The 141,522-nt window shown below is 54.1% G+C and overlaps 1 protein-coding gene across 1 annotated transcript; it reads left to right on the top strand.

Moving 5' to 3' along the window:
- Window positions 1-40,953: 40,953 nt before the first annotated feature.
- On the top strand, window positions 40,954-133,435 carry RTN4R (reticulon 4 receptor). The gene is made up of 2 exons (XM_059485210.1): window positions 40,954-41,163; window positions 131,381-133,435. The coding sequence occupies exons 1-2, from the start codon at window positions 41,142-41,144 to the stop codon at window positions 132,805-132,807; spliced, it is 1,449 nt and encodes a 482-aa protein (XP_059341193.1). The 5' UTR covers window positions 40,954-41,141; the 3' UTR covers window positions 132,808-133,435.
- Window positions 133,436-141,522: the final 8,087 nt, after the last annotated feature.

Here is a 141,522-nt window from a genome sequence, read left to right as displayed (position 1 = left end):
CCATGCAGTGACATTCAATAGCTGTTATCAGCAATGTTCCCTCCCAGGGAGGTGTGAATGTGGTCACTCAAAGAGAGAGATAAGGCAAACTGCCCACTTGACAAAGGTAATCTGCCATAGAGATGGTAATGGAAAACAGCTTGCATTGCAATCTGGAACAGACACTCAGGGGAGGGGGAAGGGCTGGGAAAGGTGGTTTGCAGGTGCATTGTCCCAGCATGTAGGGGAGGTGTTGGGAAAGCCAAAGCTCACCTTGAACTGAAGGCTCCAAGGGATGCCAGACATGGCCATGGAAAGGGAGGGATAACCAAGGGGCTGGGGATGGGTCATGGAGTGACAGGGATGCAGAAATGGCTCAGTCAATGCCTCCTTTCCATCTGTTCCCATTGTCAAGGACTCCCAGGACCCTGGACTTGGAGAGGGGGTTCCAGGAGAACAGCTCTCAGTGCCAGAGGGGCATCAAGTCAGGAATCCCTCAAGGAACCCAAACCCACCTCAGTCTGTGGGACAGGCAGGACACATTCAGGGTGCTCAGCAGCCAGGCCCTGCCAGAGCACTCTGTCACTTCTCTGGGACTGAAGGAGCTCAGAGGAGACCCCCGGAGCTGCAGGGAGCCCCCTGCCACAGTCAGGTCTGCAGGAGTGGGGAAGGAGGAGCTGGAACCACAGCCTGCTCAGAGAGCAGCACGTGGAGGTGCCAGGGCCTGGAGAACCTGCTCCAGCTGCCTCTAGCTCTGAGCAAACCTCACCCTGCAGAGCCCTGGGTGCCACTGGCATATTTTATGAAAATCCTTTAACCAAGATTTTTCTCCTGAGAAGCTGGGAAGCCTCAAAAAAAAATGTAAAGAATAATTATCTGATATGGCTGTGGAATGTGGTTTGGAGGTTGCTTTACCAACAGGCACATCTTTGATTGGTTCCATGTGAATTGTTTTTACTTGATGACCAATCCCAGTCCAGCTGTGTTAGGACTCTGGTCAGTCATGAGCTTTTATTATCATTCTTGTCCAGCCTTCTGATGTCTCCTTTCTCTTTCTTTAGTGTAGCTTTAGTATAGCAATATAATATAATATAATATAATATAATATAATATAATATAATATAATATAATATAATATAATATAATATAATATAATATAATATAATATAATATAATATAATATAATATAATATATCAGCCTTCTGAAACATGGACTCAAGATTCTCATCTCTTCCCTCATTCTGGGGACCCCCAAACCCCACCACACCTGGGGGCAATGGGCAGGGCTGGGGGAGCAGCTGGGGGCAGCAGGAGGGGGCAAACAGCATCACTGCCCCAGCCTGGCACTGGTGCCAGGGACAGGACCATGTGGAGCCTTCAGTTCATAGCTCGTGTGAGATCTCTGGGCGATGGAAAAGAACCAGCTGGGATTCGTCAGAAACAAATCATTGCAAATCAGAGCTGTTTTTTTGACAGGAACAGTAACCAGTGGATGAAGAGAAGCAATAGATGTGACATCTCTTGACTTTAAGGCTGTTAACAGAGCACAAGGGGATGTTCCTGAGCAAAGCAGGGAAACAGATCCAGATTTCCTGAGAGGATGGGAGTGCAAGCAGGGGAAGGCTGTTCCCAGAGAGCTCCTGCACAGCCCTGTCCCAGCAGGACAGACAGGGTTGGCCTGAGATTGATCCTGCTTTCAGTTCTGATTCCTGGTTTACAGGATGGAACTGGGAGGCTGAGCCCTTTGAAGAATGCCCAGCTGGGGTGAAGGGCAGGATTCTAACTAGAGTGGCTTGGATGAAATTCAAATGCTCTAAAAACAGTCACCTAAAAGGGGCTGTGGAGCGGATGGAGCCAAGCTCTTCTCAGGGCTGCATAATCAGGTTTAACAGAAAATGGGCATGAGTTACAACTGGGAAAATTTCCAGGGAAATATTCTTCAGAGGTGAGGAAAATCTCAATCCTTGGAATTTTTCTAAACCGAAGCTGAGAAGCCTGGACCAGGTTTAGAGTTAGCCCTGCTTAGAGCAGAAGAGGCAAGGAGAGACCTCCAAGGGCCCTGGCCACCAAAATCTTTCTATAATTCTATGACAACAACTCGGCTGGGCATTTCCCACCCTCAGCTGTTCTGGGCCAGGCTGGACAGGACTTGGAGCAGCCTGGGACAGTGGGAGGTGTCTCTGCCCAGGCCAGGGGTGGCACTGGATGGGCTTTTAGGTCCATTCCAACCCAAACCATTCCAGGACTGCACAGTTCCATGCTTTGGGGCCTGAATAGCTCAGGAGGGAAGGAGCAGCTGTGCAGAAGGCAAAGAAACTCCAGAGGAGCTGAGAGAGGGAATCCAGTGCCCCCAAAAGGGACAATCCCTCAGGCCAAGCAGACTGGCTGCAGGGCTTCATTCCCTTCCCCAGGGATGAGATCCTGCTCCCAGCTCTCTGACCAACCCTCTCCAGCATCTCTAACAGCAGCCCTGCTTTGGAAGGCCATGGGTGACTGTGAGTGAATTCCTTAGCCCAGCAGGAGATGTTTTCCAGGCCTGGTTTTCACACTTGTAAAGGTTTTAAGTTGTTTTACCTATTTGCCTGACAAATATCATACAATTTTTGGACACACAGAGCTGCATCCCCAGATTCCTGTTCTCTCAGGCTGAATGCAGCTGCAGAGCAAAGATTCTCTCCCTGAGCCTGCCTCTCCCTGGCATTAAACAAAGGAGTTTCAGTAATGCACAGGTGTCTCTCAGGTAGAGATTTTATTTTTCTTTCCACAGTGCCCAGGATTGTCCACAGGGGGAAGGGAAGGGAAGGGAAGGGAAGGGAAGGGAAGGGAAGGGAAGGGAAGGGAAGGGAAGGGAAGGGAAGGGAAGGGAAGGGAAGGGAAGGGAAGGGAAGGGAAGGGAAGGTTCGCTGGGCAGGGCCAAAGGTGCAGCTGGGTTTGGAGATGCTCCTGGGCCTCAGAGAAGCAGGGGCTCAGCAGCTGCACTGGCTTTGGGCTGGAGGGCGGGGAAGGAGCCCTGGAGCTGGGATAAGGGTTCAGGGCAGGTGGGATGTGGTGGCTCAGTCCTGTGCTCAGGTGTGGCAGGTCTGGAGGAGCAGCCAGACCTCTCCTCCCAGGGCGCCACCTTCCACCACCCTATTTCTGTTCATATTTGCCTGGAGCAGAGGGCAGATAAATTCCTGGTGAGATCTTAGGAAAGTTACCCACGTTAGGACTCAGGGTCACAGGTACTGAGGGACATCCCACTTTAGTGGCAGGGTTGGACATCAGTGCCTGGGTCTGTGACAGTCTGAGCTGCAGGGATCTCCCTGACTCCCTTGTCAAGGGCTGACACAAAATGCTCTGACCCTTCCTCACAGCAGGCAGAGAGCCTGACACTTCCAGGAATCCATCCCTGCCTCCCAGGATGCAGGGGAGGTGTCGGAAACCAAAGCTCACCTTGAACTGAAGGCTCCAAGGGATGCCAGGCATGACCATGGAAAGGGCAGGGATATCCAAGGGGATGGGATGGGCCATGGAGTGACAGGGATGCAGAGAAGGCTCAGTCAATGCCAAACTGCTCACACAGCTCCAGGCTGGCTCTTGGACACTCTCTGCCCTGATTAACAAATCCCTATCAAAGGTTTTGGCTCCTTTTCATCTTTTGATGTGGCTAAAAGGACAATAGCAAACTCTCCAAGGTCTCACACCAAACCCTGGCTGATGCTTTATCTCCATTTCCCTCCTCCATTAAAGAGTGGGGAGATAAATCCTGGATTTCCACAGCCTCTCCCATGTTCTCAGAATCATGGAATGGTTTGGGTGGGAAGGGACATTAAAACCCACCCAGTGCCACCCCTGCCATGGCAGGGACACCTCCCACTGTCCCAGGGTGTCTCAATGTCCAGCCTGGCCTTGGGCACTGCCAGGGATCCAGGATGGGCACCCTGTGCCAGGGCCTGCCCACCCTGCCAGGGAACAATTCCCAATTCCCAATATCCCATCCATCCCTGCCCTCTGGCACTGGGAGCCATTCCCTGTGTCCTGTCCCTCCATCCCTTGTCCCCAGTCCCTCTCCAGTTCTCCTGGAGCCCCTTTTAGGTGCTGGTGTTCCCCTGAAAGAGCAGAGATGGAGCACAATTCACTGCCAACCTGGCAAGGGGATGTGTGTGCCCTGTCCCCTATTTGTGTGTGCCCTGTCCCCTGTGTGTGTGTGTGTGTGTGCCATGTATGTGTGTGCCACATCCCCTGTGTGTGCCATATCCCCTGTGTGTGTGTGTGCCCTGTGTGTGTGTGTGCCCTGTGTGTGTGTGCTTGTGCCCTGTGTGTGTCCCCTCTGTGTGTGCCCTGTCCCCTGCAGGGCTCCCAGGGACAGCTCAGCTGCCCAGGGCACAGAGAATTTGCTTCCCAGCTGAGGATTACAAAGGAGGTTTAGAAACATTTATTTGGGAGTTTTTTTAAAAGCTTTTGTATTCTGCTCGGATGGTGCTTCTCTCCCAGCAGAATGAGCTCCCCCCACCCAAAAAGAAAAAAAAAAAAAGAAAAAAAAATAGGAAGAAAAGGTCAGGCCAAGCCTGTGCTCAGATGAAATCCCTGGAAGCATCGGGCTCCTTGTGCAGTTCAAATTCTGCATTTGCCTGACTAAGACACAGCCTCTCCTGCATGTATTCAGGAGCTTAGACTGGATTTCCCCCAAGGACAGGTTGTGAGTCCCCAGGCATGGCAGGGAGCATTTCCCTGGGGCTGCAGGGCAGGAGTCACCCCCTGTGTCTCGGTCCCTGCTCAGGGCAGCAGCAGCTGGGTGGGAGCTGCCCCATTGCCATTCCCTGGGCTGTCACGTCAAAGGGCCATTCATTCATTCCAATGTTCCATTTCCATCTCCTCAGCGCTGGCAGGAGCTCTGCAGGGACAGGAGGCAGTGCTGGTTAAATGTTCAGTGCTGAGCCTGGGAATGGTCCCAGTGTGTCCCATCAGGGTGGATGGGAACAGAGCAGGAGCAGCCTCCTCACCCCAGGCACAGCTGGGCAATGGGGCAGCTTGGAAAGACAGTGTGTGTTCGGAGGGGGACGTTTGAGATGATTTTCACAGAAGGATTTGAGTTGGAAGGCACCCAAAGGACCATGGAGTCCAGCTGGGGATGGCCCCTGTGGGAATGGAACCCACTGGGGGCTGTCAGCACCAGGCTCTGCCCAGCTGAGCCAGCCCCAGCTCACCCACAGACAGGAGCTGCAGCTGGGCTCCAGCCCTGGTGGGATCAGAGCTGTGAGAGGAGCCAGGATGGCAGCCTGAGCCTGCTGGGATGGGCTGGGGAGCTCGCCATGCCATGCCATGCCATGCCATGCCATGCCATGCCATGCCATCCCATCCCATCCCATCCCAGGCCTTTGTGGGATGGAGCCAGGACATTCCATGTGCCCAGGGTGTCCCTGAGGGGTTTGGGCAGCTCAGGGGGCGCAGCTCTCAGCCCCCACGGGGGCTCAGGGGGATCCCAAGCAGCTCAGGGCTGTCACTGGTGTCACATGCTGCCCCCACACAGTGGGACGTGACCCTGACACCCACTGGGGATAACGTCCCTGGAGCTCAGCAGGGTTTATCTGCTCATGCCAGCCCTGGCAGGGATGGAGGCAGGGAATTCCTCCTGCAGGTTTCCCAGTGAGGCCCCAGGGGCTGGAAAGATCCAGGGGCAGTGGGAGCAGGGCTTTGTCTCCCTGGCTAACTCAATTATCTGCACTGGCAAATGGAAGGGGAGCATCCCTCACCCTGCCCAGGGCACACAGGGCTTGGCCAGCCTGGCAGGTCCCTGCAGCCCCTCCAGGCTGGCTGCTTGGCCCAGAAGTGCCTGCTGGAATAGCCATGGGCATCTGTCCTGCTGGCATCAGGCTCTGCAAACCAGCCTGGATTGCTCTGGAGGTGACCAGGCCGTGCCCATGTTGGTGGTGCCCGGTGATTTCCCAGCTGGTGGCTCCTGCTCAGGGTCACATCAGGGGGACACAGGGGTACTGCCAGGAGATCTCCCCAGCCTTGAAATCAGACACAGGCCCCCAAGCAAGCGAGCACTGGCAGTGTCAGGAGGCAGCAGAGCTGCACCTGGTGGTCTTCTCTGTGGGACTTCTTCTGCCCACAGAACGTTTCCCAACTCCAGGCTCCATGCAGGGGCAGCTCCTGGGCTCAGGCCCTGCCCGTGGCTCTGGGGCCATGGCTGGGCCTGGAGCAGAGCCTGGGGCTGCCCTGAGCCTGCACACAGGGACAGACTGGGGGACACACGGACACACAGACAGGGACAGACTGGGGGACACACGGACAGGGACAGACTGGGGGACACGGGAACAGACTGGGGGATACACGGACACACAGACAGGGACAGACTGGGGGACACAGGGATACACAGACAGGGACAGACTGGGGGACACACAGACAGGGACAGACTGGGGGACACACGGACACACAGACAGGGACACACACACAGGGACAGACACACAGGGACAGACACACAGGGACAGACACACAGGGACATACTGGGACAGACAGACAAGCACCCCCAGCCCCCCCCAGAGCTCAGCCCCTCTCTCTCCCTGGGCTCCTCTCCAGGCTGAGCAGCCCCAGCTCCCTCAGCCTTTCCTGGCCCCGAGCTGCTCCAGGCCCTGGCTCAGCTCTGGGGGTGCTGGGGGGGGGGCTCTGGGGTCTCTCAGAACTGCCCGAGCCCCCCCACCCTGGCCACAGAGAGAGGAATAAACAGACATGGCTGGAATTCCTGCACTCCACACAGGCCTTGGCCTGCCATGCCAGTCCTGCAAGCCCCAGGACAAGGGAACTTTTCCATTCCAGCTCCTCTAGGAATCATTGTGTGCCCAGGCAATGCAGGGGCACTGGAGATCAGACAGGTGAAGGATGTAAGGAGCTTACAGAGAGTAGAGGAGATGTGGGACCGTGGCAGGGGGATGAGCAGGGTGGGCAGGCCCTGGCACAGGGTGCCCAGAGCAGCTGTGGCTGCCCCTGGATCCCTGGCAGTGCCCAAGGCCAGGCTGGGCATTGGGGCTGGGAGCACCTGGGACAGTGGGAGGTGTCCCTGCCATGGCAGGGGTGGCACTGGATGGGCTTTAATGTCCCTTCCAGCCCAAACCAGTCTGGCATTCTGTGATTTTGGCACACTCAGCTCTTGATCCCCCTTTCCCTGCACACCCTGGAGCTCCCTCCGCCCTGCCTGGCTGCTCACAAAGCTGGGAGAGGCCTCCTTATGCTTAGAGCAAAAGGGCACCACATCCTTCCCAGTGCCCCATTCAGCCTGCAGGAACTGGGCACTGAAGGATCTGGGAACTACAGGAACTGGGAGCTGGACACTGCAGGAACTGGGCACGATAGGAACTGGGCACTGCAGGAACTGGGCACTGCAGGAACTGGGAACTGCCGAAACTGGGCACTGGGCACTGCAGGAACTGGGCACTGGGCACTACAGGAACTGGGCACGACAGGAACTGGGCACTGGGCACAGCAGGAACTGGGCACTGGGCACTGCAGGAACTGGGCACGACAGGAACTGGGCACTGGGCACAGCAGGAACTGGGAGCTGCAGGAACTGGGAACTGCCGGCACTGGGAGCTGGACACTGCAGGAACTGGGCACTGCAGGAACTGGGCACTGGGCACAGCAGGAACTGGGCATTGGGCACTGCAGGAACTGGGAACTGCCAGAACTGGGCACTGGGCACTGCAGGAACTGGGAGCTGGGCACTGCAGGAACTGGGCACTGCAGGAACAGAGCTCTGGGCACCACAGGACCCGGGCACTGGGCATAGCAGGAACAGAGCTCTGGGCACTGCAGGACCTGGGCACTGTGCATTGCAGGAATCAGGCCCATGGGATGCTGTTCCTCCCATTCCCCAGCCCAGACACATGCCCTGCTTGCAGCCCTGCCCTCCTGCCCCAGCCCCTGTGAGGGATGCCCCAGTGCCCCCGGGGCTGGGTGCTCCCTGCAGAGCAGAGCTCTGGGCTGGCTCCATGGCCAAGGCAGCAGCAGGGCAGGATTGGAGCAGCCTCAGCAGGCAGGGCAGGCTGCCTCAAGGATGCCTGGGGAAGGCTGAGCATGCTAAGCAGGGTTGAGTGGCCACTCTCACACGTGTCCTTCTTCAGCAGGAACTTGTAACAGCCTTCACAGCCTTTGCCTGTGTGAATTAAGGAAAACAGATGTGACATTTACAGCTTCTCATGGCACCGCTGTGTGCTACCTAGAGCTGCATTCTTTCAGCAAGGGCTGATAAAAGTAATGAGCAGGTGACTCTCCTTGCAATTTCTTGACATTTATTTTCAATGTCCTTAACTGCTTCATTCCCCAGAGTGCTGATAGCAGCACTCACCCGCTTCAGGCAGGTATATTCACAAAGATTTCCTTTTGAGGACCAGATATCCCATGGAAACCCTCCAGGAACTGACCTGAATGGGCCAAACACTCCTGGTTTGTGTCACTGCAAACCTGCAGAGCCACTGGGACATAACTCATGTAGTGAAGCCAGAGCTCAGCTGAAGAAAGTTCAGCCCCAGATTCTGGGCTGGGCCTGGATTTCCTCAAACTCCTTTTTTCCTCAAACTTCATTTATCCTCACAAAATAGGGTCTGGAGCCCCAGGAGAGGCTGAGGGAGCTGGGCAGGGGCTCAGCCTGGAGCAAAGGAGGCTCAGGGGGCCCTTGTGGCTCTGCACAGCTCCTGACAGGAGGGGACAGCCGGGGGGGTCGGGCTGTGCTCCAGGGAACAGGGACAGGAGCAGAGGGAACGGCCTCAGGCTGGGCCAGGGCAGGGGCAGGGGGGATTTTGGGATAATTCCTTCATGGAGGGGGCAGTCAGGCACAGCTGCCCAGGGAGGTTTGGAGTGCCCATCCCTGGAGGTGCCCAAAGAAGGCCTGGAGGTGACACTCAGAGCTCTGGGCTGGTGACAAGGTGGGCATAGGGCACAGCTGGGACTCGACAGGCTGAAGGAGTTTTCTTACCTCTAGGATAATGTCTGCGAGCACCCAACACACTGAGACCATCCAAGAGGAAAAGGCCAATGCCAGAGACACCTGAGGGATTTATTTGGGACAATTGCCTTGGTTTTAAAGCCTGGGTTCTCAGCAGCAATTTGATGTGGATTCTCAGAACATCACCTTGTAGTGACCAAGCCAAAGAACCTCCACCTCCATCCTTCTCCTCCTAGGTCCATGACCAACACCCAGCTCAGCCTGGCAGCTGTGTGGCCTCCAGAGCCCATCCCTGCTCTTGTGCCAGGCAGTGTCTGACAGGAGCCCTCAGCCCATGCCAGTGTCCCCTGCTCTGTCCCCGTGTCCCTGTCCCTGCCTCTCGTCCCTAAAGGGGTCTGGTGTCAGCCACTGACCCTGGCATGGGACATGCTGTCCAGAAACCCCAGCTCTGCTCAGCAGGGCCCATCCAGCTCACCCCCATCCAGTGACTGCACTCCAGGTCATGTCCCACATTCACTGACAGCTGCTCCAGGCAGGGACAGCTCCTCCTGGGGACAGCTCCAATCTCTGCTCTGGGACAGCGACGGCTCTGATCTCTTGTCGGAACTCAGTGCATCCCTCTGGGTGTCCAGAGTTACTGAGACCCCATCGGGGGGCTCAGAGACCCTGGCATGCTGCCCAGAACACCTGGGAATTTGATTTTGATCCCTGCAGAGAGTTGCCAGCTTTGTATCACGTAAAAGTCACACAGGTTTGAATGGTGTAATAACAAAAGGATCACAGGGTGAAAATATAGATTTTGGGATTTTTGGTTTGGGGGTTATGGGGACAAGATGGAGGAACTTGGGCATGTCCAGCCCTTCTTCTTCTTCTTCTTCTTCTCCTTCTCCTTCTCCTTCTCCTTCTCCTTCTCCTTCTCCTTCTCCTTCTCCTTCTCCTTCTCCTCCTCCTTCTCCTTCTTCTTCATTTTCTGCTGTGATGTTGGCACTTTGGGATTGGTTTAGAGTAGAAGTGCACTGTCTAACACAGGTGATAGGTATTGGGAATTAAGTGTAAATATGTTATACATAGTTTGTAGTATAAAAGGACAACACCGCCTCAGGGGCGGTCAGAGTGCCTGTGGCTGCCCTGCTGAGCAGATCTCCGCTGGGCAGAAAGAAAATTTTATAGATAATAATTAATAAATAACCTCAAGGCTGAAAATTGAAGAGTCCAGACTTATTCTTCAAAAGCGTGCACTGAAACAGAGACATCCTGCACATCTGGGGGCAGCAATTAACAACCAAAACCTGAGCATCTCTGCTCTGGGACAGGGACAGCACCCAGGGCATGGCTGGAGCTGGGCCAGGGCAGCTCAGGCTGAGCTCAGGGCAAGGTTCTTCCCCCAGAGGGTGCTGGCACTGCCCAGGCTGCCCAGGGAATGGGCACGGCCCCGAGGCTGCCAGAGCTCCAGGAGCCTTTGGGCAGCACTGCCAGGGATGGACAGGGTGGGGTTGTTGGGGGTCTGGGCAGGGACAGGGGCTGGATCAGTGATCCCTGGGGTCCCTTCCAATTCAGGACGTTCTGGGATTCTCCTTACAGAACAGTTTTTTGTCAAGTCTGGCATTTTCTGGCATATTTCCCTCTATTCAGGAGAGCAGCATTAACGGGATCACTTTTAGAACCTACTTTTAGGTGCTTGCACGGAGAAAGGAGATGTGCAGGTTTTGATGGATAAATTCAGTTTTTCTTTCCTACTTACCCAGAATACCAATGTTTTTCTGTTTCACCTGTGAAAGCCCAGACAACCAATTCTTTTTTTAAATTCCTCATTTCTTATTAAAATTTTTTATTAAAATAATCAGTTTTTTCAGAGATTTTTCCAAATGTCCTTGAATTTACAGATTTTTTTTTCTTTTGCCCTCTTTCCCTCCTTCCTCCCCTGCTCCTGAGCCCTGCTAAAGATAAAGCCACTTCCCAGAAACCACAAATACCCACAAATTTAACTCCAAGCTGTTTGCACTATTTGTAGGGCTCGTGTTGCCTGTGCTGATGGCAGCAGCCAGGGGCCCTGAGCAGGAAACGAGCATTCTGTGAGCACCACGCACCAGCTGGGGAGCAGATTCTCTGCAGCCTGGGCAGGTCCTGACTCCATCTGGGATGCCAAGGCCACACCATAAATCCTCCTGCCTGGAGCCCATCCTGGCTGCTGCTCAGCCCACTCTCCTTGCAGGGAGCTTCTTCTTGCATCCCCAAGAGCAGGAGATGGGGCTGGGCCTGTGCCTGCAAACTGGGTTCAATTAATATTGGGTTAATTAGCTTGAAACACCAAAAAATGGGTTTTTTTTCTGTAATTGTGTGGGTTTTCAATGAGTTCCCAGTGGCACAGTTTGCCCACAGCTCTGTGAAGTCCTGGGTGATGCTGGCTGGGGTCTCTGTACAAATCACAAACAGGACAGGACTGCTGGAACTGCCTTGAGCTGTTTGATTCTCCAGCATCAGTCTCACTACATGGTTATGACAATGGGGAGATGCCAGCAGCTCACATCCCAGGCAGCAAACAAAGAACTCAATGTCACAACTCACTTTATAAGTTTTTTGACCAATCACACAAAGCAAAAGCACATTGACAGTAGTTCTATCCAACCACTATAAGCACAGGTACCTTTGGTTAAACAATGCTTGCTTATTTCAAATACAATACCTGCTTGTGAGCCTTAAAACACAATGCACAGAGCTCCATTATTAAGCTTCAAACTTCTTAATATTTTGCTAGATAAACTTTTCTGTAGCTTAGAGAGATTTTTGTCTGCTGCTTAACTCTAATCACAGTTCTACTGCCTCTAAAACCTACCTTCTGCAGCTTTCTCAAAACCCTCTAAATTTGTAAATTCCCACACTGGGAGGGCCCTGGGTGGTGCAATCAGTGCCCTCCTCACCTGCACTCCCCAGTGAACACTTGTGAGAGCCCCAGCTCAGCCCAGTGCCAGGAAACCCTGCCAGGGCTGGCAGCACCAGGGCTGGGCTGGGAGGGCCCCAGGAGAGCAGCAGAGCCCAGCAGAGGACACTGCCCTGTAGCCATGATATTTTCTGGAAAATCCTTTCCTTAGGATTTTTCCTCCTGAGAAGCTCAGAGGCCTCAGGAACAAAATGTAAACAATGATTATCTGCTGCTGTGGAATGCAACAGGTGCATCTGTGATTGGTCTCATGTGGTTGTTTCTAATTAATGGCCAATCACAGCCAGCTGGCTCAGACTCTCTATCTGAGACAAAAGCTTTTGTTATCATTCTTTCTTTTTCTATTCTTAGCTAGCCTTCTGATGAAATCCTTTCTTCTATTCTTTTAGTACAGTTTTAAAATAATATATATCATAAAATAATAAATCAAGCCTTCTGAAACATGGAGTCAGATCCTCATCTCTTCCCTTATCCTCGGACCTCTGTGAACATGGTCACACTTCCCACAGCTCCTGGTGCCACTCCAGACTGAGCTCTGCTCTCAGCCCCCCAGGTACCCCCTGAGCTGCCCGGGTGTGGGGGTGATGGGGGTAGGATGGTGGGGATGGATGGAGAGCAGAGATCTCTGAGCCAGGTCAGGAACTTGGGGCTCATTGCAAAGGGCCTGGGTGCAGGGCCCTGCTGGGAGCTGCCAAACACAGCTGGGACAGGGCTGAGAGAAGAGAGGGGGAGAGAGGATGAGAGGGTGAGAGAGTAAAAGGGTAAGAGAGCGAGGTTCCCGTTACAATACAATAAATCTTCTGTGTTGAATATTCTGATTCTCACTAACCAATCTAGTACAGGATACAAATCCTATAGCATTTACATTAAGCCTATAAGAATCATTACATCACCATACCGTGTTACATTTTAAACCCTAAAAACTCCTCTTTGGCCCCTTCTGCCAAGCTGTAGGGTCTGCTCTGACCCATGGAGCTGTCTGCAAGCAGAGGGTGTTGTTCCATCAAAAGGGGATCACCTTCAGCTGGCCATGCCATTGTTTTCCAGTTGTTCAGTAACTGAGGTATCTCAAAGCTTGCTTTCATTTCAATCTCACTTACAGTTTCCATATTCTCAAAATCTTTTGCCAGGCAATCATATTGATAAGGCTTTCCTGTTTCATCTTCCCCAACACCGGGCCCGTCCTGCCCATGGCTGACAAACGCTGCTGGTGGCCACCCCAATCACCCTGGCTTTGGCCCTTCCTGCTGCTCCCTGTTGCTGGCCAAGGGGCCCAAAGCAGGAGCTCTGTGTCCTTGCCCTCTGCCATCTGATGCTCAGGTCTCCAGGATTTCAAGCCTTGCTGCACACACCAACCTGTCCCAAAACCTGTAGGTGAGCTGCAGGTGACATCCCGTGACTGCAGCACCTGGAGCTACCCCAACAAGCCCTGGTCCTGCTGTGTGCCCTGGGTGACATCCCAGGGGCTGTTTGTTACCGGAGCCAGCTGATCTCTCCTCTCCTCTCCTCTCCTCTCCTCTCCTCTCCTCTCCTCTCCTCTCCTCTCCTCTCCTCTCCTCTCCTCTCCTCTCCTCTCCTCTCCTCTCCTCTCCTCTCCTCTCCTCTCCTCTCCTCTCCTCTCCTCTCCTCTCCTCTCCTCTCCTCTCCTCTCCTCTCCTCTCCTCTCCTCTCCTCTCCTCTCCTCTCCTCTCCTCTCCTCTCCTCTCCTCTCCTCTCCTCTCCTCTCCTCTCCTCTCCTCTCCTCTCCTCTCCTCTCCTCTCCTCTCCTCTCCTCTCCTCTCCTCTCCTCTCCCTGGCAGTGCCCAAGGCCAGGCTGGACACTGGGGCTGGGAGCACCTGGGACAGTGGGAGGTGTCCCTGCCTTGGCAGGGGTGGCACTGGGTGGGCTTTAATGTCCCTTCCCATCCAAACATTTCTGTGATTCTGTGAAATTAAAAACCCCACAAATATGGAGAGCCCAGAGCAGTTTCTCACCTCCCTGCACTCCACTGGACCAAGGGAACTGCTCTGCCATGCAAAGATCATTGGCTGTTGAGATAAATTAAGTCCCTTAATCCCTTAAATGTCTCCAGGCTTTATCTTGAGATGGCATCTTGTAAATTTGTGCTGTTTGGATCCCCACTAAGCTGCTCTTGGGCAGTGCCAGGGGTGGGTGGGTGATGCTGCAGGTGAGAGGCAGAGCCCAGGGTGACCCCAGAGGCAGATGCCCCAGTTCCTGAGACCCCAGAGGATGAGGCTGTGGCACTGGACACAGCCCTAGCCAGCCCATGAGCAGCACAGAGCCCTGGAGCACACTCTGCTTGCCTGCTGTGATGTGTGGTTGTGGGTAAGTGTAGAGAGTCTGCAGCCCCAGATTAGATTAAGATCATTTGTAAAGGCTTTTTCTTTGCATATGTTTGTCCTTGTGCTGCACAGCTGTGGGCAAAGCCTCTTGGAGCTGCTAATCCCCTGCACAGCTGTGCAGGCTGATGTGCTGCTCCTGCCAGCCTGGGCAGCCCTGGCAGTGCAGAGCATCCTCCTTCTGCACTGAAACTGCAGCAGAGCCTCCTGCTCAGCCTGCAGCATTTCCATGCCCTGGGTCCCCTCCCATGGCCTTGGACTTCAGGTTTCTATATTATATATATATAAAAAATATAATATAATATAATATAATATAATATAATATCATATCATATCATATCATATCATATCATATCATATCATAATATATATTATATATTATATATTATATATTATATATTATATATTATATATTATATATTATATATTATATATTATATATTATATATTATATATTATATATTATATATTATATATTATATATTATATATTATATATCCAGGTGTGCCCAGGTGCCTTGGGGCTCTTCCCCCAGAGGGTGCTGGCACTGCCCAGGCTCCCCAGGGCATGGGCATGCCCCCGAGGCTGCCAGAGCTTCAGGATCATTCCAGGGATGCCCAGGGTGGGATTTTGGGATGTCTGTGCAGGGCCAGGAGCTGGACTAGATGATCCTGTGGGTCCTTCCAGAGAGGACATTCTGTGATTGTGTGACTCTGTAACCTGACTCCAAAAGGAATTCACACAATCACAGAATATTCTGAGCTGGAGGGACCCCCAGGATCATCCAGCCCAGCCCCTGTCCCTGCCCAGACCCCCAGCAATCCCACCCTGGGCATCCCTGGAGTGATCCTGGAGCTCTGGCAGCCTCGGGGCTGTGCCCATTCCCTGTCACTGTGCCAGGAGCTCTCCTGTGCTGCTTTGGGATGCTCAGGGGAGCTCTGGGCCCTCCTGTCTCTGCTCTGCTCTCTGGCATCTCTTCCCCTGAGTGTGCCAGGGTTCCTCAGCAATGCTTTATCAGTTCATCAATGGCTGCTTCAAGTGAAACATTTGCTGAACGCTTGGGATTGGGCTCAGCTCTGGGGTGGTGCTGAGTTAGGCTCTGGTTTAAACTTCAGGTGAAGGAAGAGTGAATGTGACACACAAAACATCAGTGAGGCTCCTTCCCCACATCCATTAACCTGTAAAAGGCCTCCAAGATCAAGTCCAACCTTCAATCAAATCCCAACATGGTCACTAAGCCATGTCCCAGTCGCCACTTCTCATCCTTTCCCCATTTCCAGGGATGGGGACTCCACCGCTGCCCTGGCTCTCCTTGGCCAAGGTCCTGCACTCATTCCTCTCTCCAGGAATCACAAGCTCTTGTTCAAACACACAGGTGGCTTTGGCAATGCTGGCCCAGCTGAGGTGAGCCCTGAGCCTGGAGTGCCCTCAGGCCTTGTAGGACAGGTTTTTCCATGCCAGGGGCTCTGAGAATGGTCTGTGTGTGGGGACTGCAGAGCAGGACACGGTGGCTGTGCCTTGCTGAGAATGGGGTGTCCCCTGCAGCCCTGGGGAGCCTCCAGCTCTGTGTCCTGCCCAGGGGCACTTTGCCAGGTGGGATTTGGGCAGAGCAGTGCAGGGATGAGACATCTGCAGCGACAAACCCTCCCTGGCCCCTCTGTCCCAGCCTGCCTGCCCTCTGCACGGGAAATGCACCTTTAAATAGCTGAGAAACCCCCTTGACTCGGCGCCCAGAGTGGTGAAAGAGGCTCCATCTTTCCATCTCTGACAAATCAATACTGTCTGGGCACTGGAGATCCCAGCTAAATGAAGTGCTAATTACTAATTTAATAGTCAGAATAAAGCTCTCTCAGGCTGTAAAGAGAAAGGCCACTCCCCCTTGAAGGTGAACAGAGCAGTGAGCAGAAAGATAGGCTAAAATACAGCCCAAGAGTCTTCTCAAAAGGTTGAAGGCACATCTCGGTCTTTTCTGTGTTTTGTTTCCTCTGTTTGTGGTTTCTTAGATCCAGCAGCTTCCTGTCTAATCCAAAATTTATTGTGAGGAGAACGTGGGTAACAAAAGTTCAAGTGCTGCAGTCAAAATCTGTTGGCTCTTCTTGGAAAGCCCTTGCAAAAAAACCCACCAACAACACAATGCATAGGAATAAAGCTAAGAAATGCAGCATTTGGAGCCAGAAAATGAAAGCTAAAAGCTGTGGTTGCTCTGCATCTTAATCTCTCTGCCCTGGCTAAGGTTTCCTTTTCCATTAGTGCATTATTTAGCAGCTAAAATGTAAGAGAGGATGGGAGCTGACAGACAGAGCCTGTTCTGGAGTGGTTACAGGGCTATGCCTCTCCTGCACCCACAGAGCTGATCCAGCTTTGATAGATCACCAGGAAGGAGATGGGTGGGAATGGGGCAGGAAGGGACAGCCCAGACCTCAGGGGGATCCCAGCAGGGCCAGTCTGTCCTTCCTGGGGCTGCAGCTCCACCCGCAGAACAATCACAGCACCGTGGGAGAAGCTGGAAGGGACCCACAGGATCACCCAGCCCAGCCCTGTCCCTGCCCAGACCCCAGTGAGCCCTTCTCAGGGACCTGGCAAAGGGACATCACCCAGCAACCTGCTCAACCCTTCCAGGGCCTCCTCCATACCCCACAGGATGCAGCTACACCCAGCAAAGCCAGGATCCTGTGCAAGGAGGGAAATAAGGAAAGGGAAAAGAGGGACAGGGCAGGGAGAGAAAAGCCAAAGAAGTGAGAGGAGCTGTACAAGGCTCTGTTCCCATCATCTCCAAGCCTTGGTTCAGCTGTGCAGGGTGAGCACTGAACTCCTCACTTCTGCCAAGGTTCCTCAGGAGCTGGGAGAGGAAAGGGTGGATTTCTCATCCCAGCAGTGCAAGGTCAAAGAACAGGGATAAAGCCTCTCAGTCCATGATTGTCTTGAGGTATCTTTTTGTTACATCTCTTTTTAGAATCACAGAATATCCTGAGCTGGAAGGGACCCACAGGGATCACTGATCCAGCCCCTGTCCCTGCCCAGACCCCCAACAACCCCACCCTGTCCATCCCTGGCAGTGCTGCCCAAAGGCTCCTGGAGCTCTGGCAGCCTCGGGGCCGTGCCCATTCCCTGGGCAGCCTGGGCAGTGCCAGCAGCCTCTGGGGGAAGAACCTTGCCCTGAGCTCAGCCTGAGCTGCCCTGGCCCAGCTCCAGCCGTGCCCTGGGTGCTGTCCCTGTCCCAGAGCAGAGCTCAGTGCCTGCCCCTCCTCTTCCCCAAGAGATTTCTCCTGTGGGCACCTGAGCACCTTCCCTCTGTGCTGTGCTGCCCCTGGGAGCCCAGAACAAGGTGCCACCTGTCCCACTGAAAACAGGGCATGCTGCTGTGCCAGGTCCCACCTGTAGCAGCACCAGAGCCCCTCCAGCCCCCCTGGGACCCCTCAGCACTGCTGGGGAGGAGCACTGGAGCTCCTGCCCTGATTTTCTGGTGCCTGGCTGTGAGAGTCTGTTCGAAATATCCCCCATCTGCCTCACGATCGTCATTGGGGGACCACTGAAGAGAAGACCCCTCTGTCTAAAATCTCTGGCTCTGAAGGAGAAATCGACATGCCAACAGGGCCCTGAGACCTGAAAGCTCAGTGTTATTTGTTTTCACAGGTGTTGTTTGCTGTATGCTACACTGAGCCCAGTGAGAATGGGGCACCGTGCCCCGTTTGCAACAACAGCCTTGGGAGCTGTCCCACCTCTCGTCCTGCCTGGACTTCTCCTGAGTTTCAGGTGGTCTCCCACACAGACCCTCACCTGTTTTACAGCCACCATGACAGACAGACTGAGATGTAAGGAGCCTCCCCATCAAGGACTGAGACATGGAACCCCCGTGTGCAAAGGCCCCTCTGCTCCTCCCAAGGACTGGGACTGAAACCTCCAGCCTGGGGCAGGTGTGTGGGGGAGGCAAGCTGACCAAAGCGAGATGTTTGCCTGCAGGTTGTGACCACTGGAGCAAGAACACAGTGGATCTCATTTACTGCTGAGAACATGGACTACCTGTTACATCTATTCCTTATTGTATCTGTTTTACCCCCCCTCGCAATTTTCAATAGAGTTATCATAATAAAAACCTCTGAGTTAGTTAGATTCTGAGATCTCCCCCACATAACAGGCGGATCCTCAACTGGACTGGACCAAAGGACTTTGTCTCTACGTTTGGTAGCTCTATCCCCTCTTTCTCTCTCTCTCTCTTTTCTCTCTCTTTCTCTATTTATTTCTTTCCCTTAATCCCTCTATCGCATTTTGCTGTGGTCATTCAATAAAGGTGCATTTGTTTTGATTATCACTGCAAATCCCCTGTGCTGTGTCGATTCTTTTGCACCCTGAGATCACCCCATGAACCATCACAAACCCGTCCATAAGGACAGATCGTGACACTGGCACATTCCAGCCATTCCCGGGGCCCTGGATCCCTGCATTGGCTCCATGTGCTGGGGAGCCGAGTCCCCAGTGCCAGCACAGGGGCTGTCCTCACTGGCTCAGCAGCAGGGCAGGGACAGCTCCAGGGCCTCCTCCCGGGCCCATTCCTGCCCTGGAAGCTGTTCCTCCCTGTTCCCTCGGCTCCAGGGCCCCGCCAGGCAGGAGGCACAGCCGAGGTGCAACGCTGGCTATCGACGTGCCCCAATATTCATGGCCCATAAAGCTGTTTTATGGTGATATAATAACCCTAAATATGGCACTATTGGCAACAGGGAGCTCGCAGCTCTGACTGCTCTATCCTCGGCGAAATAAATGCCTCCCAGTCATCAATAGAGGAGCTGGATGGAGTCAAGCAAACAGCAGCTTTTCCATCCCTCTCCCCGCTGCATCTTCACAAGGTATCAATATATCTATTGGAGTCCTTTGTGAGCGAGACATAAATCTGGGCGTTTGTTTGCCGGGAACAAATGTTTTATTATTAGCAAATTGTAAAGCAGGGGCGAAGCACTCCGCTAACAAGTGCCCGATCTGCAATGCTAATGGCAGCTGGCTGCACTCGCACTCCGCCCCTCCTGTAAACACCTCCGTGGGAGCAGCAGCATCCCCTGGTGCCTGAGCCCATCCCCTCCCGCTCCTGCTGCCAAAAATAGGCTCTGCAATCGCTCCAGGCCTGGCACACGAGCACGGGAAGAGCTGGGCAACGCTCTCCGCTCTGAGTGGCAGCGGAGCATTTTGACATCTTGCCAGAATTCCTGAAAAAGGAAGGGAGAAAATCCATTTTCTTTCCTTTTTTTTCAGGCTGTTGTTATCAGGAGTGAGTGGGGAGCTGTGCTTGCCAGGAGCTGCGAGGCTGGCGGGCTGCTCTCCACCCGTGTGGGGCGGGGAACACGCTGGGGGATGTTCTGGGAGATGTTCTGGAAGCGCTGCAGGCCTCCCCAAAATCCTGAGTGATCACAGCCCACTGCAGTGGGAACACCTGAACAGGACTGCCAGGGAAACCCCAGGGGACACCACGGGCTGTCAGCAGCTTTGGGAACTTCCCCAGCCCCACTCCTCCTTCAGAGGAGTTCAGCTCAGCCCTGGTTCAACAGGAAAACCCCTTGGCTCTTGCCCACCTCCCTGCGAAGGGGAACAGCCCCAGGGCAGTGCTACAAGATCCTGAAACTGCACTTTAAGTGAGGTTCCCTCCTGGTTTTCTATTTTCCAGAGCATCACCATCCTGGTTTGGGGCCCAACCCAGCCATGAGCAGCAGATAGTCCATCCACTCTAAAGGGGAAGGAGTGCTTGCACCGTGAGCTGGAGGGCTGCTGGCATGTCAGCCTGGAGCCCACCTTCCCTTCCCTTCCCTTCCCTTCCCTTCCCTTCCCTTCCCTTCCCTTCCCTTCCCTTCCCTTCCCTTCCCTTCCCTTCCCTTCCCTTCCCTTCCCTTCCCTTCCCTTCCCTTCCCTTCCCTTCCCTTCCCTTCCCTTCCCTTCCCTTCCCTTCCCTTCCCTTCCCTTCCCTTCCCTTCCCTTCCCTTCCCTTCCCTTCCCTTCCCTGGCATGGTTTGCAGATCTGGGATGTTCCAGCAGCTCCTTGTAGCCCTGCAGAAGGCACCACCACCCACTCCTGCCAGGGAACAGCAAACACGGCCAGATATTTGCAAGCTCCATTTGGAGTGCTTTGAAACAGCTCCTCAAGGCAGTTTTGGTGAAGCTCTCAGTGATCTTCCCCACTCTGAGGATGTTTTATGTATCTCAGAGCACTCTGTCACACACACACAGGAAGGGGCCCTTCACAGGTGGCTTCTCTGTTGCTTTAGGGTGACATCAAGCTGTCCATGTGAATCACGGAGCCTCTGGAGCTGGAGCAGCCCCAGACAAAAAAGCCCTTCCACACTCAGGCAGTGGTGCAAGAGCTGCCCAGGCTGCAGTTCTCCAGGGCACAGCCCCTCTCCACAAGGCTCTGTAGGAGCAGAGCTGAGCATGGTCCCTGCGACAGCTGAAGTGTTGGGGAAGATGGAACAGGAAAGCCTTATCAATATGATTGTCTGGCAAAAGATTTTGAGAATATAGAAACTATAAGTGAGATTGAAATGAAAGCAAGCTTTGAGATACCTCAGTTACTGAACAACTGGAAAACAATGGCATGGCCAGCTGAAGGTGATCCCCTTTTGATGGAACAACACCCTCTGCTTGCAGACAGCTCCAAGGGTCAGAGCAGATCCTACAGCTTGGCAGAAGGGGCCAAAGAGGAGTTTTTAGGGTTTAAAATGTAACACAGTGTGGTAATGTAATGATTCTTATAGGCTGTATGGAAATGCTATAGGATTTGTATGTTGTACTAGATTGATTAGTGAGAATTAGAATATTCAACACAGAAAAAGATTTATGGTATTGTAATGGGAACCTCGCTCTCTTACCCTTTTGCCCTCTCACCCTCTCATCCTCTCTCCCCCTCTCTTCTCTCAGCCCTGCCCCAGCTGTGTTTGGCAGCTCCCAGCAGGGCCCTGCACCCAGGCCCTTTGCAATGAGCCCCAAGTTCCTGACCTGGCCCCAGAGATCTCTGCTCTCCATCCCTCCCCACCATCCTACCCCCAATGCTCCTACACTGAAGGAGTTGGAGGAGCTCCCAGGGGCCTCCATCTCCTCTTGCTGCTCTGCTGGGAGCTCAGAGAGCCCCCATGGCACCACCCAGACACACACCTGGGCACAGGCTCTGTCCCTTTTCCTGCCCTCTGCCTGTTCTGAGCTGAGGAATGGCACGAGAGGAGCTGAGACTGCGGGGATTGAGGCTCAGGCAGGCTCCTGCAGGGTGTGAGGGCTCCCTTGGCTCCCTGTTCTCAGGACTGCAGCCCAGGGGAATGTGGAAATGGCAGGAGAGGAGGAGCAGGACTGTGAAAGGTGAGAAAAGCATGATGGGGGCATTTAGCCAAGGGCCAGCTGGGCTCTGGCCTCAGGAGGAAGGATCAGGAATCCCTGCTGTCCTTGCCACGCCAGCATCCATCTGCAGGGCTGCCAGCAGTTGTGTCCTCACACCTGCCCTGTTCCTGCAGTGCTACCGAGCATCACTCCTGATGCAGAGATGGAGCTGGGACATGGCCTCAGCCCCATTCCACAGGAAAAGGTCCCTTTCAGCCCTGCCCATCCTCCCCAGGGTGCCCAGGGCAGCAGCACATCTGCAAACAACCCCAGAGATGCAACCCCAGCAAAAATGCCAGGCTGGACACCAGGAGGAATTTCCTCTTGGAAAGGGTGATCAGGCCTTGGCAGGGGCTGCCCAGGGAGGTTTGGAGTGCCCATCCCTGGAGGTGTCCAGGGAAGGGCTGGATGTGGCACTCAGAGCTCTGGGCTGGGGACAAGGTGGGGATTTGGAACAGGTTGGAATCAATGACCTTGGAGGGCTTTTCCAGCCTCAGGGATTCTGGGATTCTGTGAATAAAGCCAAGGTTCTCACTTCCAGCAGACTCTGGGCAAAACCTCCAGCCCTGCAGGAATCTCTCACGGAGAAAAGAAGCCAAAATTGCAGCTCCTGCAGCATGGAAATGCTCAGGGCTGTCTTGTCTGGCACCTGCAGCAGTCTCAGCCTCGTGCTGGCTTTGGCTGATGTTCCAGAATCTCATGGATGAGCACACGGAGCCCTGGCACAGCCCTGTCCTTGGAGGGGACAGAGGTGACAGCGGGGCTCAGAGTGCTGCCCTGGCCTCAGCCTGCCATCCCCAGCTCACCCTGCAATTCCTGATCCCGCATTCCTCATTCCCCCGCTCACGCTCGGCCCAGTGCAATTCCTGCTTCTTATCCCACATTCCCGCATTCCCGGCCGGTCCAATGCAACTCCTGCTTCTTATCCCACCATCCCGAGTTCCTCACCAGTCCAGTGCAATTCCTGCGCCCCCTGATTCCGCATTCCCGCATTCCCGCATTCCCGCATGTGCAGTTCCTGCCGTGCCCGCACAGATGGCGTCGGGCCGGGCCGTGCTGAGCGCGGCTCTGCGGGGCCAGGTCCGAGAGAAACCCCCCAAATCCCGGCTCTGGGCAGCGCTCCGGGCCCTGGCAGATTGCTCTCCCTTTCATGCTCAGCGCTGCCCCGCAGCATCACCTCCTGCTGCAAAATCCCTGTGTCCCTTGAAATGCCCGTGAGGGGCTGTGCGTGCTCCTCTGGGGCTGCCTGGGACCAGCGCGGTGCTGCAGCCCTGCTCTGTCCCTGCACTGGTGCTGCAGCCCTGCTCTGTCCCTGCACTGGTGCTGCAGCCCTGCTCTGTCCCTGCACTGGTGCTGCAGCCCTGCTCTGTCCCGGCACTGGTGCTGCAGCCCTGCTCTGTCCCTGCACTGGTGCTGCAGCCCTGCTCTGTCCCTGCTCGGAGCTGTCCCTGCACTGGTGCTGCAGCCCTGCTCTGTCCCTGCACTGGTGCTGCAGCTTTGCTCTGTCCGTGCCCCGCTGTCCCCCGTGGCCCCCGGGCAGCAGGGCCGCCCCCCAGCCCCTGCCGGGCCCCTCGGTCCCTGCCAGCTCCCCCAGGGCTGCCCCGCTGCTTCCCTGAAACTTGTCCTGTACTTTACTTTGAATGCAGCAGGGAGTCAGAATTCCGCCCACTGTTCCCTTCTATTCTTGGCCCTCTGCTTCCCTCACCTCCCAACCAAAATCTGTTCTCCTTCTGAAAATGGCTTTGATGTTCTGACGGCGCGAAGGCAGCTCTCTCTCTCTCTCTCTCTCTCTCTCTCTCTCTCTCTCTCTCTCTCAATCCCACGGGGGTTTGGGCCGTGGGCTGGCACCCCCAGCTCCCGCACCCGGCCCAGGAGTGCCCCTGCCCTGCTGACCCCGCTCCAGCCCCGCTCTGCTCGGCTCTGCTCGGCTCTGCCCGCTGGCAGCGCTCCTGCGGCTCCTCCACTCCCTGCTCCTTGCATTTGCCGCCTGCCTTGTGCCAGCCCTGCTAAATTTACGGGATTGTTGCTGGGAATTAGCGCTGTGTCCGTGTTTTCCTCCCTCCCTCCCTCCCTCCCTTCCTGCTGCCACCGCCGGCCGAGGCGGAACGCGCTGTTTGTCCCCTTTCCAAGCGGCTCTGTCGAGTCAACAAGAACAGATTATTCATCTGCTGCGGGAGGCTAATTGCAAACAGCCAGGAAACAGAGGATGATTTCATTGGGAAGGAATGGGCAGCGCTGGCCCTGCCCCTTTTGGCAGCACGGGTCAAACCCGAGCTCACACCTGAGCACAGCCCTGGTGCCAGCACCCTCTGATGGCTTTGGGGTCCCACTGATGGCTGCTGCCATTTGGGGTCCCACAGACAGCTGTGCCAGCACCCCCTGACGGCTTTGGGGTTCCCAGACAGGGACTCTGCTCAGCGAGGCAGCAGCACAGCCCCGTCAGTCCCAGTCCAAGCAGCACCTGCAGTGCCAGAAACCCCTCCAGCTCACACGCAGGCACATTTGTAACACCTGCACCTGCTCCTTGAGCTCTTGGGCCTGCACTGGGGGGAATCCTCAGTGCTATTCAGAGGTCTGAGGTCTCTGGAACACAAAAACCTCCAACCCAACACCCTTGTGCTGCCCATTTTACATCCTTAGCCAAGAGGTGGCACAAACAGCAGCCATGGAGGTTCCTCCAGTCCAGGAACGTGGAAGGGTTTGCTGGAGATGTCATTTGTGCATCATTGTCACTGCCACTCCTGGTGGCACCTCAGCTGCATACATTTATGACATTCACCCTGCAGGAGCAGCGTGCCTGAGTGCCCTGAGTGCTGTCCCCTGCCCAGGGCCTGGCCAGCACAGCTTGGGGAGTGCTGGTGCTGCAGGACATGGAGCCATGGCTCTGGATTCCCAGCGCTGGTCCTGCAGGACATGGAGCCATGGCTCTGGATTCCCAGCGCTGGTCCTGCAGGACATGGAGCCATGGCTCTGGATTCCCAGTGCTGGTCCTGCAGGATGTGGGACCATGGCTCTGGATTCCCAGCGCTGGTCCTGCAGGACGTGGGATGATGGCTCTGGATTCCCAGCTCCTGGTGCTGGTCCAGGGCTCTGAAGCAGCAGCTGCTCTGCAGAGTTTGCAATGAGAGGAGCTGATTTCCATGGGCCTTCCCACAGAGCTGCATTCTGCTTTCCTGCAGCCTTCTGGCTCTTCCTGAAAACCTCTCTCTTTAGGAAGCTATGTGGGCACTTGGCTGTTCCGGGGGCACTCTGCAGGAGCAGCTCTCAGCTGTCACTTCAGTGCCTGCCCTGCTCTGGGCAAGGATGGGCGTGGAGGGGCCACCAGACCAGGAGGGTCACGAGTGGCTTTATCCCAGGAGTCCCTCTAGGCTCAGGCTGCTGCCCAAACCACACCTCCTTCTCACTGTACTCAGTGTTTTTTTGCCAAAATACTCCATTCCATGACTTTCATATGCATTTCCCTTGTGGAGTTGGGTGCCCCTGCCCTTTGCCAGCAGAGCAAAGCCATGGCCTCGACAGGGATGTTTCTAAAGCCTTCATTAAGAGCTGGTTCAACAGCCCTGACAGCATTTTCCTGGGGTTATTTCTGAAAGCTGAAGCAGTTCTTGTAAAGCCTTGCAGGTTCCAGCACATCCCCTGGCAAACCTCTGTGGTCCAGAGCAGCAGCAATGCCCCAGCAATTCTGTGCCTGTGGGCAGGGTGAGCTGGGCTCAACTCCAGCAGCTCCTCAAGGCCAAAGCCAGCATTTGCTGGGATCATGGCAGTTTGGGACAATAATTGCCAAACAGGATCAAAGACAAATCCACCAGATTTGAGCTGCTAGAGCATTCCTGCACTCCCCTGAATACAGAGCAAGTTTCAAGGCAGAAAAAAAGGTTTGAAAAAAAATCCAGCTTGCCACAGGTTCTCTCCAGGTGATGTCTGGAGTCAGGTTTAGACTAAAACCTCCTTGGAGTGGGAGCAATGCTTTGGTTCTCCAATCTTCTGCCCAGTTTGGCACAGTCAGTACTGGAGAATTCTGCTCTGGACTTTGCTCTTCCCTGCAGTTCCATGCATTACATTATCAGGAAAACACACACTAGAATTGTATTTACCTGTTTAATTCTGACTAAAGAAGACAATACTGCCTTATCCCTCTCTGAAATGCCTCAGTGTGCTCCAGCCCACTCTGCTGCTTCCCATGGGGAGGTTGAGCACTGGGGACTGACTAAAAGGGCTGAAAACTGAGGAGCCAGACTGTGGTGCCTGGAGATCCATGGGGCAGAGTGACAGAGCTGCTTAAACCTGGCCTGTCCCAGCTGGAGGTCCTGCCTAGAGGGGCCCAGGAACAGCTCAAGCCAATCTTAGCAGATAACTGAGCAATCAATCCCTGCTCTACCCCAGCTTCCCATCTTGCACCTTCCTCCAGCTCTGTTGGTTTCTCTTTTCCATGAGCAGTTTTTCTGCTCTTTAGCCAGGTGCTCCAGCACCAAGCCATGCCAAGGGCCATGCCAAGGGCCATGCCAGTGCCATGCCAAGTGCCATGCCAGCCCCATCAGGGAGCCGTGCAGGGGGTGGCTCACTGAGTGCCTCACATCCCTTGGGCACAGCCTGTTCGTGGCTCCCCTTGCCTGGGGGTTCCTCCTGTTGTGCCCCAGGGACTTCCAGGCTGTTCTTGGCGATCTCCTCCTTCTTCCCCAGGGCCAATTTCTCCTCCTCAGGCTGCCTGGAAGGTTTCAAAGGGTGGCTGGGCACAGTTCCTGGTGCATCACAGCACACCCAGCCCCTCCAATGGCCCCACCCAGGGCTGGCACACCATGGTGGTCACATCTGTGTGCCCCACACGGGCTGGTCTATGGAAATTGTGCTTTTCCCCCAGCCTGCCCTGCCCCCCTATCTACCCCTGTGTCCTCCCCCATTCCCCAGTCCCTGCTCTGGTTCCTGCTGCAGGCTGGTTCTCTTTGCCCTTTGCTGATGGCAGCACCTAAAGGGAAAGAGTCCAATCTTTGGTCTGGAATGGATTTACCTTCAGTGCCCCTGGACAGCCCTGTTTGGTAGCAATGCCCATCCCTGGGGGCAGGAGAGCTGCCAGGGGTGCCCTGCTGTGCCTCACACCCTGTGCCTGCCCAGCTCAGCTCTGCTCAGGGAACAGCAGCGTCCCCCGAAGACTCTGCAGGCCCTGGAGATTTTCAAGTTAAGACATGAGCTAGAGGAGTAATCCAAAATGAATAATTTATTTTGGTGAATTTTCCTTCCCTCTGTTTACAGATTGTCTCAGAGCAGATTGCAGCTTTCACACCTCAATTCATTATTGGAAACTATTTGCAGATAGTTCCCGGTCTGCAACTCATTTGCTAACTCTGCTGGGAGCACTGCAGATCTGAAATCAGAGCTGCTGTGACTGGTCAGCTGCTGCTGCCATGCTCTCATTCCTCTGTGACACCTCTGAGCTCGGGATGGGGCTGCAGGGGCAGCTGCTCCAGGCACAAATCCCGTGCTCATTTTCTGCCAGGGCTCTCCAGAGCCTTCCTGCAGCTGCCAGGACAGCCAGGGGCCTTGGGAGAGCAGGGGTCAGCCTGAGAAATACACAAGGAAATGGAAAACAAACAAACAAACAAACAGAGTGAGGAGAAGCCACAGCCAGGTGCCTCGAGGCAGAGGAAGGCTGAGCAGGGATGTCCCGCCCACCTTGGACTGGAGGAAGGCACCAAGCTGAGCCCCGATACCAGAGAAATAACCCATGGATTGCAGACTGGAGGGAAACATGGAGCTGAGCCCTCAGATATCAGACAAATAACCCATGGATTGCAAACTGGAGGAAAACATGGCGCTGAGCCCTGATACCAGACAAATAATCCATGTGTGACGTGTTCACAGAGGTTCTTGGATGAGGGAAGAGATGAGGATCTGACTCCATGCTTCAGAAGGCTTGATTTATTATTTTATGATATATATTACATTAAAACTATACCAAAAGAATAGAAGAAAAGGTTTCATCAGAAGGCTGGCTAAGAATAGAATAGAAAGAATGATAACAAAGGTTTGTGGTTCAGCTCTCTATCCGAGCCAGCTGACTGTGATTGGCCATTAATTACAAATATCCAGCATGGGCCAATCACAGATGCACCTGTTGCATTCCACAGCAGCAGATAATCAATGTTTACATTTTGTTCTTGAGGTCTCTCAGCTTCTCAGGAGGAAAAATCCTAAGAATTTTTGATAAAAGATGTCTGTGACACTCATGGGTTGCAGACTGGGGGAAAACACGAAGCTGAGCCCTCAGACACCAGACAAATAACCTATGGATTGCAGCCCAGCCCACCCAGTGCTGCCCTGGAACAGCAGAGCCCTGGAGACCAGAGCTCAGAGCAGAGACCCCAGCTGGGTCCTACAGCTGAGACTGTGCAGAATCAACAGAGGAAACTCCTGTAACAGGGCTAAAATAGTCAAATAAAAGCAGACTTTTATTTGGAAGCTTCCAGGTGTCCCAGTGGTCATGGGCACACCCAGTATTGTATTTTTACAATTTTTAGAGGTTTACCAAACTAGCATATCTAACAAATATTGTCCAAGTAGAAGAGCAGTTGGTTAGGTAATTTTTCGCCCAGGTACTGCCCCACTGGAGTTGGTCCAGGGTTTCTTTGCCTCACTTGTCGTTATGTGTTCTCCAATTCTGATTAGAAAATGGAGTGTTCTTCTTGTAGGTCCTCAACTTGAAAATATGACTAAATAGCATTCCAGGAATGTGTTAGAAGGTTAGCTTCTTACTCTGAAATCTAAAAGAAAGGATAAGAAAAATACCAGGAGCTGCATAAACACATTTTAATGGTCTACAAAGTCACAAATACATGAAAAATACAGAAAAAGCAAAAAAGTTCAGGCATCAGCTGGGCTGGAGCAGCCATTCTTCAGCTTCTGCTCCCAGGACCCTTCCCACTGCTTGGCTGTGTGTCCAACACACACCCAGGCTGCAGGATGGTCTCAGCACCTGGGACTGGGGCTGCTGGGAGGCTTTGCACCCCAAAAACCTGCTGGGTGTGGATGCTGGGTCTGCCTGGAGCTTGGCATTGGGGTGGGGCTGAGAGCAGCTGCTGCAGGGATGAAGAGACCACGGCTGTGCTGGGCTGGCCTGGGGACACCCAACACTGCCAGCCCAGCCCCAGCACCCATGTGTTGGGGAAGATGAAACAGGAAAGCCTTATCAATATGATTGTCTGGTAAAAGATTTTGAGAATATAGAAACTATAAGTGAGATTGAAATGAAAGCAAGCTTTGAGATACCTCAGTTACTGAACAACTGGAAAACAATGGCATGGCCAGCTGAAGGTGATCCCCTTTTGATGGAACAACACCCTCTGCTTGCAGACAGGCCCAAGGGTCAGAGCAGACCCTACAGCTTGGCAGAAGGGGCCAAAGAGGAGTTTTTAGGGTTTAAAATGTAACACGGTATGGTGATGTAATGATTCTTATAGGCTTAATGTAAATGCTATAGGATTTGTATCTTGTACTAGATTGGTTAGTGAGAATTAGAATATTCAGCACAGAAGAAGATTTATTGTATTGTAACGGGAACCTCGCTCTCTTACCCTTTTACTCTCTCACTCTCTCATCGTCTCTCCCCCTCTCTTCTCTCAGCCCTGCTCCAGCTGTGTTTGGCAGCTCCCAGCAGGGCCCTGCACCCAGGCCCTTTGCAATGAACCCCAAGTTCCTGACCTGGCCTCAGAGATCTCCGGTGTCTGTCCTTCCGCACTGTGTTACCCCCGTCAATCCTATACCCATGGAATGCACAGGGCTCCCCTGGCCCAGCTCTGTGCAGGAGCAGCTTTTGCTGTCAGGTCTTTGTTCAGACCTTGCTGCACCTCTCCCCCTCCCCTGCACGTGCAGAATCTCTGGGGTGGGCTGGCCCCGGCTGGATGTTGGGTGCCCACCAAAGCTGCTTTATCAGTGCCCTCTGCAACTGGAAAGGGGAGAGAAAATAGAGGGAGAGGTAAACACTGGCAGAGATCCCTCCCTGGTCACCATCACAGGCACAACAGCCTGAACCTGGGGATAGTGATTGAAATTATTACCAAAAAATCAGAGCACAATGAGAATTGAATAAATCTTAAAACCAGCTTTCCCTCACCTCTCCCTCTTTCCTGTTCACTCTGTTCTGCAGCCAGGCTGGGAGAGCTGGGGGTGCTCACCTGGAGAGGAGAAGGCTCCAGGGAGAGCTCAGAGTCCCTTGCAGGGCCTGAAGGGGCTCCAGGAGAGCTGGAGAGGGACTGGGGACAAGGGATGGAGGGACAGGACGCAGGGAATGGCTCCCAGTGCCAGAGGGCAGGGATGGATGGGATATTGGGAATTGGGAATTGTTCCCTGGCAGGGTGGGCAGGCCCTGGCACAGGGTGCCCAGAGCAGCTGTGGCTGCCCCTGGATCCCTGGCAGTGCCCAAGGCCAGGCTGGACACTGGGGCTGGGAGCAGCCTGGGACAGTGGGAGGTGTCCCCCAAACCATTCTGAGATTCCCTGCCTGTTCCCAGCTGCTCACAGTGAGTGCAGGGCGAGCTCTGGGCAGCCCCAAGCCCAGGGGGAGCCCTCAGCCCCTCAGCCAGGTGAGTCTCCCCAGGGCTGCAAAGGGAGCAGCTTTCTGCAAGAGATGCCTGCATAAATCAGCAGCCCTTCCTGCAGAGCCTTCTGAAGGATTCCTGGCACATTCCAACCTCAGCAGCACTGCCAGGACCAGGTGGGAACCTTTTCCAGAGGGGATTGATATGTCAGGCTGGAGCGGTGCTGGGATGATTTACAGGAACAACTCGTCCAACACCGACCCCATTGCTCAGGCAGGGAGGCTGAAATGTGAGGGAAATCACGGAGCAGGAGCTGCCAGGGCCATCACTCACTGCTGGGAGCAGCAGCAGCCAGGGGCTGGCTCGAGAGGCAGGGCTGGGTGCACTGACACAGGTGCAGCCTCCACAGCAATGCTCCTGCTCTCTTCCCAGAGCTCACCTCTCCTGGCATTCCCAGAAAACCCTTCTGATCCTTCACAGCAGGCCTGCCATGGACTGACAGCGGGGAGCTTTTCTCTCCTTGCCCAGCCTGGCCTAGCCCAGTCCAGCCCAGCCCAGCCCAGCCCAGCCCGGCCCAGCCCGGCCCAGCCCAGCCCAGCCCAGCCCAGCCCAGCCCAGCCCAGCCCAGCCCAGCCTGGCCCTGCCCAGTTCAGCCCAGCCCAAGCCCGGCCCAGCCCAGCCCAGCCCAGCCTGGCCCTGCCCAGTTCAGCCCAGCCCAAGCCCGGCCCAGCCCAGCCCGGCCCAGCCCAGCCCAGCCCGGCCCAGCCCAGCCCAGCCTGGCCCTGCCCAGTTCAGCCTGGCCCTGCCCAGTTCAGCCCTGCCCAGTTCAGCCCAGCCCAGCCCAGCCCGGCCCAGCCCAGCCCAGCCTGGCCCTGCCCAGTTCAGCCCTGCCCAGTTCAGCCCAGCCCAGCCCTGCCCGGCCCGGCCCAGCCCAGCCTGGCCCTGCCCAGTTCAGCCCTGCCCAGTTCAGCCCAGCCCAGCCCGGCCCAGCCCAGCCCGGCCTGGCCCTGATGCAGTTTCACGGCAGGAGGGGCAGAGCAGCCCAGGGCACAGCTCAGACCCTCCCTGCCTCTCCCTGAGCTGATGAGCTGAGCAGCTGGCAGGGCTGGAGCCAGGCACAGCTCACACCAGGCCAGGGGCCAGCCCCTGCCATGTCCTGTGTCCCTGCAGAGGGTGCCGGGGGTGGCAGGCCATGCCTCTGTGCTCTGTGTTCTGGCCCTGGGCAGCCTCTGCGGTGCTCTGGGACCCAGAGCTCACTGAAACCAGGCCTGGCACATCACCTGTGTGAGCTGGAGGGACCCCCAGGATCATCCAGCCCAGCTCCTGTCCCTGCCCAGACCCCCATCAATCCCACCATGTCCATCCCTGGCAGCGCTGCCCACTCAGATATGACTCCTTCATTCCTGACACAAACGGGCCCCACAGGGAGCTTTTCCTGCATTCAGTGTTGGCTCATTGCCCCTGAGCTCCAGGATCAGGAGTGTGCCCAGGCAGGGAGGGCTGGAGGTGGCGCAGGAGGCTGGGATGTGACCCTGGTGTGGGTCAGGCACAGGGAAGAGCAGATGGAGCCACAGCTCCAAATCTGAAATGCCTCTGATTTGGCTCCATTGGATTTTATGGGCATAGAAAATCCTTTCCAGACAATTACAGAAAGCATTTCCACCTTCTGAGCCTCAGGCTGGGAGAGGTCAGAGAACCAGAAAATCTCCTGAGCAGGAGGGACCCACAGGGATCACTGATCCAGCCCCTGTCCCTGCCCAGACCCCCAACAACCCCACCCTGTCCATCCCTGGCAGTGCTGCCCAAAGGCTCCTGGAGCTCTGGCAGCCTCGGGGCCGTGCCCATTCCCTGGGCAGCCTGGGCAGTGCCAGCACCCTCTGGGGGAAGAACCTTGCCCTGAGCTCAGCCTGAGCTGCCCTGGCCCAGCTCCAGCCATGGCCTGGGTGCTGTCCCTGTCCCAGAGCAGAGCTCAGTGCCTGCCCCTCCTCCTGCCCAGGAAATTCCTCCTGTGGGCACCTGGGCTCCTTCTCTCTGTGGCACTTCCTGTGGGAGCTGAGGAGCTCTGGAGAATGATCCCAGAACAAGGTTCCACCTGCCACTACTTCACATCAACTGCTCATCATACAGTTATGTGTAAAATACCTGGTTTATATTGTATTTATATTTTATTTAATTTATATGTTTTATATTTGTATTTATATTTATATTTTATTTAATTTATATATTTTATATTTTATACATGTGTTTATATTTGTATTTTATTTAATTTATATAATTTTATATTTCATATATGTATTTATATTTATATTTTATTTAATTTAATTTATATTTTATATATTTATATTTATATTTTATTTACTTTATATATTTTTGTATTTATTTATATTGTTTTCTGTGCAGGTATGATGGTTCAGTCTTGGTATCTGTTCTGCTCCAAGAGTCCCTCTGCCAGCACAGAACTTCCCTGCCCACAGCAGTGCATCAGTGCAGGCACTGAAAATGGAGCAGGAGCTGCCCTGGGTGCCTGGACAAATCCTGTCAGCACAGATTTTCCCTGAGTGCTGCCCCGGCCCAGGAGCCCTGCTGATGTAGAGCCTTCCAGTGCCCCCCAGAGCCTCCTCAGTGTCCTCCAGTGCCCCCCAGTGCCCCCCAGTGCCCTCCCAGTGCTCCCAGTGCCCCCCAGAGCCTCCCAGTGCCCTCCAGTCCTTCTCAGAGTCCCCCAATGCCTCCCAGTGCCCCCCAGAGCCTCCCAGTGGTCCCTAGTGCCTCCCAGTGCCCCCCAGTGCTCCCCAGTGCCCTCCCAGTGCTCCCAGTGCCCCCCAGAGCCTCCCAGTGCCTCCCAGTGCCCCCAGTGCTTCCCAGTGCCCCCCAGTGCTTCCCAGTGCCCCCAGTGTGTCCCAGTGCCCCCAGTGTGTCTCAGTGTCCCCCAGTGTGTCCCAGTGCCCCCAGTGTGTCCCAGTGGCCCCCAGTGCCCCCCAGTGCCCCCCAGCACCTCCCAGTGCCCCCCAGCACCTCCCAGTGCCCCCCAGGCTGCAGGGGCCATGCTCCAGCTGCTGGAAATGCCCAGGACAGAGCCATGGCCTTGTGCCCTTCACAAAGTCAGCAGGTAGAAGGTGTCAAACACAAACTCTGTCAGCAGGGCAGTGGTGGTGGCTCTAGAGAGCCTCTTTAGCTCTGTAGTTGGGTGTGCCCTGTGCTGTGCCCATGCCTGGCCCCAGCGCAGGGGACACTCCTTTGGAAGGTGTTCCTGTGTCTGTGCAGGTGACTCTGCAGGCCCCAGAGCAGGGGACACTCCTTTGGAAGGTGTTCCTGTGTCTGTGCAGGTGACTCTGCAGGCCCCAGAGCAGGGGACACTCCTTTGGAAGGTGTTCCTGTGTCTGTGCAGGTGACTCTGCAGGCCCCAGAGCAGGGGACACTCCTTTGGAAGGTGTTTCTGTGTCTCTGCAGGCCCCAGCACAGGGGACACTCCTTTGGAAGGTGTTTCCGTGTCTGTGCAGGTGTCTCTGCAGGCCCCAGAGCAGGGGACAATGCTTTGGAAGGTGTTTCTGTGTCTCTGCAGGCCCCAGCGGAGGGGACACTCCTTTGGAAGGTGTTTCCGTGTCTGTGCAGGTGACTCTGCAGGCCCCAAAGCAGGGGACACTCCTTTGGAAGGTGTTCCTGTGTCTGTGCAGGTGACTCTGCAGGCCCCAGAGCAGGGGACAATGCTTTGGAAGGTGTTCCTGTGCCTCTGCAGGTGACTGTGCCACAGGGGTGTCACACTGCAGCAGGTGACATCCCCAGCTGCTGCCTGCCCACATCTCCCCCTGCCTCCTGGGAGCACAGCAGCGCCAGAACGTGGCAGAGACTCAAGGCAGAGTGCCAGGATGGTCTGGGCTGGAAGGGACCTTAAAAGAGCATCTTGTCCCCCTTACACTAGAAAAACACTCCTGGTCTTTTGGTGCCCTTTTCTGCATCTGGCTTCTCTCAGAGGTGTTTTCAGGTGCTCCCAGCCCCATCAGACACAGGACAGCTGCAGCCACAAGGCCATGAGGGAGAAAGGTGAAAAGCCTGTTCTGGAGCAGAGCAAGATACACTGTATTCAATACTGGGATTCAGGAGTCAATTCCTTTAGGCTCTGCTAAAAAAGAAAGAGGTGAGTGTGTCGCAGACATCTTTTCATTAAAAATCTTTCTTGGGATTTTTTCTTTCTGAGAAGCTGAGACGCCTCAGGAAAAAAATGTAAACAATGATTATCTGCTGCTGTGGAATGCAACAGGTGCATCTGTGATTGGTCTCATGTGGTTGTTTGTAATTAATGGCCAATCACACTCAGCTGGCTCTCTGTCCAAGCCACAAGCCTTTGGTGATTCATTCTTTTCCATTCTTAGTTAGCCTTCTGATGAGAATTTTTTCTTCTATTCTTTTTAGTATAGTTTTAATGTAATATATATCATAAAATAATAAATGAAGACTTCTGTTACATGGAGTCAGATCTCCGTCTCTTCCCTCATCCTAAGACCCCTGTGAACACTGTCACAGTGGGTGTGAGCACAGCAAAGGGCAATGAATTCCCATTTCATGTGCCCTATTTCCCCACATCCACCTCCCTCAGTGCCCACAGGCCCAGGAATGTGCCCTAAATCGTTTGGGAGCCCTGTGCTCACAGCTGGAAAGAGCAGGGAGGGATGCCACTGTGCAAACAAGACTCCCAACGTGCAGGAAGAGAACTGATCCCAGTGTGATTAAGCATCAGGTAGAGATGAACATGTAATTATCCAGTCAAAGCAAGGAGGCTTCATCTCGAGGAGGCTGGCTGCTCTCCAGAGTCACTGCAACTGTGAGCGCCCAGCTCCCCCACAGATCTACTGCCTGGCACTCCCCTCCTGCACCACCTGCTGCGGGACACCCCCTTGCACACAGAGAAATGGGGAGCAGAGATGTCACACAGGGAAATGGGAAGCACAGGTGTCACACACACAGCAATGGAAAGCACAGGTGTCACACACACAGCAATGGGCAGCACAGGTGTCACACACACACAGCAATGGGCAGCACAGGTGTCACACACAGCAATGGGCAGCACAGGTGTCACACACACAGCAATGGGCAGCACAGGTGTCACACACACAGCAATGGGCAGCACAGGTGTCACACAGCAATGGGAAGCACAGGTGTCACACAGGGCAATGGGAAGCACAGGTGTCACACAGGGCAATGGGAAGCACAGGTGTCACACACACACAGGGAATTGGGAAGCACAGGTGTCACACACAGCAATGGGCAGCACAGGTGTCACACACACACAGCAATGGGCAGCACAGGTGTCACACACACACAGCAATGGGAAGCACAGGTGTCACACAGGGAAATGGGAAGCACAGGTGTCACACACACACAGCAATGGGAAGCACAGGTGTCACACAGCAATGGGAAGCACAGGTGTCACACACACACAGCAATGGGAAGCACAGGTGTCACACAGGGAAATGGGAAGCACAGGTGTCACACAGGGCAGTGGGAAGCACAGGTGTCACACACACACAGCAATGGGCAGCACAGGTGTCACACAGCAATGGAAAGCACAGGTGTCACACACACACACAGCAATGGGAAGCACAGGTGTCACACACACACAGCAATGGGAAGCACAGGTGTCACACACACACAGCAATGGGAAGCACAGGTGTCACACACAGGGAATTGGGAAGCACAGGTGTCACACACACAGCAATGGGAAGCAGAGGTGTCACACACACAGCAATGGGAAGCACAGGTGTCACACAGCAATGGAAAGCACAGGTGTCACACACACAGCAATGGAAAGCACAGGTGTCACACACACAGCAATGGGAAGCACAGGTGTCACACACACAGAGCAATGGGAAGCACAGGTGTCACACACACAGCAATGGAAAGCACAGGTGTCACACACACAGCAATGGGAAGCACAGGTGTCACACACACAGAGCAATGGGAAGCACAGGTGTCACACACACAGCAATGGGCAGCACAGATGTCACACACACAGCAATGGGAAGCACAGGTGTCACACACAGCAATGGGCAGCACAGGTGTCACACACACACAGCAATGGGAAGCACAGGTGTCACACACAGGGAATTGGGAAGCACAGGTGTCACACACACACAGCAATGGGAAGCACAGGTGTCACACAGCAATGGAAAGCACAGGTGTCACACACACACAGCAATGGGCAGCACAGGTGTCACACACACAGCAATGGGCAGCACAGGTGTCACACACAGCAATGGGAAGCACAGGTGTCACACACACACAGCAATGGGAAGCACAGGTGTCACACACAGCAATGGGAAGCACAGGTGTCACACAGGGCAATGGGAAGCACAGGTGTCACACACACACAGGGAATTGGGAAGCACAGGTGTCACACAGACAGCAATGGGCAGCACAGGTGTCACACACACACAGCAATGGGAAGCACAGGTGTCACACAGCAATGGGAAGCACAGGTGTCACACACAGCAATGGGCAGCACAGGTGTCACACAGCAATGGGAAGCACAGGTGTCACACAGGGAATTGGGAAGCACAGGTGTCACACAGGGAAATGGGAAGCACAGGTGTCACACACAGCAATGGGCAGCACAGGTGTCACACAGCAATGGGAAGCACAGGTGTCACACACACACAGCAATGGGAAGCACAGGTGTCACACAGGGAAATGGGAAGCACAGGTGTCACACAGGGCAGTGGGAAGCACAGGTGTCACACACACACAGCAATGGGCAGCACAGGTGTCACACAGCAATGGAAAGCACAGGTGTCACACACACACAGCAATGGGAAGCACAGGTGTCACACACAGGGAATTGGGAAGCACAGGTGTCACACACACAGCAATGGGAAGCACAGGTGTCACACAGCAATGGGAAGCACAGGTGTCACACACACAGAGCAATGGGAAGCACAGGTGTCACACACACAGCAATGGGCAGCACAGGTGTCACACACACACAGCAATGGGAAGCACAGGTGTCACACAGGGCAATGGGCAGCACAGATGTCACACACACAGCAATGGGAAGCACAGGTGTCACACACAGCAATGGGCAGCACAGGTGTCACACACACACAGCAATGGGAAGCACAGGTGTCACACACACAGCAATGGGAAGCACAGGTGTCACACAGGGAAATGGGAAGCACAGGTATCACACAGGGCAGTGGGAAGCACAGGTGTCACACACACACACAGCAATGGGCAGCACAGGTGTCACACAGCAATGGAAAGCACAGGTGTCACACAGCAATGGGAAGCACAGGTGTCACACAGCAATGGGAAGCACAGGTGTCACACACACACAGCAATGGGCAGCACAGGTGTCACACACACAGCAATGGGCAGCACAGATGTCACACACACAGCAGTGGGAAGCACAGGTGTCACACACACACACAGAGCAATGGGAAGCACAGGTGTCACACACACAGCAATGGGAACACAGGTGTCCCACACAGGGAATTGGGAAGCACAGGTGTCACACACACACAGCAATGGGCAGCACAGGTGTCACATACAGAGCAATGGGCAGCACAGGTGTCACACACAGAGCAGTGGGAAGCACAGGTGTCACACACACAGCAATGGGCAGCACAGGTGTCACACACAGCAATGGGTGGCACAGATGACACAGAAACATGAAGCACAGGTGTCCAGCACGGGCACACAGCAGCAGAAGCAGTTTCTCAGTTTCTGTGCCTTGTGCCACAGCCTGGGGCAGGACAGGCCCGAGCACACCCTGGAGCATCCCTGCATGCCAATGTCACAGCCCCAGCTGCCTCCCAGTGACCTCTGTGCCACAGCTGCTGGGGCAAACAGCCCGAGGAGGGGCAGGATCTGCAGCAAGAGCAGCCCCAGCCCTGTACAGATGTGTTCTCTCCATTTCCAGATTAACCTTTCAGAAATGTCAGCCAAACAACCGCTGCCTCCCTCGTACAACCAGGAATTTTTGGGCCTGTGACTAGAGCTTCAATTAACTCCTTCAGTGCTCCTGCTCACCTTCCAGCCCTCTCCCAGGAAATTCCAGCTCCAGGGCCCTTTCTTCTGCTGCTATTTTGATGCCCTGCACGTTGTGACCTCTCTCTCCTGCTGCACCACTTGGGATGGTGGAGTCAGAGGGCACTGCTGGAACAGGAGTGCTTGCAGGTGTGTTCAAAAGGGAGGAGCAGAACATTCCTAACCTGGGCTGCCACTGCAGCAAGAGCAGGGCAGGGTGGGATCAGCCTCCCTCCCATGAGATGTCCATAAACAGCAGAGTGTGCTGCACCACATTGCACAGGAATGCTCCTGCTCTCTTCCCAGAGCTCACCTCTCCTGGCATTCCCAGAAAACCCTGCTGCTCCTGCCATGGGCTGGCCCAGGCACCCAAGAATGACCCAGTGTTCCAGCTGTGGGCACTCTGCCCCTCTGGCAGCATGTTCATCCAGAGCTCTCCTGTTCATTCAGTACGTACAGGGCTCCTGGAAAATCCAGGATGGGCAGGAGGCAGCTGGGAGTTACCAAGAGCAAACAGAGGGAAGGGGGCAGGCAAGGCAGGAGGGGCAGAGGGGATCAGGGCATGCCTGAGCTGGGCTGGAGGTGTGGGAAGGAAGAGGATTAGGGAATCACCTCTGCACCTTGGCACTCTGGAGGAGCAGAAAGAGAGTGGCCAGAGGGAGCCCCTGCCCTCCCCAGGTGCCACCTGCCCTCTGCAGGCGCTGCAGGAAGGGGCTGCAGGCCCTGGGCTGCACAGAATCACATCTGCACTTAGAGGGGGTCTGGACAGCTCTCCTGGGTCATTTTCAGATGGGGTTTCAAGGACCTATTGAAGATAACCCTGCCCACAGCAGGGATTGGAGCCCAATGAGCCTTTAGGTCCCTTCTAACCCAGCCCCTGCTGTGACTCTGATCCCAGCACCTCGGGCCAGCTGAGGCTGTTGGCACAAACAAGGCCCACACTGAGTAAATCACCGCCAGCTGCCCCAAGTGTCCAGCTGGGTGCCTTTGGTGGAGTTTCTTTGTTCCACAGATGATTGTGGGCTGGGTCAGTGGGAGCACCCTCAGCCTCTGGTTTTGCACACAGGAGAAACTGAACCCTGGCTCAACTTGCAGTGATGCCTACATGGGAAGGTGGAAAGTGGGCAGGCCTTGGAGGGATGTGGTTGTGACGACAACCCCAAGGGCGAGCTGGAGAGATGGCCAATATTGGGGTGACAAACCCAGTGAGGAATGAAGGCTCAGTAGCATTTCTATACCCAGTGTACACAGGTAAAAACAATTGCACACATTATAGAACCTCAGAATGGATTGGGCTGGAAGGGACCTTAAAGCCCCCTCAGTGCCCCCCCTGCCATGGCAGGGACACCTCCCACTGTCCCAGGCAGCTCCCAGCCCCAATGTCCAGCCTGGCCTTGGGCACTGCCAGGGATCCAGGGGCAGCCACAGCTGCTCTGGGCACCCTGTGCCAGGGCCTGCCCACCCTGCCAGGGAACAATTCCCAATTCCCAATATCCCATCCAGCCCTGCCCTCTGGCACTGGGAGCCATTCCCTGTGTCCTGTCCCTCCAGTTCTTGATGAAAAGTCCCTCCCTGGCTTCCTTGCAGCCCCTTCAGACCCTGGCAGGTGCTGTGAGGTCTCCACACAACCTTCTCTGATCAATCCCAGCTCCCAGCCCGGCTCCCAGGGGAGGGGCTCCAGCCCAGAGCTGCTCCCAGAGCTCCCTGTCCCATATGTGGGGGCGCCAGGGCTGAATGCAGAGTCCCAGGTGGGGTTTCACATGGATACAGACACAGGCACACATTGTCCACGGATCTGGTGGCAGCTGAAGCTCTGCCTAGCAGGGACAGAGCCACCACCTCCCCATACCGTGGATGTTCAGCTTTCCCCGGTGCAATCCTTTCCTCCTCCTTTCCTCGCTGAGCAAATGAGTTCACTTAATAAAAATCCATCTTTCTGCTGCCCAGATGGGCCGGCTGCAGATGGGATCTGCCCGTGCAGGAACCAGGGAAGGGGCCGGGGGGGCTCAGCAGGGTGGGAATCCAGCTACAGCGAAACCCTCGGGCTCTGTGGGTAAACTGAGGCGAGCCGCTGTCCTTGCTGCCCGCGGGAGAGGGATCCCCTAGGGCAGGGACGGCGAGAGGGCTCAGCCACAGGGAGGAGTTCTCAAAGGGCTCTCTGACATCCTTCCCTCGGGAGAGCAGCGGCTCCGCTCCCGCCGCAGCCGAATCTGGTGAGGAAGAGGAGGCAGCGCACGTTCGGATGTCTCTCACCGCCTCCCCGTGCGCAGATCCAGAGCAGGGGCAAACACCCGCCGAGGTCTCCGCTGCCTCCCGAGGGGCTCCGAGCCGCGGTGCCCGGGCGGTGCGGGCGCGGCTGCGGCGGGACCGGGGAGGAGGAGGAGGAGGAGGAGGAGGAGGAGGAGGAGGAGGGAGCGGGCCCGGTGCCCGCCGAGCCCGGCCGTCCCTCTCCGCCGCTTCCTTTAGGTGGCACCGCTCCTCCAGGAATGAGCGCCCGGCCCCGCGCAGCCCTGCCCGGGCCGCGGCCGCACCGCGGGGGCTCCGCCGCGCTCCGCACCGTCGGAGCGGCCCCTCCTCCCCTCGCCAGCCCGTGCCCGGCTCCCCCGTCCTCCCGCTCACTCCTCCAGCCAGTAAATCCGATCTAGGCTGATTCCTCTCACGTCAAACCACATGATCCCATAAAACATTCATCGCCTCTCCATCCCCGCTCGCTCGCCGCTCGCTCCCGGGATCCAGCGCAGCCGGCTCCGCTCCCCGCCGGGATCCGCCGCAGCCCCGGCCCCGTGCGTGCGGCGGGCGGGCGGGCGGAGCGAGCAGGAGGCAGCGAGGCAGGCGAGGCGAGGCGAGGCGAGGCGAGGCGAGGCAGGGAGGGGGAGCCTCGCCTGGATGCTGACTCCAGCTCGGGGGCTGCTCATTCCCCCGATGAGCGAGGGCACCGGGAGCGCCCCCCCCTCCCCGTGCGCCGCCGCTCCCCGCTCGGGCTGAAGTTTGGCTCCGGGATCTGCCCCGCTTTCCCAAGGATTGTACCGCTGCCGCTCCACTTTGCGCCTCCGGACGTGCCTTCCCCGACCCCTAAGATGAAGAGGGCGATAGCTGAAGGTACGTGCGCCCCGGTGTCCCTCCGCCGCCGCGGCTCCCCCGGGCAGGGCACGGCGGCCGCGGCCCCAACTCCGCCCGGCGCCGGGAACTTCCCTCGCCGCAACTTTTTTCCCCCGTGGGGTCCTCGGGAGCGGCCAAGGTGCCACGAGGAGAAGAGGGGCCGGGAGAGGCGGCGGGGAGGGCGCGGGGGGAGCGGGAGCGCCGCGGCTGCGGGAGCGGAGCGGAGGCGAGGCCGGAGGGGGAGCGAGCCCCGGGCACGGCTCGGCTCCAGCCGCGAGCACGGCAGCGGCAGGGAACGAGGACAGAGGGATGGTGGAAAGGGAGCAGCGGGCTAAGCCCCCTCCAGCCGCCGCCTAGCCTGCCTTGGCTCAGATCGGCCTTGGGGTGACCGGGGGAAGTTGGTGCCTCCGGGGGTAGCGCGTCCGCACCCCGCATCCCGCACCCCGCACCCCGCGGCGGAGAGGCCGGGACGGGCGGCAGAGGGGATGGGGCAGCCCGGCTTGCCCCGCTCGCAGCCCCGACCCCGCTGCCCGAGCCCGTCCCGCTCCTGGAGCCGCCGCACGGGGAAGTTCCCGGAGGCTCCGGGGGCTCCGCAGGGTTCCGGGGTGCGGCGGGGGCTCCCCGCAGAGCTCAGGGTCCCGCCGGCCGCTTTGTGCTCGGAGCCAGAAGCTGGGAAGGGCTGGGGGTGCGGGGCTGGACCCCCTTTCCTTTCGCCAGGAGACAGGCACGGAGCTCGCAGCCTGGCACGGCCGGACTCTGCCCGAACCTTTCCCATGCTCTTCGGCGATAACCTTCGCTTCCCGGCCCCGTGTGCGGGCTGGGGCTGGGCAGGGCTGGCACAGGGGCCGGGGCTGCGGCGGCTCCCGGAGCTCCCCGGTCCCGCCGTGCTGTGGCCGCTTGGGCGGGCTCCGGGGGCACCGGGAAGCGGCCCCAGTTTGGAGGGACACGGTGCCGGGCTCAGCCCGCTGGAGCAGCAGCGTGTGCCGCCCAGGTGTGCTCGCTGGGAGCCAGCCCAGGTTTGCAGTTTGGAACGGGAGGGATCAGCCCATGGTGGAGCTCCCGGGCTGGCCAGGGGAGGTTCGGGCGTGCGGAGCCTCTGCCCGCTCTGACTCTGCTCCGTGCCGTGCCCGGCTCGCTTCCCGCTCCCGTCAGCGACACAGATACCATTCTCTTTCCCTTTCTATTTTGGAGGGCACTCTGGCTGATTTATTTGTGACGATCAAAGGACACATCCGAGCTGTGATCCATCCCGCACGCTGCCTCCTCGAGAGGCTTTGTGTCGATGTGAAACGCGAAATGGCCAATTTATTGCTGTTTGGGGAGCACCTCGGGAGCGGGCTCGGCTCTGGCATCCTCCCCCCGGCCCGCAGGGGATGCTGAGAGCGGAGCCTCCATTTGCCCGGGCTGCCGTGGGTGTGAGCCCGGGGCTCGGTGCCCTGCTCGGCCGGTGCGGGCTGTGCCCATGGCTCGGTGCCCTGCTCGGCCGGTGCCAGGCTGTGCCCGGTGCTCGGTGCCCGCTCGGCCGGTGCGGGCTGTGCCCGGGGCTCGATGCCCCGCTGTGCCCGTGCCAGGCTGTGCCCGGGGCTCTCTGTCAGAGCCGGGCAGGGCTGGGTGTGCCCGATCCCCTCGCTCCATCCCCGCTGCTGCAGCGCTGCTCTCCCCACGCACCCACACTCGCGGCTGCCGCCAGCGCCGTGTGGAACAACACAGGGGATAATGAAATATAAAAACTGTGTTACAACGGCTTTATTTATAGAACAAGGCTTGGAGGAGTTCGGGGTTGAATTATTTGCTTTTCTGCTGCAGTTTATGAATTGCTCCTGTGAGAGGCTGCCTTGCTGGCAGGTTTGGCTGGAAAGTCCTCACGAACCTGGGGGATTCTGTTTAGCTGAGTGTCCATCCTGCTGGATCTGGACTACATTTCCCACTGTGGGCTGCCAGGATGCTTCAAGTGCCTTGTAAGCCAGAAATAGCCACCAGGGGCAGTTGGACAGGGAGAGCTTTCCCTGTTCTCAGCACTTGCTGCCTTATTAACACGATTCATTTTTACTGAAAAAGGGCTTTCTATGCTTATTCTTTTTTTTTTTTTTTTTAACCCGAATACAAACCCGTGTAATATGAGAACCTACATCAACATCACCGATGGGAGAGCAGCTCCTTTTTTTTCCTCTTGAGAGAAGAGACCATTCATTGCATTATTCTGTATTTCCTGTCTTTATAATGTAAATTTTTTATCACGGGCCCGCTGCATTTTCTGGGCTTTGTCCCCCCTTAGCCAGCCGACGGCAGAGAGCTCAGATGTGTATCCATGGGGCCATCAAGGGCTGTGTTTGGAGAGGTTTTCTAGGGAGGAATGTGCTTCAAGAGGAATTTTAGGGCAGAAAGGTGGAGGTGCTGTTGCACCACTTGGTGCCTGGGCATTGAACCGGTGCAGACATCACTGTTCCCTGCTGGATCTGGGATGTTTTCCCAGACAAAGCTGGGCCAGAGGAGGAGTTAATGAGAAGCAGTGAGAAGTGTGGAGGGCTGTGGGCAGCACGTGAATTCCCTCAATGCTCAGGAGCTCCAGGCTGGGCTTGGGAAACCTCCCGGGAGCCTGGTGTGTCCATAAAGGAGTGAAAGGAGAGGGAGTGGCTGGTGGGAAGGAGCAAGGGGACATTTGGCGCACAGCATCTCTCTCTGCTCTGCCCTGCTCCCTGCCCTGCTCTGCAAGGGCAGGAGAGTGGCTGTGGCTCCATCCGCTCATCTTGTGGAGCTGGAAGCTGGCAAGGGCCACGGGGATGCCCAACTGAGATCCCACATTCCCTTTGCCCGCTGCCACAGGCCCTGGGTAATCTTCTTCTGACCCCAGCAATGACTTGGGCCTCAGCTTTCCAAAGGAACAACCAGAATCCAGCAGCACAGATGGGAATTTTCCACCTTTCATCTCAGAAGCAGTGAGGAGCCTGTGAGCTGGGGGCAGGGCAGGGGAGGATGCTCTGAGGCTGCTGCACACACAGCCTTACTCAGCCCTGCTCAGCCTTGCTCAGTCCTGCTGCCTGAGGGTACTGGGGCCCCTTCCCTTCCCTTCCCTTCCCTTCCCTTCCCTTCCCTTCCCTTCCCTTCCCTTCCCTTCCCTTCCCTTCCCTTCCCTTCCCTTCCCTTCCCTTCCCTTCCCTTCCCTTCCCTTCCCTTCCCTTCCCTTCCCTTCCCTTCCCTTCCCTTCCCTTCCCTTCCCTTCCCTTCCCTTCCCCCAGGATCCACCTGCAGGGCCAGGGAGGAGCTGCTCCCTCCAGGCTCAGGTGTTTGTTTGTCCTCTTCCCCTTGGATTTGCGATGCTCTCTGCCGCTGTCACCTTCAGTGAGACACATCTCCGAGTGCCAGGCGCCTCTTTGGATGTTCCTCAAGAGGTTTTCTCTTCTTGCAGGAGGCACAGCCCCCGTGGAACAAGGAGCACCCACCCTGCAGCACTGCACAGGGGCTGGCACAGGCAGCAGCTCAGCCTGGGGCCTGCCAGGGCTGGGACTGAATTTCTGGGAGTGTTTGTCCCTCCTGGGACTTTCTGAGAATGCTTGTCCCTCGTGGCCATGTGGGCAGCTCTGTGCTGCGTCCCAGACCAGCCGGAGCTGTTTGGGATTTGTGATGAGCAGGGTGTCAGGGCTCTTCCATCACAGCGCTGTGGGAGGGAGCAGTGAGGCTGATGAGACACAAATTCCACCTTCTCCTCCCCTTTCCTGCTGTGGCTGCAACTCCTGGAGGTTTCCAGAGGCTGAGGGAAAAGGGGACAATTGTACTGGAAAGTCTTAATCAGCTGAAAGAGGCTGAGGGTGGATCCTGCTGTGCTTGCGTGGAGGTGCTGGGGGAATTTGTGCAGAGTTTGCTCAAATGTGCAAACTCACCCCAGCCTGAGCTGTGTGTGCCTGGCACTGCTGGGACACAGGGAATGGGCTCTGGGGGGGCTGCTCACCCTCTGTGGGGTGTTCAGAGGGGTGTGGGGGCTCAGGGCAGGTGACAAAGCTGGTTCCCTGGGGCTGGGGGCAGCTCTCGGCCAGGCCCTGCCTGTGGGCAGAGCACAGCTGTGGTAGGGGACAGGCAGGGCACAGCTGTGGTGTGGCATAGGAGAGCACAGCTGTGGTGTGGCATAGGAGAGCACAGCTGTGGTGTGGCACAGACAGAGCAGGGCACAGCTGTGGTGTGGCACAGACAGAGCAGGGCACAGCTGTGGTGTGATACAGAGCACAGCTGTGGTGTGACACAGACAGAGCACAGCTGTGGTGTGACACAGACAGAGCACATCTGTGGGGTGGCACAGCCCCTGCCCTGCCTGCTTTGCTCTGGGAGTTCTCCTGGAAGGCCTCTGCAGTCTGCTCTTGTTTCTCCCTTCCTGGTACCCTTGCCCAGGTCACTGAGCCTTTCTGTGATGTTGTCTCAGCTCTTCCAGCCCTGTCCTCAGAGTGATGCTGAGTTCTGTCCCAGGGGACCCAGGGGACGCTAAACTGAGCCCAGAGCTGAGTGTGGAGCTGGGCAGTCCCTGATCACCCCCTCAGCAGTGCCACAGAGGCAGTGACAGACTGATGATCCCCTGAGGGCTGCTGTTGCATCCACAGCAGGTTTGTGTCTCTGGGCTGGCCCACCTTCCTCCCACCCTTCACTCTGCAGATTTCACAGCGTTTATTGTCCCTCTCCTGGAACCGGGAGATCAGCAGAGCACTTGAGTTTTATTTGGAATCCTCCCTGGTTGTCAAGGAAAGCAGAAACACTCCACAAGCACATGCAAAGCATCCAGGAGACTGGAAACAAAGCAACACAAACACTCCAGTGCTGGGGTTTTAGTTCAGTTTCTGGAGAGCTCAGCAGTTTGAGGCATCGCCCTGATGGCTCTCAAGGAGCAGAGCTGGCTCCTGTCTGCAGGGCTCAGGCAAGCCAGGCTCACAATGTCTGCTTTCATGAAATCATGGGATATTTTGGATATTATAATCTGGATACACCTGGAGGGATCTAAAGAACCTCTTGCTCAAAGCCCAGCTGGTTTCACAGCCAGATCTGGCTGCTCAGGGGCTTGGATGTCTTCCCAAGGATGGAGATGCCCTGTCCCCCTCCACAGCCTGTCTGCAGCCCAAGCCCTTTTTCACCTAGCCTGGGTCACACCATGGGTGCTCCCTGTCCCTTTGGTGGCCTGGAGGTGCCTGGCTCTGTCCCTGGCTCTGTCCCTGGCTCTGTCCCTGGCTGGGGCAGGAGTGATGGGGAACTTCGTCCTAGGTCCCTGTGAGGTCAGAGCAGGGGCTGCAGAGGTGCCAAAGAGGGGTAAAAGCAGGGGTGACAGCCAGGTGCCATGGCAGGGACACTCAGGGTGGCAGTGGGACACTCAGAATGGCAGCAGGGACACTCAGGGTGGCAGTGGGACACTCAGAATGGCAGCAGGGACACTCAGGGTGGCAGTGGGACACTCAGAATGGCAGCAGGGACACTCAGGATGGCAGTGAGACACTCAGGGTGGCAGTGGGACACTCAGGGTGGCAGTGGGACACTCAGAATGGCAGCAGGGACACTCAGGATGGCAGTGAGACACTCAGGATGGCAGTGGGACACTCAGGGGGCCAGCAGGGACACTCAGGATGGCAGTGGGACACCCAGGGTGGCAGTGGGACACTCAGAACAGCAGCAGGGACACTCAGGGTGGCAGTGGGACACTCAGGGGGCCAGCAGGGACACTCAGGGTGGCAGTGGGACACCCAGGGTGGCAGCAGACCCTTGCAGACATTGTCCTGTGCCCGTGTTTGCTGTGTGGCTGCTCCTGGAGGAGCCCCTGGCCTGGTTCCAGCCCCCCAGGCTGCAGTCCCTCATCAATGGTAATTACACACAGCTGCCCTGGGGCTCTGCAGCCCTCAGATGCCCCCTGTGCTGACTCCCTGCAGGGACAGGGACCTCTCTGGGGACACACAGAGCTGGCCAGACCCCAGAGCCCTGCAGGTGCTGCGGGAGGCTCCAGAGCAGGGCCATTGCACCCCAGCTCAGCTCTGTGGGGATTGCTCTGTCCGGGCTTTGGAAAGCCCCAGTGATGGAGCCTTGCTGGCCTTTCCCATGACTGGAGCTGATGGAAAAGCCTCTCCTGATGTCTGACCTGAAGCTCCCGGGCTGCAGCTCGTGGCTGTGGCTCCTTGCTGTGTCACCTGGCACACCAAGGTGTGCTTTGCTCTGCCATCCTTTCAGCTGCCAGCTGGAATTAAATCTCCCTTCACCTTCTCTCTGCCCAGCCCAACCATCATAATTCCCTCTGCCTGACCCTGCAGGACATACTGGGACCTATATGGGGAATTAGGAATTGTTCCCTGGCAGGGTGGGCAGGCCCTGGTACAGCTGGGGCTGCCCCTGGATCCCTGGCAGTGCCCAAGGCTGGGTTGAACATTGGGGCTTGGAGCAGCCTGGCACAAGGGCTGGACATCAGCTCCTTCTTCCTTCCAGGAGCTGCATCCTGACAGCCTCCAAACCCTTTTGGTGCTTGTTGGCTGGAGCTGACTCCCAGGAACCTCCTTGTCCAGCATTTCTGTCCTTGACCCGTGCTCTGAGAGCCTTTAATGTCAGCTGTGCCCTGATCCCACCGCAGCTGCAATTCCGCAGGGGAGCAGAGGGATCCAGGGCAGAGGGAGGCTCAGGGCCTGGATGGGAGTGAGTTTCCATCCCAGCTTTTCTCCTGCCTGGATGTAGTTTCCATCCCATCCCAGCTTTTCTCCTGCCTGGATGGAGTTTCCATCCCATCCCAGCTTTTCTCCTGCCTGGATGTAGTTTCCATCCCATCCCAGCTTTTCTCCTGCCTGGATGGAGTTTCCATCCCATCCCAGCTTTTCTCCTGCCTGGATGGAGTTTCCATCCCAGCTTTTCTCCTGCCTGGATGGAGTTTCCAGCCCAGCCCATCTTTTCCCGGTCCCGCTGGAGCTGGCCCCGTTCCCTCCCTGGCTCTGGGAGCCCTGGTGCCTCTCCAGCGCTCTGTGCTTTGTTTTCTCTCTCCGTGCTGCACCTTCTGCTGGAAACAAAGGGATGTTTGCATTCCAGAGGGACGCTTCCCTTTCCTCCCTGAGTGCAGGGGATAATTACAGTGCCTCGCACTAATTGATCCCTTATTAGTGCTAATTGTGATTTACGTGGTGCTTTAGGAAGGGGCATTTCTGTGGCAGGAGTGATGCTCTAATGTCACACTTGTGATGTGTCACCTCATCTCCCGTGAGCTGCTCGTGGGGGAAGCGGGTTCACTTTTATTTTTTTGTTAAAAACCAATCTTTTGCAAGAACCATCTGGCTGCTAAATTCTCCTCCCGGAGCTGTGCGGTTTGCAGGGAGTTCATTTGCGTCTGTAGCTACTAAAGAGGAAGTAAAAGTGACTGATTAGTCTGAGACTGGGACCATTCACATCAAAGTGACAGATTTTGCGAGCTGGATTTGGGGAAGTGTTTAAAACCGGTGTGTTTTCATTAAATTTTGAAGGCTGTGGGCAGAAGTGTGCTCTGGGCACTGCAGCTCAGGCTCAGCCCTGCACCCTGGGTTCTCCTGTCACTGTGAATTGTGGGGCTGCTCAAATTTCCCTCTGCTTGTTTGGTGACTTTAAATATTGATTTTAATTGTGCCTCTTTCTTAAGGCTGTGGGTGATGGTGGGAGCCATGGACAATGATCCCTGAGCACAACACAGCCACGTGCTCTGGGAGAGGGGAGCTCAGCCTGGCTCTCAGCACAGGGGAGAGAGAAAGGAAAATCCTGTGGAGCCCCCAAATTCAGCTTTCCCTGCTCCCATGGGGGTTTGCAGGGATGTGCCAGGAGCTGCTGGCCAGGCTGGGCTCTCAGGAGCCCTTTGGGGGTGCTGGGGTAAGGCTGGCAGGGCTCCACGCTCTCCTCTGTGCAGAGGGGTTGTTGGAAAGCCTCAGAGCAAATCCAGAGTTTGGGAATGTGGGATTTACCTGTGCACAGACAAATGGGCAGTGGGAGCCGGCAGGACCTGTGGGACTTGCACTGCAAGGATCTGGAGGGACAGGACAGAGAAATGGATTCAAACCGAGAGAGAGTGGGTGTAGAGTGGATATCAGGGGAGATCCTTCCCTGCTCAGGGTGCCCAGAGCAGCTGGGGCTGCCCCTGGATCCCTGGCAGTGCCCAAGGCCAGGCTGGACACTGGGGCTGGGAGCAGCCTGGGACAGTGGGAGGTGTCCCTGCCATGGCAGGGGTGGCACTGTGTGGGCTGTGATGTCCCTTTCCACCCAGCCATTCTGGGATTGCACATCCCTGGGGCACTGGCATGTTTTCAGAGCAGTGGGAGCTGTGCTGTCCCTCTCCCCGTGCCCAGGCTCCTTCCCAAGCACAGATCCTGATGGATCTGGCCCTGATCAATGCTCGGTGGCCGTGCAAACACGGTTAGCATTGGCTTTACACTAGAGGGCTGTCTGTCCCTTTCCCTTTGAGAGCAGCCCTTGTGCCGGGATCCCAGTTTGATCCCGGGGTGGGGAGGCTGCAGGCTGGGGTGTGGGCTCAGCTCTTCTCTCTGTGCTGCTCTGCCCGGGCCCTCTGGAGCTGTTTCTGGTCAAGTGGAGCTCTCTGGCTCTGCCCCTGTCCAGAAGCAGCAGTTTCCACACAGGATTCCTTCCCCTCCTGTTCGTCCAGGCCCCTTTTGCTGTCAGCAGTGGGGACTCTGTAGTACAGGGGTGCTGCTCTGGGTTCCCAGGAGTGTGCTGGCATCTCCTGTCTCTGCCCTGGTGAGGATCTGCAGCCCTGAACATCTGCACAGCCAGCTTGGGGTCACAGACAGGAACTGCTCTGGAAACGGCTCTGGGGGCTGGAGGAGCCTTCAGTGTCCCAGGGCTGAAAGAGATTTGGTGTGGGAATCTACAAAATTAGAGAGTTTTGGGAAAGTTGCAAAAGGCAGGCCTCAGAGACAGTAGAACTGTGATTGGAGCTAAGCAGCAGCCATGAGATAGGTCAGCAGAAAAATTCCTTAAACTGTAGAAAAGCAAGGACAAATAGAACAATGGTCTGTGTATTAATGCTTGGCTAGAATAACTCCCTAAGCTACAGAAAAGTTTATCTAGCAAGATATTAAGAAGGTTGAAGCTTAATAATGGAGCTCTGTGCATTGTGTTTAAGGCTCACAAGCAGGTATTGTATTTGAAATAAGCAAGCATTGTTTAACCAAAGGTGCTTATAGTGGTTGGATAGAATGACTGTCAATACTGTCAATGCTTTTGATTTGTGTGATTAGTCAAGAAACTTATAAAGTGAGTTATAATATTAAATTCTTTGTCTGCTGCTTAAGATGTGAGCTGGTGGCACCTTCCCATTGTCATCACCATGTAATAAGACTGATGCTGGAGAATAAAACAGCTCAAGGCACGTTCCCAGCAGTCCTGTCCCATTTATGATTTGTAAATAGCCCCCTAACAGTGTCATTTGGTAGCTTTTGTGTCGTTATAGGACACAAAATAATATTATGTGGACACAACATTCTCCACGGTAGAAAAGAGAGCGTTTAATTTCTGACTCCAACATTTATAGATTTTCAAAAGTGACAGTGGATTGGAGGGTGACAGTGCCACCTCTCCAATGACACTGGACAGACCAACAGTCCATCAACTTTCTCCTCCATAAAGGAATGCAAAACAATGAGTTATTTACAGAAAGTGTGTGAGAAAGTTTGTTACAAGAATATAAACATCAGAAGGCTTAGAAAATCTTAAAAAAAACCAGGGTGACACTCAAGTGCAGAGGGTGGTTCTCTGGCACAAGTTGGTTTAGGAGCTCCAGGCACTTCTCTCCCTCCCTCAGTTTGTCCCTGATGTGTCCTGAGGGGTGAATGATGGTGGTGCTGAGGTCTGAGGAGTGGCACTGACCCCAGGGATGGTGGTGGGACACTGCTGGCTGTGGGGACCAGGGGTTGGACTGCTCTGCATCCACCACCCATGGCTGGGGCAGCAGCAGTGGCAGCACAGCAGCAGTGGCAGCACAGCAGCAGTGGCAGTAGAGTAGCAGTGTCCCTGCAGTCCCCAGGGCTCAGGACAGGATGTCCTCAGGGTCCCTTTGGTGCTCAGGGTCACTGCTGCAGGCAGCATCCCCTGCTGTCCCTGCCCTGCACCCAGGGCACAGCTGGGAGCTGTGGGCAGGCAGGAGGGCAGAGCTGGCCCTGCTGGCACAGAGCCCTGCCAGCTGGGCAGCTCAGAACCACAGAAACATGGAATGGGCTGGGTTGGGAGGGACCCTGAGCCCACCCAGTGTCACCCTGCCATGGCAGGGACACCTCCCACTGTCCCAGGCTGCTCCCAGCCCCAGTGTCCAGCCTGGCCTTGGGCACTGCCAGGGATCCAGGGGCAGCTGCCCAGGCTGGGCTCATGGGCTGCACCTCTCAGCCCACCCTGCTCCCCCCACTGACACAGCCCTGGGCAGAGCTGCTGCATCCCCCCTTGGCTGGCTCCATTTCAGGCCACAAAATGGATCTTAGCCCTCCTGGGGGGGGAAGCAAAGGGATTGTGTCCCCCCAGCCTCTCTGGACATGGCAGGGGGATCAGGCTCAGCCCTGCATGATTGGTGTTCCAGGCTTGATGTTCCAGGCTTGATGTTCCTGGTTTGAACCTTGATTTCTGACATCAAGGGTGAAGGGAGAGGAGGCTCCAGCTGGGCTTGGAGGCAGAGCCTAGCTGAGGGGCGCAGCTTCATCTTCAGGTGACCTCAAAGACCACACCCTTGGGTTTGATGCCACCCACAAGCCCAAGGAGCCATTTCTCCCCCTTTCTCCCAAGCTTTTACCAAGACTGAGCTTCTGCAATGACACAAACTTTGCTGCTGAGGCACTGGGGGCAATGTGGGGTCTGGAGATCAGGCAGTGCTTGTTTAAACATCATTTCCACTATTCCTGTTTTCCTGAGCCTGTGTCTCTGCTGGGTGCAGAGAGGTCCCAAAGCCCTGGGAAGGGGCTCTGGGAGGGGCTGGGGGTGCTGCTGGCCCAGGATTGTGTTCAGTCCCTGTCCCCTTCTCTGCCAGCCAGGGAGAGACATTTGTTCCAGTGGCACCATAAATGACCCCGAGCTGCCTTGGGGAGCCTTTCCCTGCCCATGGTGTTTCATGGGAAATGCTTTGCTTTCTCTGTGTTTATTTTTGGCTTTCCTGGAGTTTCTCAAGGCTTACAGGTAATCCTGAGCTTTGGGATGGCCAGCTGGGCTGCAGGGATAGAGTCTGCCTGAGAATACCGGGTTTGCCATTTCCTGGGTGTGCTGGGAGCTTGGAAAAGTTTAACCTGGGGACACCTGGGGCAGGTGCAGAGTGCTTTGCATGGAGACACAGCTGGGCCAGGGGAATGTCCCTGCCCATGGCAGGGGTGGCACTGGATGAGCGTTAAGGTCCCTCCCAAGCCAAACCATTCCAGGAGTCTGTGATCCTGTTTTTATGGTCACGAGGATCCCCCAGCCCAGTCTGTGCCTGCTCCAGCCCTGCCCCTCCCAGCTTCAGGTGTTGGAAAAGAAATGAAATTTAGCAAAATATTTAATTATAGTGAGTTGTGTGTGAACTGGTTTGTTAAAAAGTAGTTTTGTAGCCGTTGAAAAGTGTGTTGAGTTTTGTGTGTGTAACCTAGCAGGTAGTCTTAGGGATTTAATAAATAATTAAACTAGTGCAGGAAAGTAAGAATGCTAACCTGTCTGGAGGCAGCATACAATGCTCTTAGAATAAGATAAGCAGAGGATTAATGATCTTGTTTGTGAACCAAGGAATGTATCACAAGGGGTCTGTGACCAGGCAAGGGGAACGGGGAAACTGTTCCTTAGAGACTTTGTTGTGAATCGCATGTATAAGAGGGAAGCACCCATATGCGAATTCGGGGGCTCGGATTTTGGGACATGAGTCCCCCAGTTCCCCGGGCCCTTAATAAAGCACCCACAAAACTTATCTGAGTTTTGTGTCATTTATCAATCGGGCAACACAGGTGCCACCCAAGGCAGCTCCTGGGTGCTGAGCTGTGGTTTCCTGGTTTCACCTGCATTTCTGGCTGTTCTAACCTGCATTTCTGGCTGTTCTAACCTGCATTTCTGAGTTCTAACCTGCTCCTCTCCTCCTGAAATCAAGGTTTCACTGTGGCCCATGTGAGCCCATGACTCCCTTGCTGTGACATTTGTGTCCAGCCCTGCTCCTGAAGCCCCCCCTGAGGCTGGGGTGGGAGCCCTGCTGTGACAGCCCCCAAAGCTCTGTGGGATGTCTGGGTGTGTTGCACCCCTCTGCAGGTGTGGGATGTGCTGGCCCTGGGGTCACCCCTTGGGACAGGGGCACGGCCAGCCCTGCTGTCCAGACCATGGTTTAGTGACAGAGGGGCCAGCAGCCCCCCAGCACCTCCACTGTGTGTGACAGAGCATGAGGCCCCCCTGATAATCCCTGCCAGCTCATCCCAGCCTGTGTGCCTGCTGAGGAGGGGACACCAGGCTCTGAGTGCCCCTGCTTGGGGTGAATGTCCCCAGGGGTCACCTGCTGCCCTGTGGCACTGCAGGGACAGTGAAGCAGCTGCTCCAAACCAGGGGCTGCAGCTGAAAAAGCCCTGAGAGCCCTCCCTGCTCAGGGCTGGTGTTTGCTGTGCTCTCAAACCCAGAGAGATCCAGAGTGAAAGGTGAGCCCAGCACCTGGCATGGGCACAGAGAGGATGATATTGGTATCAGCAATATTGCAGACAGGACGTGTCTGAGCTTGTCTGGCCCTTGCTGCTGAACCAAATCACACCAATTGTGGTGTTTCACCCCACAGACACTTTTGGCTGGCTGGATGTGTGGTGTTTTACCTCACAGACACTTTGGGCTGGCTGGGTGTGTGGTGTTTCACCCCACAGACACTTTGGGCTGGCTGGGTGTGTGGTGTTTCACCCCACAGACACTTTGGGCTGGCTGGGTGTGTGGTGTTTCACCCCACAGACACTTTGGGCTGGCTGGGTGCTGCACTGGGCCCGTGGGGACAAGTCCAGGCCTTCAGGAGCTCTGGTGGTGCTGGGATGGAGCTTCCCCCCATAACAGGGGCTGCTCCTCAGGTTTCCCTCTGGCAGAGGAGCTTTAAGGCGATGGTGAAGGAAAGGAGTTGGTTCTGATGGAGGGTTTGGATCCAGAGCTTTATTCTGGCCCTCAGGCCTCTGAATGCAGCACCAGCTCCAACAGAACTCCCTGAGCCCGTGGTTGCTGCTCCTTTAACCCCAGGGAGAGGGGAGGGAAGGGGTAGGGAGCCACCAAGCAGGGACAGGAGGGGAGGGACAAAGGGACAAAGGACACCTGGATGGCCCAATGTCCCCCAGGGGTAGAGGGCATGCTGTCAATCTGCCAATCACTGGATGCCCTTCTGGAATGCCAGGACTGACAGACAGTGCTGGGAGGGGAAAGGAGAGGTGACTGACACACCTGGGAGGGAATCTTAGGGGAGAGACCCGGGACTCTGAGGTAAACCCTGAGATCACACTGCAGCGGGAAGGGATGGTGGAGCCAGGGCTCTAATGGCACGAGAATTGTCACCGTGCTGGGAGCCAGAACCTGCTGGGTGTGCAGAGAGGACAAGGAGTGAGCAGGGATTGCCAGGGCACCCAGAGCTCCTGGGACAGAACCCCAGCCAGCTGTGGGGCCACCCTGCCAGGGCAGATGCCCTGGTGCCCTGGGAGGAGCAGGGATGGGCACAGCCCCTGGCCAGGCCAGCACAGCCCCTGGGGACCAGCGTGGAAAAAAATCACAGAGCAGGGACATGCCAGGCTGGGGGACACTGGGATTGAGTGTGTGACACTGGGGCTGGCTGTGGGACACTGCACATGTAGGGCTGGGGGTGTGACGCTGGGACTGGCTGTGTGACACTGTTCCTCCCCCTGTGAGCTACCCCAGGGGCTCTCCCTGTGCTCTGGGAGCCTCAGGCTGAGCCTCAGTGCTGTCCTTGCTAAGCCAGGACCAGCTCTGCCCTCCTGGATCAGTCACTCGAGTGTGTGACCACCCCAGGCGTGCCATGGGAGCTCTGTGCTCATCTGGGCCATTTGGAGCTCTGCTGGGCAGGTTTCTGTGGCTTTGGGGCCTCCCTGGAGTGCTGCAGTCCCAAGGGCACCATTGGAGCAGGTGTTGTGTTAGGCAATGCAGAGGTGGCTCCATGGCCTCCACAAGGTGCATTCAGGCTGTCCCTCCTTGGGGACAAGGAGGTGGTGGTGGCTCCATGGCCTCCACAAGGTGCATCCATGCTGTCCCTCCCAGGAACAAGGAGGTGCTGCTGGTTTCCTCCTCCCTGCCCTGGGCTGCTCTGCAGAGGCAGGGCCACAGTGCTGTCCCTCACTGCCTGTGGCCCTTTGCTTTGCTCCCTCCCAGCACCAAAGGCCACGGTGGAAAGTCACAGAACCATGGGATCATTAGGGGTGGAAAAGATCTCCAAGATTATCAAATCCAACCTCTGATCAACATCCCCGGCCACCAAACCATATTATGAAGTGCTAGGTCTGCTCACTTTTTTAAACACCTCCAGGGATGAGCACCTCCAGTTGATAAAAAATCTCCAAACCACATTCCAAAGCAGCAAAACACAGGAGAAGCAATCAGATAATTATTGTTTTCATTGACTCCAGCTGTGACTCCAGCCTGTTCCAGGGCCTGACCGCCCTTTGAGTGAGGAAATTGTCCCTGATTTCCAGCCTGGAGCTCGCTTGGAGTGCAGCCTGAGGCCGTTTCCCCTCTCCCACCTGCCCAGGGAGGTGCCTGGTGCCCCCTGAGCAGGTCCATGAGCCCTGCTGGCACAGGCTGGCACAGCTCCTTCTGCCTGCCTGGCTCTCTGGAGCAGCACAGGGAATATGCAAATTTAACCTTTGCATTTTCTGTGCTGTTCTTTTCCTGGGAAATGTCACGGGGGGCACCAAGCTGGGATTGCCTGGCACTGGGGGAAAGAGCAGCAGTGGTGTGTGCCTGGCTCCTGGGGAGGATCCAGCGTGGGGCTGGCATCTCCAGGGAGGGCTCTGGGGGCTGCCCTGCCCTGCCTTGATGGCTGCAGGGATGGGGACTTGGTTTGGAAAGACAGGATTCTGTTAAGGAAGGCAGGAGCCTCCCCTGAAATGGAGAATGTAAACCCTCCCCACCCCTCCCAATTGCTATAAATTTTAAATTAAGGGGCTCTCAGGCAAAAATATGGGAGCTGGAAATAACAGCTCTTTAATAGAGAAGTAAAAAAATAAAAGGATAAAATAAACAATGCAATACACCAGAACAACAGTGACAGAGTCAGAACCCAACCTGACACCCTGTGGGTCAGGGTGTTGGTGGCAGTCCCATTGGAATTGTGGCTCAGCCCTCCTGCAGTGTCAGGGGTGGCTCTGCTGGAGCAGGGATCCTGTAGAGAAGGATGGATTCTTCCTCTGAAGATCCAGTGGGAGAAGAGGCAGCTGCTGTTCCTCTGGGGAATGCAGTGCAGAAGCCGTGCTGGTGTCTCAGTACCTCTGGATTATATCTGGGTAGGAATGCTTGGCTCCTCCCTCTGGGCTCACATCTCCCAATGGGATGCTGTAGTTCTTATCAGCCAATGGGTGACTGGAGCCAGAGGGAGGTTGTGTCCCCCGTGTCCCCAAGGCTGGGGGAGCTGCCAGATGTTCCACATCTCCTGCTGCTGCTGGGCGAGGCTTGGGAGGCAGTGCTGTGCTCCAGGGATGGATCCAGAGGCTGCTGCTGTGGCAAGAGGGAGCTTCCTGTTTGCCTGGAGAGAGGAGGGCAATCCCAGCTGGCAGAGGCTGATGGCACTGTCCCAGCTCAGCCCAGACTGAGGTGAAGGGCTGGGATTATTCCTGGGAAGCACCTGTAGGATAAACAAGAGGGGGTTGCAGTGGGGGCAGGACTGACTGACTGCAGGAGGGAGAGGAATTTCAGCACCAGAATAAACAAAGCCTTTATTAACACCCCTGAAGGTGCTGCCATATTGGCTTTGTGGCTTTTGGCAGCCCCTGCTGGGGTGGATGTGCTGATCTCTGCACCGTTCTCATGGAATAATTCCATCATTCCACTGAGGAGCAGCTGAGGGAGCTGGGCAGGGGCTCAGCCTGGAGCAAAGGAGGCTCAGGGGGCCCTTGTGGCTCTGCACAGCTCCTGACAGGAGGGGACAGCCGGGGGGGTCGGGCTGTGCTCCAGGGAACAGGGACAGGAGCAGAGGGAACGGCCTCAGGCTGGGCCAGGGGCAGGACAGGGTGGATTTTGGGAACATTTCTAATCACTGAAAGGGTGGTCAGGCCCTGGCACAGCTGTCCAGGGCATGGTGGATCCCCATCACTGGAAAAGCTCAGGAAGCTGTGTGGGTGTGGGACATGGCTCAGTGCTGAACGTGCTGCTGCTGCCTCAAGGGTTGGAGTCAACAATCTCAGGGGTTTTGTCCAACCCAGACAATTCTGTGATTCCCATGGGCTGTGCCAGCTCCAGCTCTGGGTTCTGTGATTCCCATGGATCCACATGGGAAAGCTGCTGCTCCCACAGGGCATGAGCACCTTCCAGAGCCTTGGATCTGCCAGATCATGGAATATCCTGAGCTGGAGAGGACCCACAGGGATCACGGGTAGCTCTGGAGGGAAGGGCCCATCCTGGGGCTGAACCTCGGTGCTGTCAGCACCACCTGAGCCCAGCCATGGGGCTGAGGGGCTGGGAGATCTCCCCAGGCTCTGTCCTGGGGCTGGGAGCAGGGCAGGGATGATGGGTTTTCATTGCTGGGCAGCGCCAGAGCACCTGGCCGTGGGACACTGGGACAGGCTCCTGGGGACAAGAGGGACAGAGCAGGGACAGCCCAGGGTCAGGAGGCTCTGCAGGGTGTGGAGTTATTTACAGCCAGGGGAACGGCCCCAAAGGCACCTGGGGACTGGAGCATCACAGCAGGGGCTGATGGGGGAACATTCCCTGCCCAGCACTCAGAAGAGCAAGGCCTGGGATAGCCACAGGATTTTCTGGTGATAGCCATGGGATTTTCTGGTGACAGCCATGAGATTTTCTGGTGACAGCCATAGGATTTTCTGGTGATAGCCATGGGATTTTCTGGTGATAGCCGCAGGATTTTCTGGTGATAGCCGCAGGATTTTCCTGGGCCTATCCACAGGAAACAGGGAGAACCAGGCCAGCTTTTTGATGCCTGAGAGAAGAGCCTCATTCCAAAGATGAGAGCAAAATTTATCCCTTTTTTTGTGTGAACCATTTTAAGGAGCATCTTTAGGCTGTGTGGCAGGTGGGAATGGCCAAGGCCTGGTTTATTTATTCTTCACTCACAGGGTGGGCAGGCCCTGGCACAGGGTGCCCAGAGCAGCTGTGGCTGCCCCTGGATCCCTGGCAGTGCCCAAGGCCAAGCTGGATATTGGGACACTCTGGGACAGTGGGAGGTGTCCCTGCCTTGGCAGGGGTGGGAAGGGATGAGCTTTAAGATCCCTCCCAACCCAAACCAGGCTGGGATTCTGTGATTCTGAGCTCTGGGGCAGAGCTGCTGCTTCCCAAATCCCTTCAGGAGCAAAGGTGGGCTGCTGGTGCAGATGTGGAGCTGCCCCTGGCAAGGGAGGCAGCAGAGGGTTCAGAGGCACTGCCTGCTCTCCCAGCCGGGGATAAGCATGTCCTGGTGTAATTGCCTGGCTTATTTGGAAAAAAACCCTCTGTAGTTCCTAGAAATTCAATATTGAAAGCACTGAGTAGGACCCTCTGTGGATTAATTTTGAGGAGAGAAGAAGAATGAGGAATTTAATGCTCACTCTAATGAATGTCAATCTTCTCTCTTAATGAATAGGAATCACAGTTTGCTGCACATTGTTGGGAAATGAAAAGCATCCTAAGTTCCATTCACTTCCTTTTTTTTCCCCTTCCCCTTTCTTTCTTTTCTCCCCTCTTTGAGTGAGATAATGCTGTGCACAGCAGATGTGAACATTCATTTGTGAGCACCAAGGATTTTTATCTCTCCCTGTACAAGGCAAGGCTCTCCTTCAGCTGAGCTTTGTAAAATTTCCTGTACAATCCAAACACTGCTTCAGAGCTGGATCCTTCACAGCCAGCTGGGGTGGGGTTTTCCCCTTTTTCTTGGGAAATCATCCTGAGAATGCAGAACAGAGCTGGTGCTTGATGTGTTTGCTGCTCTCAGCCCTGGCTTTGCTGGTTGGAGTGGCAGAGCTGAGGCTCTGGTGCTGCTGTCACCCTGCAAGGGACACAAAAGGACACCCACACCCCATGGCATCCCTTCCCTTGGCAGAGGGATGCCCAGGGGTGATGCCAGGGGTTGCTGCAGCAGCAGCTCTGGCTTTGGGAAGGTGCTGGGGCTGGCACAGGGGAGGGCAGGGGCTCCAGCCAGGACAGGGGAACTCGCAGCACTGCCCAGCCCTGGGCCCCAGCTCCTGCCTCTGGTGGGGATGGATGGATGGATGGATGGATGGATGGATGGATGGATGGATGGATGGATGGATGGATGGATGGATGGCCCAGGGCCTCTGCAGCAGCATCACAGCACCCCCATTGCAGCAGAGCACCCCCATTGCAGCAGGGTTGGGGGTTCTGGGAGCAGCAGAGCCCTCTGAATGCCTGGAGCCCCCTGGTTCCTGTCCTGCTCCATGGCAGCTCCAGCCCTGGGGAGAGCCATGGGCCAAGGGAGCTCCTGGGACTGCTGAGGGGTCAGGGGATCTCCTGGAACTGCTGAGGGTTCAAGGCATCTCCTTGAAATGCTGAGCTCCTGGCTGAGAGCTCAGCCCAGCCAGCCCGGCCACCTGCCCTTCTCCATGACTCTGTTTGGATCAGGGGTCACCTCAGACCCTGGGGACAGTCTGGGGTCACCCCAGCACAGGCCCTGGCACTGGAGAAAGCAGCAGCAGCTGCTGGGGCTGCCAGGAGAAGGCTCCATGGCTTCTGGGGCTTTGGGTGTACATGGAGGCTTTGGAGTGTGTGTCAAGGTTTCAGGTGTACATGGGTGACTTGGGGTGTATGTCAAGGTTTGGGGTGTACATGGAGACTTTGGGGTGAATGTGGAGGTTTGGAGTGTACATGAGGGCTTTGGGTTGTATGTCAAGGTTTGGGTGCCCATGGGGGGTTTGGGGTGTATGTGGAGGTTTTGGGGTCTGTGTGAGGTTTGGGGTCTCTGTGGGGGCTCTGAGAGGTGTGAGTGGAGGTTTGGGGTGTGTATGAGGGCTTTGGGATGTATGTTGTGTATGTGGAGGTTGGGGGTGTCTGTGGAGTTTTTGAGGTGGTTGTAGGGGTTTGGGGTACATCTGGGGCCTTTGGGGTTCATGTGGGATGTTTGGGGTGTGCGTGGAGGCTCTGGGGGGGTCTGTGGGGTGTGGAGCACACACTGAGGCCCCTCCTGCTGTCCCCAGCACCCAGGCTCAGACACGGAGGGGATGAGTGGCTGTGGGAGAGGGAAGGGAACTCTGAGGAGCAGTGGGGCTGAGCTGAGGCCTGGCCCCATCCATCCCTCAGGAGTGGAGCCCAGGCAGCCCCTGGGAGTGAAGTGAGCAGTGAGCAGAGCCTGCAGCACCCGAGGCAGGCTGGGATCAGTGTGAGAAACACCAATCACTTGTTTTTCAAAATATTAAAAGTTTAATGATAAAATGGTTATAAAAATAGCAATATAATTAGAGTAATGATAATTTGGACAATTTGGATTGGGACAATACAAGACAACAGAAACAAAGAGTTACGGACATCTGGGTACCTTTTCTGGGCAACATAAGCCCGAAAAAGACCCACATTAACAGAGGATTAACCCTTAAAAACAACAGCCTGTTGCATATTCATACATCTTATCCATGATGCATAAATTCCATTCAAACACAGGATTCTGTCTGGTCAGTGTCAGCTTCTTCCTCTGAATCCTGATGGCTCTTCATGGCTCAGCGAGGCAGGAAGAAGTTCGTTTCTCCTGATAATGGGGCAATAAATTCTCTTTCTCTGAAAGATTCAGGTGTCCTGTGGCTGCTATCTCACTATGAGTTCTTTCTTTAAAAAAGAGTATTTTACATAGCATAGTTTCTATTTTAACATTATGTTATAACCTAAAACTATATTTAACACACTACTTAAGAGAATTAACACAGCATCACTTTCTAACACAACACATATAATATTCATTTCAATATTTGTGAAATACAATCATAAAATACACATTTTTCACAACCAGGATGCAGATGAGCAGCAGGGCAGGGATGCCTGTGGCCGTGCTGTGGGATGTGGAGGGGAAGGGGCAGCCTGGCAGGCAGGGCTGCTCTGGCAGGGGCTTTCCCTGCTCTGTTCCCCTGTGCAGGTGGCTCCAGCTGAGCGGATGCTGGCTCACAGCCAGGGGAGTTTAGAGTTGCACTGTTTTAAAATATTTATTAATGTGAAGATGTCGTTAGCACTTAAGCCGAGGCAATACCGTAGAAGTCTTTTTGCTGGAGTGGAAGTTAGTGATGCTGAAAAGCCATTAAGCTGTAAATATAAACTATATTAAGTGCTCAGGAGCAACCTTAAATATCCCTCAGCTGGTGGCTGTGCCTGTGCAAGGCTGAGTGTCTGAGAGAGGATTATTCACAGAGATCTCTCTGCATAGGGCCTGCCTCTGCCCAGGGCCTGAGGGGATTTGCAGGTGAGATTTCCAGCTCAGGGATTGCTGTTCAGTGCCTGATATCCCCCAGAACCACAGGATGCCACGGGCAGGGACAAGAAGAGAGAGTGTTCAACCCTGCCTAGCCTGGCCTCGGGCACTGCCAGGGATCCAGGGGCAGCCACAGCTGCTCTGGGCACCCTGTGCCAGGGCCTGCCCACCCTGCCAGGGAACAATTCCCAATTCCCAATATCCCATCCAGCCCTGCCCTCTGGCACTGGGAGCCATTCCCTGTGTCCTGTCCCTCCATCCCAGGCCAGACAGACACACTGAGCCCAGAGGAGGAGGCGGTGGCTGAGACCCTGGGGTGGCTGCTGTCCCTGGACAAGGCTCCAGGAATAGCAACAGAATTAGGAATTTTTGCTGCTTGTAAATCATAAAGTCATTCAGCCCCTGCTGAGGCTCCTGCCTATCCCCTTGGGCTCCCTGCCCAGCCAGGATCAGCCCTGATCCCCTGTCCTGCCAGATCAGGAGCTGGGATTTTCTCAGAAAGGGCTGCCAGAGCTCAGGAGTTGGTGACTGCAGTGGCCCTGAGCCCTCTCTCCATCCCTGTGCTCACAGGGACAGAGCTGATGGGGGTGGGAAGTGCTGGGGTCTCTGGGGTCTGGCTCTGCCCCCCAGTGTGTGCTCAGCATCCCCCAGAGCTGGGCAGCCCCTGAGCCCTCCTGTGCCCAGGTCCTGCTGCTGTGCCAGCCCCGCTCTGCTGCCCAGCTGTGCCCAACCCTCCCAGTGTGGGTTCAGGGGAGCCCATGGATGCTCCCAGGGCTGGAGCCAGGCTGGGAGAGCTGGGGGTGCTCACCTGGAGAGGAGAAGGCTCCAGGGAGAGCTCAGAGCCCCTTGCAGGGCCTGAAGGGGCTCCAGGAGAGCTGGAGAGGGACTGGGGACAAGGGATGGAGGGACAGGACACAGGGAATGGCTCCCAGTGCCAGAGGGCAGGGATGGATGGGATATTGGGAATTGGGAATTGTTCCCTGGCAGGGTGGGCAGGCCCTGGCACAGGGTGCCCAGAGCAGCTGTGGCTGCCCCTGGCAGTGCCCAAGGCCAGGCTGGACATTGGGACTGGGACACCCTGGGACAGTGGGAGGTGTCCCTGCCATGGCAGGGGTGGCACTGGATGAGCTGTAAGGTCTCTTCCAACTATTCCATAATTAACAATTAACAATTCCATGATTCTGTGATTCCATGGATTTTGTTAACCCCAGGAGCAGCCTGGCCATGCAGACCCTGCCTCCCTCTGCTGCTGGACCCTCCCTTTGTACTCCAGCCCAAGGCTGGCACTTGATTCAGTAAACTCCCTGCACCCAAGAGAGCTCACATTTCAATCTTTAAATCCAACCTGAATAAAGATTGCAGAAGTGAGGAGCCCCCACTCGGGCTGCTGAGAGCTCACAGTGATATGGATTTCTTAGGCAATTAAACTGCACATAATAGAGTAACTGGATTGTACAAATTTAAAGAGCACCTGGAATATGCAGGCATATTCTGAAATTTCTAATCTCATATTTCAGCTCTAGCCCATTAATCTGTCATATTTAAGGCCTTTATTTCTTTTCTGTTCACCCTGCTGCAGAGTTGGGATATTGCTGGGAAATGCAGCTCTCCCATGTCTGCCTGGATCTCCTGGGCCTGAGCACCTTTCCCTGCTCACATCCTGGGCTCCATCCTGGTTTTCTGAGTGGAGCAGGGCTGGGACAGTGCAGGAGCAGGGACAGCCCTTCCTGGGGACAGGAGCTGCAGCCCCACGTCCCTGTCCCCATGCCCAGCCTGCCAACCCTGACTCTTCCCTTCTCCCCCTCCAGCAGCCCCCAATGCTGTGTGGCCCTGCAGTGTGCAATCCCCTTCCCTCTGGGCCCTGCTGGCCCAGCTCAGCTCCCTGCTGGCCCTGAGCTGCTCTCCTGGCTAGTTGGGCACCAGGGGGGTCCCATGGAGAGGGAATTGTAAAGGGAAATAATCCCCCAGACAACTGTGGGGAGCTCAGAGCCCGTGCAGGATCCAGGAGCCTCAGCAGCCACAGCTGCTGCTTACACTGATTATTTGGGGTCTGAGATGCAGCCCAGCAGAGCTGGCAGTGGATGCCCCATGCATTTGTGGGGTCACAGAGGTATCTGGGGGATTTCTTCCCTTTAGAAATCCCAAGAGCAGCCCAGCTCTCCCCACAGACATCCCTCAGGGATTGCCCTGGGGTGCACCGCTGGGACAGTCCCTGGGGTGGGGCATTTTCTGGGGTCCCCTGTGGCAGGAAGGAATGAATCTGACTCCATGTTCTTAAAGGTATTATTATATTATATTATATTATATTATATTATATTATATTATATTATATTATATTATATATCATATCATATCATATCATATCATATCATATCATATCATTATTATGCTATACTAAAACTATACTAAAGAATAGAGAAAGGACACATAGAGAAGGCTTAACAAGATACTAATGAAAACTTGTGACCCTCTCCAGCATCCTGACAGAGCCTGACCATGATTGGTCATTAAGTTAAAACAATTCACATGAAACCAATCAAACAATGACCAGGTGATAAACAATGTCGCAAACACATTCCAAAGCAGCAAAACACAGGAGAAGCAATCAGATAATTATTGTTTTCATTTTTGTCTGAGGCTTCTCAGCTTCCCAGGAGAAGAAATCCTGGCAAAGGGATTTTCAGAAATGATGACAGTAACACCTGGTGTGGCCCTGTGCTCACCTGCAGCCAGCGCTGGGCTCTGCTCAGTGCAGGCTTTGTTCCAGCAGAGTGCAGGGCTCAGGGCAGGGCCGTGTCCCTGGAGGCTGCTCAGGGTGGCACAGACAGGAATTGCAGCTCTTGCTCACCCCAAAGCTCGGGCTGTGTGTGTGTGCCAGTGGGGCAGCCCCAGCCCCGTGGCACCTGTGGCACCTGTGGCACCTGTGGCACTGAGCTGTCTCTGGGCTGCCCTGGGGGTTGTTGTGGGGCAGCCCTGGCAGCCTCCACCCCCTGACCCTGCCCCAGCCCTTTCCACAGGGACTGTGCCTGCAGGAACACTGGGATGGGATCTGCCTTGGGGACTCCATCTGCTTGTAAATCATACAGTCATGAACTACTTTGGACTGGGATGGACACCAAATCCAACCAGTGCCAGCCCTGCCATGGCAGGGACACCTGCCACTGTCCCAGGCTGCTCCCAGCCCCAATGTCCAGCCTGGCCTTGGGCACTGCCAGGGATCCAGGGGCAGCCACAGCTGCTCTGGGCACCCTGTGCCAGGGCCTGCCCACTCTCCCAGTATTTCCCCAATATCCCACTGTCAGGAAAATGAATCCACAAACACCAACCACAGGTTTTATGTTGAAAAAGGAGTCATTGGAGGCCTGTAACTTTATTTGAATAGAGGGAGAGGCAATGGGGCATCTCCATGGGTCTCTCACATTGCTCATGGGCACAGCCTCCTTTTTATCCCAGTTTCCCGGCTGCATTTCCCTCTCTTTCCCCACTGGTTGAGGTACCTGCAAGGTACAGACTTCCCAAATGGCCTGGTACAGATCCCCTTCTAATGGGCATCCCCCTCCTCCTTTTCCTCTGTTCTTTTTCTCTAAGTCCAGGGATTTAGCACAGCCTTGGGTGAGCAACAATCTGTGTCAATTAGTGGAACTCCTCTGGAATTTATGGTTCCTCCCACTGCTTCCTTCACCTCTCATTATCTGATTTTATCTACCAGCAGGTGTTTTAAAGACACCTCATTCCTTTCACCATCCATCCCTGCCCTCTGGCACTGGGAGCCATTCCCTGTGTCCTGTCCCTCCATCCCTTGTCCCCAGTCCCTCTCCAGCTCTCCTGGAGCCCCTTCAGGCCCTGCAAGGGGCTCTGAGCTCTCTCTGGAGCCTTCTCCTCTCCAGGTGAGCACCCCCAGCTCTCCCAGCCTGGCTCCAGCCCTTGCAGCATCTCTGGTGCCTCCTCTGGGCTCTCCCCAGCAGCTCCAGGTCCCTCCTGTGCTGGGCCCAGGGCCGGGGCAGCTCTGCAGGTGGGGTCTCACCTGGGCAGGGAACAATCCCCCTGGGGGGGTTAAACAGGAGCCCCTGGAGCTCAGCTGCCCCCCAAACACATCCCAGGCTGCAGGAGAGCCCTGGCCCTGCCCTGCCAGCTCCTCCTGGGAAATCCATTGGGGTACCCTGAGTTCAGGCATCCCCAAAAGGGTCTTGGTCCTTTTTGCCTCTCTGGGGCAGGAGGTAGGTGGAGCTGGGAGCTTGGGCTGTCCCTGGGCTGGCTCTGGAAGCTCTGGGTGCCAAGGACAAGGGGGCAGTGGCTCAGGGGGCTGTGCCACACATCCCATCCTCCTGGGAGCCAAGGACAGGGGCTCAGGGGGCTGTGCCACTGTGAAAAATGCATGCATTTTATGATTGGCTTTTCACAAATATTAAAATGAATATTAAATGAATGAATATAACAAATAATAAAATGAATATGTGTTGTGTTAGAAAGTAATGCTGTATTAATTCTCTTAAGTACTGTGTTAAATTTAGTTTTAGGTTATAAAAAATGTTAAAATAGAAACTATGCTATGTAGGATACTTTTTTTAAAGAAAGGTACTGTTAGGATTCAGAGGAAGAAGCTGACACTGACCAGACAGAATCCTGTGTTTGAATGGAATTTATGCATCATGTATGAGGTGTATGAATATGCAACAGGCTGTTGCTTTTAAGGGTTAATCCTTTGTTAACGTGGGTCCTTTTTGAGTTTATGCTGCCCAGAAAAAGGTACCTGGACTGTCCATAACTCTTTGTATTTATTGTGTCATATTGTCCTAATTCAATTTGTCTCAATTATTATTACTCTAATTGCATTACTATTTTTGTAACCATTTTATTACTATTAAACTTTTAACATTTTTAAAACAAGAGATTGGCGTTTTTCACAGCTGCACATCCCACCCTCCTGGCAGCCAAGGACAGGGGGGCACTGGTTCACTGTGCCACACATCCCACCCTCCTGTGTCATCCTGGTTTTTTAATATTTTCTAAGTCTTCTGATGTTTACATTCTTGTAACGAACTTTTTCACACACTTTCTGTAAATAACTCATTGTTTTGCATTCCTTTATGGAGGAGGAGAAATTTGATGGTTTGTCCACTGTCATTGGAGAGGTGGCACTGTCACTCTCCAGTCCATTGTCCCTCTTGGAAATCTAAAAATCTAAAAAATAATCTATATTAATCTAAAAAATCTATCTAAAATAATCTATCTAAATCTAAAACATAAAAACGTTGGAGTCAGGAAATAAACTTTCCTTTTTTCCTTCACCTTGAGACCAGCAGTGTGCGCTTGTGCAGTTTCATGTCCTGCAGTGACACTCCAGGGGCACCCCAGACCCTCTGGGGCTCAGGATCTTTGCAGCCCTGTCTCACACAGCATCTGCAGCCTCAGCTGGAGCAGCAGAGCCCTGGGAGCTCCTCTGAAACCCAGCCCGAGGGAAAGAGGCAAAATCCTGACCTGCTTTTGCTTGCTGCGCGCAGCCCAGGCTGCTTTCAACTCCTGGCCTCGATTAGTGAAAGCTAAATTGTTTTCCTGTGGAATTGTTTGAGAGTAAAGAGAGGTCTGGGGTGTTAATTCGCTCTTTGTTTTCGCTCAGGGAACCACGGGGGGTTGGAGGCTCGGTGAGCGAGGCAGGCAGGTTTGTGTTGGTTTGTGTTGGTTTGTTTGCAAAACAAAGTTTAGGGATCGACTGTGCCGAGCAGAACGAGCCAGGATGGAAGGAAAGATGTGAGCGCTCTCTCAGGAGAGCTTTAAAAGCCTGCACATCTCGCAGGCGCTTTAGAAATTCAGAGCTGACCCTGCTTGCTTTGTTTAAAAAAAAAATTAAAATATAAATAAAATTCTGCCGCACAACCCCGCCCCCGTGGCTTTCTTTGTGAGGAACTTCTGACAGACTCGGAAATGCTCTGCCTGCTGAATAAATTATAAACCCCATCCTCGGGCACAGGCTGCACAGCCAACAGCAAATTAAATCCTCTTCATGGCAATATCGAATGGAGTTGTTTGCTTTGGTTTGAGGAGGGTGCATTCAGAGTATTTACCTTGTGCATTCCGAGTATTTCCCTTTGCTCAGCTGCTCGGGAGGGGATTCTCGGCCTGGGGAGGGCTGGCTGGGGCAGGGTCGGTGATGCTCTCAGAGAGGGCTCAGGAGCTTCGGAGCCGGGGGAGCCAGGGCTGGGCTGGCAGGGGCAGCCCTGGGTGATATAAACATGGGCAGGAGCCTTTTCTCCTTTTTAATGCCTTCATTAAAAATGATCAGCTCTGGGGGGAGAACCGACGGGTCCGTGCTTACGCCACCACTGCTCCCAGGAATGGCACAGAGGAGGAGGAAGATGCAGCTTTGTGCACTGGTCTGTGGGCAGAGCTGGGATTTCCATCCTCACGAGAGCATCAGGAGATTCCCTTCTTCTTCGTTCAACATTCAAGGTCCTCTGTCCAGCTGACATCTTTGAGGTTAGGGTGAGGGGTACAAAGGGTCTTAGTGGGTACTGGATTCTGTTCCTCACGTCTAGACGTCACTTTGATCTGTCAGTTCCGTGTTGGTTCATTGTTTTTAGGGGTTTTTGGCTAGGTTTGCTGAGGGGTTTCTCCATTTACATGCCAACTCTGATGTCCCCTCCTCTTCACTGTCAGGGTGCCATCCTCCAGGATGCAGCAGGTGCCACTCGACAAAAGGGGGAATTCTTAACCATCAACAACAGGTAGTTAATGAAAACGATCGGTTATTACAATAGCAAACAGTTAGAACACCACCCTGGCAGCAACTGGCCCAACCTGTGAACTCTGCAACCTTTTTTAAAAAACGAGGAACTGTTCTACTCATAACACTGGGCATCCCTTGGGGTGGGGCCGGGTGCTGCTGGGCCTCCTCGGGGCAGGGATCGGCTGTAGGGGCCAGAGATGTCACACAGAGCCCTGGTGTCACACAGAGCCCTGGTGTCACACAGAGCCCTGGTGTCACACAAACTCCTGGTGTCACACAAACCCCTGGTGTCACACAGACCCTGGTGTCACACCAGCCCTGGTGTCACACAGACCCCTGGTGTCACAACAACCCTGGTGTCACCTCCCTTGATGGCCAGAGCTGTCACACAGACCCTGGTGTCACACAAACCCCTGGTGGCTGCTGCAGCCAGAAATGGCTCAGCAAAGATCTGGGAAGGTCTCTCCAGAGTGGTCCCCAGGGAGCCTCACTGGGGAGCCCAGCCCTGTCTCAGGGAGGGACAGGAGGTCCCTGGGGTGCCACACTCAGAAGGGGGTGCTGCTGTCTCTGCTGTCCCTGCTGTCCCTGCTGTCCCTGCTCTCCTTGCCCCTGAGCCCACTCAGCATCCCACACATCCCAAACCCACGTGGCAGGTGATGCTCCAGGGCTGCTGAGCACCTCTGAGCTGGGGGTAAGCTCCTTCTGGGCACCCAAAGAGGGGAGAAGTGGGTGCAGATCTGTTGTGATTCCCCACAGGTGACAGGAGAGGCAGAAGCCAGAGGTTTGCACATTAAATCATGCCAGGATTTACCAGCACTTGGTGCAGCAGAGCAGTCCCAGCTCCATCCCCTGCTGCTCCCTGCACCCAGGATGTGCCAGTGCAGCTGCTCTGGCCCCAGCCTGGTGCCAGGGGAGTTCACAGGGAGCACAAAGGAGAACAGAGCCCCCCTGGATGTGCTCCACGAGCAGGGGCTGTCAGAAATATTACAGATTGATCTGTATTTTATCTGGGAGGGAGGATGGCTCCTTAACATCATTAAGTGGTGACCTTTAAAGCTCATCTTGTGCTGCCAGCCGGGCAGGCAGGGGATGGAGCGGAGACGGATGGCGGCAGTGGGGAATCAAATAAATTGTTTGCTGAGATCACTGCGGGTGTGTTTGCACTGGTGTGGAGGTCCCTGGGCCACTGTTCGCTGTCTCTTTCTTCTTTACAGCAGAATAAATCCAGTTTGGTGGCCAAGATGAATTTTCAGGGCCATATGTCATGTTTTACAAGGGGCTGACAGCTCAAATTGGGGCAGAATAATGGTGCCCAGCCTGGAGTCACCTCGATGGCTTTATTAGATTCCTCATCCCCCAGCAGATGAGCAGGCTGGCTTGGGGGCTGCTTTCTGCTGGGAACCTGATCCTGTTTAGTTCCAGCTTGAGTGTTGGTGTGTGGGAAATGCTGCCAGGCCAGGTGCCAGCTCCAGGGCCAGGCTGGGTGGCTCACACTGGGGTGCTCCAGGTGTGGGGCCTGTCCCCTGCACCTCTGGGACAGGGAGGGGACATCCCTCACAGCCTGGGACTGTGAAGGGCTCGGTCCTACAGGGGTCTGTGGGATTGCCTTGTACCCTGTGAGCTCCTGTGTGGGGTCTGGGGGATTGCTGGATCCCCTTCCCCAGGGACTGTGGTCACAGTTGTTATTCCTGCCATAGTCTGGAGCTGCATCCAGGAGGGTGAATCCCAGTTTGGGTTCATTTCCAGGAGGGTAAATTCCAGTTTGGGTCCATTTCCTCAAGGGTGAATCCCAGTTTCAGTCCATTTCCAGGAGAGTGAATCCCAGTTTGGGTCCATTTCCAGGAGGGTGAATCCCAGTTTGGTGCATTTCCAGGAGGGTAAATCCCAGTTTGGGTTCATTTCCAGGAGAGTGAATCCCAGTTTGGGTCCATTTCCAGGAGGGTAAATCCCAGTTTGGTGCATTTCCAGGAGGGTAAATCCCAGTTTGGAGCTGGATCCAGGAGGGTAAATCCCAGTTTGGGTGCATTTCCATTGGTGTGGTTCTCATCCTTGGGGCTCCCAGCCCAGCCTGGGATGGTGTTTGGGATGAGGGGTGGAGGAGAGGATGGAGAGGACAGAGGGAGCCCAGGCAGCCTTGGGGCAGGAGGAGGAGGAAGAGGAGGAGGAGGAGGTGCTGCATCCTTTCCATGGCCCTTTCCTTGCCCTCTGAGAGGTCAGAGAGGACTCAGAGCTTGTTCTGTGCACTCAGTGAGAACAACCCAGGGGCACAGGGGCAGAGCAGCTGCATCCTGAGGGGTGACAGGCCCTGAGGACATAGGAATAGCTCAGACACCAGCCCTGGTCCCCTCTGGGGACACAAACTGGGGGTTTCCCCAGCACTGAGCTGCTGGCACAGCTCCTCTGTCCCCTGTTTGTCCCTTGTCCCAGGGCCATGCTCCCAAGGGAGGTGACGACAGAGTTCCCATGTCTCCAGTGAGGATGTGCCTGACTTTGGGATGTCTTTGCAGACTCAGACAGCTCTTAAAGCAGAAGGTTACCCTAATTTATGGTGCCTGGATTTATGGGAGGTATATATCAGGCACAGGTAATAGCTTTGCTGTGCCCATCTCCTGGGGGGACATCCTGGAGCCTCTAGGAGCAGGGACAGCACTGGGAACATTCACTAGTGGCACTGCTTTAACCCCTTCAGCACTGGGAGCAGTCACCAGTGGCACTGCTGTAACTCCCTCAGCCCAGCAGCAGGGAAGGGGCAGTCCTGGCACTGCCCACACTGCCCAGAGTGCCCAGCCTGTGCAGTGGGACCCAAAGCCCTTTGCCTTCTGGCAGTGAATGGCAAACTTAAGAAGGGGAGATTTCCCAAAGCTCAACCCACCCAAGCCGTGCAGGACCTTCCTGCAGTGCCCTGTGCCCACCTCTCTGCATGGGAACAGGGGCAGTTTGTCCTTCCAGTCCCTCCCTGCTCATGCCCAGGGCTGCTGCTGCAGTTCCTGGGCTCTCTGTGCCTCCTGGCCCTGGCACCTGCCCCAAGTATCCCTTCAGGCAGTGCCACCTCCTGCTGCTCCTGCCCATGGAAATGCCCCCAGTGCCCCTTGGCTGGTGGAACAGGCAGAGCACTGCAGGGGCAGATTGGCTCCTCTGTCACTTCCCATTCCCAAAGCCCCGGGGAGCAGCCCTTGGGAGGGTGGGGATGGAGCTGTGGGGATATCTCTGTCCTGTCCCTGCCCCGAGTTGCTGTGCCCCATTGTTCCCACACTGAGGGATGGCCCAGGGGCTGCCCAGGCTGGGGATGGCCCTGGCAGGAGAGCTGAGCTGGGGGTGCTGGAGCCATCTGTGGAACAGGATCCTGCGGCAGCCAGCAGGTCAGGAGCCCAGCTGGAGCTCCTCTGGGAGCTGGGGATCCTAGCACTGCTGGAAACCTCAGCCGGAGCTGGTGGGAGCTGCTGGGCTGGAATGGGGAATGGAAACCTCAGCAGGACCTGCTGGGAGCTGCTGGACTGAAATGGGGAATGGAAACCTCAGCAGGACCTGCTGGGAGCTGCTGGGCTGGAATGGGATCCCAGCACTGCTGGAAACCTCAGCAGGACCCAGTGGGAGCTGCTGGCTGAGGCTGGAGCAGCCCAGGGCTGGCAAAGGCTCTGCTGGGCTCAGTGCTGGGAGTGCTGGGACCAAGCTGGGCTGGAGCGGGCTGCATTCCCTGCAGGATAAATCCCTCCGTGACTCATTCCCGGCGCTGCAGGCAGGGCCTGGAGCAGCTGAGGTGCAGAGGAACCGGGAGGTGTGGGGAGAGGGAAGGAAAGGTGAGAGCATGGGCGGGAGCAGGCGGGTCCCGGGCACCGGCTGCTGCACCCCCAGCCCACAAACCTTCCTCACATCCCAGACAGCAGAAATGGCTGGGGCATCTCTGCTTCCGAGCCTTTGCTCCCACTGATATCCTGAACAGCCTGAAATCAGCAGGAATTCCTTGGATTTCTCCTCAGACCCACCAGAGCAGGCTGAGCCCTTTCCCATCCCGCCCCCTCCTGCTGGAGCTGCACTTTCAGAGCTGCTTTGCTTTGGCTGTAGGAGGAGGGGGGATGAAAATCTGCTATTCCTGGGGTCCAGGCTCTCCTGTCCTTCCTCCTCCTCCTCCTTCCCTGCAGTCCCTGTGTGGAAATGGCTGTGCCCACTCAAGGAGTTGGCTGTGCTGCTTGAAGATGTTCTGCTTCTTTAACGGAGCCTCAGCAGTTACAAAAACTTGTCTTTAAAAATTCATGCTGTTCTGTATCATGTTAAATATTTATTCTAAAGGAACAATGCGTTCCCCCCTCCCCCCTTCTGCTATGATACCTATTTTGCATATGAGCTGATTAATTATTAAGCATCTACATTTTATTTTGACAAACAGAAGATGTGCTCCAGTCAGTTGGATGCTGTTGTGTTCTGCTGAGCTGTGAATTCACCTTCCCTCTCCAGGCACAGAGATCCTCCCTGCCTGTGTCCTGGGGCTCCCCCACACCAGGGACCTGGACCATGGAGGAAACTGCAGGATCGCCTTTCCCTGCCCACCCAGCAGAGAACCAGGCTGGCTCCTCAGCCCCAGGTGTGTTTTTACCTGCCCTGTCCCAGGCTGTGCCCAGATGAAGGTGATGAACCTTTCCTGATGGGAACATCCCCTGGGCTGGGGCAGGAGAAGGTTCAGCACACACCAGGGTGTGCCAGGGCAGCAGGGAGAGCCTGGTGCCAGCTCCCACCCCTGGGGACCAGGGAATGGAGGAGAATGGGATGTGCTGGGCCCGAGGCAGCTGGATCCCAGCTGTCCCAGCACAGAGCTGCTCCATGACAAACGTGGATGGTGGCACAAGGTCCAGGGGACATTTCCTGCAGGGGAGCTTGGAGCTCCTCTGAGGGAGCCAGGACCCAAATTCCCTGAGTGGTTGCCGGGGTGGAAGGGCAGAGCTGTGTCCTTGGAATAGAGAGCTGCCCTGGGGACACAAACGGGCCTGTCCTTCCTGAGCCCTGGGGACACAAACGGGCCTGTCCTCCCTGAGCCCTGGGGACACAAACGGGCCTGTCCTCCCTGAGCCCTGGGGACACAAACGGGCCTGTCCTCCCTGAGCCCTGGGGACACAAACGGGCCTGTCCTCCCTGAGCCTGGGACACAAACGGGCCTGTCCTCCCTAAGCCTGGGACACAAACGGGCCTGTCCTCCCTGAGCCCTGGGGACACAAACGGGCCTGTCCTTCCTGAGCCCTGGGGACACAAACGGGCCTGTCCTTCCTGAGCCCTGGGGACACAAACGGGCCTGTCCTCCCTGAGCCTGGGACACAAACGGGCCTGTCCTCCCTGAGCCCTGGGGACACAAACGGGCCTGTCCTCCCTGAGCCCTGGGGACACAAACAGGTCTGGGCACTGCCCTGCAGGTCCAGCTCTGGGGCTGGAGCCTCCTCCCAGCAATTCTGTGGGAGAGGGAAGCACACAGTCTGCAGCCCGGCTCACTGGAGCCCAGGTGTGTGTCCTCCCAGCAGGAATGGGCAGAGGTGGGATAGGTGGATCTTGGATTTTTGGTTGATAATTGCTGCCCTGAGATGTGCAGGATGTCTCTGTTTCGGCCCACACATCTGAAGAACGAGTCTGAGCTCTTCAGTTTTTGGTCTTGAGGTTGTTTATTAATTCTTATCTATAAAATTTTCTTTCTGCCCAGCCGAGATCTGCTCAGCAGGGCAGCCAAAGGCACTCTGACCACCCCCCCCCGAGGCGGTGTTGTCCTTTTATACTACAAACTACGTATAACATATTTACACTTAATTCCCAATAGCCATCACCTATGTTAGACAGTGCACTTCTACTCTAAACCAATCCCAAAGTGCCAGCATCACAGAAAATGGAGAACAAGAAGAAGAAGAAGAAGAAGAAGAAGAAAGGCTAGACACACCCAAGTTCCTCCTCTTGTCCCCATAACCCCCATACCAAAAATCCTAAAATCTACATTTTCACCCTGTGATCATTTTGTTATTGTACTATTCAAACTTCTGTGGCTTTCAGGTCCTCATACAAAGCTGGTAACTTGCTCCAGGGGTCATAATCAAATCCCCAGGTGTTCTGGGGTGTGTGCCAGGGTCTCCAAGCCCCTGGCAACTTTGGACACCCTGAGGGATGCACTGAGTTCTGACAGGTGCAGAAGAAGAGCTCTGGCATGCAGGGGCCTGTCCTGCTGCAGGGGCACCCCATGGCACCGCTGCTCTGACCCTGCAAACTGGGAACAAGGGATAGCAAAGAGCTGATCCCAGGGCAAACCCCACTCCAGGATTATCAGGGATTAATCCTGCTTAGAAAACAGGATTAGTGTTCAGGAGAGATGCTCAAAAACCAGCATTTGTATTCCTCGTGAGATTCTAGTATTAGCCCCTCTTCTCCCCGCCCCAGATTTCCCAAGGAAGAACAAAAATAACTCTGAAGTTTTCCCATGGAAATGTGATCTCAGCTGCTTTGCAAACACGGGAGCATCTCTCTCTCTCTGTGCTTCCCAAGTAGGCTTTGCACCAATAAAAACGCAGCCACGGGATCCATTTTGGACTTGATGATCAGGAAAGCAGGAAAATGAAGCAAATTGGGCTGAGGTGTTTGTTTGGGGAGCTGTGCCAAAGAGATGTGATTCCCTCAGCCTGTGCCCTTCAAAGAGTCTGTCAAAAACCCCTCCTCGGGCTCCACCCTTGTGAAAAGAACGGGCAAGGTGGAGATGTCCAAAGCATTTGGAGCAGATTCTCAGGGAACCTTTGTCTCGGGATGAGTTTGGGAGCTCTGTCACAGGGAGCAGGGACTGCCCGGGGGCTGCGGGCAGGGGGATGGCTGGGCAGTGAATGCTCTCATTAACAGCTGGGCAATGAATCCTCTCATTAACAACTGGGCAATGAATCCTCTCATTAACAGCTTCATTAGCGAGCGGTGGGACTGCGGGGGGGGGGCAGGAGCTGAGAGGTGGCATGGGCCTGAAGAGTGGCACTGGGCTGAAAGCTGGCATGGGGCTGAAAGATGGCACAGACTTGAAAGGTGGCACGGGCTGGAGCTGAGAGGTGGCATAGACTTGGAAGGTGGCACAGGGCTGAAAGGTGGCACAGACCTGAGAGGTGGCACAGACCTGAAAGGTGGCACGGAGCTGAAAGGTAGCAAAGAACTGAAAGGTGGCACAGACTTGAAAGGTGGCACGGGGCTGAAGGGTGGCACAGGGCTGAGAGGTGGCACGGGGCTGAGAGGTGGCATGGGGCTGAGAGGTGTCACAGGGTTGAAAGGTGGCACAGATTGAAAGGTGGCACAGGGCTGAGAGGTGTCACAGGGCTGAGAGGTGGCACAGATTGATAGGTGTCACAGGGCTGAGAGGTGTCACAAGGCTGAGAGGTGTCACAGGGCTGAGAGGTGGCACAGATTGATAGGTGTCACAGGGCTGAGAGGTGTCACAAGGCTGAGAGGTGTCACAGGGCTGAGAGGTGTCACACAGCTCCGCGGTTCTGGAGCCCTAGGAGAGGCTGCAAACCCAGCACAACAGGATCAGGATCGCACTCGGCTCAGTACCAATGGCCCGGGGCAAACTGGCCACGGGACTCGGTGCTCTGTGTGCTCCTGTGCAGGGCTGCTTTGATCCACAGCTGCACAGACTCCCCCGGGGTCACTCTGCCACTGCTGCACTGGAATTCCAGCAAACCCTTGGGAACCTGGGCATGCAGAAGGCACCAAGGCTGAGCAGGGCCCTTGTCCCGTCACTCCACAAGGAGCTGTGGGCAGGGCTGGGTTTGCGGCCTGCCCCACCCCTGCTTTTGGGAATGAGAGGGATGATGGATGTTGGGAGTCCAACCTTGAAAAGGCCGTTTTGGGGAGTGAGGCACTGGCTGGAATAGAAACAGAGCTGTGACATCCCCTGGAGGACCAGAGCAGGGAGCTGCAGGTGCTGGGCCCAGCCTGGGCCTGGTCGCCCCTGAGGGGCTCTGCTGGGCCAGGGATGGAGCAGGTTCAGCAGTGGAGTGTCCCAGGGGGGTGACAGGACAAGGGACAATGGATTTGAGCATCCAGGGGGCAGGGCTGGATGGGATATTGGGAATTGGGAATTGTTCTCTGGCAGGGTGGGCAGGCCCTGGCACAGGGTGCCCATCCTGGATCCCTGGCAGTGCCCAAGGCCAGGCTGGACACTGGGGCTGGGACACCCTGGGACAGTGGGAGGTGTCCCTGCCATGGCTGGGGTGGGATGGGTGGGCTTTAAGGTCCCTTCCACCCAAACCATTCTGGGATTTGGTGCCATGGGGGAATGGGAAGGTCCTTCCAAAGGCAGGCCTGGCCTCCCCTCTCCTGCCTGGGCATTGCAGGCCCTGTCAGAGGGCAGGGCTGCCTGGTGCCCACTGACCAGGCAGGAGCAGGGCCAGCAGTGGGGCTCAGCAGGCACAGCTGAGGGGCAGGAATGCAGGAATGCAGGAATGCAGGCAGGGTTTGGACAATGCCCTAGAAGGCTCATGGAGCAGCTGCTGCTTCCCCCTGCCTTTGTGGCTGGGGCTGATCTCCCAGCTGGAACCTGGGCTTGCTTTGCTACCTCTGCTGGATTAAAGAGTCTGAGTGTCCACTGGTTTCCTCCCCTGGAAGTGCTCAAGGGCTGTTTTCAGGTCACCTTTTAGCTTTTCTTCAATGCACACTCAGATCAGGTGTCTTTACTTCACACTGTTTTCCTGGCTCTTGACCTCATTTTAGGCTCTTCACAACTGGTCTGAATCTTGTGCCTTTCTCTGAACTGCCTTGGGACAGATTTCCACTGGAGCAATGTTCTAACCCTGCCTTCCTCTGGTGCATGGTGGGCCAGTTCCCTTCTGTACCTGCAGGTGGGATTAGTGGTGGAGCTCAGTCCCAGCTCTGTGCCTTGAGCTGGCATTGCCTGCAAGCTGTATTTCCTATGAGCAGTTGCTGGTTTTGGACAAACCATGGCAGACTTGTGGATGGGTGGGGCAGGAAGAGCTGGATCTGCTATTTGGGCATGGAAAATGAAGCTTTATTTTGCTTTATTCTCCTCTTTGGGAACTGAATCTTGGCTCAAGGCTTATCCAGGAACATCCAGTGCAGGATGGCTGAGATTCATGCCCACCCCTGCCCCAGGAGTGACTGCCAGTGTCCCTGAGCCCAAAGCCATGAGCTGCATCCCAGCTGTTTGTGGCAGCTGGAAGGAGCTGCATCCTGAGGCTTCCCAGGGGAAGGGAGGGAAATGTCATTGCCCTGGAGGAGCCAGAGGTGCTGGTTCAGCTGGAGAGAGAAGACATTCCAGGGGCTTTGCCCACTCCAGACATTCCAGAGCCTTTGCCCACCCCAGAGAGCTGGGGACCATGGCCAAAGCAGGAACTGCTTGTGCAGCCCAGGCTGGTGGGATGGTGATCCCTGGGAACAGGAGCCAGCCCCTCTTCTCTGGCCCAGGACCCTTTCCTGAGGCTGCCAGCACTGCCTGGGGCACACCTGAGACATTGGGGGGCTTTCCTTGGGGCTTCCAGGATAGCCAGGATAGCCCTGAATGCCAGAATACCTGAGCTGAGCTGGGCTTGGCTGGGCTGGGCTGGGCTGGGCTGGGCTGGGCTGGGCTGAGCTGGGCTGGGCTGAGCTGAGCTGGGCTGAGCTGGGCTGGGCTGGGCTGGGCTGGGCTGGGCTGGGCTGGGCTGGGCTGGGCTGGGCTGGGCTGGGTTGGGCTGGGCTGAGCTGGGCTGGGCTGGGTTGGGCTGGGCTGGGGGTCCTGGCTGCAGGGAGGGTGCAGAGCTGTGCTGGTGTCTGAAAGGACACAAAGACCTGGCAGCAGGGCAGGACAGTCTGATTTTAGTCAGAATGGTCTCAAATCCTCCAAATCCTCCATCCCAGGAGGGACAGTACCCCCTAACCTGTGCTCCAGCCCAGGGTGCCTGGGCCTTGTCCTGCTGTGCTGAGCTGTTGGGATCTGTGTCCTTGGTCGCTCTGAGCTTCGCTTCCCCTGTTCCCTGTTCCTCTCCATGGATGCTCTGTCCCCAGCAGCGAGGAGAATTCCCTTGGCTGCAGGGAGCTCCACATCTGATGGTGGAGATGGTCACACCACATCTCCTGATGGTAGAGATGGTCACACCATGTCTCCCTCAGCCAGGGGCCTGTCCTGCCCCAGGGGACACGGACAGGCAGGGACACTCAGGTGTGCACAAAGCTCCAAGCAGGCACTGCTTGCTTCCCTCCTTTCCCATGTCTGGCCATGTTTCCCACAGGAATCCCGTCCCCCATGGGTCCTGTGACATCCATTTCAGGTTTCCCATGGCTTTGGGGCCAGGGAAGCTCTCCTGGATGCAGTGTAGGGAGGGTGATGGCTCCATCCTCCCCCACTGCCTGCTCCAGGCCTTCTCCTGGGGAAGCCCCCTCTGGAAATAGCAGGCTGAGTGTTTCCAGCTTCCAGAGTGCTTCAGCAAAGAATCACATCAAGGGCTCTTAATGCTCGACCTTTCCCATCTCCCTGCAGCTCCTGAGTGCCAGGCTCAGGCTGGGAAGTGCCTGGGGACACTTCTGCCCCCACCCAGCCTGTGCTTGGCAGAGAGCAAAGCTGCAGCTGGACCCAGGGACTGCCCTGCCACCCCCAGCTGCTGCTGCTGGGGACACCTGGGCCACCCTCTGCAGCGCTGCGGGAAGGGGCTGGACCTGCACACACGGCTCTGCCAGGGCACTGCCCTGGAGAGAGAGACTGCTGGGTTGTACTGGCTCAGACTGGGTTGTGCAGGGCCATACTGTGTTATACTGGGTTGTACTGGGTTGTGCTGGGCCATACACGATCATACTGGGTCATACTGGGTTGTGCTGGGTCATACTGGGTTATACTGGGTTGTGCTGGGTCATACTGGATTATACTGGGTTGTGTAGGGTCATACTGGGTTATATGGGGTTATACTGGGTTGTACTGGGTTGTGCAGGGTTCTGCTGGGTCATACTTGGTTGTATTGGGTTGTGCTGGGTCATACAGGATTATACTGGGTCATACTGGCTTGTGCTAAGTCGTGCTGGGTTGTGCAGGGTCATAGTGGGTTCTACTGGGTTCTACTGGTTCATACTGGATTATACTGGGTTGTGCTGGGTCATACTGGGTCTTACTGGGTCATACTGGGTTGTATTGGGTCATAGTGGATTATACTGGGTTGTGCAGGGTCATACTGGGTCATATTGGTTTGTGCAGGGTCATACTGGGTCATACTGGGTTATACTGGGTTGTGCGGGGTCATACTGGGTCATACTGGGTTATACTGGATTGTGCAGGGTCATACTGGGTCATACTGGGTTATACTGGTTGTCCTGGGCCATACTGGGTTATATGGGGTTATACAGGGTTGTACTGGGTTATGCAGGGTTCTGCTGGGTCATACTGGGTTTCCCTTGATCATACTGGGTTGTGCTGCTGGTTTGGGTCTCTAGGCTTGCTGGTTTGGGTTTCCAGGTTTCCCTGGATGAAGTCAGGGAGCCCAGTGATCCCATTGGCACTGGGAGCTGGAGGAGGCTCCTGGGATCCCTGCAGGGAACTCCACAACTCCTGACAGGAGAGGGGTCGGGCTGTGCTCCAGGGAACAGGGACAGGAGCAGAGGGAACGGCCTCAGGCTGGGCCAGGGCAGGGGCAGGGTGGACATCAGGAGGAATTTATCCATGGAAAGGGGGGTCAGGCCTTGGCAGAGGCTGCCCAGGGAGGTTTGGAGTGCCCATCCCTGGAGGTGTCACCTGGACATGGCACTCTGCTCTGGGCACAAGGTGGGATCAGCACAGATTTAACTCGGTGAGCCTGGAGCTCTTTTCCAGCCTGAATGGTTCCATGATCCTGTGATTCTGGTTCCACCCTGCAGGAGCAGCTCCCACCAGAGGCAGGGGCTGTGTGGGGCAGGGCTGTGGGACAGCAGCCCCAGCTCAGGTTCCACCCTGGAGCTGCAGGGCTTTGGAGTGGCTCAGGCACTGAGACAGGAGTGCAGGAGCTCCTGTCGCCAGGCAGGGCTTGCTGCCAGCAGCTGGAGCTGAAATCACTGTTTGAGGAGCAGGAGGGACCTGCTGGGACAAGGTGGGGTCTGGGGCAGCTGGAGCAGAGGACAGAGCTGGCATTTCCCTCCTGCCCAGCTGTGAGAGAGAGTTCAGTCCAGGGAGCTCTGCTGTGTCTGCTTTGGGGAGCTCAGAGGGACAGCTCTGTCCTAGGGCTGTGCAGGAATGGGACAGGCTGCTGTGGCTGCATTCCCTGCTCACCCTGGCACACCCAGGGGCTGGGACAGTGCCCAGGCCATGGCTCCATCCCTGCAGGACTGGGCATGGGATTGGGAATGGGGATGGGAATATGGATGGGAAAGGGAATGGGGATGGAAATGGGGATGGAAATGGAGATGGGAAAGGGAATGGGGATGGGAAAGGGAATGGGCATGGGAATGGGAATTGGGATGGGAATGAGGATGGGAATGGGAATTGGGATGGGAATGGGCATGGCAATGGGAATGGGCATGGCAATGGCCACAGGAATGGGCACAGTAATAGGCATGGGAATGGGAATGGGAATGGGATGGGCATGGGCATGGGAAGGGTTGGAGCTGCTGGTCTTAGAGGGCTTTTCCAAGCAGACTCCCTGAGTGCGTGCCCAGAGGAAGAACATGTCCCCAAAGGCACACACCTTGCCCTGGCCGCTGCTCCTGGCCCTGCTGGGGGATCTGGTGATCCAAACCAGCTGCAAAATTCAGCTTTGCACAGAATTCCCTGGGTGGGTGGAGTGGCAGTGGCTGAGCTGTGGCCCAGGGCTGTTGTGTGCAGAGAAACCAGGGTAAGCACAAAGCAACTGGGGAAAAAAATTAAAAATAAATACATGCTTAAAAAGTTTTTAAAATTTAAATGAGTTTTATTTCTTTTCATGTTGAAGGCTGCATTTTCTTTCCCTCATTTTCTTCTCCTCTTAGAGGCTGGTACTGCTGAAGTGGTTGTTTTGTGCTTGTTCCTTTAATTAGTTTCTTAGCAGCTTCCCAGCTTTCCTATGGAGACTTGTGCTTCTTCTGAAGTTGATTTCTTAAGGTTAGGCTTAAAAAAGCTTATCCATATGGAAAGACATGAAGTGAAAAGGAAAGCCAGGCTGTGGGAATGATGCAGACAGGTTTGCTGGCTTCAGTGTCCAGTTCTGATGCACTGGGAGAGATCCAGGAGCTGGGATTTGACCTTACAGGTCACAAAGATTGATCATCATCAATCATCAATCACCACAGAAATGGGCAGAGGACTGAAGCACTTTTCCTATTAGGAAGGGCTGAGATTGGAATTACTCAGCCTGGAGAGGAGAAGGCTCCAGGCAGAGCTCAGAGCCCCTTGCAGGGCCTGAAGGGGCTCCAGGAGAGCTGGAGAGGGACTGGGGACAAGGGATGGAGGGACAGGACACAGGGAATGGCTCCCAGTGCCAGAGGGCAGGGATGGATGGGATATTGGGAATTGGGAATTGTTCCCTGGCAGGGTGGGCAGGCCCTGGCACAGGGTGCCCAGAGCAGCTGTGGCTGCCCCTGGATCCCTGGCAGTGCCCGAGGCCAGGCTGGACATTGGGGCTGGGAGCAGCCTGGGACAGTGGGAGGTGTCCCTGCCATGGCAGGGGTGGCACTGGATGAGCTTTAATGTTCCTTCCCACCCAACCCATTCCATGATTTTATATCCAATCAGAGTTTCCAGGTTGAACTCTTTGGGACATGGGCATGTCAAGCATTGAAATTCTTCAGCAAAGCCCTCCCTGTTCCCTTTGGCTGGAGCACAGGGCTGATTTTATCCTGCTCCCTTTGGAAATGTCAGCCCCTGTGCTCAGGAATTTTACAGCCACCTTGTGCCTTGCAAGCCAAGATCACTTTTTAATGCTAACAAGGAATCAATTTGTTTTGAATGTGCAAAGATTTTATGCCACTAAGAGAGAAGGGTTTTTAATATGGATATAACAAGCCTTATGCTATGTCCATGGTTTGAATAATCCATGGATTTCTCATTGTCCTGCCTCAGAAAAGATGCTGGAGTAAAGGAAAAGCTGCTCAGAAGGGCAGCCAGGGTGCTCAGAGGGCTGGGGTGGGCACAGACCCACAAAGAGGTTTTACACCTTTTTGTGTCCAGGGCAGGGCAAGGGGCGCTGAGGAACTGGTCACAGCTGTGACCCTGGTGGCACTCGGGGAACAGGTGAGGCTGGAGCCTCCCCACACATCCATCAGTGCGCAGGGCTTTGCCCCAGGATGCTGTGGGAGCCAAAGGACAGAGTGAGCTTGGAGAGAGGAAAGGCAAAGTGGCTCTCTGGGATCCACTGTGGCCGTGGAGCAGGTGGTGCTTGTGGATAATCCCAAATGTGGAGTCTCCAAAGCTCTGCCTGTTCCCTGTGCCTGTGCCTCACCTGCTCAGCCCCACGTGGAGCCTCTGCTGTGCCAGGGCAGGATGAAAGCCCCATGATCTTTGTAGTGCTTCAATATTCCAGTGCTTGTACAAAAAAAGAGTTTTAAAAGGGTTCACAGAGCAGCCCAGACCCAGATTCCAAGCTGCTTGGGCACTGCAGAAACAGGGATTTAACTTTCAGAAGCTGCAGATTTCATCCTGGCTCACGTCTGTCTTTTTTTTTTTTTTTTCTTCTTCTTCTTCTTTTTTTAATGGTTTTCTAAAATTACCAAAAAGCACCCACAGATGGTGGAGTTCTGATTGGTTTATTGTGTGTGAGTGTGAAAATCCACAGCATGCTGGTGCTCCCTGCTTGGTCTCCAGAGACACACAGGCTCTGCAGCTGATTGGTGAAATGAATATCACAGAATTGTGGGATGGTTTGGGTGGGAAGGGACCTTAAAGCCCATCCAGTGCCACTCCTGCCATGGCAGGGACACCTCCCACTGTCCCAGGCTGCTCCCAGCCCCAGCGTCCAGCCTGGCCTTGGGCACTGCCAGGGATCCAGGGGCAGCCACAGCTGCTCTGGGCACCCTGTGCCAGTCATGGCTCACACGAGCAGCACAAATCTCCTAAATCATTGCAGGTGTTCTGAAACAGCCAGAACTCATTTAAATGGGAGCTCCAAATAACTTCATTGGCTTAGCCAGCTCTCCGTGTTCTGCTCTCTCAGCTGGAAGCTTTGCTGGGAGTGGGATGAGAACAAGAGCTCCCCTTCCCCAAACTTGCTCTGAGCCAGGGCCTGGCTGTCACCCACCAAGGACATTTCTGTGCTTAGGATACCTGATGGCACCAATCCACAAATACAGGGTGGTGCTGTATTGTGGGGTGCTCTGTGGCAGGAAAGAATGATGGATCTGACTCCATGTTCTCAGAAAGCTAATTTATTATTTTATGCTACTATATGATATAAAAGAACACTAAACTATACTAAAGAATACAGAAAGATACAGACAGATAATAATAAAAGATAATAATAAAAACTTGTGACTCTTTCCAGAGTCTGACACAGCTTGGCACTGATTGGCCAATAAGTAAAAACAATTCACATGAAACCAATGAAACAATCACCTGTGGGTAAACAATCTCCAAACTACATTCTAAAGCAGCAAAACACAGGAGAAGCAAATCAGATAATTATTGTTTTCCTTTTTCTCTGAGACTTCTCAGCTTCCCAGGAGCAAAATCCCGGCAAAAGGGATTTTTCCAGACAATATGACAGGGTAGTGACAAATCTGTCCCAGATTTCCATCCCCTCTCTATGTGAGCTGGGGTCAGAGTCGCTCTGGCTGGGCAACGTGGCACCTTCAGCAAGATGCTGTCACTGCTGTCCTGCTGTCTGTCATTGCTGTCCTGCTCTGCTCTGGGACAGGATCCCTCCCTCCCTGGAGCTGGTGCAGGGCTGTGTTTGGGGTTTGGTGTGAGGATAATGCTGAGAACACTCTGAGCTGGTGGTTGTTGCAAGGTGTGCTCACTGCAAACCCAGGAGTTCTCAGGTTGCCAGGCCCTGGCAGTGAGCTGGGATGGAACCTGGCCAGGAGAGCTGACCCACAGTGGCCACAGGGACATTCCACACCACAGAAGGTCCTGCTTGGGGTAGGAACCAAGGCAGGGGTGGAATCTCCATCCCTGCACATGTGGTGATGGAGGAACTGAGCTCAGTGCTGGCCTGGGCAGTGTCTGGGTAATGAGGGCAGTTCTTGGGCTCCATGGCCTTGGGGGTCTTTTCCAGCCTTAACTCTGTGACTGTTCAGTGCTCAAAGGGGCTCCAGGAGAGCCGGAGAGGGACTGGGGACAAGGGATGGAGGGACAGGACACAGGGAATGGCTCCCACTGCCAGAGGACAGGGATGGATGGGAGATTGGGAATGAGGAATTGTTCCCTGGCAGGGTGGGCAGGCCCTGGCACAGGGTGCCCAGAGCAGCTGTGCCATCCCCTGGATCCCTGGCAGTGCCCAAGGCCAGGCTGGACATTGGGGCTGGGAGCAGCCTGGGACAGTGGGAGGTGTCCCTGCCATGGCACTGGATGATTTGTAGGGTCCCTTCCCACCCCAATCATTCCATGATTGCGTGGCTCTGTGACTCTCATGCATGCCCTTGGGAGGGAGAGCTCAGAGCTCATGTGCAGGATCCAGAGATGTCCTGGGGCCTCTGCAATCCCATCCATGCCCATCCCAGACACCATCTCAAGGAGCTTTTTATTCTGCTGCTGGAGCTTCCTTACACTGGCATCCTGCTGCCCCTGGAGCAGCTGAGGCCTGCTGAGGAAATGCTCTTCAGTGGATTTGAGAAGGAATCTCTTGGATAAGGAGAAGAGACCCTCAAGTGCTGATTTTCTGCCCAGTTGCCTCTTCTTGCAAGAGGCAGTTGAACTGCAGTGGGAAGAAGGTTTTGCAGCACTTTGCAGCTCACACACTGTGTCCCCACTCATTTGAGCTCATTTTTCTCCTCCTTCCCTTTCCACAGGAACCTTTTCACTCCTTCACAAAGAACCTGCAATAAGAGCATTTCCGAAATCATTGTTTATTCAATATTTATGACAACCTTGGAATGCAAATTAAGTTGTAACAAACGAGCCCACAGGTGGGTGCTTTGCTCCTACACAATTCCTGAATTACCCTCCTGGAGCCCTGATTTTCCATGGTTTCCTTGCAATGCTGGGTTGGTGCCTGGGAGCACTGTACTTCATTCACCACTCTCTGTGAATTTCCTTCCATCCCTGCCCTCCAGTCCAACAGCAGGAGTGGGAGGTGTCCCCCTGAGCTGGACTTAACACATCTGGAGCAGGAAGACAATGGAATCATGGAATGCTTTGGGTAGGAAGGTGTAGGAGTGTCGGGGGTAGGATGGTGGGGATGGACAGAGACCAGAGATCTCTGGGGCCAGGTCAGGAACTTGGGGTTCATTGCAAAGGGCCTGGGTGCAGGGCCCTGCTGGGAGCTGCCAAACACAGCTGGGGCAGGGCTGAGAGAAGAGAGGGGGAGAGAGGATGAGAGGGTGAGAGAGTAAAAGGGGTAAGAGGGTGAGGTTCCCGTTACAATACAATAAATCTTCTTCTCGGTTGAATATTCTAATTCTCACTAACCAATCTAATACAATATACAAATCCTATAGCATTTACATACAGCCTATAAGAATCATTACATTACCACACTGTGTTACATTTTAAACCCTAAAAACTCCTCTTTGGGCCCCTTCTGCCAAGCTGTAGTGTCTGCTCTGATCCTTGGGCCTGTCTGCAAGCAGAGGGTGTTGTTCCATCAAAAGGGGATCACCTTCAGCTGGCCATGCCATTGTTTTCCAGTTGTTCAGTAACTGAGGTATCTCAAAGCTTGCTTTCATTTCCATCTCACTTATAGTTTCTATATTCTCCAAATCTTTTGCCAGACAATCATATTGATAAGGCTTTCCTGTTCCATCTTCCTCAACAGGAAGGAACCTTAAAGCTCATCCAGTGCCATCTGTGCCATGGCAGGGACACCTCCCACTGTCCCAGGCTGCTCCAGCCCCAGTGCCCAGCCTGGCCTTGGGCACTGCCAGGGATCCAGGGGCAGCCACAGCTGCTCTGGGCACCCTGTGCCAGGGCCTGCCCACCCTGCCAGGGAACAATTCCCAATTCCCAATATCCCACCCATCCCTGCCCTCTGGCACTGGGAGCCATTCCCTGTGTCCTGTCCCTCCATCCCTTGTCCCCAGTCCCTCTCCAGCTCTCCTGGAGCCCCTTCAGGCCCTGCAAGGGGCTCTGAGCTCTCCCTGGAGCCTTCTCCTCTCCAGGTGAGCACCCCCAGCTCTCCCAGCCTGACTCCAGCCCTGGGAGCACTGGGATGTCCTGCTGGGCTCTCCCAGGTTTTGGACTCGACATCTCCAGCAGCTTGGGGTGCCCAGGGTGTGGTAACCACTGTGCCACAGCCAGGGAAATCTGTTATTTGCATCCAGAGGTTCAAGATATCTGTGGAAGCTGTCCCAGTGAGTTCTTGGTCTGGACATCCCCTGTGTAAGCCCAGGCCCAGCAAAGCCAGGTGTGGGTGCTCTGCCTTCCCTTCACCTCCCCAGTGTCCTGTGACACCTCTGAGGAGCCCAGCTGGATTCTCTTCCTCCCCTCCTTGTGCACACACACACAAACTCTTCCTCTGGGGCTTCCTAGGGATCCCTTCCCATGGCCCTCCCTGGTGCCCAGGCTGTGCCCTCCTGCCCAGCTCTGCCACAGGGTGCCCTGCCCCATGCTGGGCTCACAGCTCTGCTGGGAGATGCTCCCCTGCTCTGTCCCGGCATTCTCCAAAGCAAAGACTCAAACAGCAGCACCAAAATCAAGAAGAAAATCCTGTATTTGCAGCACCAAAACTTTGCTGCCTTCTGGGTTTCTCTCCCCTGGAAGCTGCAGCATGAACGAAATCATCAAGATTTAATTCAGCCTGTGGCTTGAGCTTGATCTCTGCACTTGTCCTGCAGCCCTTTCCCTTCTCCATCTGCCTCCCTGCCTGCATCTCAGCATGGCTCAAATCCAGTCAGCTGGATGGAATGGAGCTGTGTCCACCCAGGAGCCAGCCCTTGCTCTCTTTTATTCCTTGCACTGTTTTTTATTGCTGGGGTGTAGTGGAGAGGGAGCGGCTGTGATATCCCTGTCGCCAGCCCCACTCTGTGCCTGCCATCCCTGGTTCCCAGCTCTTCCCTGGAGGTTGGGTTTGCAGTTTGGGTGTCAGGAACAAGAGCTCTGAGCTCCTCCCTGTGCCCTTGCTCCAGCTGGGATAAGGTTTTGTCCCTCCGCGTGCTTACAGCAATCCCAGAGGCATTCCTGACACCTGCAGAGGAGCTGGGGCACTCCCAGCCCTTCCTGCAGCTCTGGAGGATGAGGCAGGGCTGGGGCTCGGGCTGGGGCTGCCACCCCTCCTGCTGTCAGAGATTTATCCCTTCCCTTTGCTCCTGAACAAAACCCTTCCAGGCTGCCTGAAGTAAATGATATAAACATGGAATCTCCTGAGCCAGAAGGGCCCCACCATCATCATCCAGCTTGGCCCTGGCCCTGCCCAGACCCCCCAACAATCCCAGCCTGGATTCCCTGTCCCTGCTCGAGTCCCTCCCTGGCAGTGTTTGCCCTGGGGGTGCAGGGAAGTGCCTGGAGGAGAGGAGGGGAAGGTGAAGGGAGACGATTTAAAGGGCCTGGAGAGCCAGGACAAGGGGGAAGGGATCCACACTGATAAAAAGAGGGGTTAGATGGGATATTGGGAATAAGGAATTGTTCCCTGGGAGAGTGGGCAGGCCCTGGCAGCTGTGGCTGCCCCTGGATCCCTGGCAGTGCCCAAGGCCAGGCTGGACATTGGGGCTGGAGCAGCCTGGGACAGTGGAAGGTGTCCCTGCCCATGGTAGGGGTGGAATGGATGAGCTTTAAGGTCCCTTCCCACCCAAACCATTCTGGGATTCTGTGCTGACTCCTTGAGCTGCCCTGTGGGTGGTGGGGCAGCCTTGGCAGCAGGGACAGTGCTCCCTGGGCCACTGCAGATGCCAAGGGGGTCATTCCCTCAGTGCTGGTGGATCCCAGTGTTGAGAAGGCCCCGTCCCTGTGTCCAGGCAGCCAACCCCCCTGCTGGCCCTGCCCCATGTCCTTGGATGGGCCCTGAGCAGGGCACAGCATCCGTGGCTCCCGGGAGAGCAGCATCAGTGCCAGGCGAATATTAATCCTAACAGGAGGAGGCAGAACCATTGTTTACCCTGCTTTTGTTAATCAGTTTGTTTCCCTTCGTGATCCCAAAATGAAATTAAAAGGCTCTGTTTACATTGCTGAATTATCATCTGCTCCAGCAGGTAAAGCACTTTGGTGGAGAATTAATGGAGCCGCGGACAGATTTGTGTCAGAAATATGTGCATATTTTCCCAGCGAAGGATTTGTTTAACTGAGCTAGAATCTCATGGCTTTGTGTTTAAATAAAACATCAGCCACCAGCCACCCACAAAAGCTGCTGGAGGCTGTGGACCTGGAACGAGTTCACCTTTAAAACAGCTGAGCTGGAGCCTTTTCTCCTGCTGCATTCCGAGGTGATGCTCCAGGAGCAAAGGCACCCTTGGAGTGCAGCTGAAGGATTTGTAATCTTCTCCAAGGAAATATCCAACCCTGATACCAAGGAAACACAAGGGAATGTGCACAGAGCTCATCCTGCAGCTCTTCTGCTGAATTGTGCTGGGGGCAAGGTGGGCATTTCTGTCAAATTCTCTCCTCTCATCCCACAGAAAAATGCAGCACAGGGTTGGGCCCTTGCACCTGCCTCAGAAGGCTGAAAAATATCCAATTCTTCTCATTTTTGCTCCAGCTGCACTAAATTTATAAGCCAGCACAAGGAAGACAAGATCTAAAAACCAATTTAGCAAAAAATAGCCTTTGCAACTAAAAATTAATGCTTGGAAAGGCCTAAATGAAGCTTGAAAATAGCTTTTTTTTCCCCTCTCCAGCCGATGATTCACGTGCCTATTTGCAAACAATTCAAATGCAGTAAATTGAGAGGAAATATAAATCAGGTTCCTAAGTGAAGCTGCATAAATCCAATAAATGATTGATGAGAAGATCCTGTTTTAAGGCGCTGCTGTCTGTCTCCAGTGCTGAGGCAGAAAATGATGGGGCCTCCTCCTCTTTGGCCCTGACCAGTGGAGCAGGGTGCAGTGAGCCCTGATGACCCCCAAGCTGCCCAGGCAGAGCTGCAGAATGAGGGTGTGCCCACCCCATGGATCCCTATGGGCTCTCCCAGGGGAGAAGGAGCAGGGAATGGGCTCCAGAGCTGCCAGGGCAGCCCTGCAAAGGCTTCAGTGCCCCCCAGAAATGTGGCACTGTGCCTTGGTTTGAAAAGACAGGTGTCTGCTAAGGAGGGCAGGAGCCTCCCCTGAAATGGAAAATGCAAACCCCTTCCCTCCAAATTGTTATAATTTTGAAATTAAGGGACTCTCAGGCAAAGATATGGGAGCAGGAATAGCAGTTCTTTATCCAGGGCTGCTGCAGATGGGCCTGGGCTCCCTCTGGCCATGCAGGGCAGCAGAAAGCTGCTCCTCTGGCAATGCAGGGGGCAAAGGCTGCTGTGCTGTGCCAGGCTCAGATTGGATCCAGGTAGGAATGCTTGGCTCCTCCCCTGGGCACAGCATCTCCCCATGGGATGCTGGGATTGGATCAGCCCTGCAGGGACACTCAGTGGCCATGGACAGCAGAGATCTCCTGGAGGGAGGGTTGGTGTGGGAGAGATAAAGAAAAAACTGCCCATGAACAGCAGAGACCTGCCCCAGCTCTGACAGATGGGGATAGAACACAGACATTGCCTTGCAATCCAGGACAAACTGACTTCTCACAAGGGCATGGAGTGGTGGGGCAGGGGGGAGTGGCTGTAACTGGGATGGAGTAGACTTAGATGGGATATTGGGATATTGGGCAGGAATTGTTCCCTGGAGGGTGGGCAGGCCCTGGCACAGGGTGCCCAGAGCAGCTGTGGCTGCCCCTGGATCCCTGGCAGTGCCCAAGGCCAGGCTGGACATTGGGGCTGGGAGCAGCCTGGGACAGTGGGAGGTGTCCCTGCCATGGCAGGGGTGGCACTGGGTGGGCTTTAGGGTCCCTCCCACCCAAACCATTCCCTGGATCTGTGGTTCCATGGAGCTGATGCAATGGGTCAGGAGCAGCCCTGTTCTGCAGAGGAGCTGCTGGTTCTGCAGTAGGACCATGCTGAGTCCCTCCACTCTCCTGGCAGGTCCTGGGGAGCAGCTCTGGTCCCTCTGTGCTCTCGGGGACACCGGGCTGTGTGTATCCCCTCCTGGCACAGGGGAGCTCCCAGCTCCCTGCCCAAGGACAGCAGGAGGGTGGCTGGAGCTGGTGCATTCCCAGAGATGATGGCTGTGGCAGTTGAATGGCAGTGCAGAGACCTGAAAACCCTTCCAAACATTCATCCAGGAGCTGCTCCAGTCCAGTCAGGGCTCCTGCAGTCTGTCCTAGGGCTGGTGGCATGCTGTGGTATCCGAACCTCTGGTTGGAGCTCAGGGGATAAGCAGTGTCCATCTCTCAGGGTGCATCTGGAGGTGCAGGGAACAGCCAGGGCATGGCACTGGTCAGCAGGCAGGGGCTGTGGCCATGTCACCTTTCTCACAGGAAGCTCTTGGTCATGGAATCCCAGAATCACTGAGGCTGAAAAATCCTCCCAGGAAGTGCAAGCTGTGCCAAATCCCCATCTTGTCCCCAGCCCTGAGCTCTGAGTGTCCTGTCCAGGCCTTCCTTGGACACCTTCAGGAATGGGGACTCCAAACCTCCCTGGGCAGCTGTGCCTGACTGCCCCTTCCATGAAGGAATTATCCCAAAATCCCCCCTGTCCCTGCCCTGGCCCAGCCTGAGGCCGTTCCCTCTGCTCCTGTCCCTGTTCCCTGGAGCACAGCCCGACCCCCCCGGCTGTCCCCTCCTGTCAGGAGCTGTGCAGAGCCACAAGGGCCCCCTGAGCCTCCTTTGCTCCAGGCTGAGCCCCTGCCCAGCTCCCTCAGCCTCTCCTGGGGCTCCAGCCCCTTCCCAGCTCCGTTCCCTGCCCTGGACGTGCTCCAGCCCCTCCAGCTCCTTCTTCAATTGCAGGGCCCAGAACTGTCCCCAACCCTCAGGGCCCTCAGCAGTGCCCCAGGATCCCCATTCCCCTGTGCCAGCAGCTGTGGTGAGCACAGCTGGAGCCGAGGGGTTTGTGTCCCTGGCCGGAGCTCCTGCAGGAGGGGCAGGGCAGTCAGTGGATCTTGCTCCTCCAAACCCCTCCAAAACCCCTCCAAACCCCCTCCCAAGCCCATCCCGTGAGCGGGTGCTGCTGTGAGCCCAGCCTGCAGGGAGATGGATCTGCAGCAGCAGCAGCAGCTGTTGGAAAAGCCCCCAGGGCAGAGTCTGGAAATGGAGATTCCAGCTGCCAGCACCCTGCCCCCAGCACGGAGCTGAGCCCAGAGCATCATCCCCAGTGCCCTCGGGTGCCCTGGCACCCATCCTGCTGGCATTGAATGGTCCCAGAGGGCTGGCAGAGCGGGATGGGTCACAGCAGCCCTCAGGGCACGGCAGGAGCTGCTGTTTTTTCCATCCCCACTGAGATGGGAGCATTGGGAATGGGACCAAGCTCAGAGGAGTCGCTCTGCAGCTGTGTGGAGCAGGATCGTTGTCTTGGTTTGGAAAGCCAGGAGTCTGCTAAGGAAGGCAGGAGCCTCCCCTGAAATGGAGAATGTAAGCCCTCCCCACCCCTCCCAATTGCTATAAATTTTAAATTAAGGGGCTCTCAGGCAAAAATATGGGAGCAGGAAATAACAGTTCTTTAATAGGGAAGGAAAAAAATAAAAGGATAAAATAAACAATGCAGTACACCAGAACAACAGTGACAGAGTCAGAACCCAGCCTGACACCCTGTGGGTCAGGGTGTTGGTGGCAGTGCCATTGGAATTGTGGCTCAGCCCTCCTGCAGTGTCAGGGGTGGTTCTGCTGGAGCAGGGATCCTGTAGAGAAGGATGTATTCTTCCTCTGAAGATCTGGTGGGAGAAGAGGCAGCTGCTGTTCCTCTGGGGAATCCAGTGCAGAAGCCGTGCTGGTGTCTCAGAACCTCTGGATTATATCTGGGTAGGAATGCTTGGCTCCTCCCTCTGGGCTCACATCTCCCAATGGGATGCTGTAGTTCTTATCAGCCATGCAGGGACATTCAATAGCTGTTATCAGCAATGTCCCCTCCCAGGGAGGTGTGAATGTGGTCACTCAAAGAGAGAGATAAGGCAAACTGCCCACTTGACAAAGGTAATCTGCTATACAGATGGGAATGGAAAACATCTTGCATTGCAATTTTCAACAATCATTTTGGGGTGCCACCTTTTCCATGTCTCCCCAAACCCTCTGAGGGACCATGGGAACCATGAGGGGCAGGGCTGTCCCCCACCAGTGCAGAGCAGATCACTGTACAGAACTTTCACCTCACTGCCCTCATCCTGCCCCACCAGTGCAGAGCAGATTTTATTTAATTATTTTATAATTTACTAGGAACTAGAATTTAAATTCCATTTTACGCATCCATTTTATCTTGACTTTTTTTTTTTTTGTCAAATAATTAAACTATATATCCCTACATTATCCAAATCACTTGTCATCAATACACTTTCAATTAACCTTCCTCTATATTTCCTAATATCAAAAACAACAATCAACCATCATCATCACTCCACAACCACCTCTAAACAGACATAGAATTAACCCCAGAACTAACTCCCCAAAAGACCCAAACAAAAATACAAACCATGATGATAAATCATCAACCAATCACCCACCAAATTTTACATTCTTGTAGCTTATAAAAAGCATGACACTGAAGATGTCAAGATGGCTGCCACACACACCCAAGGACAAAAGACCTTTCACCTCACTGCCCTCATCCTGCCCCACCAGCAGCATCCCAAAAACGTGAGGGGTGAGGATGAGCTGTTTAGGAGGTATCAGTGCAGCCAGCAGTGCAATGCCAAGGTGCTGGGAAGAGCCTGAACACAATCCAGAGCCTTGGCATTGCGAGGCTCAAGCACTTTTTCAGTGTGTGACAGGCCAAGGCAGCTGCCACCAGCTCCTGCTCCCAGCCTGGCATACATCAGCAGCAGAGGAACAAGGTGACTTGTCTCCACTCTAGGTTGTCCCTCTTTGGAGCTGGCACTGACACAGTTTTCATGAAAAATTTATTTTGCAAGAAAATGGGTTTTCAATCAAAGCAAGCTTTTCTGGATGAAATATTATTTACATTGACATTTCCCCATTTTTTCTCAATGATACACTTCCCTTCCTTCCTTCTCCCACTTTCTTCCAAAGAGACGAGCCCAAAAATAATTCAGAGGCAGTGTTAATTTTTCAGTGAAAGTGTCTGGCTTTAGGTAACAGAGGACTGCATATTTTGAGAGAAAATCAAATATTTTCCCTCCAAAGTGAAGAAAAGTGAGTTTTCAGAAATGAAACTATCAGCTGGTAATGGAGTGGGGGCATCAGAACGATTTGGGGAAGGGTTGGCAGAGGGGAATGGGGGATGCAGGGTCCCAGAGCAGCCCTGGGCACAGGGAGAGGACAGCAGTGCCCCTGCCCTTGGGTCCCTCCTCCTCCTTGTGACCCAGAGCCCATGATGTGACAATTTCATAGACTGCAGCAGATATAGTCTGATGCATTTCCTTTAATTTTTATTTTTTTTTAACAGAAAAGGGGGAGGTGTTGTATTGCACTAAATAGTTTATTGAGTTGTTGTTTTACCCATCTCCTGCTCCTGCCCAGTCCCTGGTTTGAGCCTAAGGAGGCTGGATGGGGCACCTAATTGAGGCACCTAATTAAGGCACCTAATTAATCCACTCTGGTGGCACGGGAGGGCGGAGGCACCGTGCTGGTCCCTGGGGACAGCAGCTCCCACATTCCCACAGGTCCCACGAGGGCTGGCTGCTGCTGGGGCCATGCCAGCCCCTGGTGCCCTGGATTCAGCTTCCTCTGCCCCATTCCTGCCTGGCACATCCAAGTGCTCAGCTTTCCAAAAGTGTTCCACAGGCAAAGGCTTTGCTCCTCCAAGCCAGTGGATCATCCCTGGCTGTGCCTGGAGCCAGAGAGCAGCACCTGCAGGTTCTGCACCCTCTGGGTGCTGGGCTCCTCTGTGTGGGGCTCAGGGCCAGCCTGGGGGACTCCAGGGTGTCACAGACATCTTTTATGGAAAATCCTTTCCTTAGGATTTTTCTTCCTGAGAAGCTGAGAGGGCTCAGGAACAAAACGTAAACAATGATTATCTGCTGCTGCGGAATGCAACAGGTGCATCTGTGATTGGTCTCATGTGGTTGTTTGTAATTAATGGCCAATCACAGTCAGCTGGCTTGGACAGAGAGCCCGAGCCACAAACCTTTGTTATCCTTCTTTCTATTCTATTCTTAGCCAGCCTTCTGATGAAATCCTTTCTTCTATTCTTTTAGTATAGTTTTAATGTAATATATATCATAAAATAATAAATCAAACCTTCTGAAACATGGAGTCAGATCCTCATCTCTTCCCTCATCCAAGAACCCCTGTGAACACCGTCACACCACGGGCACTTGGAATGTTGAGCTGGAGCAGAGGACACTGAGCTCAGAGCTCACCAGGGGCTGCAGCTCCTCCTGAGGGCAGCTCCAATCTCTGCTCTGGGACAGGGACAGCACCCAGGCCATGGCTGGGGCTGGGCCAGGGCAGCTCAGGCTGAGTTCAGGGCAAGGTTCTTCCCCCAGAGGGTGCTGGCACTGCCCAGGCTGCCCAGGGAATGGGCACGGCCCCGAGGCTGCCAGAGCTCCAGGAGCCTTTGGGCAGCACTGCCAGGGATGGACAGGGTGGGGTTGTTGGGGGGTCTGGGCAGGGACAGGGGCTGGATCAGTGATCCCTGGGGGTCCCTCCAGCTCAGGAGATTCCATCATTGTGTGACCCCATAACCTGTGATCCCACAGCAGCCCTGAGCTGGGTGTGTTTTCCCCCTCCCTGAGCCAGAGGGGAACAAAGGTGCTGCAGCCAGAGAGGCTCTGAGGCCATGGCCAGGCAGAGCAGCTGGAGCTGGAGGCACTGCCCCATTCCTGCTCGGGGATGCTCCCAGCTGCCCTGCTGAGGAGCAGAGCCAGCTCCAGAGGGGCCTGGGGGAGGCTCCCTGTGCCAGCTGTGCCTGGCAGCTGGCTGGGCATGCGGCCTTGGGAAATTCTTGCTATTTTCCAGCTCTTGCTCTTTTGCAGGGCTAGCAGAATTTGTCAGTGTGGAGACATTTGTCAATTTGCATAATTAAAGCACTGCAAACTCATCCAGATTCACAGATCCCTGCGCTGGCTCCCTGGAGACTCCCCACTCCTCTGCCATGAATTATTTATGGGCAGTGCTGTTCTAACAGGGCCCTTTGTCTGCGCCTCTGCTCCACATTTCAGAGCTCCCAGGTGGGGATGAGGAGGCTCCCCCGAGGCAGAGTTGGGGAAGGGAACAGCTCCGTGTCCCACAGCCCTGTCCTTCCTCTCTTCCTGATGGGATCCACGGCAATTCCTGAAGCTGCAGGGCTGCCGTGCAGAGGGAGCTGAAGGTGTTGGGTCCAACACTGGGTTCCACGACCCTGGAGCTCTGTTCCAGCAGCAGGGATGCTGTGAGTGAGCAGCAGGGATGCTGTGAGTGAGGTTCCTGTGCAGATGGAGGTGTCTGCAGCAGGGCAGCCTCAGGCTGTCCCCACACTGCTTCAGGCCTTGGGTGCATTGTCAGCTCAGGGTGCCTGGCACCTCTGTCCCATGTCCCAGCCTGTCCCTGCATGGGACTGAGGGCTGGGAATGTCCCTCCATGTCCCCTGAGCTGGCACTGCTGGGGCACCTCCAGGGCTGGGGCAGCTCTGGGACCCTCCTGACAGGAGAGACCTGGAGGGGCTGGAGCGTGTCCAGGGCAGGGAACGGAGCTGGGAAGGGGCTGGAGCCCCAGGAGAGGCTGAGGGAGCTGGGCAGGGGCTCAGCCTGGAGCAAAGGTGGCTCAGGGGGCCCTTGTGGCTCTGCACAGCTCCTGACAGGAGGGGACAGCCGGGGGGGTCGGGCTGTGCTCCAGGGAACAGGCACAGGAGCAGAGGGAACGGCCTCAGGCTGGGCCAGGGCAGGGGCAGGGTGGACATCAGGAGGAATTTCTGCATGGAAAGGGGGTCAGGCCTTGGCACAGCTGCCAGGGCAGTGCTGGATCCACATTCCTGGAGGTTTCCAGCAGCCACGTGGATGTGGCACTTGGGGACAGGGGTCAGTGGTGGCCATGGCAGTGCTGAGCTGACAGTTGGACTCAATGGTCTCACAGGGCTTTTCCAACATTAACACCCCTGGCATTCCATGGTTCTGGAAGGAAAGGGACAGTCTGAGTGCTCACTCTGACCCTGTGTGCTCCCAATCTCAGGGGCTGCTTTGCCTCTGGTGAGAGCAGCCAGTGATGATTTTGTCTTTCCAGCAACCACAATTCCCTGGGTCAGGCCCAGGAAAAAATGGAGATAACATGAGGGAGAAGCCAGAGGGAGGGAGAAAGGCAGGAGCAAGTGGTGAGTACACAGAAACCTTGCCTGTGTTTGCAGGCTCTCCCTGCTGGAGTTGAGTGTGTGCTTGTAAATCCCACAGCAGAGGAATACAAATATTTGTGCTGCAGAAACACTTCCCATGAACTCCTGGAGCTCCCCTGCTCAGCTCCTTCCAGCCTTTCACAGGCCTGCTGTACTTCCTGGGCTGTGGGACATGGAGATGCTTTTGCAGGGACAGGAAAGGAGGAAATGGTTTTGAATATATATAGGAGAGATTTAAATTAGATGTTAGGAAGGAATTGTTCCCTGGCAGGGTGGGCAGGCCCTGGCACAGGGTGCCCAGAGCAGCTGGGGCTGGCCCTGGATCCCTGGCAGTGCCCAAGGCCAGGCTGGACATTGGGGCTGGGAGCAGCCTGGGACAGTGGGAGGTGTCCCTGCCATGGCAGGGCTGGCACGGGATGGGCTTTGAGGTCCCACCCGACCCAAACCATCCCATGATTTTTCTGTTTCCCTGGATCTCTCAGTGGTGCCTGCAGAGCAGTGTGGGGCTGAAGCAAGAATGAAATCAGAACTCAGACCCAGGGTAAATCTGGGTGTCACTGCTGAGTGCAGCTTTCCTGGGCAGGGTGCAGCTCCTGGGATGGAGCAGGGGAGCAGGGGATGGTGCTGGCACATGGAGGGCTCCAGGGACACCAGAGTGGCACTTCCAACCCAACAGCCCAGACTGCCCTGTCACTCTGGGGCTGGAGCTGCTCCTGCTGAGGGAGTTGGCGGCTTCAAACAGCCCTAAGAAGGTGCAGTGTGCCCAAACCCCAGGTGCTGTGCAGTTCTCATCCCTCCCTGCCCAGGAATAAGGATTCAGTAGCAGCAGCGCCTGTCCTGTGAGCTCCTGGGCAGTGCCAGCCCCATGGGCAGGAATGGCCCATCCCTGAAGGTGTCCAAGGGCTTGGAGCAGCCTGGGACAGTGGGAGGTGTCCCTGCCATGGCACAGAGGTGACATGAATGGGCTTTAAGGTCCCCTCTGGTAGGAAAATTAATCCGCACACACCAGAGGTTTATGTCCAAAAAGGAGACAGAGGAATCCTTTTATTTTATTCCAATAAAAGGAGAAGCCATGGGGCATTCCCCTGGGCTCTGTCAAGTTTTTGGGGGACACAGCCTCCTTTTTATCCCAATTTCCAGCCACATTTTCCTTCTCCCTTTCCCCCTTGGCTGAGGTACTTGAGAGGTTCAGACTCCCCAATACACCTGATACCAGAGATTTCCCTCTAATGTAACCCTCCTTTTAATTTTTAATTCTTACAGAATTTAGGGCTTTTTCTTCCCCATTGTTTCTTTCGTCTTTCAATGTCTAATTTCATTTATCAGCAAACCTACAGTTTATTTGTAAAAGCAAATCTCTTTTTCCATTCATCAATCAGTGGAATCCTTTCCTTTGTTTCTTTTATCTCTCAGTGCTGGTTTTATCCACCATCAGACCCACAGCTTGTTTGTAAAGACAAATCCGCCATTCCTCTCACCTCCCACCCAAACCGGTCTGGGACTGGCCAAACTGGGAGCACTGGGAGCTGGCACTGGCTGGGAGATTCATGTTGTTTTTTTGCCAGGAGCCCCTGTGGCCGTGGCAGGGGGCTGAGAGCTCTTCTGGGAGTGCTGGGGAGGTTTCCCTGCATGGAGAGCTGCAGGCTGGCCTCTGGGGGCTGCAGTGTTTATTTTGGCCAGCCCAGTGCCGGCTGTGCTCATCACAAGGTGTGATCACGCCTGCAGAGAGGCCCCCAAGAATCATTTTCAGCTCCCATCCCCTCGGTTCCAGCAGACAAGGCGAGAAATGGTACAATGCAGTTGGGGGCTATTGTGAAAAGCCTCTGCAAAGGATTTCTCACAGTGTGATGGAAGCTGGAATACTCATCTGGGCTCCTCTGCTTCTTTATTTTTATTTATTTATTTATTTATTTATTTATTTATTTATTTATTTGGTTTTCCCAGAACCTGCTGTTGCTGATGTATTATTTATACAGCAGGAAATTAGACTCTGAGGACTCAAGTATTCTTCAAATAAGCTTCCTAATTCTGTCAATTAAGAATGCACAGGCTGCTGGGGTTCTGGCAGGGGATGAGCTGTGCAGGAGTGAGAGCTGCCCCTGGTCATTGCTCTGATGTGCTGCTGCAGAGGTTTTCAGCTGGAGGAAAAAATCTCTTGGTCCCAAAATCAAAGGTGTGAGGTGCTGGGAGCGTTCTGTGGAGCAGCTCTGGCTGGTCCCAGGGGCACAGACAGCTCCCTGTGCTCTGGCAGGGGAATGCTGAAGTGCTGAGTGTGTGCTCACTCCCTGTTCTGCTCTGCAGTGAAATCTGGGGCTTTTCCTTGCTGGTAACAAACAGCCAGGGCTGGGAGTCTGTCAGGGATGAGTTTGGGGTCATTTACTCCCTAATTAATGCAGTAATTCTTCATGTGCTCCCGGTGTAGCTCTAGAGCAAATTAGTTAATGCGTAATTAATACATAAAAGAGCATCTTCTCTCCTTCACTGCCTTTCTTTGACCAACCACTTCTAAATGAGATTGGAATTCTCCTTGTGCAGCAGGGCTGGGCACAGGGCTGCAGGATGGGCTGTTCCCACTCCCTCAGGAAGGAGAGGGCCAGAGGGAGCAGGGAGAGTCTGTGTCCAACACCCAGCTGGGAGTGCTCCCTTCTGTAGGAGCATCAGGGGGGCTTGGACGGTGGGGATGGATGGGAGATGAGATATCTCTGGAGCCAGGTCAGGAACTTGGGGTTCATTGCAAAGGGCCTGGGTGCAGGGCCCTGCTGGGAGCTGCCAAACACAGCTGGGGCAGGGCTGAGAGAAGAGAGGGGGAGAGAGGATGAGAGGGTGAGAGAGTAAAAGGGTGAGAGAGCGAGGTTCCTGTTACAATACAATAAATCTCCTTCTGTGTTGAATATTCTGATTCTCACTAACCAATCTAGTACAAGATACAAATCCTATAGCATTTACATACAGCCTATAAGAATCATTACATTACCACACTGTGTTACATTTTAAACCCTAAAAACTCCTCTTTGGGCCCTTCTGCCAAGCTGTAGGGTCTGCTCTGAGCCTTGGGCCTGTCTGCAAGCAGAGGGTTTTGTTCCATCAAAAGGGGATCACCTTCAGCTGGCCACACCATTGTTTTCCAGTTGTTCAGTAACTGAGGGATCTCAAAGCTTGCTTTCATTTAAATTTTGCTTACAGTTTCCATATTCTCAAAATCTTTTGCCAGACAATCATATTGATAAGGCTTTCCTGTTCCATCTTCCCCAAGAACCTTCCCCTGCAGAGTGCTCAGCCCAGCTGTGCCCCAGCATTCCAGAGCCAGGGAAAGGCCGCGGGGTCTCTGGGCCCAGGGAGTCTCTCCAGCACATCCCAGTGCTCTGGGGCATTCCTGCACAGGAACCCAGCACAGGCAGAACTGGATGCTTGTCCTGCCCTGGGCAGCTGTGAGAAAGGTGATGCCTTTGAGGTGTCCCCTCCTGCCTGTCCTGACCCAGACATGTCCCTGCCACCCAGGCATTGCCTGGCTCTGCCTGAGGGAAGGAGCTTTATGGCTGCAGCACAGTTTTTCTTTTTTATCATTGCTGTGGATTTAATGTCCACTGCAAATGCAGATCTCTGCATCTGGAGGAGGGGTGGAGGCTGCTCTGCTCAGGAAGCCCTCAGGAGGACAGGGACACAGCCTCAGGTGCTGCCAGGGGACACGACTATCACAGCTGCCCCAGGGCAGGGTGGGCTGGGTGATTCCCGTGCTCCTGGGGTGTTGGGGTCTCTAGCTGCTCAGAGTGACCCCGAGATTGTTCAAAGTCTCTTTTCCCAGCTCAGCACTTGAAGAAGGAGTCAGGGCTCTTCATTTCTCCGTCTCAAGGTTGTTCATTGTTTCTTATCTATAAAAAATTTTCTCCTGCCCTGCTGAGGTCCATCCAGCAGGACAGTTCCAGGCACTCTGCCTGCCCCAGGGCAGTGTTATGTCTTTATACTAAAAACTACATGTACAATGTTTACAATTACTTTCCAATACCTATCACCTATGTTAGACAGTGAGCTTCTACTCTAAACCAATCTGTTAGTGCCACCATCACAGCAGAAGATGGAGGCCAAGAAGAAGAAGGAGAAAGGCTGGACACACCCAGTTCCCTCCATCTTGCCTCCTGAACCCCCATACCAAAACCCTAAAATCTACTTTTTCACCCCATTATAACTTCACTAATATTCTACCTATCTGTTGTGGCTTGCTGATCTTCATACAAGGTTGGTAATTTGCTCCATGGGTCACAATCAAACCCACAGGTGTTTTGGGCTCTGTGCCAGGGTCTCTGAGCCCCCTGGCAGGGGTCCTGGCTGCTCAGAACAGCCAGAGGGATGTCCTGGGTGCTGACAACCTTTTGAGGCCCTGGCAATGCCCAGCCCCTCCCTGGGGGTTTTCCAGGGCCTGGGACTCCTGTCTCCCACAGGACTCGGTGCTTTTGCCCTTCTCCATCTCCCTTCAGTCCTCCCACTCCTGCCAGGATGTGCTGGTGCCTTCACTGCCTCTTCCCCTGTGCCTGGTGGGGCAGGAGCAGCCCATCCTTCCGCTGGGCATCTCCTCTGGGAGAGCAGCAAATCCATAAACTGGGGGCAAAGCTCAGTTCAGCACCACAAAGGCTTCAGGGCCTGGGTAGAGCAGCAGACAAAAGCTGCCAGCGGGCTCTGGCTGCCAGCTCTCCCTGCTGAGAGGAGCTCATGGAATCTGAGCCACACGTGGCATCGGAGCTCTGCGTGCCCTTCATGCTTGTGGGGGAATAAAGGCTTTTCTTGTGGGTTCTGTGAGCTCAGCCTCTCCCTGTGCACAGTTTGCTATGGAAACCAGGCCCTGCTCTGCTAGCTCAGCCTCAGCACAGCCAGGGCTCCAGGGTGGGAGACACAAACACAGAGAGACCCTGAGCCCCTACTGCACCTCGCCAGGGCACACCTGGGGCAGCCCCCTGACTCTCTGGCCTGGCTCCCAATTTGGGAGGGCAGGAGTGGAGAGGGGGACTGGGCACAGGGAGGGCAGAATGTTGTAATGTGTTTTTATACTTTGTAATACTTTGAAGAAGTTTTGTTTTGTATCCCCATATTTTTCCCAAATGGTTTATCCCAGACTGTACCCCCCTCCCCGTGCCTGTGTAATCCCTCTCCCTGGATGAGATCACCCTCAAACCCCCACCCAGGCTCTCTGTCAATCACTCAGCATCCCATCCCCTCCATCTAGAAGCTTCAGTCCAGGTCGTTGAGTGATCAGCCAGAGGCCAGGGGTCAGCCCCCCAAGCTTTGCCCCATACTCTGTCCTAAATGTCCATTCCCCAGTACCCATCCCTTAGGGTCACTCATTGGTTAGTAAAATGTTATCTCCTTTGGGTTTCCACCTCCCTTTAAATGTAACCTTGGCACATCTTCCAGGGCTCTCAGCAGGAGCTCCCTGAGGTGTAGGGGCTCTCCAGAGCCCCTGAATAAACCCTTGGTGTGAAAAACGCCAGTCTCTTGTTTTATAAAATTTTAAAAGTTTAATAGTAATAAAATGGTTATAAAAATAGTAATACAATTAGAGTAATAATAATTTGGACAATTTGGATTAAGACTATATGAGACAACAAATACAAAGAGTTATGGACATCTGGGTACCTTTTTCTGGGCAGCATGACCCTGAAAGAGGACCTCCATTAACAAAGGATTAACCCTTAAAAACAACAGCCTGTTGCATGTTCATACACTTAATACATGATGCAGAAGTTCAATTCAAACACAGGATTCTGTCTGGTCATCCTCAACTTCTTCTTCTGAATCCTAACAGCACATTCGAGGCAGGAAGAAGTTTGTTTCTTCTGCTAAGAGGCAAAAAATTCTTTTTCTCTGAAAGATTCAGGTGTCCTGTGGCTGCTATCTCACTGCAAGTCCTTTCTTTAAAAAAAGTATGCTACATAGCATAGTTTCTATTTTAACTATTTTTATAACCTAAAACTATATTTAACACACTACTTAAGAGAATTAATACAGCATTACTTTCTAACACAACACATATAATATTCATTTTAATGTTTGCAAAAAGCCAATTACAAAATATATGCATTTTTCACACTTGGATTAATCCCTGCTAAGAGTCAGCCCTTTATCTTCTACGGATGTCTCTGGTGTCTCTCCTGCTGCAAAGGTGACCAACCTAAGTGCCCTCAGTACCCTCGGGGCATGGGACAGTGTCTCCCTGCTGTTATGTTTGCCCAATTATCCCATCATAAAAAAACCAAACAATATTTAAGTTAGCAGCAAGTTTAATTGAATAGTTTAGGAAATATATAAAATTGGATACACTTGAAATATTGACAATATAATTCGATTAAAATAAGGGATAATTTGGTTCCAATAATAGCGCATAAGCAAAAGATAACCGCGAGGTACGGAGTGCAGGGCTCTGGGATCCTTGCCACCTCACGTACGAGCTTGCCAAGTGAAAATCACCCCTTATATGCCATGTGTCAATGTCATCTCCTCCCATTTTTATTCATCATACTTCTACCTCCACCCTCATCACCACCTTTACCGCGATGCTCGTTTTGGTGGTCGCACCACTTTTTGGGGGTCGTTTTGGATGAAGGCCTCTCCTCTTCATCTTTGTCCTTTAAATCACCTTTGGGTTACACATGTGCATCAAGCCAGTACGATGTAAGCCAGAACTAACATATTACTACATTTAAGCATCAAAGCAATAAATCTCTTGTAGCTGGCATTTTCCTGGGACCCAACCAGATTTTCCCATCTTTCTGTTAATTTTTAGTAACTGTTATCTCTTGCTTTTTCCTGTCCTTGAACATCTGCAGTAAGGGGGTAGGGGTGGAACCCCTCCTCTCTCTTTCTTTCTAGGCATTACAACTTTTAATTGTTTTATTATTTCCAAATATTAATTACTGTATCAATATTGATTACTGTTTCAATTTTGTCAGCACAAATCATACCTATTTACCACACCGCTGTCTGTGGTGTTGGGGTTGCCCCCATGGTGTCTGCCGACTCAGGACTGGCCAAGGGTTCTTAGAGGCTGCCAGAGGGACAGAGACAGCAGAACAGCAGAATTCTCCCCATTCTGCTCATTTCTAAATGAATCCTTTTCTCCTCATTATTTCTCTTCTCAGTGTTTTCCAACCCCTCCAGCCAGGGATGCACAGAAATATCAGGCAGTGCTTTCAAGAGGCAGCACACTTACAAACTGGGAGATGTGTCATTAAAAGTTTGGGTTATTCCTGCTTTTCTGCTTTTGCCAGGAGCGTGGCAGGGACCTGCCAGGCAGCTCCTGGGAATGTCAGAGGCTGTGTCTGAGAGGAGCTGGCCAGCCCTGGGGATCGTTTTCCTGTCATTGTCAGACACCTTGGCATGGCAGGACTGTCCTGCAGGGCTCAGGAACAGGGGAACCCAGGAATGGGGGAACCCAGGAATGGGGGAAAAAAAGGCTTTGCCTGCCCAGCCTCTGCTGCCAGGGCTGTCCCCAGTGGAGCAGCTCTCTGCAGAGCCAGGAGGGACAAGGGGAGGCTCTGTAAAACAGGGGGCAGAGGCTCTCTAAAACAGGGGGCAAGTCCTCCTCCCCTCAGGGCCTCACTGGGGGCTCTTGCAGGGGTGTCTGAAAAACACTTTCACTCTCCTGGGAACATTTAAAAAATGTAATAAAGGACAATAGGAGACAAGGACCACAGAGGAAAGGTTTTATGGCACTCAGCCAAGAGCACCCTGTTATCTTCAGGGTACCCCTTAAATACCTTTAATTACATCAGCCTGTTGCATATTCATAGACCCTCATGCGTAGTAAGCTTTTCCCCAAACCTATTCACAAGTTCCAAGAACTGTTCAGCCTGGCTCCTCCGTGGATCCACCTTTTTAGAGTGTGCACATTCCTTGGCTGTGGTTTTAGTCCTATTTTACCACCTCCAGTTTTCTGGGCCTTGCTCCACACTGCCTTCAGCCAGTGAGTGCTGATGGTTGGCAGATCTGTCCAGGAGTGCTCATCCTGTGTTCACTGGGTGTTATCCCATCCCATTGTAACACAGCACACTGAAATCAGCTATTGCATTGCTATGTATAGACTTAATTAACAGCAGAAATAAAAAAATATTTGCAAAAAGCCAATATTTTAATATGTATCTATAACAGATGTCACTGCAAAAAAAAAAAAAAAAAAGAGGGATCAGTCCCATGAGGATGTGTACATCCAACCTCCTTGTCCAGTGACGTTAATTTGATCGTTTGAAAGTCCCTGCAGGTCACCTTGGCCCCCAGTGGAGTCCAGGGCTGGTGTTCCCTCCTGAGCAGCAGTGTCCCAGAGCCTGGAGCCCAGAGTGATGCCCTCCCCAAATCTGAGTGGTGAAATGCAGCTACAAACACCCCCTGACCTCTGGCATCTGTGGGGCACAGCAAATCCGTGCCTGAACCACAGCTGGCCCTTGAAAAGGGGGAGAAGAATTCATCCTTGCCTGGCTCAGCTGCAGGAGCCGCTCTGGGCAGCCCCGACTCTCCAGCCAGTGCCACATTTCAGCAGGAACGCCTGAGCTGCCTCTGCGGCCACTCCAGCTCTGTAAATCAGCTCCCCCCGCCCGCCTGCCTCCCCAGGAGTGCTTAAATCAACCCTAAATGAGCTCTTTTAAGGAAATGCGGGCAATCAGCGCTGAGTTATTGCGAGGCACAAGGGCTTTCTTAAAAGCGACGAGCACTTATTGGTCATCTGCACTCCAGAAGGCACAGCCCTGTAAATCAGAGCCCCGGGCCAGCCTGGAGCTCAGCCTGTGCCGGAGGATTGTCCTCCCTGCCTGCTGGCTTTTCAAACCATCCTCTGTCCTTCCAAACCATTTCCTCTTCCTTCAAACCATCCCCTGTCCTTCCACACCATCCCCAGTCCTACAACATCCTCTGTCCTTCCAAACCATTCCCTGCCCTTCCACACCATCCTCTACCCTTACACACCATCCTTTGTCCTTCAAACCATCCCCTGTCCTTCCACACCATCCCATGTCCTTCCACACCATTCTCTGTCCTTCCACACCACCTCCTGTCCTTCCACACCATCCTCTGTCCTTCCACACCATCCTCTGTCCTTCCACACCACCTCCTGTCCTTCCACACCATCCCATGTCCTTCCACACCACCTCCTGTCCTTCCACACCATCCCATGTCCTTCCACACCATCCCATGTCCTTCCACACCATCCCATGTCCTTCCACACCATTCCCTGTCCTTCCACACCACCTCCTGTCCTTCCACACCATTCTCTGTCCTTCCACACCATCCCATGTCCTTCCACATCATCCCCTGTCCTTCCACAGCATCCTCTTCAGTGCTCAGGCTCTGGTTTTGAGCCCTTCTCCTGCTCTTTCCACACTGCCCCGCTCGGAGCCCACAGGAAATCAGAAAACCACAGAAAATGTGCCCTGTTCCTGAGGAACGGGTGTTGCTCTCTGCAGGGCTGGTGTGATTTGGGAGCCTGTCCCTGAGCCTTTCCTCATCCACCCCGTTTGCCAACAGCTGCCAACCTCAGGAACAGGGAAGGAGATTCCCAGAGAACACAGTTTGGGATATTTCACGCTCCTCTCTGAGGTTCAGCTACAGTTCATGTTTCATCTTTTTTGCCAGAAAAATAAAACAGCATCATGAAGTTGTGAGGAGCCCCTGAATGCAGAAGTTGCACCTCAAACAGTGCTCAGTGCCCTGAGATCATGGCAAACCCTGAAATGTGCTGAGAGCTGCAGCGTGGGAGAGCCTCACATCCCCTGCCTTGGGCTGAGCTCAGGGGGGCTCCTGCCCCCTGCCTGCCTCTCCTGCTGAGCCCGAGGAGCAGGGATGCTCCAGGGATGCTCCAGGGATGCTCCATGCTGTGTTTAACAGGAACACAGACACTCCCCACAGCCTGATCCCACCATTTCCCTGCCGGAGCTGGCAATGAGGGACAGCTCTGTCACCTCCCTGGGGGAGTCATCCCCCCGTGGGTCAGCTCTGCCAAGGAAACCAAAGGCCATGGAGCTCCTTCTCTGGATTCTCCTGCTCTAAAAGCATTTCAGAGTTCCCTCTTGTCTGTAATGTCAGGGCAGTGGTTCTCAGGAGTTCACAGTTTATTGCAGCCCCGAGACACATGCAAAGTCTCTGTTTCAGTCCATGCGTCTGAAGAATGAGTTGGAGTTCTTAATTTCTCGGTCTCAGAGTTGCTTAGTGTATCTTATCTAGAAAAATTTTTCTCCTGTCCAGCTGAGGTCCACTCAGCAGGACAGTTCCAGGCACTCTGCCTGCCCCAGGGCAGTGTTATCTCTTTATACGACAAACTATGTATAACATGTTTACAATTACTTTCCAGTACCTATCACCTATGTTAGACAGTGAGCTTCTACTCTAAACCAATCCCAAAGTGCCAACATCACAGCAGAAGATGGAGGTAGAGAAGGAGAAGAAGAAGAAAGGCTGGACACACCCAAGTCCCTCCATCTTGTACCCAAAACCCCTGTTCTAAAAACCCCAAAATCTACTTTTTCACCTAGTGATAATTTTATTGTTGCACTACTTAAACTTCTGTGGCTTTCAGGCTGGTAATTTGCTCCACGGGTTATAATCAAACACACAGCTGTTCTGGGCTGTGTGCCAGGGTCTCCGACCCCCCTGGCAGGGTCCTGGCAACTCTGAACACCCAGAGGGATGTGCTGAGTTCTGACAAGTAGTGATAAATGTCACCTGTCCCCCAGGATACCATACCTGCAGCCAGCTGTGGGTTTCTGGCAGGCTGGGGCAGTTTTGGGGTGCAGAAAGGGGAGCAGGAACTGGAGTTCAGCACAGGGAGAGGCTGCAGGAGCAGTGGGAGGGCAGAGCTGAGTGGCAGCTGTCAGGAAAACAATGTCTGGGCGTGAGAAACCCTCAGTGACCTCGCTCTCTCCAGGGCCTGGAACTTCACTGAAGTAATTCTTATTTTTCCACACTGAGTGTGCCCTCTTGGGTGCCCAAACCTGGTCATGGTCACCCAACCAAACCCAGCTCCTCGGCCCTGCAAGGGGCTCTGAGCTCTCCCTGGAGCCTTCTCCTCTCCAGGTGAGCACCCCCAGCTCTCCCAGCCTGGTTCCAGCCCTTACAGCATCTCTGGTGCCTCTCTGGACTGGCTCCAGGGCTTGGAACCCTCCTGCTGTTGGGCCCAGGGCTGGAGCAGTGCTCCAGGTGGGCCAGGGCTGAGCAGAGAATGTGAACTCCAAAGAACTGGTGACAGCTTGGTGACAGGTGACACCTTCCTGAGATTGACATCAGGCTCAGAATGGGGGAGCCAAGGCAGAAGCTGCAGATCCGTGGTCCAGCAGCCACCCCAAGAGATGGACAGGTGGGAAGGGAGAAGGGAGGGAAGTGCCGATCTGCAGCTCTTCCTGCCCATTCCAGATGCATCCAGCAGGGCAGGGATCCCGAGGGAGCAAGCAGAGCACAGCAGGAGCTTGCAGGAGGGGAAGGAACCCTTTCCCTGCCCTTCTCAGAGGAGCATTTCTGGTTTTTAGTTCCCAGCTGTGTCATGTCAGATACAGGAACAGTCCTCAGAGCAGGGCCTGGAATAAACCTTCTCCTTCTGCTCCCTATCCTGCTCTCAGGTTCATGTCCTGCCTCATTTGCTGCAAGCTCTGGTTGTATTTGTCATGGCAGAACTGTTTCAATTTCCAGTCCTCCTTGACAAGGCTGCTGACCCAGCCCATTTGCTGCTCTCAGATCCCCTTGGATGTGGCTGAGAGCTGGACAGGTCCATGCTCAGTGCCCTCCCTTTCTCTGGAGCCTCCCACCAAGCCCTGAGATGCTCAGGGATGTACAGGCATGGCTTTGAGCTCGGCGATTTGCCTGGGCAGTGCAGGTGGACACAGAGTGTCACAGGACACCAGGAACCTCTCCTCATGCTGTAATGCTCCTGCATCAACATTATCACTGTGAATTGGTGTAGGGGCTGTCTTTTGAAGAAACTGGTGATTTTTAACCTGCCCGTGGGGTCTGACAGCTCTGCTCCCAGGATTTGTGTGCCTTGGAGAGCACCTGAGGGATGGCTCTTCTCACCCAGCAGTTGTGGGAGTGTGTGAGAGTGTGTGTGCAGAGCTGTGGTGCTGGGCCAGAGCTGCAGCTGATCATCCAAGAAGGGCTTGATTGTTAAAAAATCATGATTTACACTGTCACAATCCATCCTTACGAATGGGTTTCGTGATGGTTTATGGATTGATCTCAGAGTGCAAAAACCCGACACGGCACTGGGGTTTGCAGTAATAATCAAAACAAATGCACCTTTATTGAGTGACCACAGCAAAATGTGATAGAGGGATTAAGGGAGAGAAAAAGATAGAGAAAGAGAGAGAAAAGAGAGAGAGAAAGAGGGGGATAGAGCTACCAAACGTAGAGACAAAGTCCTTTGGTCCAGTCCAGTCAAGGATCCGCCTGTTACATTGGGGAGATCTCAGTGGTGCAGTTCATCTGGACCCCAATTAGACTCTTTTTCCATGGGGTAAAGGGGGCAAATTAATTTTGCAACCAAATCAAAGGTAGTTTTTTGTATCTTCAGGGGGAAAGAATGGTATTTGGAAAGGGTATACACAGTCCATGTTTGTCAGTAAGCAAGAGCCATTGTTTTCGTGGTCCAATGCTCACACCTGCAACATCCATCTCGCTTTGCTCAGCTTGCCTCCCCCACACACCTGCCCTGGGCTGGGGGTCTCAGTCCCAGTCCTTGGGAGGAGCAGAGGGGCCTTTGCACATGGGGGTTCCATGTCTCAGTCCTTGATGGAGAGGCTCCTTACATCTCAGTCTGTCTGTCATGGTGGCTGTAAAACAGGTGAGGGTCTGTGTGGGAGACCACCTGAAACTCAGGAGAAGTCCAGGCAGGACGAGAGGTGGGACAGCTCCCAAGGCTGTTGTTGCAAAAAGGGCACGGTGCCCCCTTCTTAGCATACAGCAAACAACAGCTGTGAAAACAATAACTTAGCAATGCTCTCAGATCTCGGGGACTTGTTGGCATGTGCCTTTTTCCTTCAGAGCCAGAGATTTTAGACAGGGGGGTCTTCTCTTCAGTGGTCCCCCAATGACGATCGTGAGGCAGATGGGGGATATTTCGAGCAGACTCTCACAAACCCAGGGGCTTTGCTTTCCACCCTTTTAATTCACCTTCCCATTTTCCTAGCATCTGTCCTGTGCTGCTGTTAACAGTGTCTGAAATGTTCAGATCTCTTCATAAGCCGGACTCCCTCCATTTACACCTTCATTTTTGCCTGGGGACGGAGCCCAGCAGCATCTGGGGCTGTTTGTGCTGTTCTTGGCAGTGCCCAGCTCAGCCCCTCCCCTGGCACTGCTGAGCAGGAACAGGAGTGAAGGTGACACACACACTCTGGGTCTCTCAGAAGGATAATCTGAGTTTATGAGAAACCAGTTCCTTTTCATATTCCTTTCCTGATTGGTCATTTAATCAACACCCCACACACCACTGGCTAATTAAGGAGACACCTTTGGTAAACATCTTATGAGAAACAACTGTTCAAAACACCAGCTGCAAGATTGTTTTAATTCTTTCTCTGAGCTTTCTCAAAATTCCACAGGACAATTCCTGGGCCAGGTTGGGCACTGGGGCTTGGAGCAGCCTGGGACAGAAGAAGGTTCCCTGCCGTAACAGGGATGGAATTCCATGATCTGAAAGGTCCCTTCCCACCCAGAACATTCTGGGATTCTGGGATTTGCCTGTAAAATCATCCCTCAGACCAGCACAGCACCACAGGGCAGCCTGTTATTGGTTCTTTGGCCTCCTTTTTGTCATCGCTATCCAAGGGAAAGGAAGGAAAGGAATTTGGTGCTCCACAAAAAGAAATATTTCAGGAGGAAAAGCTTGGGGAAAAGGGGTCAGCAAAATGTCACCTTTCCAAGGCAGAAACATGGGCAGAGTGTGTCTGAGGCCCAAGTTCTGCTCTACCCAGAGTCCTGCCCTGGAATGCTCCAACTGAAACCAGCTGCAGTCCAAGTGCTCTCTGCAGTGAAAGACTGAATGACTTAAACCCTTTTCCAAAGGCAGGGAAGGTTTATCTGGCTTTCTCTCTCTGTCAATACCCACATTCCCCAGCCCTGTCAGCCCAGCCTGGGGCTGGCACTGGGCTGGCACCAGCCCTGGCACCTCTCTCCAGCCCAGGTGTCTGCAGCTGATGCAAACCTCCTGTCAAAAACGCCAATCACTTGTTTTTCAAATTTTAAAAGTTTAATGATAATAAAATGGTTATAAAAATAGCAATATAATTAGAGTAATAAAAATGTGAACAGTTTGAATTAGGACAATATGAGACAACAGAAACAAAGAGTTATGGACAGTCCAGGTACCTCTTTCTGGGCAAAAATTATCCCGAAAAAGTACCCACGTTAACAGAGGATTAACCCTTAAAAGCAACAGCCTGTTGCATATTCATACATCTTATCCATGATGCATAAATTCCATTCAAACACAGGATTCTGTCTGGGCAGTGTCAGCTTCTTCCTCCTAATCCTGACGGGGTCTCCAGGGCCGAGCAAGGCAGGAAGAAGTTCGTTTCTCCTGATAATGGAGCAATAAATTCTCTTTTTCTGAAAGATTCAGGTGTCCTGTGGCTGCTATCTCAGTCTGAGTCCTCTCTTTAAATAAAGCATCTTACATAGCATAGTCTCTATTTTAACATTTTGTTATAACCGAAAACTGTATTTAACACACTACTTAAGAGAATTAATACATCATCATTTTCAAACATAACACATATAATATTCATTTTAATATTTGTGAAAAGTCAATGATAAATAGGCATTTTTCACACTTCCCTCTCAGTCTGAAGTTGTTTTCTCTGCCTGTAATGTCAGAGTGGCCACAGAGGCCGTGCTCGGAAATGTCACACTGTTTGTGCTTCCTCCAGGGGACACCGGGGCAGGGACTGCAGTGAAGGTCAGCTCCCACCATCCCTTTAAAGGCTGGGCCTTCATGCAAATGCTGGTAATGATCTCAGAGCTGTGGCCCCTTCCCTCCCCTTGCTGTCATTCCACACAGTCCCAGGCACAGGGTGAGGGATGGAAAACCCATCCTGGACTCCAGCTCCACACCTCGGGTGGGCAGGAAAATGCAGAAGAGGCAGAGGTGGGGCTGTGCCCTTCCAATGGTGTCCCACTCCCTGGGAAGCAGGTGGGACCCTCTGCTCCATCAAAGTCCTTTAAAGTGCCAAACATTGTCAGAATCTCCAAAATCAGTTACAGGGTCCCAGTGTGGGTGAGGCTGGAGGGAGCCCAGAGGGTCCCTGGTGTCCCCTGGTGCTCCCTGGGGCCATGCCAAGCCCAGGGCACAGCAGGGTGTGCTCACAGCTCTGCCATGGCCCCAGCGAGGAGCCCCCAGAGCCTCTCTGGGCTCTGCTCAGGGCTGGCACTGCCCAGGGCAGCAGTTCTGCCTCCTGGGCAGGGGCAGCTCCTGGGCTCAGGCCCTGCCCGTGGCTCTGGGGCCATGGCTGGGCCTGGAGCAGAGCCTGGGGCTGCCCTGAGCCTGCACACAGGGACAGACTGGGGGACACACGGACACACAGACAGGGACACACTGGGGACACAGGGACACACAGACAGGGACAGACTGGGGGACACACGGACACACAGACAGGGACAGACTGGGGGACACACGGACAGGGACACACTGGGGGACACACGGACAGGGACAGACTGGGGGACACAGGGACACACAGACAGGGACAGACTGGGGGACACACGGACAGGGACAGACTGGGGGACACACGGACACACAGACAGGGACAGACTGGGGGACACACGGACAGGGACAGATTGGGGGACACACAGACAGGGACACAGGGACAGACTGGGGGACACACGGACAGACAGGGACAGACTGGGGGGCACAGGGACACAAAGACAGGGACAGACTGGGGGACACACAGACACATAGAGAGGGACAGACTGGGGGACACACGGACACAGACAGGGACAGACTGGGGGACACACGGACAGACAGACAGGGACAGACAGGCCCTGGCTCAACTCCAGGAGCTCCATCCCAGCCCAAACTTGGCCCTTTGCTCTGTCCCTCTCACCCTGGCGGGTTTCACCTCTCAGATTGGGGGTTTATAAAAAGCTCACATGTCACAAATGCAGATTTCCTGCCTTTTGTCTTTAATTTCACTGTGGTGCTGAGCTGCACGTGCTGGGTGAGATCTGATCAGTGGTGACACAAAGTGTATTCAAACAAGTGCTGGGAGCTGACAGCCTCTTATTTATATATGGGTTTATTTTTTTAATCAGAGCCCTACACCACTGATTTATTAATTTCTGCACGTCTGAGATGCACCAAGGCTTACAAGCATCTCAACAGAAACCTTTTGTGTCCCTGCTTGCCAGGGCTTTTCAATTCTCTCTTTCTCATTTAGATTTTCTTCTCAGTCTCCTGTAAATGCCACTCAGCCATGGGCTTTGCTTCTATTGTGATTGTCAGCAATGGTTGAATTCCCACCCCCGGGCAGGAGGGATCCCTTCCCTCTCCAATTGTGGGGCTGCTCCTCCCAACATCCAGGGATTATTTTGACAGCTTAGAGAAATTGCTTTGATTTTGTGCATTAATGCTGCTCTCAAGCCTTAACACCTTTTTTTTTTTTTTTTTTTTCTCTCAAAGCTTGCTTTATTGCCTCCTCTCTGCTCTTCAGGAGCTGTTTTAAGTAGTCAGACTTCCACATTTGTCTTGAATATCTTCTCCCTCTTGTTTGAAGTCCCTGCCTTTGGGAAAGGATTTAAGTCATTCAGTCTTTCACTGCAGAGAGCACTTGGACTGCAGCTGGTTTCAGTTGGAGCATTCCAGGGAAGTTCTGACTCTGGGTAGAGCAGAACTTGGGACAGACACACTCTGCCCACATTTCTGCCTTAGAAAGGTGACATTTTGTTGTCCCCTTTTTCCCCAAGCTTTTTCTCCTGAAATATTTCTTTTTGTGGAGCACCAAATTCCTTTCCTTCCTTTCCCTTGGATAGCGATGACAAAAAGGCCAAACAATGCTGCCCCGTGGTGCTGTGCTGTTCTGAGGGATGATTTTACAGGCAAATCCCAGAATCCCAGAATGTTCTGGGTGGGAAGGGACCTTTCAGATAATGGAATTCCATCCCTGCCATGGCAGGGAACCTTCCTCTGTCTCAGGCTGCTCCAAGCCCCAGTGCCAGCCTGGCCTTGGGCACTGCCACTTGCTGAGTCCCATTGTGACACAGACTTCAAGCTGGGACTATTTTGCCCATAATTTCCTGGGATTTTTTTGTTTCCCAGCTCTTTGCAAGCTGCCAGGGGTTGTCCTGGTGTGCCTTTGCTGTGTCCATGTGGTACCATCCCACACGGGCTTCCCTGTCATGGCACAGCTCAGTTAGGAGGGAAAATTGAACTGGAGAGGTCACACAACATTTCTCATTCTCTCTCTTCTCTTCTCTTCTCTTCTCTTCTCTTCTCTTCTCTTCTCTTCTCTTCTCTCTTCTCTTCTCTTCTCTTCTCTTCTCTCTCTTCTCTTCTCTTCTCTTCTCTTCTCTTCTCTTCTCTTCTCTTCTCTTCTCTTCTCTTCTCTTCTCTCTTCTCTTCTCTTCTCTTCTCTTCTCTTCCCTTCTCTCCCTTCCCTTCCCTTCCCTTCCAAGTCCTGGAGTTCCTTCTCCTCCAGCTCAGTTAATTCACTGTCCCATCCTGCTCCATCCTGTATTTCCAGGATCCTCCAGCTCTTTGGACATACAATTAGGACATTTCCACCTGTGCTGCTCCAGGTTTCCCCTGTGGACAAAGCTCTTTCTGTCCCCCTTTCTCTGAGTTTCTTGCTGTTGTGGTTGAGGAGGAACATCAGCCCCTAAGAGCGGCTGGAGCAGGGATCAATAACAATTGGATTCTTTCTGATCAGCTGCAGGAGCCCCAGGCAAGGAGTAACATTTGGCAAAACAAGCTCAGAGCAAATATTCCCCTTCCAGTCCCCAGCTCTTCCCTCTCTCATTATCAGGCATCACCTCCCAGCTCCTGGCAGCTCCTCACACACAGCTCTCTTATCTGCAGCCTTCCCCTTCCTGATGAGCTGGAAGGAGGCTCATTTTTCCCCACAAGGAGCAGTTCTCCAGCCTAGAACAACCTGCCAGCTCTTGCCACAGCCCTCCCTGTCATTTCTGCATCCCCACATTTCCTGCCCTTCTCATTAGAACTCTCATTAAGGAGACCTCTAAGGCCCTGGTGGCCTGTCCCAGCTCGTGTCCTCCTCTCCATCCATCACACACTGAACCCTGGGGTGGCTCTCCCAGGCAGAGCAGGGATTCCTCCATGGGGTGATGTGGACCAGGATGGGTGCTGATGGTCTGGCCACAGAAAGAGTGAGATAAACTTCCCCAGGCATTGCTGTGGGAACTGTGAGAGAAAACTGCTCACTTTCAACATTTAAAGAGGTTTATTAAACCTTAACAAAAATACAACAAAGGGCTGCATAAGGAAAAAAGCTGCAGCACTGGTAGCTGCCCTTGTGGATACCCACATGGCCAGTTCATCTTCAAGCTGGATGCTCAGTGTTTTATACCCCTGGGGGCTGCATCAGCTGGCCCTGGCCCCTCCCAAGGTCTGTCACTCAGCTCTTCTGTGCCATTTATCAGTGCAGACTGCTTTGTACCTGGATTGGAGCTCAGGTGTTGCCATGCTGCATCCCTGAGCACCCCCAAGCTTTTCCATTCCACCTGCCCCATGCAAGGGACACCTGTGCAGCTTCTTGGTACCTGTCCCTGGACAGCAATACAGGGGGGGAAAGGGAACTATGGGGAGAACAGAGGACAGCTATACTACAATAACATAACTACACATCAATAAAGCTTTCCTTAATATTCACACAATAGTCATCCCTTAATTGTGAGAGCCAATCATCTCATTATCCATCTATAACAAAACTTTTGAGAAAGTTCAGAGAAAAAATGAAAGCAATCCTTAATCTTTACAGCTAGTGTTTTAAACATGTTGTTTATTTGTAAGATGCATACAAAAAAAGTGTTATTCCTAATTAACCAGTAGTATAAGAAGTATTAATTAAGAACCAGTCAAGTCCAGCTTTGTCAGGACTATCTATTAAAAAATGTGCAATATCTAATAAACTCAACATTTTACATTCTAAAAACATAAGAATTTCTGTCACTTCATCCATCCATCCATCCATCCTTAATACAAGAAGAACAGAGCAGTGGTCCCCTCATTCCAGCAGAGCTGTCAGGAAGGAGCTGCTGGTCCTGATCATGGTGTGGTCCTGCCTGTGGGGTGAGGGTGCAGGGCTGTCCCTCAGGCCAGGCTCTGGAAGGATAAAACAAAGAGATCTCCCTCCCTTGTCCTCCTTAGGAATGGTGGCACAGCCCAGGACACCTCTGCAGAGCCTCTCCATGCCCAGCTGGCCAAGCAGAGCCTGAGTGCTCCACCAGCACCTGGGGATGGAAATGTGCACCAAGAGAATTCATGGCCAGAAAAAGTGCCTGGGATTTCATCTAAATTTCACCACCTAAACTTCCCAGGGAGCTGGGATGACTTGAAGAGAGGCCAGTGGCAGCTGCAGTTCAGGTTCTGGCAGCTCCTAGGGACATTTGGGGACATTTGCCACTGCCAGAGGCCCCTTGTCCCAAGGATAGGTCGCTGCTGCTGCTTCACTCATGGAACCACAGAACAGTCTGGGTTGGAAGGAACCTTTTAAATGCCATCCAGTGCCACCCCTGCCATAGCAGGGACACCTCCCACTGTCCCAGGCTGCTCCAGCCCCAGTGTCCAGCCTGGCCTTGGGCACTGCCAGGGATCCAGGGGCAGCCCCAGCTGCTCTGGGCACCCTGTGCCAGGGCCTGCCCACCCTGCCAGGGAACAATTCCCAATTCCCAATATCCCACTCATCCCTGCCCTCTGGCAGTGGGAGCCATTCCCTGTGTCCTGTCCCTCCATCCCTTGTCCCCAGTCCCTCTCCAGCTCTCCTGGAGCCCCTTCAGGCCCTGCAAGGCGCTCTGAGCTCTCCCTGGAGCCTTCTCCTCTCCAGGTGAGCACCCCCAGCTCTCCCAGCCTGGCTCCAGCCCTGCAGCATCTCTGGTGCCTCCTCTGGGCTCTCTCCAGCAGCTCCAGGTCCCTCCTGTGCTGGGCCCAGGGCCGGGGCAGCTCTGCAGGTGGGGTCTCACCTGGGTGGGACAGAGGGACAGAATCCCCTCCCTTGGTCCCCACTCTGTGGGATCAGGCCAGGACATGCACAGAACAGAGCAGGATTTGTCTCTGGTTCCTCTGTCACCCTGATTTGCTGTCACCCTCCTGCAGAGCCCCGTGTGGGTCTGAGCAGGCTGTGCACAGGGGAACAGGGTTTGGGCTGTGTTCCCATAAAAAGGGCTGAGTAAGGGGGTGTCACCCCAAATTATAGCTAAAGAGGAGAGCAGGAAGGAAGAGATCACGTGTGGTAAGGCAGAACCAGCAGCATCACATCCTGGGAGGAACCATTTCCACCAGCAGTGATTTGGGATTTGGGCTCTGGAGCTGAGGGGAGATTGGCTGAGTTTGCTCTGAAAAAGTCCTCCAGGGAGGGAAGGCAGAGACAGAGGCATCAGGAGTAGTGACAATTTGGAATTCCAGCTTCAATCCAAAGCATTCCCGCTTTTCCTGTGAGAGGTCCCATGGTGCCCCCTATGAGGCTGGGGGGGATTTGCTGGACACTTTTTGTGGAGCTTTGGGTTGAGAGGTGGGAATGCTGAGCAGGGCTGGAAGCAAGGCTGGCACAGGAACACTTTGGGGAGGATGTCTGGAGAGTTCCAGCTGGAGCCAGCAGGGTTTGTGCTCCTTGTCCTTGCTCCTGTCAGAAGCTGCACAAATCATTTCCCCAGGGAAAGGAGAGCTGGCTTTCACTTTGCCAGGAAAAAATAGAGCAGGAGAACATGAGGAGATTTTTTTTTTTTCCTGTCTTCAAACCCACAAGATTTACTCTTCTTTTTCCTTGACTTGCATAATATGACAAATCCCCCACAAAAACCCCTGTGAATATGCTGGGCTGAGGCTTTTCCAGCTGGAAGAGATGGGATATTCTGCTTGGAAGTGAATGTATTACCCATGAGGTGCTATTTGGGTGCCTGATGTTATTGCTCCTGCAGGTTTGAGCTTTCCAGTTGCATTTCTGTGATTCTGCTGTAATTTCTATTCATAATTTGACCAATTTCTTCCTTTTTTTCACTTGACTTCATTCCTTTGACGAGATTATTCATATTTCCCCCACATCAGCAGTTGGTCATTGGTCTCCTCTTCGTGCTGCAGGAGGTGAATTAAACAAAGATGGCAAATGAAATGGAAAGAAATTCACTTAGTCCCATGAAATATTAACAGGCATTTATGGGAAGGGAGCCCTATTGCTGTGGAAGGGCTCTGGAGGGTGGGAATTCTCTGTCCTGGACACTTGCAGGGCCTGGCTATGGGATGGCGATTGTCTTCAAAGGTGGTTTGGTTCTTTCAATTGAGTGTGGTGTTGTGAAGATCCCCAGGATGAAGTGAGAGATGAGAATTTGACTCCAAGTTCTCAAAAGGCTGATTTATTATTTTGTAATATAATATAATATAATATAATATAATATAATATAATATAATATAATATAATATAATAATATTATATATTTACATATAATATTATTATATAATATTACAATATTATCATATAATATCATATCTATCATATGCTATGCTAAAACTACACTAAAGAAAGAGAAAGGAGACATCATAAGGCTGGACAAGAATGAATAATAAAAACTCATGACTGACCAGAGTCCCGACACAGCTGGACTGTGATTGGTCATTAATTAAATCAATTCCCATGCTGAGTAAACAATTCTCCAAACCACATTCCAAAGCAACAAAACAGGGAGAAGCTGAGGCTTCTCATCATCCCAGGAGAGGAAATCCTGGCAAAGGGATTTTTCAGGAAATATCATGGTGACAATTGAGGAATGAGCCCCAGGGGCTGAGCTCAGGGCCAGGCTGAGCCTGTGAGCCTGGGGTGGCAGGGGAAGGACAGGGGGCCCTGCCAGGGCTGGAGGGGTGACAAGAACACCCAGTTCTGGGGACAAACAGCTCCCATGGGAAGGAGAAAATCCTGTTTATTCAAGGAAATCTTTTCTTTCCTCTGCAATGATCCTGAATGCTCCAACAACCGTGGAGAGGGATGTCCAGCCGGCATGAGAGCCCATCCTCCAGGATGGTTTATGGACAATAGCCACAGGGATGGTTTATGGACAATAATCCCACAGGGATGGATGCTCCAGCCCTTCCTCAGGAGTGTGGGTGGGAGCATGGCCAGAACTTGCTGACAAGATCCTGGCTCTAATTCCTTATAAACCTGAAAACAAGAGGATTCCCAGAGGCAGGGAAGGCCAGGGAAGGTTGGAAGCAGCAAGTGTGAAAGCCCCAGAGGTGAGGAGAGGCTGCTCAGCTCAGGAGCTGTGCTGTGGAGAAAGAGGAGATGTTAACAGAGCTAAGGATCAAAGGCACAGAAATCCAGATAAAAATACCTGGAAAAGCACTGGAAAAATACCTGGAAAAGCACTGGACCAGGCTGTCCAGGGAGTCACCGTCCCTGGGAGTGCTCCAGAGACATGTCCCCGTGGCATTTGGGAACCAAATCCCTGTGGTTCAACAGCACTGGGTTGACACTTGGACTTGGAAAACTTAGAGGGCTTTTCCAACCTGATTGATTCTACCATTCCGTGAAACACCAATAATTTCCACTGCTATATTTCCCAGAATTATTTTCTAAACCCTGTTGTCTCCTTTTTTCTCTCTCTGATGTTGTTTTTGAAGGTATTGCTGTCACAATTATTTATTGATGGCATCGCCTCGATGTCAGCAAGCCCCAGGCTTGGACCGATGTCCTGGTGGATGAGATGTGCACAAACCTCCCCAGCCTCTGCTCATGGATCTGGATTATCATTACAAATTCAGATTTATGTCAGGAGCTCGATTTCCATGGCGGGGAATATCCTGTCTCTGGAATCAATGGGCAGTTATTAAATGGATTAAGAAACAGGCAGCTTAAAGCCCTCAAAATGCGATTGTTGGTGGAGGATCAGTGCAGAACAAGCTGCTTGCACAGGAGCTTTGCAGGATTCAGCTTCCACCCTGCTGTATTTCCCTGTTTTCATGAATGATCCAGAACATATCTATAAATTGCTGCCCGTGCAGTTGGCAGCTGGCTGGGATTTTGCCCTGATGGATAAAGCTGAAGGCAGGGCTCCAATGCAGAGCAACTGCAGCTGCCTGGGAGAGGGACAGCAGGAAAAAGGGGATTGAAATCCAGCAGGTGCTCACCTGGGAGCAGGGAATGGGGGCATCTCTAGCACCTGGGAGCTGCAGGGCCAAAAACTGATTGAAGGCCCCATTGGAGAGCAGGTTATTATGGACACTTAATGCCCTGCAGTGGGGAAATGGATGGACACAGGGAACAGGGGAGGCTGCAGTGGAACAGGAGATTTATCCAGGAGAGAAAAAGCAGGAGGGGGCTGTTATTTCTCTGCCTGCAATGAGACCTTGGGCAGAGGACTTTGGGCATGGAAGTCTGGTGTGAATTTCTGGTGGAAGAGATCTGTGGGATCTCAGGGTGGGTGCGAGGTGAGGGCAGCTCAGCCCAGCACCAGGGGCTCAAACCCTGCTGGGATCCTTTCCCCATTGCTCACATCCTGATTCCCAGGAAAACAGGGAGCTGTGTAATTAGCAGCCTGTTGTGTCCTTGCTCAGCTTGGCACATTTCAGAGCAATATGTTTATTTCTAGAGGTGTGGGTGTTGTGCTCCTCACCTGAGGAGCGTGGCTGAGAGAGCTGCACTCACCTGAGACAAACACACCAAAACCAGTCCCAGCTTGATCTGGGAATGAAAGGACGAGCCAGGGATGTGTGCCAGGAGCTGAGAGAGATGCTGGGAGAAAGGGGTAAGGAGGGTGTGGCATTCACATTTTCTCTGAAAAATCCCTTCACCCAGGGTTTTTCTCCTGGGAAGCTGAGAAGCCTCAGAGAAAAAGAAAACAATAATTATCTCATTTGCTTCTCCTGTGTTTTGCTCATGTGGAATGTGTTTGGAGATTGTTTACCCACTGGTGATTGTTCCATTGGATTCTGCTGTGAGTTGTTTTCACTCTTTGGCCAATTGAGGCCAAGCTGTGTCAGGACTCTGGAAAGAGTCAGGAGTTTACATTGCTATCTTTTTAGCACTAAGTATCCCTTCTGTATTCTGCAGTATAGTTTGGTATAGCATTCTTTTATATAATATAGTATCATAAAATAATAAATTAGCCTTCTGAGAACATGGAGTCAGATGCATCCTTCCTTCTTTCCTTCCTTTCCTTCCTTCTTTCCTTTCTTTCCTTTCCTTCCTTTCCTCCCCTCCCTCCCCTGAAGGGAACACAAATACAATAGAAGGGAGAAGGGGAGTGTGGCCAGGCTGGAGGGACTGGGTATCCCAGGGGGGATCAGGGATGTCCTGAACCTGCTGAAGGCCACATTGATGTGGAGACCTCACAGATCCCAGCTCTGCTCCTCCCCTGCTCCAGGTGACAAACCTGAGGATATCTGGAGAGCTCTGGTCCTCCAGGCCCAGCAAGGGGAGCAACAAGCTGTGAGCAGGGAAGAGAAATCTGCTCTCCAGTGCCCTGTATCTGCTCTCTCCCGTGCTTGTTCCACTGTTCTCTGGGAGCTGGCTGTGTCCAAGGTTGGGTTGGAATGTTCTCCCCCTCCCTGTCCTGCCTGGGGCTGTTTGCTCACTCTGCATCCACACACGACCAAACTGAGGCCATGGGGGATGTTTGGAACAATTTTCCCTTCTAGGCTCTTTCCTGAGCTTCATTCCTGCATTCCGCATGATGCAGCTGCTGGGTCTGCAAGCAAAAACTGAGATAATGTTATTTGAGAGGAAAACCAAGGAAAATGCTGCCTTGGGCAAGGGGCTCTTCCAGAAGCTGTGGGGGTGGGATTTGCAGCTGGCAGGGGGTGCAGTCCCAGATGGCTGGGGGGGAGCAGGTGTAAATTCCATCTGGAGCTTCACCTCTCCCATCCCTGAGTCACTCACACACAGAGCAGCCACCAACGCCAGCTTTGGAGCTGCAGGAACCTCTCCTTCTTCCTGAAAAGGTTTGGAAGAGGTACTCTGTGCCCCATGGGAGACCTTAATCATCTCAGGAACCTGCATTTCCTTCCTTTGGACACCTGTTTGTCCCTGATTTTTTACAGAAATGGCACAGATAATCCCGAATTCTGGAGGAGCTGCTTGTGATTCACAGTGAATATTTTGTCACTTCATTCTTCCCAGCGCGGGGATGGAAGGGTGGCAGGATCACACATGATCCTGCTCGTGCAGTGTGCTGGATGCATCCCAACTGGAGAGGATGGCAATGAGGACTGGGATGATTTAGGGTGCCCTCAGCAGAGAGTTGGAACCAGGAACAGGTTTTCTGGTCTCGTTCTTAGGGATCTGCTGGGTTTGGCTTTACTGGGCTGGGTGTGGGTTTTGGCCATGAGACTCTTGGGAAAAGGCAGCATGACAGGGACAGATCTGGGGAAGAAATCCTTCCATGGGAGGGTGGGCAGGCCCTGGCACAGGGTGCCCAGAGCAGCTGTGGCTGCCCCTGGATCCCTGGCAGTGCCCAAGGCCAGGCTGGACACTGGGGCTGGGAGCAGCCTGGGACAGTGGGAGGTGTCCCTGCCATGGCAGGGGTGGGATGGGATGGGATTTAAGGTCCCTTCCCAGCCAGACCATCCCATAATCCTGTGACAACTGTGACAATACCATGGCCATTGGTGGCTGTCACTTGGAGAAAGTGCAGCTGTGACAGTTCATGTAACCCTGGGATGGTTTGGGTGGGAAGACACCTTAAAGATGAACTCATTCATCTTCACATATATATATCATGTTGTGAATTGTAGGATGGATCATGATACAAACAGTGCAATGGGGAAGAAGGTAAGAGAGTAGAAGTCTATTTTTAGGCTGATGGGGATTTTGAAGCTTATGATGAACTTTCATTCCCAGAAAGAGGTGAGGCTTTCTGTTCCGGAATGGATGTAAATTGTTTTTGGGATTAGGCTGATTAAGAAGGAAGTTTTGACTGTGTTTATGATTTTGCTGGGGGTATTTTTGAGGTTGTAGGATAGAAGAAATTCCGTGGGAATTTCTGGTTCTGGGAGAACCTCTTGTTCTGCCAGGCTGTGAGGAAGGACCCCTCTCTCCTCCTCCTCCTCGTCTCCCTGTGCTCAATGTGGCTGGGCCCAGCCTGGCAGGTGTCCAGTGCAGCCCGGGGAGGTGGATCAGGATCACAGCAGCCACTCAGAGCTGCGCTCCAGGATTAATTCAGTGGGATTTGGAGAGCTCAGCAGATGCCTGCAGCCCTTCAGGGATCTCTCCCTGCTCTGCTGCCTTCCTGCCCATTCCCTTCCCCTTTTGGTGTCTCAAGTTTTCCAAATGCACATTCAAGGCCGTGTGCTTTCACCTTCTCTTTGGGCTTTTTCTGCTTCCCATCCAGCTCCCACAGCCTCGGGTCCCTTTGGCACAGCTGGCCCCTGCTCTGTCCCCCTCCTGGAGATTCTGCCCTCTGTGGAATTTGGTACCTGGCAAAAGTCAAACTCACCTGCTCTGAGCCCAATCCCTACAAACCCCCCGTGCTCCCTGTCCTGCTGCTGTGCTGCCCCACTGCTGGAGAGGGCACCAGGACAAGGCTTTGCATCAGGAGTGTGTTCAGGAGAGCTGGACATGTCCATGGGTGTTCCAGCTCCAGACATCATCACATCCTGACAAGGGCCACACTCCTGCTTGCACTGGGGAAACCAGTTCTGGGGAAGGGAATGGGAATACTGGGAGTTTGGGTGGGCAGCAGCATCTGAGACCTGCAGTGTCTGCACAGAAAGGAGCAGGGTTGATCTGTGCCAAGCCCAAACCCACCTAAGAGCCCTTTTCCACAGGAATGCTCCATGCTTTACTTTAAGCTCATCATTTTCTCCCTTTAAAAGGTCAGGAGCTTTCCCCTTCCAGTTGTGCCACAAATGGAAAGAGGCCAGGTGGCAACCATGCAGATTTGTTTTGTATGACATGAGAACAGCTGAAAATTCTGCTTGTGCTGATGGGCCTGGCAGAGAGAGCCCCACCAGGTGAGGAGCAGAGCACTCACTGCAAAATGGGCTGGTGTAGCCATTGCATTTCCCAGTGCCTCTCCATAGGAATAACTAGGTCAGGTTTTCAGTGCTTAAGAACCTCAAAGATTATTCCTGATTTCATTAAAATAATTTTAAATACCGTCTTTGACCTGTGTGGGTTGGCCAAGTCCTTATTTATTGTTCCCTGTAAGGGAGGGGAGGTGCTAAAATGGAATTGCCAGAGAAGCTGTGGAACATCTCTAAAAGTCCATCTGAAGCCCTGTATACATTTGTTTAAACCTCTGCAGCTGTCCATCTAAATCTGTGCAAAATTCCATCTGAATCTCTGCAATTGTCCATCCAAAGCTCTGCAAAGTCCATCTAAATATCTGAAAAATTCCACCTGAACCTCTGCAAAACTCCTCCTGAACCTCTGCAAAATTCCACCTGAACCTCTGCAAAACTCCATCTGAACCTCTGCAAAATTCCACCTGAACCTCTCCAAAATTCCATGTGAACCTCTCCAAAATTCCATGTGAACATCTGCAAAATTCCACCTGAACCTCTGCAAAACTCCGTCTGAACCTCTGCAAAACTCCATCTGAAGCGCTGCAAAATTCACCTGAACCTCTGCAAAATTCCACGTGAACCTCTCCAAAATTCCATGTGAACCTCTGCAAAACTCCGTCTGAACCTCTGCAAAACTCCATCTGAAGCGCTGCAAAATTCCACCTGAACCTCTGCAAAATTCCACGTGAACCTCTCCAAAATTCCACCTGAACCTCTCCAAAATTCCACATGAACCTCTCCAAAATTCCACCTGAACCTCTGCAAAATTTCACCCGAACTTCTGCAAAACTCCATCTGAACCTTGGCAAAACTCCATCTGAACCTCTGCAATTGTCCACCTGAACCTCTGTCATTTTCCATTTGAACACCTGGAAAATTCCATCTAAACCTCTGCCATGATCCCTCTGAACCTCTGCAAAACTCCATCTGATCCTCTGAAATTTTCCATCTGAACTTCTGCAGAATTCCCTGTAAATCTCTGCCCAATCCCTCTGCACCTCTGCCATGGTCCGAGCTGACCCTGCACCCCAAGTATTGCACTGTGGAGTACAGCAAAAACATCTGGAGCAGCATTCCCACAGGGACCTGGGACTTGGAAGAATCCCCAAGAGGGGAAAGAAGGTTTTCTGTGTGGTGGGGAGCCAGGGAAGCTCTGCCTCAGCCACTGTTTGCCCAGGGCTTGGGGAAAGTGCCAGGGAAACACTCCCACCATTCAGAGCTGCATTCCCACCCCTGTCTGCTCCTGGATCCCACCTCAGCCCAGCCCAAATGTCCCTGGCCTGGCTCCCTGCAGCTCTCCTCACCTTCTTTTATTGGAATCAGGACTTTTCCCATTCCCTGGCCTCCCAGGGCACTGCTGGGCTGTAATAATTGATAATTGTTATTGTTAACCAGGGACCTGGTGACTCCCTTGGTATTTCCCTCAGAAGGGTTCTGTGACCTTTTCTCTGAGCAGCTCTCACACCTCCGTGCCTTGCAGCAAGCCTTGGGAATTCAGCAGCATGGAAACCCTCTGGCTACAGAAGGAACTTTAATTTTTGTGCTTCTTGTTGGGTTCTCATTCAAATCGGCTGAAATACAAAGTGCTCACTCTGCCCTTCTCCTTCCTCTCCCTGCTGCTGCCCAGGGAAATGCTGGCAAAGCACCAAAAGCAAAACTCTGACCAAATGTTCTTAGGCTAAAGCCAGGCTGCTGCCAAAATTTTGGGAGTGAGGGAGAGCCAGTGGCAGGGATGGGGAGCCCCACAAGTGGAGCTGCTTTGGCACATTCCAGGGAAGGATGGAGCTGTCCAGGGAAGGCTGTGCTGCCCTGAGCTCCTGGAATGAGCCGTGGAGCTCAGCCCCAGCTATGCTGAAGAACCAGTGCTCCAACCCCCCTGGAGCTTTGGGAGGATGCTGTGGAAGAATTGCACAAGATAGAACTCGTTTTTACCTGCTTCCCTTCAAAATATCCCTGCAATATTAAATCTAGAAACCACATGAAGGGAGTGTGATTTAAGATGGGAAGATGAAGACCTGAAGTGAGGAGCTGGCACATGCACTGCCTGAGATGCATTACAGAAATGACCTTTCAGTCCTGACCACAGCTGGGGTTTCTCCTGCTCAAACCCTGTGCAGGATGTGCTGGAGGGGCTGTGCTGCCAAAGGCAAGGAAAAGCTCCTCAGTCCCAAAGGTTAATGGGTCTGGATGCAGTCCCAGAGGATGTGGGATCAGGGACAAGCCAGGGGTGGGATTCAGGTGCCTAAATCACTGCCCCTCTGCTGCTCCCATCCCAGCAGCTCCAGGCAGGGCTGGCACAGGTCTTACACGGAGCTGCACCAATCCTGCTTGCAGCAGTCTTGCTGCCTCAGGCCTCTAGCCGTGCTCAAAAGGGAATCAGCTCCCTATTTTCAGGCTGCTGGGATTCATCCCCAGTGTTCTGGTGTGAGCTGTGACCCCTGGACCTGGAGCATCCCCAGCAGAACCCCAGAGCTCACCCACTGCAGTGACCTGGCTGTCTGTCCCACCTGAGAGGGGTGTCTGACACCCCAGGACCTTTTTCAGCCCCAAAATGCTGTGCTGCATCTGCCTGGGGTGGCAGGACCTGCTGTGCCCCACAGCTGTGACTCTGGTGCCTGTCCCAGGTGTTCCGCGGAGGCAAAGCTTCACCCCCATCCTCTCTTCTAGAGGAAATTCCAGACCACTCCGAGCCGATTGTCCTTCCTCACTGACCTCTCCATCCACCTCCATTGAAATGCATCAAAGCGCTGCCCTCTTCCCCGTGGCACAGGCACAGCCCCACCTTTGGCACGGGACAGGAGCAGGAGGCACCAGGAGCAACCAAGGGCAAGATTTCAAACTATGCCCATGGAATTTCAAACGATGCCCGTGGAATTTCAAACGATGCCCATGGAATTTCAAACGATGCCCATGGATTTTCAAACGATGCCCACTCCGAGTGGGGAATTCGGCAGCTTCAGCGTGTCCCTGCTAATAAACAAAGGCGAAACGCTGTGTGCATCAGCAAAAGGCTTTGTATTGTGAAATGTTGCCTTTATGTCCGAGCAGGAGAGAATTCTGATGATTATTGACCCCGCACTGCAGGAAAGGCACATTAGAATATCTCCGAATCAATGGCAGAGCGGAGCAGCGGGGAGAGGCCGGGCTCTGCAAAGGGCATCGCATTGCAGCTCGCTCTGGCCTCCTGAAAAAAGTTTGTAAAGCATCTGTTGGAGGCCCCCGGAGCCTTTTCTTTCTAATTGCCACGTTTGACAAGGCGATGGCCCGGGGGAGCGGTGGAGAGCAGATAATGGACCCACTTTAATTGCTTCCAGTTCCATGAGTCAGAACGCTCGGGAATGGCAAAGGGGAAGCTGCAGCTTCACTGAAGGAGCTTTCTGGCTTTCAAGAAAGCTCTGGAGGAACAAATGCTAAACTCAAAGCCGAAGTCTTGGAGGGACTGAAGGTTTCCAGGTTCTGGAGTTTCTTTCATGTTTTGCTTTTGATAGGAACTCTCGAGTTAAGTTTTAATCATTTGCTGGAAGAGGGAGGGATGGTTTCTCAGCTAAGAGAGGAGGGGACAGGTGTCATTCCAAGAGCCTTTTCCTCAGGGATGGGCACTGAGATGGGAGCTGAGGTGGGAGGGTCCAGCTGGAGGTGGAGGATCAACATGCATTGGTGATGATGCAGATACAGCAGTCAGGATGGAATTTATCTGGAAGGTGAAGGGAGGATGCTGTTCCCCACTGGCAGCTGGGAATGGGCAGACAGGGAACCTGCTGACCTCTCTCCTCCCTGACACCCCTGAATCACAGAACCCTGGAATGCTTTGGGTTGGGAAGGACCTTTAAGCTTATCTTGTTCCACCCCCTGAGACCTTCCACTACCCCAGGTTGCCCCAAGCCCCGTCCAACCTGGCCTTGAATGTCTCCGGTCCTTCTGGCCTCAGGGCAGGGGGGTTTCCTGGAAAAGTAAGGAGCTCAGGGCCAGAGCTGAACCCAGTGCTCCAGGAAAACAAATTAAAATATCCCTGTGCAAGGTCTGGGTGGCTGATGGCAGTTGGTGTCCACTGGGGTCTGGGACACACTGAGAGCAGGCACAGCTGCTGGTTGGACATCAGTCACTGCAGAAGGGTTTGGGGGAGCAGGGAAAGCTGTGGCAGGGTCCCTGGGGTCTCTGTCACTGCACACCCAGCCTGGCTGGGGACAGAAGGGTCAACTTGGCTTCCCATGGCTTCACCCACTCCTGTCCTTCCCCCTGGCCCTGCCCTGGCTGGGACTGACAGGCTGGGCAGTGCCATGGGTCAGCCATGACACGGCTGGGCTGCACGCTGGGAAAGCCACTGGAAAAAGGCTTTGGGGGATGATTGACAGGAGCTGTCTCGCTGGAAGGAGCTAATCCGAGCAGCTCATGAACACCAGGTCCCTAATTAAAGCGCACAGCCTGGCCCTGCTGTAATTAATTTCCCAGCAGCTCTCAGTGCCACTGAGTCAGCGCTGCTGGCAGCCTCGGGGCATGGGGGCGGGACAGGGGGGCAGAGCCTGGCAGCAGGATGTGCCCCTGCCCTCCTGGAGCCAAACCTGGCAGCAGGATGTGCCCCTGCCCTCCTGGAGCCAAACCTGGCAGCAGGATGTGCCCCTGTCCTCCTGGAGCCAAACCTGGCAGCAGGATGTGCCCCTGCCCTCCTGGAGCCAAACCTGGCAGCAGGATGTGCCCCTGCCCTCCTGGAGCCAAACCTGGTAGCAGGATGTGCCCCTGCCCTCCTGGGCACAGTCAGGAGCTGGGCAGGACCCTGCTGCCTGGCCAGGAGCTCCCCAGGGGAAGGGAGACCCTGTGGGTCACCTGTGCCCACCCAGCTGTGGGACAGCTGGCACAGGGCAGGGTGATGCTCATGGCTCATGCCAGCAGCTCTCTCCCCATGTACACAGGGATTTACATGGATGTACCGTGTCCTCAGGTGGAGCTGGGACAGGGATGGTGTCATTGTGCCTCCTTTCTGTTGGCAGTGGGTTTTTGCATTCCCTCTGCTGTTTCCCATCCTAAGGGCTGTGGGATGCACTCAGGCTGTGGCTGGGTTGTCCCCAGGCCGTGGCAGGGAGGAGCAGCCTGGGGACAGCTGGATGCTGCCCCACGTCCCAGTCCTGTTTTGCTGCACTGGGAGGTGTTGCATGAGGAGGTGACTCCAGTGCCACCCCTGGCCCCATCACCCAAATCACAGAGCTGCCAAGGGAGGCTCCAGCAAGTCCCATTTCTCTGCCCACGGGGTTTCATTATCAGCTGCAGAGGGATGGCCAGAGAGTGGCCAGCACTGTTTTAATTTCCCAGGAGGCTGCTCTTGGTGTGCCATGGCTGCAGCAGGGAGTCTCAGCTGTCTCCTTTTACTGTGCTTCATGCAATGGGACGTGACACGTCAAAACATGACAAGGCAGCCAAAATGTGTCACAACACTGCACTCAAACTCTGCCTTGCAGGGTTGCTCAGCAGCTGATAGCATCAGGCTCCAATTATCTCTGCATGCTGAGCTGGGTTTTTTTTCCCTTGTGGAATATGATATATGGGAGTCTCCTGCTTGTATTGGACTATTGGATCACATCAGATTTATTAACCACACATGGTGAATTGTTCTGACCAGACTGACACCCAAAGCTGGGATTCTGGCCTGTTCTTGCAGGAATGAGACTTTCCCACCTCGGCTTTTCCAATTGTTATTCCTTCAGTGAAGATTTGGTGAGGTTTCTGTGTGATTAAAATCTGTTATTGTTGGTGTTTGTCATGGTTTCATTGGCCACGTCAGCACCTGCCAGCTCTAAGGGAGGTGCAGCCACTGCCTTCAGATTCCCCCTGGAATTTGCAAGGCTGGATTTGGCTCCAGTCTCCCCAGTTCATCCCATTCTGCTCCTCTGGGCTTTCCTGTCTGGCTTTTTGCACTCTGCTTTTCCACCTTACTTTGTAATGAGGCGTCAACATTCTGGAACAATATTTAGAGTTTTTCAAAGGATAAACCCTCCCACAAGAGAAGCAAAGCTGCTCTTGGCCCGGGGCTGGAGATTCCCAGCGGTAGGGAGGACATTTCCTTTGGCCAGAGGTGCTGTGATGAGCTGGGAAGGAATCACAGTGTCCCTGCTCACATGTGGCATTCCCAAATGGAACCTCCCGCTGCTCTGGCTGCTCTCCATTCATTTTATCTCCCGTTTGCAGGAATCAGACTAATTACTGGCTACTAATTGCTGGGAAAGCACTGCTGGCACTGCCTCCCTTCCCACCAGCAGCAGGGAACAGCCTGGCTCTCCTCAGGTCTCTAGCAGGACCTTCAGGAACCCTCGAGGTGACTCTGGAGAACCATGCTCTGTCCATCCCCTCCCTCCCCCCAGGCTCATTCCCAGCTCCCAGCTGGGGAATTTGGTGAACCAAGATGCTTCCCTGGGATTCCCACCTCCTGGGGAAGTGGCTGGGCATCACCAGGAATAAAATTGTTCCTCTCTGGGGTTTTCCAGCCCCATGGGGCTGCCAGCATGCTTGGGACACATGGAATCTGTTCCTGCTTTGCACACTTGGTGGGATCCCTGAAGGAAGCCTTGCACGTGACTTTCTCCTACAACAGCACAATGGAAAATCCTGCTGTTTCCTCTTCTTCCTCGGTGGCTGCACAGGTTCAAAGGAAAAAAATATGGGAAGAGAGGAAGGAGGAATATGTGGCTTAAAGTTTTGAGCAGGAGAAGGAAAGGATCCTTTTGGCCCTGAGACTTCTCCAGGCAGGTCTGACCTGAAAGTTATTCTGGGAATGTCTCACAGTTATTTCTCCCAGGAGATCAAATCAGTCCAAAATTATTTGTGGAAAGTCACAGTCATGTTTTGAGAGCAGTGTGGGGAGACCTGCTTGTTTGGAAGAGTTGTTCCGTGACCCTGCAAAGTGAGGAGCTGGTGGCACTGCTGGGATGGGATTTGGGGTTCCCTGGTACATCCCAGGTGCTTTTCCAGGGGCTGAGCTGTGCCAGGTGTGCCCATGGCAGAGGGAAATGCCCCAGAATTTGGTCCCTTTGCTCACAGGTAAGATCTTGGGAACAGGGCTGGTGTTGGATGTGCAAATCCAAAGCGCTGATCCCACTCTTTCACCTCCTGAGGGTGCAGGGCAGAGGAGGCACTGGGACTCCATCTCTGCAAGTGTACATTGATTTAAGCTCTTGAGCTGAGTGACAGAATCCCATTTTTAATCCTACATTTTAATCACTGGCTGCCCTGGCATCTGTTTGTGGTTGGTGGTGCCACACTCAGAGTCGGAGTTTCAGGCTCCTCTGCCAGGAGAAGCGCTCTCCATGACCCTGCCTAATCCCCACCCTATTTCTGTCCTTCCTCAGGAAGCAAACTGCTGATTTTGGTGCTTTGCTTGAACATCCCATCAGAAGTGGAGTCCTGCCCCGGGGCGTGCGTATGCTACAGTGAACCCAAGATCACCATCAGCTGCCAGCAGCAGGGGCTGACAGCCATCCCCACGGAGATCCCCATCCAGAGCCAGCGCATCTTCCTGCACAACAACCGGATCACCCTGGTGAGGGCCACCAGCTTCACCTCCTGCCGCAACATGACCATCCTGTGGATCCACTCCAACAACATCAGCCTCATCGAGCCCGGGGCCTTCTATGGGCTCACCAAGCTGGAGGAGCTGGACCTCAGCGACAACACGAACCTGAAATCCATCAACCCCGTCACCTTCCGGGGGCTCGTGCACCTCCACACCCTCCACCTGGATCGCTGCGGGCTCCTGGAGCTCTCCACGGGGCTTTTCCGAGGGTTGTTCTCCTTGCAGTACCTCTACCTTCAGGATAATAACCTCCAGATCCTGCTGGACGACACCTTCATCGACCTGGCCAACCTCACGTACCTGTTTTTGCACGGGAACAAGATCAAGAGCCTGTCGGAGAACGTCTTCCGCGGGCTGATCAACCTGGACCGGCTGCTGCTGCACCAGAACAGGGTGAGCCTGGTGCACCGGCGCGCCTTCCACGACCTGGGGAAGGTGATGACCTTGTACCTGTTCAACAACAACCTGACCGTGCTCACGGGGGATACCATGGCCCCCCTGGTGTCCCTGCAGTACCTGCGCCTCAACGGCAACCAGTGGATCTGCGACTGCCAGGCCCGCTCGCTCTGGAATTGGTTTAAGCAGTTCAAGGGCTCCTCCTCGGAGCTGGAGTGCCACCTGCCCCCTCGCCTGGCGGGGCGGGACCTGAAGCGGCTGCAGAGCTCGGAGCTGGACAGCTGCGTGGACTCCTTCAACCAGATCCGCACCAGCGTCTTCAGCACCAAAACCAGGTCGGGCAAGCTCCCAACGGGGCTGCCCCCGCTGGGCTCCCACGACGGCTCCTCCAAGTGCTGCCAGCCAGAGATGGACAAGTCCTTCATTTACGAGGCCAAGGGCAAGGCAGGGCCCTCCTCCCACAGCAGCCGCTCGTCCAACAACCACCTCAAGGAGAAGGAGAACATGTCCAGGCCCAAGTACATGGAGACGGACCGTTCCAAAAACGGCAGCAACAAGCAGATAAACGATTCCCCCTTTGGGACCTTCCCCAGCATTGTAGACCCTCCTTTGACCAAGTTGAGACCCGAATTTTTAGAGCCCATTGAACCTTCCACAGTCCCAACCAAAAAGAGGCAGGGCTGCTCTAAAAAGAACAGATCAAAGGCCCAGTGCCGCCTGACCCAGCAGGGGAACAGCTCCACGTTACAGCTCAGCCTAAGCCTTTTGATCCCCCCCTTGGTGTGGAGCTTACTGTTATTCTGCTAAAATTAACTCTTTTCCTGGGTTGATGACACTTTAATACTCGACTTTTGCTGACCTCCATAAATGTTGCAAACAAAAGCAGGACTCCCATCCACCCTGAGAAAGCTTTGTTACACAAAACTTAACTGGATGCCTTTATTAAAACAAACAAACAAACAAAAACAAAACAAAACAGAAAAGACAAATACTGAGATGTACATAATTTATTTGTCCTGAAACCTGTGAATTATACCTTTGGTCTTCGGAACTGCACTTGCCCACAAAACAGCTTTTGCTACAGCAGATGGTAAAGAAATGTGGTTTATTTACAGGAAAAAAAAAAAAAAAGAAGTGTAAGAAATGCTCTGAAAAGAATGTCTAAAGTCTGTTTGTAACTCACCATCTCACTGAACAATGTTGCAGGTTCCCATTTGCAGAGGTAATGGATTTGATGCTGTTTTAATCCTATGTTGATGACTCTTGCAGTTTTTCCGTCTCCATTCCATCCTTCACACCACGTTTACGGGCAGCATTTGTTAAAGAATGCTGCCTGCCCCTTCACAAGATTGCAGTATATATAGATATGCATTTTATTTTACTTGTGTACAAGTATACAAAAAAAACCTATAAAATAAAGATTTCTTTTTCCTAAGTGGTTGTCATCTGCGAGGGGTGAAGGACTGGGAGCAGCTGAAAAGCTGAAGGTTTAAAAGGATATGGAGTGTGATCTGAGCGTTTAACACCACAGTGATAAATAAGGCATTTTTGGGTGGTTATGCAACCTATAACTGGTGCCAGCAAAGGGTTTGATTGTGTGAAACATGCCCTGCTCATGCTCCTGTTTCCCTGCAAACTGTCCCACCTCCTCCCAGCATCATTTGGGTTCCAGAATGATCAGAAGAGCAGGAAATGCTGGCCCAGCCTCTCAGAGCTGGGGTAGAGGAATGTCAGAAACAATCCCAGGATTTGGGCAGGGCCGTTTTTCTCCTGCTCTGCACAGATGGGCTCAGCTCTGTGGTAGGTCCTGAGTGGGGCAGCACTGGGATTTAGGGAATAGGGGGGTTTTCTCCAGAAACACAGGGCCTGGCAGCTCAGGTGCCCATTCCTGGAGTCACTATGCCACTGGCTTCATCTCCAGCGTGACCTTGTGATGCTGAGAAAATAAACCATTGCTGTCCATGTGCAGTGGATGCCACCCCATGGGACCCAGTGAGCCATAAAGTGGAGCTGGCTGTGCCCCCCTGGCACTGCAGCCACCCCCTGGGCCAGGCTAGGGAGGGTTGGGCACAGAGCTTATCAGGAGGCTGCTTTTCCTTATCAAAGCATAGAGATTGTCCTGTGCCCCTCTGTCCTGCTGGGGTTTGGAGGTCTCTGAAGGCAGGAGCAGCCTGTCACACACAGCTGCCAGGGGCTGGGGGCCAGAGAAGGGCAGTGCCACAGTGCCAAGGGAACTCCAGGATTATGTGTGGAAGTCAGACTGGGGGGCTCAGGTTGCACCATCCCTTGGGGTTCCCAGCACTGGGACTGGTGCTGAGCTTCCCAGACGGAGTGAGGCACTGCCAGCCAGGAGTGAAGGCCATCAGCAGGGCCATGGCTTCCTTCCAGCCTTGTCCTAGGCCTGGTGGCTCAGCAGGAGGGAGCAGAGACCATGGGGAGGAGCAGGAGGATGCTTGGATGGCTGATCTCCCACCTGGGGATGCTGTGGAGCAGGGCCTGTGCCCCACTCCGGGGTGCTGCTGGCTCTTCCCTCCTCTGCCACAGCCAGTTCCCACCTGGGTGAGTGACAGGGAGTGCCCAAAGTGCTGCAGTTGTGATCTGTCTCCAAATCCATCCCTGGGGCTGCCAAATACGTGTGGCACAGACGCATGGGAGCGAACATGTCCCTCATGTCACCGTGATGGGGACAGGCTGGTCTCTGCCAGCTGGGCAGGAGCTGCTGTGCAGGACAGCCCTGGGATCCCAGCAGGTCCCATTCCTGCCAGCCCAGCTCCACGATCCAGCCTCTGCAGAGGCTCCAGGTGTGTTTGGGTGCAAATTCATGGTCCTGCCAGAAGGATGGAGCAGGAAATCACTGCCTGTGCTGGGATAGTTCTGGGTGAGCTGGCCAGCCCTGCCAGCCCTGCTGTGTGTGCCCAGTTTGGGGTGCACTTGCCCACACTCACAGGCCACTGAGTGGGACCTCCCCAGCCCCTTCCTGCCATTCCTGCTCGGATCTGTCCAGCATGCCAGCATGGAAGGATTTCCCAAAGTCTGCACTCTCTGTCTCATCCCAAAAAGCAACATTGAGTCTCTTGAAGGATTCAAACCTACACTGGAATCTGAAGCTCAGGAGCAGAGAGCAGCTTGGTCAGCAGTGCCCCAAAGCCCATGGAAAAGTTGGAAGATCTGCTGGATGCTGTGACATGGAACATCCTGTTTGGGTCAGAGGCTCAGTGTGACTCCCTTGTACAGCAATTAGTGAGTCTTGTGGTCCAAATTCCTGCTCCTTGGGCATGAGGAAGCCAGACCAGGTGGCAAAAAATCAGGATGAATCTGGAAGGAAAAAATTGAGAAAAAAAGAGACCATTGTGGCTTTCCCCCAGCAGCTGAAGGGCAGAGCTGTGAGCTGGGCTTGCCCGGCCCAAAGCAGGGTCCTGGGGAGTTGGGCTCCCTGTGGACAATGCAAAGCAGACAAGGAATTCCTGTCACTCATTGTGAATGGAGCAGGAGCTGCTCTCTCCCAACCCAGTGACACCATTCCTGCTTTCTAGAGCTCGGCTCTGCTGTGCTTTCAGTGGCTCCTAGGACTATACATTGGCCACAAGCCCAGGAGAGTCCCTCTTGCTAATTTCCTAGATTTCCTGCTGTCCAGATGCCAATTCTGTGTTTACAGCCATTCGAATGACAAATATTGGAGAAGGGGACGCAGTGGGCTGGAGGAATTCCCAGAGAAGCTTGGTGTTCCAGAGGCTGAGCTCTGGTATTGGTGAGGTAGGAAAGGAGCTCAAATGAAGGGAATTTCACCCCTGCTTTGTGCCTTGCTGGGGTTGGCACAATTCTTTCAGGTATTCCCAGACTTATTTTACATTCAGATGTCGCTGAGTTGAGTCGGATTCACCCAGCAGGGCTCAGGACCTTGCTGGCTGTTCCCCATCTCAGGATCCTTCCTCTCCCTTCCTTTCTCACTGTGCAAGTCACACTCAATTTTCTGCTCCTGTCACTGATGCCAGCAATGAAATCAGAGGCAAAGGCAGCAGCAAGGAGCCAGGAGGGGTAAGGGATGGGATCCCTGGGAAGAATGGGCTCCTCATCATCAGCACTCAGCACCTACTGTCCCCTGGCACTGTCCCCAGCAGACCCCTGGCACTGCTGAAGAGGCAGCCACAGCACAGGCCCTCAGGCAGTGCTGGGAACACACCGTGTTCATCCTTAATTCTCCAGAATTTGTCTCTGTGGATTGCTGGCTGGTAGTTCCAAGCAGGAGGAGAACCAGAAGAGAAACCCTTCAGGTCTTCAGGTGCATCTGGAAGGACAATCCAAGCTGGCAAGGAGATGATTGTGCCCCTCCTTGTCATGGTCACATGGAAGGGTGTTTGTCCTCTGCCCCTTCCTCCCCCTTCCCATCCTCCTGCACAGGGGATGTGGCTGTTCCTCTGCCTGTGGATGGGGAAGTGGATTCCAAATGCCTGTGCAGGTGGGATTTGTCCTATCCTGAATGGGGTCCCTGGCACACATGTGTGGTGACCCCATCTCTGCTGCCAAGCTACAGCACCTGATGTGGACAGGTTTTATGGAGAGGAATTTCATCCAACCGGTTCTGAAAGATTTTCTTTTCTTTTGCTAATGGATGACTGTGATTCACCAGGATGAGACCTTCATGGAGGGATGCTGTGGCTCTGATGTAATTTCCATCAGCAAGACCTTTCCCATCAAAGCTGGAGGCAAGAGAGGGATAACACAACGTGGAAGAAACCCCCTGATGGCCTGGTTCAGCAGATGTCCTGGCCATGGATTAGGAAAATATCCTGGCCATGGATCAGGAAGGACTGAGCTGGTCTGACACCTGTGGCTCAGGCAGTTTGAGTACAAGCTGTGTTCTCCTGAGGATCCCTCCCTGTTCCTGTCCAGTGCCCCTCAAAGCCTTTGGAATATGAACACCCTAAGTGTGGGCAGTGACAGAGCCCCATGGGGCTGGGGCCTGCAGGTGCTGAGTCAGCCCGGCTGGAACACCCAGCTCTGCTGGAACCCCCAGCAGGGCACTGGGAGAGACCAGGAGAACAGGGGCAGCCAGAGGGATCACGGGCAGGCAACTGGGGCACAGCCTCTGTCCACTGCCCACAGCACTCCCCAGGAGTGTTCCCGGCATTTTGCTCCATGCAGAATGACAGAATCACGGAATATGCTGAGCTGGATAGGACAAGGATCATGGAATCCCCCTCAGCCCTGCCCAGACTCCCCAACAACCCCACCCTGTCCATCCCTGGCAGTGCTGCCCAAAGGCTCCTGGAGCTCTGGCAGCCTCGGGGCCGTGCCCATTCCCTGGGCAGCCTGGGCAGTGCCAGCACCCTCTGGGGGAAGAACCTTGCCCTGAGCTCAGCATGACCTGCCCTGGCCCAGCTCCAGCCATGCCCTGGGTCCTGTCCTGCTCGGGGGTGTCTCTTACCTTTGTACTTGAGCAATCCACAGCTGCCTCAAATGTGTTTGTTCCCCACTTCCCTCTCTTCCCCTGGATGTGGAAGGAGCTGCCTTTGCCTCTCCTGCCCTTCCCCTGGGACGGGGAGCTCCCATTTCTGAGCTGTTCCCCCCAACAGCAGCACTGGGGCTCAGCTCAACTTTCTGAGCTGAAATCAGCTCCTTAGCAAAGCTCACCTGAGTCCTGCTTAGCTGCAAAAGGGTCTGGAGACCCTTTTCCCAGGCTTTTCTCAACTGAGGCTGGAGTCTCCCACTCCTCCTTGGAGTTGGGGAACCAAAGGGAAAACCCCAAATCCCACAAGGATGAGGAGAGCACTGAGAGCTGTGTCAGGGAGCTCCTGTCCTCACCTGTCCATGGGGACACCTGGACTTCAGGCAGGAGGAATCTCTGCTCCATCCTTCCCCAAAAGAAGGTCCTGGGGCAGATTCCCAGCTGGCTGTGACTCCCCAGGGATGAGATCTCTGCTCCTAAAGAGATTCCCCATAACCCTGTGAGCAAGCTGTGTTTCCACATCTCTGCTCTGACACGGAGCAGATTATTCGAGCTGCTGAGTTTTGCTCCAAACAAACATGATGCATAGAAATAATAAAGGCTGGAAGGGTTTTTAATTCCAAGCTGTGTTTCTGGATTAGTTCCCCATCATTAAGCAGTCAGGGAGTAGAGTTTTTGCTGTTCTGACTCCTTATCAAATTCAGGAAAGGGTAAAAAATCCCAGAGTCATTGAGAGCTGGGGGTGGGCAGCAGAGCAGAGAGCAGGCAGGAGAGACAGGAGTTTTTTTAGGGATGATATCGGACCATGGTGCATCATTGCTGGTGGGAAGCTCTGGAGACAGCAGGAATTCTGCCTACAACCATGGTGAGGGCAAGGAATCTGTGAAAGCCTTTCTTATAAATCCAAAGTCAAACATTTGAGTCTAGCTTGGGCCAGAAACTCTAATTAGAGCCCCCTTGATTTGTGCCATAAGTAGGACACTGCAGGGGGAACTGCTGAGGCAGGTGAGACTTATTGGAATTGCATCCCAGGGTATCTATAAATAGGGATAACAGAGCCTGGGCAAAAAGAGGCACAATGAGAATAACGGTGCACCCTGCCCACTCACTGAAGGATGAGGCACTTCAGATCTCACAGTGACCCACCTTCCGTGCCGGTGCAGAGACTTGTTCTAGGTCAGCAGGTACCAAAACGGCCCAGCTGTCATCAAGCACAAAAACAGGGCCGTTTTTTGGGATGAAATCATCGCTTTTGATAGCCTGCTGCACTCCACATGGCAGCGACACGGGCGCTGCTCGCATGACTCACGGGCTGGGCTCCTGCGCAGCCTCTTGCGGGTGGGCGGCTCCATCTGCCCGGATTTACTGGAGTCAGGGTCCATCTTCGGGGGTTTACTGGAGTCAGGGTGCATCTTCAGGGGTTTACTGGTGTCATGGTCCATCTGCATGGTTTTACTGGATTCAGGATCCTCCTGCAGGGCCTTATTCGTGTCAGTGTCCATCTGCATGGATTTACTGGCATCAGGGTCCTCCTGCAGGGGTTTACTGGTGTCAGGGTCCATCTGCACGGATTTACTGGTCCCAGTGTCCACCTGCAGGGCCTTACTGGTGTGAGAGTCCATCTGCCCAGATTTACTGGAGTCAGAGTCCTCCTGCAGGGCCTCACTGGTGTCAGGGTGCTCCTGCAGGCCTTACTGGTGTCAGGTTCCACCCTCAGGGGTTTATTTGTACCAGGACCCACCCTCAAGGGTTTATTTGTGCCCGGTTCCATCCCCAGGGGTTTATTTGTGTCTGGTTCCAGCCTCAGGGGTTGATGTGTACCAGGACCCACCCTCAGAGGTTGATGTGTGCCTGGTTCCACCCTCAGGGGTTTATGTGTACCAGGACCTATTCTCAGGGGTTTATTTGTGCCAGGTTCCACCCTCAGGGGTTTATTTGTGTCAGGTTCCACCCTCAGGGGTTTATTTGTGTCAGGTTCCACCCTCAGGGGTTGATGTGTGCCAGGACCCACCCGCAGTGGTTGCCTCTGGGGCTGGCTGTGGGCAGTGCTTTGTTGACTGCTCAGCTCCTCTCTGCTGCTGGGGTTGGGGCTGGGTTCCACCTGCATTTGTTGTTCTGTGGCTGGTCTGGAGTGTTATCCCTGGAATTTCAACGAAGGAAGGAACAACTGCAGAGTCTGGTGTGAGGAAGGAGGGCCAGACTTTTCCGTGGGAGTGGGGAGCTCACGGTTTTGAAGCAATGAGGCTGCACCTCTGGGGTGGTGCTGGTTGCTGGGGTTTAAACTGGAATTCCTGCAGCTCCCTGCTGAGCTGGGCCGTCCTGCTCTGCTTTCTGCTCCAGCCTCTGCAGTGCAGGTTAACCCAGCACCTCTGCAGAAGGAGAAGGACTTCCAAGCACGGGCAGCAGGAGCACAGCAGTGATACAGGGAACCTTTCCACGTGTCAGGAGCACCTTTCACCAGGTGCCCTGACAGGCTGGGTGTGATGGTGTTCGCAACGGTCTTAGGATGAGGGAAGAGATGAGGATCTGACTCCATGTTTCAGAAGGCTTGATTTATTATTTTATTATATATATTACATTAAAACTATACTAAAAGAATAGAAGAAAGGATTTCATCAGAAGGCTCGCTAAGAATAGAAAAAGAAAAAATTATGACAAAGGCTTGTGGCTCAGGCTCTGTGTCTGAGCCAGATGACTGTGATTGGCCATTAATTAGAAACAACCGCATGAGACCAATCACAGATGCACCTGTTGCATTCCACAGCAGCAGATAATCATTGTTTACATTTTGTTCCTGAGGCCTTTCAGCTTCTCAGGAGGAAAAATCCTAAGGAAAGGATTTTCCATAAGAGATGTCTGCTGACAGGCTGGGACCCCCCTGCTGCCCTGGGCAGGGGCTGTGCTGGGCTCTCCTGTGCCCGTGGCTGCCAGGGGGTGCCCAGCACCTTCTTCCCACAGCACCCACTATGGGCAGTGCCCCCAGACCCTCTGAGCCCTGGGGCACAGCCAGAGAGATGCTGCAGCCCCAGCAGTGTCACCTGAGCTTGGTGACACCACAGGTACATCCTTCAGTCTCTTCCCAGGGCTGGCTGGGTGTGTGGGCTGGCTCTGCAGACACATCCAGGCAGCAGGAGAAGGGCAGGATGCTGGGCTGCTCGCTGCTGTCACCAGAGCCCAGCCCTGGAGTGGCTGCCTGAGGACTCGCATTGAGCTCCACGCTGCTAAATAAGGGCAGAGCTGCTCTTTTCTCCCCGGTGTTTCCAGTCAAACCACAACAACAATGGAATATTTATGAGCTGTTTGCAGAAATGTCAAGAAGAGCCAGCAGTTGTACGAACACCCTCTCGGAGCAGTGGGCTGGGAGAGTTACCCTTTGTGATTCTTGCTTTGAATGCTGCGTGGAATGGTTACAAACCCCTGTGACATCCCTGTGTCCTCACAGCCAGACAGGAATCAATCACCATCACTCCACCAGGAGCATCCCCAGCCAGAACCAGGGCCTGGGGGCTCTGCCTGCCCAGGAGGTGCAGGAGGCTGGGCAGCAGCAGCTCCTCACCCCCGCCAGGCGCTCACACCACTTCCAGGCTCACTTCAAGGCTCCAGCACTAAATGTTCCCATTGGCTTTGGGCAGTAAAAGCTGGAATTCTAACGAGGTTTCAGAGCCAGACTGTTACATTCTGTATTTCACTAAATGCCTTTTCTTTGCTCTTCTCCTGCCTTGCTGCCAGACTGACCTTGCTGGGATGTGGGGATGAAGAAGAAGCAACTTGAAGTCTGGGAATGCATTCCCACACACACCCTGATCTCTGTGAATTTGGGGTGGGAGTGGAAAAAACCCAGGACATTTAACTTTTCTCTCTATGTTTTAATTTGTGTGTCACTTTTAGGAATTTTCCAAAAATTCCAGCTTTTCTCTGTATATTTTAATTTGTGTGTCACTTTTAGGAATTTTCCAAAAATTCCAGCTTTTCTCTGTATATTTTAATTTGTGTGTCACTTTTAGGAATTTTCCAAAAATTCCAGCTTTTCTCTGTATGTTTTAATTTGTGTGTCACTTTTAGGAATTTTCCAGCAA

The sequence above is a fragment of the Ammospiza nelsoni genome, chromosome 18, assembly GCF_027579445.1.
Source record: "Ammospiza nelsoni isolate bAmmNel1 chromosome 18, bAmmNel1.pri, whole genome shotgun sequence".
Classification (NCBI taxonomy): domain Eukaryota; kingdom Metazoa; phylum Chordata; class Aves; order Passeriformes; family Passerellidae; genus Ammospiza; species Ammospiza nelsoni.
Note: the sequence above shows the minus strand (reverse complement) of the source record. Positions and strands in the feature narration are given on the sequence as shown.

What these genes read in the sequence shown, in the direction of transcription:
- RTN4R (XM_059485210.1), top strand. Translation starts at nt 41,142, where the DNA reads ATGAAGAGGGCGATAGCTGAAG. An exon ending in GAAGAGGGCGATAGCTGAAG is followed by an intron (nt 41,164 to 131,380) that starts GTACGTGCGCCC and finishes GTCCTTCCTCAG; the next exon opens with GAAGCAAACTGCTGATTTTG.